The sequence below is a fragment of the Salvelinus namaycush genome, chromosome 28, assembly GCF_016432855.1.
Source record: "Salvelinus namaycush isolate Seneca chromosome 28, SaNama_1.0, whole genome shotgun sequence".
NCBI lineage: Eukaryota > Metazoa > Chordata > Actinopteri > Salmoniformes > Salmonidae > Salvelinus > Salvelinus namaycush.
Genome location: NC_052334.1, coordinates 19,600,312 through 19,744,490, shown reverse-complemented (window position 1 = coordinate 19,744,490; position 144,179 = coordinate 19,600,312). Strand labels below are relative to the sequence as shown.

The 144,179-nt window shown below is 43.7% G+C and overlaps 4 protein-coding genes across 13 annotated transcripts in view; 3 read left to right on the top strand and 1 right to left on the bottom strand.

Annotated features, from left to right (window-relative positions):
• Nucleotides 1–34,347, top strand: part of LOC120023791 (kinesin light chain 1) — a 48,938-nt gene extending 14,591 nt beyond the window's left edge. Inside the window, exons 2-16 of one of the 8 annotated variants that reach the window (XM_038967898.1) lie at nucleotides 9,548–9,815; nucleotides 10,062–10,292; nucleotides 10,434–10,512; nucleotides 12,081–12,309; nucleotides 12,457–12,544; nucleotides 13,036–13,137; nucleotides 19,509–19,682; nucleotides 19,817–19,916; nucleotides 20,594–20,646; nucleotides 21,602–21,669; nucleotides 21,756–21,864; nucleotides 22,178–22,315; nucleotides 25,823–25,953; nucleotides 27,446–27,512; nucleotides 31,373–34,347. In XM_038967898.1, coding sequence (XP_038823826.1) covers nucleotides 9,549–9,815; nucleotides 10,062–10,292; nucleotides 10,434–10,512; nucleotides 12,081–12,309; nucleotides 12,457–12,544; nucleotides 13,036–13,137; nucleotides 19,509–19,682; nucleotides 19,817–19,916; nucleotides 20,594–20,646; nucleotides 21,602–21,669; nucleotides 21,756–21,864; nucleotides 22,178–22,315; nucleotides 25,823–25,953; nucleotides 27,446–27,512; nucleotides 31,373–31,438 — 1,902 coding nt within the window. In that variant the 5' untranslated portion in view covers nucleotide 9,548 and the 3' untranslated portion in view covers nucleotides 31,439–34,347. Of the gene's footprint in view, nucleotides 1–9,547; nucleotides 9,816–10,061; nucleotides 10,293–10,433; nucleotides 10,513–12,080; nucleotides 12,310–12,456; nucleotides 12,545–12,636; nucleotides 12,699–13,035; nucleotides 13,138–18,505; nucleotides 18,700–19,508; nucleotides 19,683–19,816; nucleotides 19,917–20,593; nucleotides 20,647–21,601; nucleotides 21,670–21,755; nucleotides 21,865–22,177; nucleotides 22,343–25,822; nucleotides 25,954–27,344; nucleotides 27,513–31,372 lie in introns of those variants that run through there. The other 7 variants (XM_038967897.1, XM_038967899.1, XM_038967900.1 and 4 more) reach the window with 7 other exon arrangements.
• A 3,757-nt stretch (nucleotides 34,348–38,104) lies between these two features.
• Nucleotides 38,105–46,714, top strand: LOC120023533 (zinc finger FYVE domain-containing protein 21-like). Of its 2 annotated transcripts, XM_038967560.1 has the most exons (7): nucleotides 38,105–38,341; nucleotides 41,823–41,873; nucleotides 43,216–43,384; nucleotides 43,938–44,013; nucleotides 44,202–44,293; nucleotides 45,925–46,055; nucleotides 46,226–46,714. In XM_038967560.1, exons 1-7 carry the CDS (start codon nucleotides 38,216–38,218, stop codon nucleotides 46,259–46,261), a joined length of 681 nt encoding a protein of 226 aa, XP_038823488.1. In that variant the 5' UTR covers nucleotides 38,105–38,215; the 3' UTR covers nucleotides 46,262–46,714. The 2 variants fall into 2 exon arrangements, with proteins under 2 accessions (XP_038823488.1, XP_038823489.1); XM_038967561.1 differs by lacking the exon at nucleotides 41,823–41,873 and having other exon boundaries at nucleotides 38,106–38,341.
• Nucleotides 46,715–55,335: 8,621 nt separating this feature from the next.
• brf1a (BRF1 RNA polymerase III transcription initiation factor subunit a) lies at nucleotides 55,336–109,850 on the top strand. Of its 2 annotated transcripts, XM_038967449.1 has the most exons (19): nucleotides 55,336–55,573; nucleotides 56,207–56,407; nucleotides 60,586–60,666; nucleotides 65,008–65,181; nucleotides 69,080–69,111; nucleotides 70,038–70,110; nucleotides 75,191–75,340; nucleotides 76,149–76,242; nucleotides 76,360–76,486; nucleotides 76,622–76,661; nucleotides 76,780–76,872; nucleotides 77,590–77,853; nucleotides 89,416–89,477; nucleotides 89,616–89,697; nucleotides 94,195–94,250; nucleotides 95,192–95,460; nucleotides 107,433–107,484; nucleotides 109,184–109,334; nucleotides 109,499–109,850. In XM_038967449.1, exons 2-19 carry the CDS (start codon nucleotides 56,224–56,226, stop codon nucleotides 109,528–109,530), a joined length of 2,016 nt encoding a protein of 671 aa, XP_038823377.1. In that variant the 5' UTR covers nucleotides 55,336–55,573; nucleotides 56,207–56,223; the 3' UTR covers nucleotides 109,531–109,850. The 2 variants fall into 2 exon arrangements, with proteins under 2 accessions (XP_038823377.1, XP_038823378.1); XM_038967450.1 differs by lacking the exon at nucleotides 109,499–109,850 and having other exon boundaries at nucleotides 107,419–107,484; nucleotides 109,184–109,295.
• Nucleotides 68,966–73,505, bottom strand: LOC120023434 (BTB/POZ domain-containing protein 6-B-like). Its single transcript, XM_038967451.1, has 4 exons — nucleotides 72,728–73,505; nucleotides 72,439–72,529; nucleotides 72,223–72,341; nucleotides 68,966–71,802 (listed from the first exon to the last, which is right to left on the bottom strand). Exons 1-4 carry the CDS (start codon nucleotides 73,189–73,191, stop codon nucleotides 70,770–70,772), a joined length of 1,707 nt encoding a protein of 568 aa, XP_038823379.1. The 5' UTR covers nucleotides 73,192–73,505; the 3' UTR covers nucleotides 68,966–70,769.
• Nucleotides 109,851–144,179: the final 34,329 nt, after the last annotated feature.

Sequence of the window (144,179 nt, the reverse complement as noted above, 5' to 3'; positions counted from 1 at the left end):
AGGGGTTCCTTCGTTATTTTACCGTTCATGTCTTCCATAGAGAATGTCTTGATCTACTTCAAATAAGGTCTGTGTTTCGTGTTAAATAAATCAGCCGATTAATCGGTATCGGCTTTTTTTTGTCCTCCAATAATCGGTGTCGGCGTTGAAAAATCATAATCGGTCGACCTCTACCTGTAACCCCCCTTGCTTACCTACTTTGAAATGCTTGGATTGTTCTTCCTGTGAAATGCATTAAAAAAATGCCCACGTTAATTTCTACTCCCGTCTCATGTCCTGTCCTTATATTAGTTGTATACGTAATACAGTGTGCTATACTACAACTGGCGACAAGGAAGAAACGTTCTCGTGTTTGTGCTCATTATCTTCGGCAGAAAGTCGGTTAAATTAGTTTTTTCTCCGCTGTAGAAAGACGCAAACAAAACGTGAAGCTAGCCAGTCGAGTGATGCTAGCTATCTTTTGATGTCACAGAAACGAGAGCCTCGAGGGATAGGAAGAGTTTTGCTGCGGGAGAAAGTGAAGTCATCATGAGTTAAAAGAAGAAAAAAGGGTCTGGGAGTAAGGGACCGTCTGAAAAGTGTGAGAAAGTAAAATAAACCGAAAATGTCTGCATTGGTTGGAAATATAGGAACATTTGAATCTGTGGAACAATGGAGTTCTTACACAGAACGTTTTGAGTACTTTGTGTTGGCAAATGGAATTAAAGCAGAAGTTGTTGTGCCAACATTTTTGACTTATGGGAAGAAAAACATGAAATCTACTGCACAGCCTAGTAACGCCTGAAAAACCTGGTGATAAATCATATGATCAAATTGTGGCGACCTTAAAAGGACATTATTCTCCCAAACTACTGATAATTGCAGAGAGATTCAGGTTTCATAAGAGGAATCAAGAGGGGGAATCAATCTCACAGTTTGTGGCTGTATTGAAACAGTTATCTGAACACTGAATTTGGGCGATCAATGAGTGACACCACGTGATAGGTTAGTGTGTGGCATGCGCAGCGACGCAATTCAGAAACGCCTTTTGACTGAGAGTAACTTAACATTGCAGAGAGCAATAGAAGTGAGTACGTCAATGGAAATGGCAAATAAAGACACACAAACAGCTAAGTGCATCGACCCAAGTGTATAAGGTGTCTACGGAGTTAAAAAACAAGGCACGAGGTGGCAAGCCATGCTATCACTGTGGGAAACCAGGTCACCAAGCAGAGGAGTGTTGGTGGAAAGAATTAGACTGCAGAAGTTTTGGAAAAAAAGGGTCACATCGAACGTGCATGTAAAAACAAAAAGAGACAATCAAACAAAAGTACTGAACAAAGGAAAAGTGACTTCAGGGAGTACAAAAAGAAAGTGCATAAAATGGAGCACACAGGATGAACAAAGTGATACTCTGTCTGAAGGGGAGGAATCTTTGCATGTTTTGTCCATTTCAGACAATGGACACAGATACTGGGTGACACCACTACTGGATGGAAACGCAATACGGATGCAAGTGGACACTGGAGCAGCCATATCTTTGCTGTCTGAGGCTGTATACAAGGAGAAACTACATCACCTCACACTGCAGCCCACAAAGATGATGCTGAAAACATACACCGGTGAGATTGTTCCAGTGAGAGGAAGTGTGATTGTTACAGTGGAGCTCAACAAACAGAAGGTAAAGCTACCACTCTACATTGTGAAAGGCAACCATCCAGCATTGCTAGGACGCACATGGCTGCAAAAGATTAAACTAAACTGGCAGAAATTCACATGGTTGCAAAAGAGGACACAAACCTACAAGGGATATTGAGGAAACACGCGGATGTGTTCAAATGAGAACTTGGCTGTATGAAAGACATAACAGTTAAACTGACCGTGAAACCAAACAGCAAGCCAAAATGCTTCAAAGCTAGACCTGTCCCATACGCCATAAAACCAAAAGTTGAAATTGAGCTAAACAGACTAGTCGAGAGTGGAGTATTGGATCCAGTGAATGTTAGTGAATGGGCTACACCCGTTGTTCCAGTCATAAAAAAGATGGATCACTCTGACTCTGGTGATTTCAAAGTCCCCATTAACCCAGTCTTGACTGCTGAAAAATATCCACTACCCCTCATTGACGACCTCTTTTCTGGTTTAGCTGGAGGACAAAAATTCAGTAAGATAGGCCTGACATAAGTCTATCTACAGATGCATGTGGACCAAGAGTCACAAGAACTGTTGACCATAGTGACTCACAAAGGACTGTACAGGTACCGGAGGCTTCCTTTTGGAATCACCTCAGCTCCGGCCTTGCTTCAGAGAGCTATGGATCAGATACTGAGCGGGCTCACGTGCGGGCTCACGTCCAATGTTACCTCGATCAACTCATCACCGGCAAAAACGAGAAGGAGCACCTGAGAAACCTGAATGCTACACTACAGAGATTGGATGAGTACGGTCTGAGGGTCCGGAAGGACAAATGCAAGTTTTTCCGACCCTCTGAGTACCTGGGCCACGTCATCGACAGTTCGGGGCTCCACAAGGCGCCATTGAAGGTGAAGCCCGTTGCGGAAGCTCCATCCCCACAGAACGTGAGTCAGCTGAGATCATTCTTAGGACTACTGACATACTAAACAAAGTTTGTGCCAAACCTAGCTAACATGTTAAAGCCACTGCATGAACTTTTGAACAAAACCAAACAGTGGAAGTGGACAGACAGATGTGAGGACGCCTTCAAGAAAGTGAAAACAGCCTTAGCTCAGTCAGAGGCCCTAACCCACTTCAACCCTAACTTGCCATTACAGTTGGCATGTGGTGCGGTTGTCTCACACATCATGCCATCAGGTGAAGAAAGGCCAATTGCTTTTGCATCACGGACCTTAAGTAAAGCCGAGAGCAATTATGCACAGACAGAGCCTGAAGCACTCGCCATTGTGTTTGGAGTTAAGAAATGTCATCAGTTTCTGTTTGGCCGACGATTCACACTGCTGACCGACCATAGACCCCTCGCCTCAATCTTTGGTCCCCACACCGGCATTCCGTCACTTGCTGCATGCAACGATGGGCATTATTGTTATCTGCTCACCAGTACGATATTAAGTACAGAAGGTATGAGCAGCACTGCAATGCAGATGGCCTCTCAAGGTTTCCCTTACCTAGTGAGGAGAAATGAGCTCACAGTTCAGTTTGGATGCTTGCTATGGGTTTTTTTAGTCATCATACCGCCGCCACTGAGAAGGCAGGTGCTTGAAGAACTCCATTCAGGGCACTGTGGCATGGTGCGAATGAAGGAGATTGCACTCATCTACTTTTGGTGGCCAGGTTTGGACGCAGCTATCGAAGACAAGGTCAAGTCATGTTCTGCATGTCAAAAGATGAGGAACATGCCTCAGGTAGCGCCACTAAACCCATGGGACTTCCCAGAGGAGCCTGGTCAGCGAGTTCACATAGACTATGCAGGCCCACTGGAGGATCGTATGTTCTTAGTCGTAGTTGACGCACACAGCAAATGGCCTGAGGTCACAGTGATGAAGAGCACCTCAGCGGAGAGAACCATCGAAGAGCTCCGGTCAATCTTCAGTCACTTCGGCTTGCCAACGCAACTCATTAGCGATAATTGCCCCCAACTGGTGTCTGAAGAGTGCCGGTCATTCATGGAAGCAAATGGAATTTAGCACATCAAGTCAGCGCCCTATCACCTTGCAACAAACGGCCTCGCTGAAAGGTTTGTCCAAACGATGAAGCAAGCTTTAAAATCATCACAAGGGGACGGCTCCCTCAATAGGCGCCTAAACACCTTCCTGTTAACCTACAGAAACACTCCCCACACTACAACCAAAGTGGCACCTGCGTCAGCCATGATGAAAAGACAGCTTCGCACTCGACTTGACCTCCAAAGACTAAACAGGTTGTACAGACACAACAGAGAGCACAGGTGGAGAGACTGAGCAAAGCAAAAGACAGAAGCGTCATAGCTGGAGAGAGTTCTTGCTCGGAACTACTGCAAAGGTCCAAAGTGGATACCAGCTACAGTGGTTGCACAAACAGGGCCTGTGTCCTACACAGTTCATACACCGGAAAACATAATCTGGAGGAGACACGTGGATCAACTGTTGCCAGGAACCAACCTCAGAGATGACTCCTGTCAAGTGACAAACCAAGATCAGCTACTGGAGACCTACCATGACTATGAGCCTGAACATCCACTGCAGCAACATACAAATGTGGAAAGTGCTCCAGACTCACCTGAACCAGCCAGAGTGCCTACTCAGGGTACTGTTGCACCCCAGTCTGGGCATACACCATCACCACTCAGGCTCAGAGACAATGTGACTGTAGACTCACCTGTACGTCGTCATTACGTCGTCATTACCCTGCAAGAGAAAGATGACCCCCTGACAGGTTGACTATTTAGTTCAGACTAACCTCTGACATTGGGGCAGAATACACCCCAGGCTTAAGTCTGAGAACTGAGGCAGTCTACCCTCTTTCCCTAGTTCAGAAAAGGTTATTCTGAAATGTTAATTTATTTACATTAAGAGAACTTATATTAAAAAGAAAACAATAGGCAAAACAGTGAATATTTACTTTTCCCTTATGAGTCATCAAAAGTAAAGGGGGAGGAATATGTTGTGTATTGATAATCTAGTTTTGTCCCTTTAGGGCACCTGTAACCCCCCCTTGCTTGCTTACTTTGAAATGCTTGGAATGTTCTTCCTGTGAAACGCATTAAACAATGCCCACGTTAATTTCTACTCATGTCCTGGCCTTATATTAGTTGTATAAGTAATATAGTGTGCTATACAACAATGTTATATTGGGCCCAAAATTCCATGATGTACGGTAAGGCATTGTTGTCAGAATAGATGGATGCAGCTCATTGCATGATTCATATAATTCACCAATTCATTTCTTGGTAGTCCAAAACATATTGCTATCAGGTTGTAAGTCACAGCTGGTCTGGTACATTGTTTGCTGCTCAACACATTCGGGATGCACTGTTTCAGTTTCCAAATTTTGGACAAAAACTGACATTTAATTAAGGCTGGGAATGTCAATACAATCAAAATAACAAGGGCTAGTTTGAGTGACTGACATTTTCCCCTCATAGTTTTTTCGGTGGCTACAGCTATAGAGGCAGGTCATTTGGTTAGCTAGCAAGAAATGAGAATCGCTTAGCTAGCTAGCAATGCTGAACTTAAACAACTTATCTAGTTAGCATATTTCTTGCGTTCGTAAATTAACTCTGGCTATCTACTCTGATTTCAGTGTGCCAGAGCACAGAATAACTGATGTTTTTACGAACGTGTAACACGCTGAATACGACCGGTGTAAGTAAACGTCAGCAAAAAGAAAAGTTATTAAAATGTATTTATAAAGCCCTTTTTACATCAGCAGATGTCACAAAGTGCTATACAGAAACCCAGTCTAAAACCCCAAACAACAGCAGCACGACCAGGTGGACTGGGGCCAGCCACGAGTTATGAGAGAGAGAAGGAAGACTGACCCTAGCCCCTCGGCACATATACTATTGCAGCATAGATACTAGGGGGGCCGGGAGACACTGTGGATGATACCCTCGGACAAGGCCAACCAGGCAGGATATAACCCCACCCACTTTGCCAAAGCACAGCCCCCATACCACTAGAGTGATCTCAACAGACCACCAACTTGCTACCCTGAGACGAAGAGTTCCTCCACCGCACGAGCCCGAGGGGGCGCCAAACCCTTACAGGAAGATCACGTCAGTGACTCAACCCACTCAAGTGACGCACCCCTCCTATGGATGGGATGGAAGAGCGCCAGTGACTCAGCCCCCGTAATGGGGTTACAGGCAGAGAATCCCAGTGGAGAGAGGGGAACCAGCCAGGCAGAGACAGCAAGGGCAGTTCGTCGCTCCAGTGCCTTTCCGTTCACCTCACCCCTGGGCCAGATCACACTCAATCATAGGACCTACTGAAGAGATGAGTCGTCAATAAAGACTTAAAGGTCGAGACAGAGTCTGCGTCTCTCACATGGATAGGCAGACCATTCCATAAAAATGGAGCTCTATAGGAGAAAGCCCTTCCTTTAGCTGTAGAAATGCCAAGGACAATGAGGCCTGCGTCTTTTGACCGTAGCGTACGTGTAGGTATGTACTGCAGGACCAAATCGGAGAGGTGGGTAGGAGCAAGCCCGTGTAATGCTTTGTAGGTTAGCAATAAAACCTTGAAATCATCACTAGCCTTAACAGGACGCCAGTGTAGAGACGCTAGCACTGGAGTAATATGATCAAGTTTTGGGGTTCTAGTCAAGATTCTAGCAGCCGTGTTTAGCACTAACTGAAGTTTATTTAGTGCTTTATCCGGGTAGCCAGAGAGTAGAGCATTGCAGTAGTCTAATCTAGAAGTGACAAAAGCATGGATTAGCTTTTATGCATCATTTTTGGACATAAGGTTTCTTATTTTTGCAATGTTACCAAGATGGAAAAAAGCTGTCCTTGAAATTTTCTTGATATGTTCTTTAAAAGAGAGATCAGAGTCCAGAATAACGCTGAGGTCCTTCAGTTTTATTTGGGATGACTGTACAACCATCACGATTAATTGTTAAATCCAACATCAGATCTCTTTGTTTCTTGGGACCTATAACTAGCATCTCTCATAGCAGTGAAAGTTGACATTGTTTCCAAATGACATCACCAAGAGGTAGAATATATTGTGAAAACAATAGTGGTCCTAAAACGGAACCTTGAGGAACACTGAAACGTACAACTTACAAACAAATCATCTACAGAGAGGGAGTCTGGAAGGGCATCTACGAATCTTTGGGTTGTCCGAGAATTTAAAGGCCCATTTTTGATAATCCTTGGTTGGGGTTTAAGCTGTCGTAAATGTTAGCAACACCTCTGCCTTTGCAGGATGCACGGGGCATATGGTTACTAGTGTAAACAGGAGGAGAGGCCTCATTTAACACAGTAAGCTCATCAGGCTTGAGCCATGTTTCAGTCAGGCCAATCACTTGTAAGAGGACTGTGGTATTTACACTACCGTTCAAAAGTTTGGGGTCACTTCGAAATGTCCTTGTTTTTGAAAAGAAATATTTAAAATAACATCAAATCAATTGATCAGAAATACAGTGTAGACATTGTTAATGTTGTAAATGACTACTCTAGCTAGAAACGGCTGATTTTTAATGGAATATCTACATAGGCGTACAGAGTAGAGGTTGACCAAGTTTATGATTTTTTTTAACACCGATAACGATTTACTGGAGGACCAAAAAAAGCCGATTTCGATTAATCGGCTGATTTATTATTATTCTTTCATTTTTTATATGTATTTGTAATAACAATTACAACAATACTGAATCAACCCTTTTATTTTAACTTAATATAATACATAAATAAAATCTATTTAGTGTCAAATAAATAATGAAACATGTTCAATGTGGTTTAAATAATGCAAAAACACAGTGTTGTAGAAGAAAGTAAAATTGCAATATGTGCCATGTAAAATAGCTAACATTTAAGTTCCTTGCTCAGAACATGAGAACATATGAAAGCTGGTGGTTCAATATTCCAACTTCTTCAACATTCCCAGTTAAGAAGTTTTATGTTGTAGTTATTATGACGCGTCGACTTTCTCTCTATACCATTTGTATTTCATATACCTTTGACTATTGGATGTTCTTATAGTCACTTTAGTATTGCCAGCCTAATCTCGGGACTTGATAGGCTTGAAGTCATTAACAGCGCTGTGCTTCAAGCGTTGCTAAGAGCTGCTCGAAAACGCAGTAAAGTGCTGTTTGAATGAATGCTTACGAGCCTGCTGCTGCCTACCACCGCTGTCAGATTGTTCTATCAAATATCAAACCATAGACTTAATTATAATAAACACACAGAAATACAAGCCTTTGGTCATTAATATGGTCATAACTGGAAACTATCATTTCGAAAACAAAAAATTTATTCTTTCAGTGAAATACGGAACCGTTCCGAACGCGTGGCAACCCGAAGTCTAAATATTGCTGTTACATTGCACAAACTTCAATGTTATGTCATAATGTAAAATTCTGGCAAATTAATTACGATCTTTGTTAGGAAGAAACACAGTTCGCAACGAGCCAGGCGGCCCAAACTGCTGCATATACCCTGACTCTGCTTGCACTGAGCACAAGAGAAGCGACACAATTTCCCTAATTAATATTGCCTGCTAACATGCATTTATTTTAACTTAATATGCAGGTTAAAAAAGAATAGTTATTTGTATTGATTTTAAGAAAGGCATTGATGTTTATGGTTAGGTACATTTGTGCAAAGATTGTGCTTTTTTCGGGAATGCGCTTTTGTTAAGTCTTCACCCGTTTGGCGAAGTTGAATTAGGCTGTGATTCGATGATAAATTAACAGGCACCGCATTGATTATATGCAACGCAGGACAAGCTAGTTAACCTAGTAATATCATCAACCATGTGTAGTTAACTAGTGATTATGTGAAGATTTTTTTTTTTTTTTTACAAGATACGTTTAATGCTAGCTAGCAACTTACCTTGGCTCATTGCAGCCACAAGGTCCTTTTGACGCTACACTCGTGTAACAGGTGGTCAGCCTGCCACACAGTTTCTTCATGGATTGCTATGTAATCGGCATCCAAAAAGGCAGATTACCGATTGTTGTGAGATCTTGAAATTGCCCCTAATTAATCGGCCAACCTCTAGTACAGAGGCCCATTATCAGCAACCATCACTCCTGTGTTCCAATGGCACGTTGTCTTAGCTAATCCAAGTTTATAATTTTAAAAGGCTAATTGATCATGAGAGAACCCTTTTGCAATTATGTTAGCACAGCTGAAAACGGTTGTGCTTATTAAAGAAGCAATAAAACTGGCCTTATTTAGACTAGTTGTGTATCTGGAGCATCAGCATTTGTGGGTTTGAGTAGAGGCTCAAAATGGCCAGAAACAAAGACCTTTCTTCAGAAACTCGTCAGTCTATTCTTGTTCTGAGAAATGAAGGCTATTCCATGCAAGAAACTGAAGATCTTGTACAATGCTGTGTACTACTCCCTTCACAGAACAGCACAAACTGGCTCTAACCAGAATAGGAGTCTGAGGAACCGGTGCTCAACTGTGCAAGAGGACAAGTACATTAGAGTGTCTAGATTTAGAAACAGACACCTCACAAGTCCTCAACTGGCAGCTTCATTACATAGTACCTGCAAAACACCAGTCTCAACGTCAACAGTGAAGAGACCACTCCGGGATGCTGGCCTTCTAGGCAGAGTTCCTCTGTCCAGTGTCTGTGTTCTTTTGCCCATCTTAATCTTTTCTTTTTATTGGCCAGTCTGAGAGATGGCTTTTTTTTGTTGCAACTCTGCGTCGAAGGCCAGTATCCCGGAGTCGTCTCTTCACTGTTGACGTACTATTAAATGTTCCCAAAATTTAAACGATGATGGATCCTCCAATTCTGGTTTATCGATCCTACCGCTCACCATCTACATAGTTCCCGGCTGCGCCTCACAAAAGGATAGTTTGAAATCCGCCACTTAAGATTAGAATTTTGATTACAACATGCACATCCATTCCTCTTCTTTGTGTCTGGTACAGGATGCGTGAGAACATGTCCACCATGGTGTGTTTGAAGGAGGAGGAAGATCCTGGGGAGAAGCTGTCCCAGGATGAGATCATCTCCAGGACCAAGCAGGTGATCCAGGGCCTGGAGGCTCTGAAGCAGGAGCACAACTCTATCTTGGAGGGCTTGCTGGGCACGCTGCGCTGCCTGAAGCAGGAAGACCAGGGTGTCCTGGTGGAGGAGAAGTCCCTCATGATCCGCAAGTCCCTGGAGATGCTGGAGCTGGGCCTGAGCGAGGCACAGGTCAGTACACTGTTTGTCTGCTACACACCTCTGGACCTGGGGGAGCTGGAGCTAGAGCCGTCTGGGATCTGATCGAATTAACCTGCAAATTAGACAGCTAGATGGAGAACCCACAGCCACCTACTACTTTAATGGTCTGAGTGTCGGTCAACTAGACTGAAACAGGATTATCCATTCATTTACCACCAGTGTTCTCAGTGTTCTTGCCTCACCGCTACCCCTGTTCCCCTGCTGTGCTTGTCCCAGGTGATGATGGCGCTGTCGGGCCACCTGAGCTCTGTGGAGTCGGAGAAGCAGAAGCTGCGGGCACAGGTTCGTCGGCTGTGCCAGGAGAACCAGTGGCTGAGGGACGAACTGGCGGGCACCCAGCAGAAGCTGCAGAAGAGTGAGCAGAGCGTGGCTCAGCTGGAGGAGGAGAAGAAACACCTGGAGTTCATGAACCAGCTCAAGAAGTACGACGAGGACCTGTCGCCATCGGTGAGTTAACCCACACCATACACAACATGCCTACGCGCAGGCAGGCTGATGCAAACACACACACACCCCACTGCTTTTCATCTGCCTGGTTTACTCTAAATGACAATAACAATCATCTGCCCTCTCTGTTTCCTCTGTTAGGAGGAGAAGGACTCTGACTCCAGTAAAGAGAATCTGGATGATCTGTTCCCAGATGACCAGGATGACCAACCTCCTGGCAGTGAGTGTCTTCTTCCTATCCCCATGTCTCTCTGTTCCTCCCCTCCCATTCTCTCTCCTCGTTCCCACTTTCCCTCCCCAATCCCTCAATACATTGACTGGTCCCTCTTTAACTACTTTTCCCTCCTGTTGGTCTGAAAGGCCTGATCACTGTGAGCTTTAAAGTGCTATTAGGCAGAGCTGGTTGAGTGTGGAAGCACCAGGTTGGGTTCACTCAAGCAACCAGCATTTATAGGAGAGGATCTGAGGCACAGAGACAGACAACCACTCCCCATTTAAGTGGATAATTATGGGCAAAATTAAACAAAAGGGATCCTACGTACATTACAATATCGTATAATGATCCCACACAGAACCACATCCAACAAATGAACTAAGACATATCATTAGTACACTTTAAATCCCTGCAATATGGTACATCTCCAGTAATTGCTCCACAGCATAGAGAGCTAATGAGATGCAGATAGGGCTGTGGAGGAGGGAGGGAGAGGGGAGCAGGATCTCTAGTCCTTTGTTGTGTTTGTATTGGGATATTATTATTTAATTTTAATCTGTGTTTCTGTGGGGGGAGAGAGAGGATCAAAGGGAAGAGTGGGTAGTGCCGGGAAGCTCTCCAGAGTGCGGGGGAGGAACACATCATCAAATGATCCAGAGTACGCTCACATTAATCCTGCTGCCACATGAAGCAGAGCTGACTGAGACAGCCTTCTGTGTCTGTGTGACATGATCCTGGGCTGGTACTGTTATAGTGAAGTGGGTTAGACTCCTCTACTGTCCAGACTGTTACCTCCTTGATAGGCTCTTAGGTCCCTATCAGTGCGGTGCTGGAGTTGGTACAATGGGCCCTGGCTAAAGGTGGATTGTATGTTTTTAGGTAGTTGCAGTGTGCTGTATTTGCACTGCCACTTTCAAGGGGATATCTTTGGTTTGGCCATGCATGTCGATAGGATTCGTCACTCTAGTGCGAGTCGACTGAACGCCTGGGATCAGTTTTTTCCGGCGAGACATTTTTGATACTTCCTGTGTAGGGCCAGGATGATACCAGTATCTAAATATTTTTCCCATGGCAAAAATGAAAACACGAAGCAGACCAAACTTTTTTGTCCTTTAAAAACCTGCTGTATGTAAAATATTGTGTACTTTAGCTTGGAAAGTAAATGTGACTCTGGATGACAACATAATGTTTGTTTCCAACATCACGGCTGTTTTCCTAAAGAAGTTAAATCCACTTTGTGTTTTGTTTCCTTGTGGTGATACTAACGAGTATCGCCATACTGGTATCGTACCGGCCCTTTTCCTGTGTGGTGGAGAGTGTTCTTACTGCAGAGGACAACTCCTTCTTCAGCCCACTGTCCCTCCTTCAGAGGTGATACAGAGCTGTGAGCGTCTAATGAGAAACAATACTATAAAAAAATGTTTTGCTTACTATTTACTACGCTAGTGTGGGTATTCGGACACGTCCAGTGTCTTTCTCCAATCCAACATTAATAGTGTGTGTTTGAGTGAATAGTCCATGTGAGTAATTGATGTTATGTTAACCCCTCGCCCCCCTGCTCTGTGTGTCTCCAGTCCAGCAGCCCCACGGTAGTGCAGCAGCAGCAGCAGCCCAGCAGGGAGGCTATGAGATCCCGGCCCGCCTCAGGACCCTTCACAACCTGGTGATCCAGTACGCCTCTCAGGGCCGCTACGAGGTGGCCGTGCCCCTCTGCAAACAGGCCCTGGAGGACCTGGAGAAGACCTCCGGACACAACCACCCAGACGTGGCCACCATGCTCAACATCCTGGCCCTGGTCTACAGGTCAGCCTGGAGGAAGGGCTCTGGGGTGGGGGTGGTTGGTATACGGTGTGAATCAATTGTAGTCAATATAATACACTGGTAATTGACCTCATTGTCAGAGAAACCACGGTAACATGCTCCTCTCTCTTTCTCGCTCTCCTCTTTCAGGGACCAGAATAAATACAAAGAGGCAGCCAACCTGCTGAACGACGCTCTGGCCATCAGGGAGAAGACTCTGGGCAGGGACCATCCAGCGGTGAGTGATGTTTCTCATCAATCTCTGTGTCTCAGCAGTATGTCTGTAACCAGCCAGGCAGGCAGGTCCACTAACTGTGTCGACCCCAACAGGCTTATGTTTCTGACTCTCCCTGGACATCCAGTTCCCTCAGTGCAGACTCAGAGCAGCAGAGGTTAGGCTCTCTATCCCCTTTCCGCCTCCATGTGGGCACCAGACCACTCCAGTCAAAGGTCACTGTGGGGCCCCTCTGTGGTCTGGTGGGCTGAGTGATGTGCACGTGGTGGAGATTCATCCTGCTGATTGGGATATAATTACAGAGCAGTAATCACTTCCTGTTTCCCCTGTTTGTCTTCCTCTCGTCGGTCGGTCACACCTAACTCACCAAATCAATTGCACTCTGCTGCCATGGTTGAGTCTTGCGGTCACTCACTACTACACACGGGCACAGATGATTGAGGCTGTCTCGTGTGATATTTGTATATTACTGTGTGTGTGTCTGTCTGTCTCAGGTGGCTGCTACACTCAACAACCTGGCTGTGCTCTACGGGAAACGGGGGAAGTACAAGGAAGCGGAGCCCCTTTGCAAGCGGGCTCTGGAGATCCGGGAGAAGGTAGGTCAGAGGGCATATGTCACCACAAGGCATTGTGGGTATGTAGTGCTAATACTGCAGAATGATCTGGATTCCTGCTCCTCTCCAAGTAAATCTTGCTCAAGTTTCAAAGGACTTTTCAGTTCTTTGGAAAGTTTTCTTCTTTGTCAAACATTAAAAAAAAATGTTTTACTTATCTTCTGTGTATATGTTCCCCCCTGTAATCACCCCCTCCTCTCCCAAGCCTCCCTATAGATTTGTGTTGTTCAGAGGAACTGTGACTTTGGAGAGAGTTAAGTCCTGGAAGGGGTTCATGATATTTGGCTGTGCAAAATTGGATGTTTATAAAGGAGAAGCTCAGCAGTCCTGGAGATGCAAAGTGCTGTCTCTCTATTTATCCATCTCCCTTTCTGTTTCACGTTGTCTCTCTCTCGCCCTGTGGCTTTTCCCCTCATGCTCCCTCTGTGCTAAGATTGACATGTCGACTCCTGTGCTGGAGAGCACAGAGCTTAAAGACAGCTGAGACATTTTATTTATATTATCCACTTCAACTCTGATAAAGCTCTCTCTCAAGGTTAAAGATTTGCCACCCAGCTTTCGCAACAGAGGAAGGAAGACAGCTTTGCTGATGCAGGAGGAATTTTCCTGGCAGTTCTTTCTTTTTATAGCTTTTGCTTTTCCCACTGTGTGAGCTGTCTGAGTCCTTGGTTCATCCTTATGGGTGAAGACTAGAAGGAGGAGGCGGACGGAGGGTCTCTCTCTACAGAGTACCCCAGTAACAGGCACTAACCCTGGCTCAAGTTCAAAGGCATCACTCTCTTCAATAAAACTCAGTCAATATATCACCCAGACCTTGCTGTCTTGTATTCCCTGTTGAAATCCTATACTTTTAATGATGTTTACAGTAAACTCTTCAAATATACCTAAACTTCACAGGAGAGAGGGGGAGTGAGATTTGTACACATCCAGCAGCACAGGTTGCTTTGAAAACCTCTTACTATTGATCATTCAGATAGAAACCATCAATCAGAGAGACTCTAGTTTACCTCATCAGTAAGCCTCTCAGTCACTGCATGGAAGGGAGGGAAGGGCACTCTTTCCCTGCTAATGAGCAGTGAGTCTCACTCCTAACTCCCAGTCTCTGTGTCTCTCTTTCTGAGTCACAGAGAGACAGCGTTAGCCCTCTGCTCCATTCTCTGTCCTCACCCAACCCATTAGTGATGCCTCTCCTCCAGCTCTGCTCTGACTTCACCCTCTTATTCTCTTTATGATATTTAGCCTAGCCAGCAAACATAAAGGACAGAAGTGAGATTATTCTTCTATCCGAAGTAATGGGGATGGCGTCCAGTGTTTTCCATAAGCACCGGCTGTCGGCTATTCAGCCGGTTACATTTTCCACTTCATTTGAACTAGGCTACATTTCATTTAAAAGTTTAAATTCACTAGTCCGTCGAGCCCTCTCCCGCTAAAATGAACTATATGCATCTTCTAGCGATCTATTGATGGAACAGGTGCCTGTCGGTCACAAAGCGAGCAGTGACAGGGAAACGCAGCAGAGAGGAAGAGGCGAAGCGAGAGGTTTCAATCGCGGCAAAATATATCCGGAATAAGCCCAGTACGTTTCTATGGGCTTATGGTGGACCTAAGCTTGTCGCCTGCCTTCCCGTCTTTGGGACAACGACTCCCATTGTTAGGGTGGAGACATGAGTATCTTGTCATTATATCCAGATCTCTGGTTGCAGTCAAATTCCTTTACATGGAGGAGGGAGAGAAAGCATGAAGCTCGTGAATATGCACGTCCCATGTAATGTACAGTGCATTCAAAGTATTCAGACCCCTTGACTTTTCACATTTTGTTACGTTACAGCCTACAATGGATTAAATAGTGGATTAAATAGTTTCCCCCCATCAATCTAAACACAATACCCCATAATGACAAAGCAAAAACAGGTTTGTAGAATATTTTATTTTAATACATTTGCAAACATGTACAGTTACGTAAGTATTCAGACCCTTTATTCAGTACTTTGTTGAAGCACATTTGGCAGTTATTACAGCCTTGAGTCTTCTTGGGTATGACGCTACAAGCTTGGCACACCTGTATTTGGGGAGTTTCTTCCATTCTTCTCTGCAGATCTTCAAGCTCTGTCAAGTTGGATGGGGAGCGTTGCTGCTCAGCTATTTTCAGGTCACTCCAGAGATGTTCGATCGGGTTCAAGTCCGGGCTCTGGCTGGGCCACTCAGGGACATTCAGAGACTTGTCCCAAAGCCACTCCTGTGTTGTCTCGGCTGTGTGCTTAGGGTTGTTGTCCTGTTGGAAGGTGAACCTTTGTTCCAGTCTGAGCGCTCTGAAGCAGGTTTTCATCAAGGATCGCTCTGTACTTTGAGCCTTTCCTTTTTTCCTCGATCCTGACCAGTGTCCCAGTCCCTGCCGCTGAAAAACATCCCCACAGCATGATCTTGCCACCACCATGCTTCACCGAAGGGATGGTGCCAGGTTTACTCCAGACGTGACGCTTGGCATTCAGGCCAAATAGTTAAATCTTGGTTTCATCAGACCAGAGAATCTTGTTTCTCATGGTCAGAGTCCTTTAGGTTCCTTTGGGCAAACTCCAAGTGGGCTGACATTTGCCTTTTACTGAAGAGTGGCCTCTGTCTGGCCAATACCGTAAAGGCCTGATTGGTGGAGTGCTGCAGAGGTGGTTGTCCATCTCCTCAGAGGAACCCTGGCGCTCTAGGAAGAGTCTTGGTGGTTCCAAACTTCTTCCATTTAAGAATGATGGAGGCCACTGTGTTCTTAGGGACCTTCAATGCTGCAGAAATATTTTGATACCCTTCCCCATATCTGTGCCTTCGACATATTCCTGTCTCGAAGCTCTACGGACAATTCCTTCTACCTCATGGCTTGGTTTTTGCTCTGACGTGCACCGTCAACTGTGGGACCTTGTATAGACAGGTGTGTGTGCTTTTCCAAATCATGTCCAATCAATTGAATTTACAATAGATGGACTCCAATCAAGTTGTAGAAACATCTCAAGGATGATCAATGGAAACAGGATGCACCTGAGCTTAATTTCGAGTTTCATAGCAAAGGGTCTGAATACTTGTGTATGAGGCATTTCTGTTTTTAATTTAATACATTTGCAAAAATGTCTAAACCTGTTTTTGCATTGTGTGTGTAGGTTGAGGAACTTTTATTTAAAATAAAATAAAAAATCAATTTTAGAATAAGGCTGTAACGTAACAAAATGTGGAAAAATGGAAACCTGGAAAACTAAATCCTTTAATTTGTTTTCAAAATATTGTGAGCTGTTTACTTCATTTTTCTGTTTTAATAAAATTCAGTACCAGTCAAAAGTTTGGGCTCCTACTCATTCAAGAGTTTATTTTTTATTTTTTACTATACATTGAAGAATACATTGTCTACATTGAAGAATAATAGTGAAGACATCAAAACTATGAAATAACACATGGAATCATGTAGTAACCAAAGAAGTGTTAAACAAATCAAAATACATTTTAGATTTTATATTCTTCAAAGTAGCTTTGCACACTCTTGGCATTCTCTCAACCAGCTTCATGAGCAATGCTTTTCCAACAGTCTTGACGGAGTTGCACATATGCTGAGCACTTGTTGGCTGCTTTGCCTTCACTCTGCGGTCCAACTCATCCCAAACCATCTCAATTGGATTGAGGTCGGGTGATTGTGGAGGCCAGGTCATCTGATGCAGCACTCCATCACTCTCCTCCTTGGTCAAATAGCCCTTACACAGCCTGGAGGTGTGTTTTGGGTCCTTTGTCCTGTTGAAAACAAATGAATGTCCCACTAAGCGCAAACCAGATGGGATGGTGTATCGCTGTGGTAGCCATGATGGTTAAGTGTTTCTTGAATTCTAAATAAATCACAGATAGTGTCACCAGCAAAGCACCATCACACCACCACCTCCATGCTTCACGGTGGGAACCACGCATGCGGAGATCATACGTTCACCTACTCTGCGTCTCACAAAGACACGGCGGTTGAAACCAAACATCTCATTTGGACTCATCAGACCAAAGGACAGATTTCTAATGTCCATTGCTCGTGTTTCTTGGCCCAAGCAAGTCTCTTCTTCTTATTGGTGTCCTTAGCAGTGGTTTCTTTGTAGCATTTCGACCATGAAGGCCTGATGTCACGCAGTCTCCTCTGAACAGTTGATGTCGTCTTAACATTTATTTTGGCTGCATTCTGAGGCTTGTAACTCTAATGAACTTATCCTCTGCAGCAGAGGTAACTCTGGGTCTTCCTTTCCTGTGGCGGTCTTCCTGAGAGCCAGTTTCATCATAGCGCCTGATTGTTTTTGCAACTGCACTTGAAGAAACTTCTTGAATTTTTACGGATTGACTGACCTTCATGTCTTAAAGTAATGATGGACTTGTTTTCTCTCTCCTTATTTGAGCTGTTCTTGCCATAATATGGACTTGGTCTTTTACCAAATATGGCTATCTTCTGTATACCACCCATACCATGTCACAACACAACTGATTGGCTCAAATGCATTAAGAAGGAAAGAAATGTCACAAATTAACTTAAAACATTTTTTGGTACATTTAACCTTCAACTAGGCAAGTCAGTTAAAAACAAATTCTGATTTACAATGACGGCCTACCGGGGAGAGGCTACCTGCAGCCCCAAAGGTACACCTGTTAATTGAAATGCATTCCAGGTGACTACCTCATGAGGCTGGTTGAGAGAATTCTAAGAGTGTGCAATGCTGTCATCAATGCAAAGGGTGACTATTTTTTATTTGTTTAACATTTTTTGGGTTACTACATGATTCCATATGTGTTATTTCATAGTTTTTATGTCTTCACTATTATTCTACAATGTAGAAAATTGTAAAAATGAATGAATGAATGAGTAGGTGTGTCCAAACCTGGTACTGTACATAATATGAAGAACAAACATTGTGGCAATTCATATCTTGCATTAAAACTGTAAATAAGCCTTTCATCTCAAGAAAAGATGTTAAAGGCTTAATGTTTTCTTACTTAAAAATAGTCCTGGTCATATAGACTTAGATAACATTTTAACTACTGGAATATTATATTAAAGTCATGTATTTCTACACAATGCCATAACACATTTTTCCAATATGGGAGGTAAACAATTTTGCTTTGTATTTCAGATGGAAAATGGAATCTGAAATACACTATCCTTTTCTTTCCAAAACACTTGAGCGTTCCGTCTCTGATCAACTTTCTCCTTATCTCGCTCAGAACGATCTTCTTGACCCTAACCAGTCAAGTTTCAAGACTGGTCCCTCATCCAAGGCTGCTCTTCTCTGTGTCACGGAAGCTCTCCGCACTGCCAAAGCTGACTCTCTCTCTTCTGTTCTCATCCTCCTAGATCTATCCGCTGCCTTCGACACTGAACCATTAGATCCTCCTCTCCACCCTCTCAGGGCTGGGCGTCTCAGGCGCTGCACACTCTTGGATTGCATCCTACCTGGCGGGCCCTCCTACAAGGGGATGTGGAGAGGATCTGTGTCTGTGCCACATACTCTCACTACTGGTGTCCCACAGGGCTCGGTTCTAGCAGTGACTCGCTCCTGCAGGTTCATGCTCTACAACATCCGTAGAGTACAACCCTACCTCACACAGGAAGAGGCGCAGGTCCTAATCCAGGCACTTGTCCTCTCCTGTCTGGACTACTGCAACTCGCTGTTGGCTGGGCTCCCCGCTTGTGCCATCAAACCCCTGCAACTTATCCAGAATGCTGCAGCCGGCCTGGTTTTCAACCTTCCCAAGTTCTGTCACCCCGCTCCTACGCACACGCCACTGTCTTCCAATTGAAGCTCGCATCCACTACAAGACCATGGTGCTAACCTATGGAACATAAGAGGAACTGCCCCTCCCTACCTTCCTACACCCCAACACGAGCACTTTGTTCTGCCACCTCAAAACAAAAAAATAATAATAATACTTTCTATGCCTGTGATATGTGGTTGTCCCCTATCTAGTTATCTTAAGATGAATGCACTAACTTTAAGACGCTCTGGATAAGAGCGTCTGCTAAACGACTAAAATGGAGAAGAAAAAAATGGAATCAAGGCATTAGAATGTTTTGATGGAATTAAAGCATTTGAATGTACCAGAGGCCACCAAAATAGAGCTCCTTCTGCAAAAAAGGAATTTACCCAGGAGGGGAAGAAAAAAACGGCCCGGGGATGTCTGGCTGGCTACTTTTTCTATTTGGCTACTCTATGTACTTGTGGAAAACACCGGCCGTCTCTTTTTGTTGTGATAAACTCCTTTCTTGCCCACTTACTTTGAGAAGCTGACCCATTATTGCTTTATTGCACACTGTTTTGTTATATTTACATGGCCTCTCCATCTCACCTCCTGTCCAGGTTCTGGGTAAGGACCACCCAGACGTTGCCAAGCAGCTGAACAACCTCGCCCTGCTGTGTCAGAACCAGGGCAAGTACGAGGAGGTGGAGTACTACTACCAGCGGGCCCTGGAGATCTACCAGACCAAACTGGGCCCTGACGACCCCAACGTGGCCAAGACCAAGAACAACCTGGTGAAAGGATCACATAGGGTTTAAGAGATCACTGGCTTCGAAAAATGACTGCACATTTTCTAATGAGTTATGAGAAGAGGATTTTCTTACTTTTTGAAGATCATATTCTTACATTCTCTCTCTTCCTCTCCAAGGCGTCCTGTTACCTGAAGCAGGGGAAGTTCAAGCAGGCTGAAACTCTGTACAAAGAGATCCTTACCCGCGCACATGAGAGGGAGTTTGGCTCTGTAGACGGTAAGACACTCTCTCACAAAGCATATGTTTTGCTATCCTTGTGGGGCCATTAAATTGATTTCCGTTCTAAATCCTATTTCCCTAAAACCTAACTCCTAAACCTAAAATAGCCTTTGTCCTTGTGGGGACCTGGGAAATGTCCCCACGAGCGAGAATTTTCCTTGTTTTACTATATTTGTGGTGATTTCTGGTACCCACGGAGACACACACACACACACACACACACACACACACACAATCTATCGTTTGATGGGCTTCCAAGTGGTTCAGTGGTCTAAGGAACTGCATCTCAGTGCAAGAGGCAACACAGTACCTGGTTCGAATCCAGGCTGCATCACAGCTGGCCGTGATTTGGAGTCCCGTAGGGCGGTGCACAATTGGCCCAGCGTCGTCCTGGTTTGGCCGGGGTAGGCCGTTATTGTAAATAAGAATTTGTTCTTAACTGACTCGCCTAGTTAAATAATAAATACATGTAAAAGTTAATGCTTTCAGGCTGCTGTCATCAGTTTAGTGGAAATGCGCTTCTGAAAACAACGGTGACCTTTCAGTTGAATGTTCTAATACTTTGAGCCAGACCAGGTCAAGCACTTAGAGCGCCTGGGTGACTGCCTGAATGTCTCAATATCTTTTTGAACCTGCATGTGTCTGATTGTTGTTTTTGGTCTCTGGCTCTGCAGATGAGAACAAACCCATTTGGATGCATGCTGAGGAGAGAGAGGAACAGAGCAAGGTGAGAGAGTGTGTTTATGTGAGAGGGATGATAGAGGGTCCACTTTCACTAAGGGCCATGGCATGTGTCACTACTGACTGTTGTGGCTGAACTTTCACAACTGACAGGGAAAAGAGTGTTTCAGTCACGGTATGAAAGGGTCATCAATTTAGACTGCTGAAGAAATTGTGATGAACTGTAATCTCTCAATTTCCCACCTCTCTCTTTAAGCACTTATGTATATTAGGTTACGTTAACATGTCTCAGATCGGTTAATTTACTCTAGATCTCATTTCACGGTTCCATATAATTTGTCCAGAATTAGCTGGAATATTTAGGCAATTTCTTTGTGACCAACAGTTTTGCTATTAATGTGTTGCACCTCGGTCACGTCGTTGCCATTGTTATCAATGTCATAAAGATGCTGCAGCCATATTGATGCTCAAAAGTATAAAGAGGGCTAATGAATTTGAACCGGGGCGAATGACTGTCGTCTAAATTACACTCTAGGGGCTTGGGAATACGATGACATTGATAAAGTATGCACATATTTAGTAGGTAACAACTTTATCATCATGTTGGCAAATGTACTTTTAGACAGATGCCAATGTTGTCATTAGCTAGCAAAGTTGGTCAAAAAATAGTTAGCAATGCTAACGTTAGGTAGCGAAAATCTGGAGGGCTCCTCTATCTTAGCTAACTAGCTAATGTTATACTGCATCTAAAGTCAATCTGGCGACATCAAAATGATGACAAAGGGTTTTCCTACTAATTATTTATCTTCTTTAGAAATGTCATTGTGTTTTCAATCCACAGGAATGCACTTTAGACCATATAATTATCGCCCAATGAGGATGCATTGAGTAGAATGCTCACAAACGTGCAACCCATGAATAGGGGGTGGGTGTTTGTCATTAGCGTTTGAAGTCCTTAAATCCTGACAACTGATGGATGTGGTGGTTCTTCTCTTCTCTAGGGAAAGCAGCAGGACAGCTCCCTGTTTGGAGAGTATGGAGGCTGGTACAAGGCCTGTAAAGTAGACAGGTCTGTGTTGAGTCTGGAAACTCATGGACTGTTCTGTATGTGATTACATCATTAGTTCATAATGTGTTTATGATGTCTGCCCCCAGCCCCACAGTAACCACCACCCTGAAGAATCTGGGCGCCCTCTACAGGCGGCAGGGTAAATTTGAGGCGGCAGAGACACTGGAGGAAGCAGCTAAGCGCTCCAGAAAACAGGTGTGACCACTGTCCTCTTCTGACACTCACATGCTTGAATAAGATTTGCCAGGCCAGAGTCATATGAAACTCAAGGTGAATGCACTGTTGGAGTATCATTGGTCCAGCAGCTTAACTGAAATATTAGCAGGTCCTGCCTTTCAACTATTGTAAACAAATCTATAACAAAATCCAACACATGATGTTGATCACTGTAGATGTCTCATGAAAATGCTCCAGATTTTTTTATTTAGCTGTCTTTATCATCTTTGTACGCGTTTATGTGGTTCATAATGTGTTTGTTAATGTGTGTGTCTCCTGTCCATGTGGCCAGGGTCTGGACACAGTGCACAAGCAGCGTGTGGCGGATGTTCTGAGCGAGCCGGAGGAGCGGGAGAAGCAGCGGAGCCGTGAGAGTCTGACCTCTGACACCACGGTCAAGTACGAGAGCGGCCCGGACGGGGGCGAGGAAGTGAGTATGAGTGTGGAGTGGAATGGGGTAAGTACAGTACACAGCCCAGGCCACACACGGTGTAGGGAGGGGGTACAGACACATACCCCTTAGAGAAAAAGTTATTTCTTACCTATTCTTAAAGTGCATATCCTCTACAACTTGTAAATTATTTGATGAGGGCTGAGTTGCCAGTGGTAACATTGATGGTAACTCTCCTAGATTCTCTGACTCCCTATTGTTGGTGTGAAAGCTAGTTATAAGTTATAATGCTGATTGAATGTGGTAATAATCACCTCAGCTCTACATTAATGCTTCTAGTCTACACCGATGCTTATAGTTCTCTACTAACGGAATGAACACTTCAGCTGCTTACGGAAAATGTGTTTCTTCCCAGACCTCTGTGCCAGCAAGTTAATGTGCCTTTTATAGAAGCAATATGTTTTTTATGCTTCTATTATGCTTGCAGCAAGCAGTATTTTGCTCACAACTAACACGTCCTCTCCATCCAGTAGCTATTCCCTCTGTCTTTATCTGATTACTGCAGTAAAGTCCACTTGATCACAGTGTATGTTTGCGAACTACACAACACTCACTGCTGTAGTCTGCTATTCAGAACTTTCCTGCTCCTGTAGCAACAGTAACCGTAGTGACCAAGACAACCAATCAGCATCTCCTCCTGGGAGTCCCTTGCCTGCCTGGTCTGCACCTCAAGGCTCTGGGGTGACTGGGCTTAGGCACATTCCTAACCTGTGTTCTCTACTGTACTGCATACCTATTGGACTGGGTCTGTCAGACACTCACACTATCCAGTCAGTATGTTAACCTGTGTGTTAAACCACACCTCTAATGTTGCCATGGTGACTTATTCATGTTCTCATCACTACTGATGCATGTGGGCTCTGTACTGTACATCTTCAGAGTCCCTCTGACACGTTCATCATGTGTGTGTTTGAGTGTGGGATGTCATTATTGTACTGTCTGTACTTACCTGCCAATTGGTGTCTGCTTAGGTGTGTGTGTGTGCATGCTCAAGCACCTACAGTATGTGTTTGTGTGACCTGTACAGCTGTATCCTCTGTCAGAGGTGTAATACATACTAGATGGACAGACTTATTCATGCATGTTGATTGTGATACAGTACTCCTGCTGTCTTTTCCTCTGCATCCAGTGGCAGCTTGTTATCAGGTAGAGGTGGGGCAGCATCCCGCCCTGGGCCTGTCCCATTACTCGGAGTGATTCTGAGTGTCTACTGTCTGCATCCCCTTGTCTGTGCATTCTGTGGTGGGCTAACTTGTCTCCTGTCTGAGTAAAACCTGTGCTATTGTGTGTGCAACTATGATATAACTGTGTGAAGACAGACTGTTCTCCAGACACAGTATCTCTCCTCTTTTCGGTGATTTGATTTGCCTATGGTTGAGCCTAAGGCCTTCTGAACTTGGCTGTGGAAAATGGCCGATGGCTTTGTACAGGGAATTGTCTAGAGTTTTTTTTATAGAAACCAAACAGGGTTAGAATACACAAGCTGGTTGGAGTTTAAGAATCTAAATGGTTTTTATTTTGGGTTTATAGTCATGTTGGCCATTTTGTGGATATATATTTTTTTATATACTGAATTGAGTAAAAGTCTGTATTCATTAAATAAAGTTCTATTCATTTGCTTTCAAAATGACATAACTACCAAATTGAGCAGCATACTGGCCAGCTCATACGGGTTAGCTCATACTGGTTAACTCATACTGGCCAGCTCATACTGGTCAGCTCATACTGGTCAGCTCTGTGTTTTATGTATTATGAGAGATGCTTTAACTGGCCGTTAAGGCTCTGAGGTCAAAGACGGAGAACAACAGTTAAAACCCCAGATCCATGCTACCTTTGCTTCAGTTGGATGCACTAAGCCTATATTTGAGGGGGTTGGATGTTTATGATCAGTTGATGTATTAAGGCTTCTTTAATTCATTCATCCATGATTTTTCACTCTTACTTTTACCTGTCTATTTTTAATTTTAATTTTGTTGCTTTTAAGCTTCCTTTCTCCTGTTATGCTCCTTAGTTGTTGCAACTGTTGAGCGTTGATGCCTTCTGCAGTAGTAAAGCACATCCACAACTCTACGTGGAGAAATACTGTCTCTGAGGGGGAAACCACTTTGGCTTACTGCTTCTGTCTGTCTGACTTCCTCTCGTTTCCTCTTACCAACTCCACATTTTTCTCTCCCCATCTCACTTTATTCTACCTCCTCTTCATCTCTATTTTTCAAAACCCTCTGTCTCTTTCATTCTGTCTACCTCTCTCTCCATCCCTGTCTGACTGGCAGGCATAACTCCAGATGCCTTGTTGTGGTTCTAAAAACTTGTCTTCTGCATGATGGACGCCTGCTCGCCTGCCACCCCTCCAGCTTTGCAGTTGTCCTCTCTTCAGACTCTGGTCCCCTGCTCTCCTCTGGGCTGTCTGTCTGGTTACTCTACAGGGACACATTGGGCCAAGCTGACCCCAGCTCTATCCAATGTCAATGGGACAGGGGTTCTGGGCTCTGTCCCAGAACCATTCCAAGCCACTCCTGCCATTACCTTATCTTACTCTTTACTGTACTTAAATACTCTGTCTCCTCGCTCTCTCGCTTGAGGAGTTTCTACCTATCTCTGTGTGGTGGTGTTGAGTGTTTAGCATTTACTAGTACTGACCGATGCATACCGGACTGCTCTTGCTTGTAGTGATTTAACTAACATACTGGAAATACTATGAGCTGGTGGCATGATAATCATACTGTATGCTCCCTCAGTGCACCATGGTGGCACCAGGCTACTGTCGGATTTCTTTAGTGTTAGATCCCGTGCTCCATATGGTCCTATTGATGTCTAACTTAAGTGTTGTGATGTCATGATCACGAGGGGGCATCAGAAGACATGGCAGCTCCTGTATATTACTGTATATACGTAGACAAATGGGGAATGGGTGGGAGGGTAAAGGACAGAGGGGTGGGACAAGCCTTGCTCTGCAGTGCGGAATCTGCTCTACTAATCTACTCTGTCGTGTCTGTCTGTGCATCAGATCTTACTGTCTTTCTTAACTTCTAATAAAACGTAACTCTTTGCTCACCCAGATCTTTGCCTGTAGCCTCTTTGTTTGTTCCCTATCGAAGATAAGGCAGGCAAAGCAACATGTCTGCCTTGGGATAAAAGTAAATTATTGAAGGAATTTAATTGCTGTGCTCTGTTGACTCAAGAGAACTATTGTGACAGCATGACCTCACAAGATGTTTTTGGAGGGCTTCTCTGATATCTTTATAGCATAATTTCTGAATAGCACACTGAGGTCGACATTTTGTCTGAACAGAGAGTCTAATCAGATGCACATAACAAGTACACTCATATCACACAGTCCATCACATATGCAGACAGATGTCTATGGAAATTATTTGCTGAACCAGATCTCTGTATGTGTGTGTGTGTGTGTGCGCGTGTGTGTGTGTGTGCGCGCATAACTGCACTGTGTGCGTGAGAGTGTAACCCTCTGGCCTCTCTCATCAGGACGGTTCTGGTTCTCTGAAGCGGAGCGGCTCCTTCAGTAAACTCCGTGCCTCTATTCGCCGCAGCAGCGAGAAACTGGTCCGCAAGCTGAAGGGCGGTGGCTCACGGGAGAGCGAGCCCAAAAACCCTGGGTAACTATCCCCCTCACCTTTGAACCCTTGACCTCTAATGCACAGAGGGCCCCATGGGTGAGGCCCTTCCTCTCCACCTCGCTCCACTGGATTGGTGTGCTGCCACTAGATCTGCCTAGAAAAGACTAAGCCACCCTGCTTCTGGAGGGATCTCTACTCTGCTGTGGGTTAACTCTGTGTATCTCTGAGTCCTGTTTGGCACAAGTCATGAATCACTGGGGGTTGCACTAACACATTCAAGCGGCTGATACTTGTGCACTTTCACTGGCATACACTATGAATGCCACGTATTGTGACTGGTACTGACTCACTGGCACAATATCACTCTCTAGAAGCAGGGTAGTATTCCAGACTCTATTGCCTGTATGTCCAGTGTAGGAAGTGCTTCGAGCTGACAGGCAGAGAGAGTCGGGCAGAGTACTAGGACACAAAGTGCCTCAGTCAGCAGCTTCTCTATTTAATGTCCTTATAATTTGTATAAAAAGTCACATCTGTTGCTCTGCCTAGTTTATTCTGTTGTACACAGAGTACTCTCAATCAGCTATGATGGACAATCTGGAGACTAAAGAGAATGGCTGAGCGCTTTAGATAACCACACTACTGCTCATTGTCTGCTTTGAAATGCCTGCATATCTGCCTATGAAATGCGTATTTTATTTATTTTCTTGCCATATTGTCTTCCCTTTTTTCACAATTTTTAAACTACATTTTAAGAAGGTGCAAATATTTGTGTTTATTTTCAATAGTTTCTTGGTGAATTTTTGTCATAACTTGTTTTTTTCTGCATGGGCATCTTTTATTTTAATGTTCTAATACATCTGTCTGTGCTGTGTTGTGCTTTTATTGACAAATAAACTTTTCCAAGCGAATGGCTACAGCATGCCTCATCTGTTTGCTGGAATTCTGTATTCTTTGACTCATTTTCCTCTTTTTGCTTCTAACTCTTCGATGTTGAATTAACCCCATTATGATGACTTCTCTCTAATCCAGGTGACAGTAGAGAACTGTATTGATCAATACAAAACAATATTCTTCCCCTTGCAACAGGCACAAATGAATTTGGCTCAATACTCCCTTTAATCAATTGTTTTGTCACACTCGTGAACTTTTGTTAAGTATGTCCTTCAACCCACATGTTATAGGGTAAAGAAAAGCCAAAAAATGGCATTTGACTGAACTACTGATTTGGATATTTTGTAAGAGGGGCACACTTAAAAAAGTCTGCTGTGCTTTCCAGCACATTCAGCTTCAAAGATTCTACTTCTACTAAATGTACAGGTGTGGTGCCCCCAATTTAACCAGGGTTAAAGAGTATGATTTAGCTCATGCTTTATGTATTTGTGTGGGGGCATTGTCTGGGGAAACTAACATGTGAGTGGGTCTCATTATAGTTATTAACCCACATACCATCTCCATTGGCCACATGTCCTCCTCATCCCTGACCCTCGACCCCTCACCGACATCTCCTTGCATGTCACTGTTCTGGATGCAGCATGAAGCGAGCCAGTTCACTAGGTGTTCTAAACGTGGTGGACAATGCTGCCGGAGACCTCTACCAAGTAAGGAGCCCAACTGTCTCTCTCTCCCCCTCTCCATCTTTCACATCACCCAATCTTGCCCCATTGTTTTCTGGGTCTCTCCTCGCTCATCCTCCCCTTTTTTTATCTACCTCATTTTCTTACACTACTCTGAGACTTCACTTTATGAAACTCAAATTCCCAATGGTCCTCTTGGTTGTGATCTGTGATCAAACTGGCCCTTGCCCCTCTTCACCTCGGCAGTCATCTCAGAAATTGGTCACTAATGAAATGGCGTACATGTGTGTGGTAACATCAGTGGTTCACAGACTGACATGTTTTTCATGGTGTTCTCTAATTTATAACCCCTTAGTCTCAACTCGCAATAATGAATGATCTGCAAGGTAGATGTGGGAAATAACACCTTTTGACAGTTGATTTCTGTGGCTGTATGATGAGCGAGGAAATGAGATCAAAGATGAACCAGAGATAATAGTTTGCAACCAGATGATCAACAGCAACCTTTTTTAAAGTTTTACTCCTGTTATTAACTGACTTGTATCAATTGTTCAGAAAGATTAACCTGAATGGATTGATTTGAGAATATGCATCACTGGACAATGGGACCTTTCTACATGGTGATATACTGGTTCTGCCAACCCACCATACGATAAGGGTGTGACTCCAGAATACAGTGCCGGTCTGTGCACCACTCATCACTGTCACCGAGCTCCAGATTTTGACATTGGCGTCATCTCATTTATATTATATACCACATTCCCCAAATACTCAATAGCAATACTCAACAGTGCCTTCAGAAAGTGTTCACGCCCCTTGACTTTTTCCACGTTATGTATTACAGCCTGAATTTAAAATTGATTAAATTAAGATTTTTGGTCACTGGCCTAAATATAATACCCCCCAATGTCAAAGTGGAATTATGTTTATTTTTTATTTTTACTAATTCATTAAAAATGAAAAGCTGAAATGTCTTGAGTCAGTAAGTATTCAACCCCTTTGTTATGGCAAACCGAAATATGTTCAGGAGTAAAAATGTGCTTAACAAGTTGCATGAACTCACTCTGTGTGCAATAATAGTGTTAACATGATTTTTAATGACTACCTCATCTCTGTACCCCACACATACAATGATCTGTAAGGCCCCTCAGTCGAGCAGTGAATTTCAAAAACCGATTCAACCACAAAGACCAGGGAGATTTTCCAATGTCTCGCAAAGAAGGCCACCTATTGGTAGATTTGTAAAAATACAATAAAAACAGATGCTGAATATCACTTTGAGCATGGTGAAGTTATTAATTACACTTTTGGTTGCGTGCCAATACACCAGTTACTACAAAGATACAGGCGTCCTTCCTAACACGGTTGCCGGAGAGGAAGGAAACCGCTCAGGGATTTCACCATGTGGCCAATGGTGACTTTAAAACAGTTGGAGTTTAATGGCTATAATAGGAAAAAACTGAAGATGGATCAACATTGTAGTTACTCCTCAATACTAACCTAAATGACAGAGTGAAAAGGAAGCCTGTACATCAAAGTATTCCAAAACATGCATCCTGTTTGCAACAAGGCACTAAAATAATACTGCAGAAACTTTAGCAAAGCAATTAACTTTTTGTCCTGAATACAAAGTGTTATGTTTGGGGCAAATCCAATACATCACATTACTGAGTACCACTCTCCATATTTTCAATCATTTTGGTGGCTGCATCATGTTATGGATAGGCTTGTAATCGTTAAGGACTGGGGAGTTTTTCAGGATATAAAATAAACGGAATGGCGCTAAGCACAGGAAAAATCCTAGAGGAAACCTGGTTGTCTGCTTTCCACCAGACACTGGGAGATGAATTCACCTTTCAGCAGGACAATAATCTAAAACACAAGGCCAAATCTACGCTGAGGTTTCTTACGAAGAAGACTGCAAATGTTCCTGAGTGGCCGAGTTACAGTTTTACTTAAATCTGCTTAAATCTATGGCAAGACTTAAATGGTTGTCTAGCAATGATCCACAACCAATTTGACAGAGGTTGACGAATTTAAAAGAATAATATGCAAATATTGTATAATCTAGGTGTGCAAAGCTCTTAGACTTACCCAGAAAGACTGTAATCGCTACCAAAGGTGATTCTAACATGTATTGACTCAGGGGTGTGAATACTTGTGTATATGAGAGATTTCTGTATTAAATTTTCAATAAATTTGCAGAAATTCTAAAAACATGTTTTTACTTTGCCATCATGGGGTATTGTATGTAAATGGTTGAGGGATAAAAAAAAATGTAATCGGTTTTGAATTCAGGCTGTAACACCTCAATGTCAAGGGGGTATAAATACTTTTTAAAGGCACTGAATCTATATACACTGCTCAAAAAAATAAAGGGAACACTTAAACAATACAATGTAACTCCAAGTCAATCACACTTCTGTGAAATCAAACTGTCCACTTAGGAAGCAACACTGATTGACAATAAATTTCACATGCTGTTGTGCAAATGGAATAGACAACAGGTGGAAATTATAGGCAATTAGCAAGACACCCCCAATAAAGGAGTGGTTCTGCAGGTGGTGACCACAGACCACTTCTCAGTTCCTATGCTTCCTGGCTGTTTTGGTCACTTTTGAATGCTGGCGGTGCTTTCACTCTAGTGGTAGCATGAGACGGAGTCTACAACCCACACAAGTGGCTCAGGTAGTGCAGCTCATCCAGGATGGCACATCAATGCGAGCTGTGGCAAGAAGGTTTGCTGTCTGTCAGCGTAGTGTCCAGAGCATGGAGGCGCTACCAGGAGACAGGCCAGTACATCAGGATACGTGGAGGAGGCCGTAGGAGGGCAACAACCCAGCAGCAGGACCGCTACCTCCGCCTTTGTGCAAGAAGGAGCAGGAGGAGCACTGCCAGAGCCCTGCAAAATGACCTCCAGCAGGCCACAAATGTGCATGTGTCTGCTCAAACGGTCAGAAACAGACTCCATGAGGGTGGTATGAGGGCCCGACGTCCACAGGTGGGGGTTGTGCTTACAGACCAACACCGTGCAGGACGTTTGGCATTTGCCAGAGAACACCAAGATTGGCAAATTCGCCACTGGCGCCCTGTGCTCTTCACAGATGAAAGCAGGTTCACACTGAGCACATGTGACAGACGTGACAGAGTCTGGAGACGCCGTGGAGAACGTTCTGCTGCCTGCAACATCCTCCAGCATGACCGGTTTGGCGGTGGGTCAGTCATGGTGTGGGGTGGCATTTCTTTGGGGGGCCGCACAGCCCTCCATGGGCTCGCCAGAGGTAGCCTGACTGCCATTAGGTACCCGAGATGAGATCCTCAGACCCCTTGTGAGACCATATGCTGGTGCGGTTGGCCCTGGGTTCCTCCTAATGCAAGACAATGCTAGACCTCATGTGGCTGGAGTGTGTCAGCAGTTCCTGCAAGAGGAAGGCATTGATGCTATGGACTGTTGGATCAGCCTGCAGTGTGGTTTTCCACTTTAATTTTGAGTGTGACTCCAAATCCAGACCTCCATGGGTTGATAAATTTGATTTCCATTGATCATTTTTGTGTGATTTTGTTGTCAGCACATTCAACTATGTAAAGAAAAAAGTATTTAATAAGAATAGTTCATTCATTCAGATCTAGGATGTGTTATTTTAGTGTTCCCTTTATATTTTTGAGCAGTGTATATTGAATCTGTTCCTAGGCCGTCATTGAAAATAAGAATTTGTTCTTAACTGACTTTTATTTAACTTGCCTAGTTAAATAAAAGGTAAATATTCAATTTTCAAGAAAAACAGACATTTTTATCTGTGATGTTGGACCCTCTACATGAATATATATTTTTTGGTATTTCTTCAACCTATTCTGAACCCTATTCCCTCTGTTTCCTTCTCTAGGAGCAAAATAATAACCTGACAAGGAGTCGTGACCTGAGTGCTAGCCACAATGACCTGGCACATTGAAGGTTAGAACTGAGTGGAGAGGTGAAAGAGGTCATGGGATCAGTCTCCTGAACCCCCCCACCCCCAACCTTCAGATCCTGCCTCTGCCTGTGAGCTGTCCCTCTCCAATATAATCATGTACATAGCTGACTAACCGTTACACCCCCCCAGGTTAAACCAAACAAACCCTTCCTAAACCATACACAAACGTCCATCTGCTCACTACAGCTGGCTACAGCACGTAGGTTTAACAATCTCATTGCACTTTGATATAGTCGCTGGTTTTCTTAGAGGGTGTTTTTATAAAAATGTTTTCCCTTAATATCAAAATATATTTTTGCAACATGAGATTAGTTATAATGAAGGACAAGTGTATAATGCTATGTCAAATGTAAGTGTGCACCTATATTTTAGTGATTGATTGAGTGCTCATGAGAGAACGTTCATTTTTATTTTCTGTGTGGTTGCTTTTTTCTACCTTTCCTCAACAGATCTAAAGAATAACTTAGATAATTTGGTTATCACTTTAATGGAATAGGTGAGCAGTTCAGGAGGTCGCAATAGAGTATCTCATTCCCCCTTTACGTCCAAATTGATGTCCTGTGTGTTTTTATTGAAGTGATAGCTGTGCTTATATGAAGTTTAATGTTTACATTTGGGTTGTGTAAATTGTTTTATTGTATTTCCTACGCTGCTCTGGGGGAATCTTTTGTTTCTTGGCATCAGAGTTCTAGAAACTGATAGTTCTGCCTCTTTTTATAGTGATATTACTTACTGCAATTGAAGAAACTGCTCCATGTATATGAAGTTATGAGGCAGGAGCGTTGTGTTGGCACATGAAGTATATCTTGTCGATTTCTCAGGATTGTCACAGAACAGAAGATCGCTAGCCAGGCTAGTTTTGATATTATACACAAGATATTTAACACCAACCTGTTAACGGTCAAATGCAATTTCCAGTAATAGGTGAATAACATTGTTACAATCTAGAGTAGAAACATTGTTTAACAATTTGTACCAGTCTGTTTCTGGATGTTGAATGATGAATTAAGAGTAAGACTGTGTATAAAGAGTGAAATCAATCTTAAAGAACTTGTACTTTATGAATATCCAACCAAAAAGTGATTGCAGGTCTGTCACCACCCCATTTGTATCGTTTTACTTTGTTCTCAAAACTTTCTGGAGCATGCTTTGTTTTGGTTCACAGACATCACCCTACTGACCCGACATGGGTTTGGATTGCTTGTTTGGTGGACTGTGTTGATGGGGATGTGTGATATCGTTCTCTTATGTAAGGAAGGTGACTTACATTTGACTTTAGAAAGCATAGGACCAGGGTCGGCCCCAGACCTTCACCAGGAACAGCACTAGTTAGGGTTAAAGGGAAAACACCGGTTAGACTTTCCAAGGAACAGGACTTATTTTAATGATGAACAAGCTAGCTGTCATGAGCAGAGTGAACCATGGAGTAGTGAGTAATTTGCTTAGTAAATACCAGAAATTGTTTGAGCATTTCAAGCAGAGGTCTGTGGTATAGTTAACTGTATACTGCAGTTTGTAAAAAAATAGAAAAAATATTTAGTGGCTCATGCAGTAACAGGCATCGGCTTTTCTATGCAGAATGCAGTTGGTAATTTGAAAAACGTAACTTTTACTTGTGTAACACACAACAAAGCATGTGATTAACTTGTGCAAGCTTTTAGCCTTACCTTATGTATATATTAGATCATACTCTTATAACATTGTGCTCGTCAGGATAGAATATACAAATGCAAGGAACTTTGACATAAGCACAAACCTGTAAGCTAAGTATGTGTTGGATGCTCCCATTTGACTGTTGATCAGTTTGTATGTCAATCATCAACCTGCTTTATTTGTGTTTTCTCCATTGTGTTCGCTCAGAGTTGCTGGTAAGGTACTACAGTGTCCAACTGATTAGAAAGGCACATCAATTCATAGGGCTAGACATTGAATTATTGAGGACAAAATGTATGCTTTTATATCAGAAGCATTAATTCAAGTATACTGTGTTGAGAGAAAATAGGACCCTATTTCTGAAATGTAATCAATCACCCCCTGCCCCTGTGTTTATGACCATATTTTTACAAACTTAAATGATCATGAAATCCCTCAAATGCCTGGCAAGATATTCTTTGTTCTTCAAAGTATTGATCCTGAAGTATTTTGCTTTACTGGCAAAACAGTAATGATAATGATAAAGTGAATGTATGAATCCTATTCTTAAACTCAAAGACCGTTGTGGTTAATTATTTGAAATTAGTAATCCTATGAGCAGTGGTACTCTGAGTCACTGTTGAGGTGATGCACATATTCCTATGGAGAAGGGCAACAAGCCCTGAACTAATGGTCAAATTAGTTTTGCATGGCCAGGTGCCCCCGGTTGATCCTTTTAGACCATTCCATTGGTTCTTAAGGGAAATCTCAACCCACCTGGTGCAACAGGCCATGCAAAGCGAACTCCACCAGTGAAACACTGTTGGGAAATCTTCATGATGACATCACCATATTGTTAGTGGGTCTTAACAGTCAATGCACCAGCCTCTCTACTGTCCATCTGTTCCTTTGTTTTTGAAAGTGCAATTTTTGTTTGGGGTTGGCCTGGAGTGTGTATGTGTGGGGATGTCCTGGGCTGCACTGACGATAGGATCAAACAATTGGTAACTGCCCAAACTCCCAGCCTCTCTCCTTTAGGCTGCCTGCTGTGCTGGCTGGATCAGCCCATAAACAGTGGTGAAGTGTTTGCCCTTCAAAAATATATTGTATGAATAAAATAATACAAATGTTTTTCTTAGTCCCTCTATAATTTTTGCGTCTGATAAAGGAGCATTGGATCATGGAGCAGAGCATGACAGGGGAGATAGACATACAGGATAATCATCATTCTCTCACCGCCCCCTACTGGATTTTATTAAGTAGACTATACATACTGTATCTGTAATCCATAATTTATTAAACTTTCAAAAACTGATCTTGTTTAGTGAATCTAAAATATTTAATGAGTCTTGAACATTTTTTTTTAAAGATACAATATTATAAATCATATAGGTGGAGCAATTATTGTTTGTTGCTATGTCATATCAAAATAATCTGTAGTGTTATCCATTGCAAATAAATGTTATTAGACCTACTTTTTCCTAAATGTAAGCAGGTTTCCATCCAACCTTTTTATGCGAGTACGTGTCGGATAAAAAAATGTAATGACAGGCCGAATGGAAACAAATGTTTCGATGAACTTTAAAAATGTCTACAAAACAAAATACGCTAGATAGACAATGTGGATCTTAGTTTTGTGTCGTTATAATGAATTATGCGGGAAATATCGATGGAAACGCTTTTATGCGCAAATATTGATATAATAACCATATCGAAGTAAACGTGGAGTCACGCGATGACATGTTGTGTGGTCCTCCCACTACGACTCGTCGGGAAAGCGTGCAGTTATTAGGCTACAGATGAAATAAACAGGAGATCGCGCTCTTGGCTAGAGCGCACGTGCTAATACCAGAGTGGGCACACTTGCTATATGGTGAGAAAACCAGCTGAGTTGAAAATGCGATGGAAACCCATTTAACTTGGTTTTTTTTTTATTCGGTGCATGAGAATTTAACATCAAAATGTATGTTTATATGCACTGTCATCACTCACAGCGTTTTAATTGCAACAATTCAATTTGATGCAAACATCTCTGGTGGGGAAATGCGCATATCGTTTTTATTCGGATTTTTTTAATATTCGCAATTTCGCATGGAAATCTGTTGCTAATTAGATGGAAACCTAAACTGTGTTCGAATACTCATACTAACCGCACTATTTGTGACGTAAATTGAGTATATAGTTTTCTTATTGGTCATTGTATGGATATAGTCATTATGCCAAAGATTCTAACATCTTTGTTGTTGGAGTATTTAATTGTATTAAAATATAGTTCAATTTATTTTTGTAAGGTAAGAAAATGTGGTGTTTTGTTTGTAAATGCACATTTTTGAATATGAAATTTGGCCAAAATAATTACATTTCATAGAAATACGTTGAAACGATGTTATCGTAGGTAAAGAATCCAAGCAGTACATCTCTCCATAATAGTGTAAAATCTTTATAAATGTGTTCAATTATAAATCTACTTATGTCTTGCTACAGATCCCTTACATGAATACAATGACAAAAAAGATGCAACACTGTTTCTGGGTGGTCATTACAAAAAGGTACAATTTGAATTTGTTTTTCTTCAACTTCTTCATATAGTGGTTGGCAGGATAATATTTATGAATAATTTTAAAAGACACTTCCTTAATTTTGTTAATAAGTAGGTATGTGTGTGGCAACATCCCAACTTTTTCCCCAACAGATATCAGTAAAACCGTTCCAGTAAGGCATGACATAAGGTATAGATAGATACAACATCCTGCTGAAACAAGGCTTGTAATAGCTCTATTGTTGTTGAATGGACCAAAGGAAAAACAAATCTTTCCTACTGATGAGTCAACAGGATTAATCATAGGTATGTTCTAAGGGTCAGGTCTTGACACGTTCCTGAATAATAAAGCAACACATGAGGGAATGGTATCTAAAACAATTGCAAAATCGTTAGGTGATAAGAATTCCTTATAATAAATAAAAGAAGTTGGCTCACCAATAGGATATTATTTCAGAACCAATATTCTAAAAACAAAGTGTATAGATTATTCCATATATAATGTGTGGAGAAAAAAATATGCTTATAATTGAAGATCCATGACAAGAAAACCTGCCGATTAAAAGCCAAAATACGAAAGTGGAGACTATTTCCGTGCTTTTAGGGCCGATAATGCAATTATTTCTGGAAATGGGCGTGGCTTCACAGCTTTGAAGAAAATGCAGCCGAAGTCAAACGAAAGCGGATACAAATTCATTGGTTGAACTATTTATGACAAATGTTAAGCAATGTAATAAAGTCATGACTTTTCAAATAAGTTACCTTACACTGACAATTTGTTAGCGACGCTATCCTTACGAACCACATACCTATCATTACAGAAGTATGTGGGGCGGCAGGGTAACCTAGTGGTTAAAGCGTTGGACTAGTAACCGCAAATTCAAATCCCCGAGCTGGCAAAGTACAAATCTGTCGTTCTGCCCCTGAACAGTTCCTAGGCCGTCATTGAAAATAAGAATTTGTTCTTAACTGACTTGCCTAGTTAAATAAAGGTAAAAATAAAATATGTACCGGTATGTTAGCTAGCTAACGTTACTTAGCTACTAATACATCAAATTTGCCAGTATATTAACTATATGCTTACTAACTATCCAACGTGTATTGATTTTATTATTACCGTCATTCTTAGTTAAGTGGTAAAGTGCCTTCTGCGTTGTCAATGGACATTCGGGTGCTTTCGTAAATTCTCTCTGGCTATCTACTCCGATTTCAGAGCACTCGTCTGAATGTACCAGAGCGCAGAATAACTGATGCATTTGCAAACGTTCAACACTGGTTGAATAAGGCCGGTGTCAGTAAACCTCGGCAAAATGCGTAATTAAGTTGTTGCCAGTAGTAGTTAGTCACCAACGCTCCGGATAACATGAAAACTGCCTAACCAGCTCTGCTAGGGCGAGTAAAATGGTCAGAGTGAGGTGTTCTCATTTGTGTCTTCTGGAAGTAGCTAGCTAGTTAGCCAGTTAGCTTGGGTGCGTGACTGTGGTTAAGGTCAGAACGCTGGAATCAACCCTACTCCTCGGCATGAGCGTCCAGCGTGCGCTCAATCTGACAACATTTTGAATTTACGAACGCCCAGAGTGCACTCTGGCACTCCAGATTGAATTTAAGAACACACCCGAAGTCATAAAATGTCTAGCTAGTAATTTGTTATGCTAACAATCTAGCAAGAGGTTGCATATAAACAGCATCGACTTCCGGTAGACAGGCAAAGCGCTCAACTGAAAGGATACCGTTCGTTTCCAGTATACTAAAATAAACTAATAGTCTTCTTCTTCTATGAGTTAACGGCGGTTGGCATCCAATTTGTTGCATTACCGCCACCTACTAGACTGGAGACTTTGCTTGATAAATAAAAATGTACTAAATTAATAACCTACCATCTAACACTACACTCACTAATTTCAAAATTATATAAAATAAAATTAACACCATCCTACTCCACTAATTAAATGTATTTATTTCTACCTCGTGTCATCATCCTGAAGGATGGGACATCACCACTTAACACACCCTTTAACTCTTCTGATGTCAAGTCTCGCACACCCAAATACCTCTCTGCAGCTGCCACCGCAACCTCAATTTTCTGCGACTTCCGTTTCATCCCCTGCAGTACAGTTGATAACCACTGCTACAAATGCTAAAAATCCAATTTTACTGAAATTTATATCACTTTTTGGCCTATCCTTCTGTACGGGAATATCTCTGCTACTCTCACCACTCCTCCCCCTTAACCCTTCCTCCTCTACCTTCTTCACTGCATCAGCATATGACAACTTCTGCACTACTCTAACCCTGGAAACCTCAACCTGCCTCTCTCGCACGGCTGAACTAATAGTATATACTATACAGTATGTTAGTATGGGTATTCGAACACAGCTCTAGTTTGTGTAGATGTTTTTCTTAAAATGTCATGAAAAAATGTGGGTGGGATCAGAAAACCAAAACAACATTGCTTTTCGTTTGCTCCGGTTCATCACATGACATCAGTGATTATACTCCACGCATTTATATTGGACAACGGCTCTGTCCATCAAATACGATATGAGTGTTTTTCAGTATGAGCTAAAAAAATAGGTTCTGGAAAAATGTCTACAGTGCCTGATGGCAAGAAATTGGTCCGAAGCCCAAGTGGACTTCGAATGGTCCCGGAGAATGGAGCGTTTAACAGCCCTTTTTCGTTAAATGAACCCCAGTGGGTCCCGGACAAAGAGGTAAGAGACTATTGGAGAGGTAATTACAAGAGGGCAACGCCGCTCGGACTTGACAGTGTCTGTACGGGACAGTAGCCAGCTAACGTTACTTATCCCACGATTGAATGCCAAAAGGCGTATGATTATTAGTATTAAAAAAAATACGTGTGCTTTTTAAAAAAAACATTGTTTTATAACTGCCTAGATACTTAATTTGGCATGTGTTGGTTTTAACAATGTTCCGCAGTTTGCTAGCTGTAAATGTGATTCCCTAAAAACACGCCTCTTCCTTCGATACAACTACGTCGCGAAGTGACTTTTCCTAGGTAAGTTAGCTAGGTTAGGAGAGCATTTTCACTAACCCTTTTCCTAACGTACTAGGTTAATTCTCCTAACCTGTTACGAAAAAAATTAAATCGGGTCGTAGTTGTATCGAAGTGGCGTGTTCAGCTATAAATGCCAAAGAGTTGCCTGTAGTGTTCTAGTAAGTTAGTTAGACAACATGGAGCCGTCACTACAGTAACTAGTTAGTTAGCTACGTTATCAAGTAGCTAACGTTAACTGCTTTGCATCAGGTGCCACCAAAATACAGAACCAAAGTTGCCTCAGCAAGTCATTGCTGTTCATATGACTGCAAGTTAATTAGAAGTTTTTTTTTCTTCTCGCCGTCTCTACGAGATGTCCACATGCATCATGATCTAGCCTGGGCAGCCACCATTTGGCTCGATGTGCACAACCGGATGAAACACTTGTGCCCACTGGCATCCGGTTCATACGTAAAACATTTTTCATTCAGGCTCCAAAGGCTTCGATTTCCTCCTTAACTAGTTTTAATGAAGAGAAGGCAAAAAACCCTTGGAAAATATGCACACTTTATTGACGTTCACCCATGACTGTGTGGCTATGCACATCTTCTACTCAATCATCAAGTTTGCAGATGACACAACAGTGGTAGGCCTAGTTACTGACGAGACCGCCAACAGGGAGGAGGTGAGGGCCCTGGCAGAGTGGTGTCAGGAAAATAACCTCTCCCTCAAAGTAAACAAAACGAAGGAGCTGATCGTGGACTTCAGGAGACAGCAGAGGGAGCACCCCCCATCCACATCGAAGGGGCCGTAGTGGAGAAGGGGAAAAGTTCCTTGGCGCGCACATCACTGACAACGTGAAATGGTCCATCCACACCTCCAACAGCGCCTCTTCAACTTCAGGAGGCTGAAGAAATTTGGCTTGGCCCCTAAGACCCTCACAAACTTCTACGGATGCACTATTGAGAGCATTCTGTCGGGCTGTATCACCACCTGGTACGGCAACTGCACCGTCCCCAACCACAGGGGTCTGTAGAGGGTGGTGCAGTCAGCCCATCACATCACCGGAGGCTGACTGCCTGTCCTCCAAGACATCTATAGCACCCGGTGTCACAGGAAGGCCAAGAATATCATCAAGGACCTCCACCACCTGAGCCATACTGTTTTATCCACTACATATGTATATATTGTATTCTTGTCAAGGCTCATCCTATAGAACTACTGCTTTTCTATATAGTATACAAATGTTTCTATTCATATATCAATAATTTTTATACACACGATATACACTGAACAAAAAATGTAAACGCAATATGTAAAGTGTTGGTTTCATGAGCTGAAATAAAATATCCCAGAAATGTTCCAAATGCACAAAAAGCTTATTTCTCTGAAATGTTGTGCACAAATTTGTTTACAACTCTGTTAGTGAGCATTTCTCAATTTCCAAGATAATCCATCCACCTGACGTGTGGCATATCATGAAGCGGATATTACACAGGTGCAGCTTGTGCTGGGGACAATAAAAGGCCACTAAAATGTGCAGTTTTTTCACACAACACAATACCACAGATGTATCAAGTTTTGAAAGAGCATGCAATTGGCATGCTGACTTCAGGAATTTCCAACATAGCTGTTTCCAGATAATTAAATGTTAATTTCTCTACCATAAGCTGCCTCCAATGTAACTTTAGAGAATTTGTCAGTACTTCCAACTGGCCTCACCACTGCAGACCATGTATAACCATGCCAGCCCAGGACCTCCACAGGCCACAATCAACAGCCTGATCAACTCTATGCGAAGGAGATGTTGTGCTGCATTAGGCAAATAGCAGTCACACTAGATACTGACTGGTTTTCTGATCTACACCCCTACCTTTCTTTTTTAAGGTATCTGTGACCAACAGATGCATATCTATATTCTGAGTCATGAAATCCATAGATTTTCCTTATATGAACTGTATTTAACTCAGTAAAATCTTTGAAATTGTTGCATTTTATATATATCTATATTATATATATATTTCCTTTTCATATTTGGGATTTGCATGTATTGTTAGGGATTACTGCACTTTTGGAGCTAGGAACATAAGCATTTCGTAACATTTGCGAAATACGTGTATGTGACCATTACATTTTTGGGGGGGGATTTGATTATCCACCACCATGCTAGTGTCTAATGCGTATGAATGCTACTTCTTGATGTTGCGCCCCGCATTCAGCCAGGGGTAAACAACAGACTGATGTCACCTTAATTGGGGAGGAAGGGCTCATGGTAAGGGCTGGAGCGGAATTAATGAAATGCTCCACTCCAGCCATTTATTATGAGCTGTCCTCCCCCAAGCAGCCTCCACTGGTCTGATGCAACCTGACTTGCCTAGTTAATGCAACATCAGAAAGTATCATTCCTAAAATTCTAGTTATTAATTAGCCACTCTGGTATGGTGGTGGACAAATGTGTTTCATAAAGAAAGTACACTTTTTCCCCCTCCTTTTAAAAATATTTTTTACCCACATTCTCCCCATTTTTTAAAATCAAGTTGAGGTAATCGAAGCCTTTGCTGCCTTAATGGAGAATGTTTTATGTACAAACTGGTCGCAGTGGGACAGGATATTACCTGCTGTGCACATTAAGGCCAGACGATAGTGGAGATCCATAAAGACCACGAGCGGCTACCCTGGCTAATCATGGTTATGACATGGGTCCACTTTGGAAAACACTTGAGTGGGGGATGGCCATGAGTCATAGCTGTGTGTGAACCTTACAGTAAACCTGTCCAGCAGCTTGTCACACCTCACTGCCTCTTCAAACATGTATTTGAATGGTACACTGATCTTTAAGATGTGGTGGCATTAAAACAGTCGGTGTTAGGCTAACTTTTACTTAGGTCTCTCTTTTATGTAGCATCTCTCTTGTTGTGCTGTGTGTTGTCCTATATTTTTATTTTTAATCCCAGCCCCTGTCCCCGCAAGTGGTCTTTTGCCTTCTGGTAGGCCGTAATTGTAAATAAGAATTTGTTCTTAACTGACTTGCCTAGTTAAATATATAAAGTCTGTGGGTATGTTACTGTAAGCCTTAGGTTTGTGATCATCTTTCGTAAAGGAGAGGTCTTTTGGTAATCCATTTAAACTGTGAATCAAATTGTTGTGTCCATGTTTGAACTTGAGTGAACCAAAAGTATGTCCTTTTCCTTTTTCAGTGCCCAAGCTGTATGCAGTGTGACAAAAAATATGACTTCCTTACAAGAAAGGTTTGATTTACTATGATCCCATAATATACATAAGTATGTGGACACTCCTTCAAATTAGTGTATTTGGCTAGTTCAGGCACACCTGTTGCTGACAGGTGTATAAAATCAAGCACACAGCAATGCAATCTCCATAGACAAACATTGGCAGTAGAATGGCCTTATTGAAGAGCTCAGTGACTTTCAAAGTGGCACGGTGGTTCATAGGATTGCCACCTTTCCAACAAGTCAGTTTGTGAAATGTCTGGCCTGCTAGAGCTGCCCCGTTCAGCTGTAAGTGCTGTTATTGTGAATTGGAACATCTAGGAGCAACAACTGCTCAGCTGTGAACTGGTAGGCCACACAAGCTCACAGAACGGGACCATCGAGTGCTGAAGCGCGTATCGCATAAAAATAGTCTGTCCTAGGTTGCAACACTCACTACGGAGTTCCAAACTGCCTCTTGAAGCAACGTTAGCACAATAACTGTTCATCGGGAGCTTCATGAAATGGGTTTGCCAAGCAGCCGCACACAAGCCTAAGGTCACAATGCCAAGCGTCGGCTGGAGTGGTGTAAAGCTCGCCAGCACTGGACTCTGGAGCAGTGGAAAGCATTCTCGGGAGTGATGAATCAAGTCCGAAGAATAAATATGGGTTTGGTGGATGCCAGGAGAACGCTACCTGCCCGACTGCATAGTGCCAACTGTAAAGTGTGGTGGTGGAGGAGGAATAGTGCTCTAGGGCTGTTTTTCGTAGTTCGGTCGAGGCCCCTTAGTTCCAGGGAAGGGAAATCTTAACGCACAATGACATTCTAGACAACTCTGTGCTTCCAACTTTGTGGCAACAGTTTGGGAAAGGCCCTTTCCTGTTTCAGCATGACAATTCCCTTGTGCACAAAGCGAGGTCCATACAGAAATTGTTTTCTAAGATCAGTGTGGAAGAACTTGACTGGCCTGCACAAAGCCCTGACCTCAACTCCATCGAACACCTTTGGGATTAATTTGAACACTGACTGCGAGCCAGGCCTAATTGCCCAACATCAGTGACCCACCTCATTAATGCCATTGTGGCTGAATGCTGCGGGGACTTGCTTCCAACCTTCCACCATTTAGTTGAAAGTCTTCACAGAAGAGTGGAGGCTGTTATAGAAGCAAAGGGGGGACCAACTCCATATTAATGCTCATAATTTTGGATTGAGATGTTTGACGAGCAGGTGTCCACATACTTTTGGTCATGTAGTGTATCAGATAACTGTATTTACATTTTTAACCTGACTTTGAGCCAAAATGTTACTTTTGCCAATAGGATACATAGTTTTGCCTGGTATTACCTTTGCTTCCCTTCCTCTTGTTCTGTTGATGTTCAGCACCACTGTCGGCGGTGTGGCCGGTGTTTCTGTGATAAGTGCTGCAGTAAGAAGGTGGCTCTGCCCAGGATGTGCTTCGTCGACCCAGTCCGGCAGTGTGGCGAGTGCAGCCTGGTCTCCCAGAAGGAAATGGACTTCTATGACAAACAGCTCAAAGTGCTTATGGGAGGTGAGTTCAAAGGAATGAATCAATTGTGTAAGGAGGACACCCAAACTCACAGACGTGTGTGTGTGTATATAGGGCGGTTAGTGAGCAGGGCTAGGTCTGCGGTGATGCTGTCCTGCCCCGCTCTACCCCCTCCTGGCTAGTGAAGAGTGTTGGTGCAGACCAGTGTGGTTATAAATAGGCCCCTTCCACTCTGCTTCACTCAGCCAGGCCCGTAATTAAAAATCAATTTGCAGCATGGTGAGCTCCAGGGCAAAGGCCTGCTGCAGTGGCAGGGACCTGGAGAGAGAGCCTTGTAGAATTTTGGACTAATGGGGTCATGTTAGCCAGATAGCATGGTCAAACAATGCTGTATCCTTTGTCTGTCCACGAGAGATTATACTATGTAAACAACCAAATTAAGATAGATTTTAGTTCTGGGTTAACCAAGATTATCCTTTAGTACAACACCAGTGGACTGGGAGGTATCTACAGTTGGATGGATTTATAGAGGGATTTTTGATTGGTATGTTTTTTTAATTTGACTCACTGGTAATGACCTCGCTGTCATACTCAGGTGGTTCTTTTATTGTCACTTTGGGCACCTCAAAGACGTCTGAGACCATGATGTGTCGTCTCTCCAACAACCACAGGTATCGTGAGTGTTTTACATTTTACACAAAGGGAAAGTATCTAGAATGGAGTTATTTAGGTTAATGCTGGAAGGACATATACTGTATCTGTGCTTTGATAGAACCACTTTAGAAAATGTACACTTTCCAGTTTTAAGACTTTCAGTACATCACTGTCTCACCTCTCTGTTCTCTCCCTCTCCACTCAGGTATCTTTTCTTTGATGGGGAGAGCCATTTTGAGGTGGAACTGTCTCGGATCTCCAGTATGCAGGTGTTGACGGAGGAGTCCACTCCTGAAGGTAAAGCTCTGGATCCGATGTTCTTTGGTTGTTTGCTCATTCTGGCTTGATTGCTCTCAGTACAGAGGGCAGTATGACCGTACAGCAGCGATACTGTGCAGCTCGTTGAACGCTTATTGATTTAAGAGACATGGATTCCTGTGTGTGGAGGAACTAGCTCCATCTCCTCTTTATGAACGGAAGTATAATCATAAATCCACAGTAAAATTCTGTTGACTGTGTCTTTTCATTGTATTGATTTGAAACCCCTTAACTGATCTAACAGCATGGTAAGTATACTGAGGTGGTGGTTGTGCCTGACTGTTTCCTCTCTGCTTTAATATTAAAACACTCTCTCCCTCTCTCCCTCTGCCTCTGGGCGGCCTGGCCTTTTCTCCTTATGACCTTAGAGAATGACATTCACACTTACACAAGTCTGCGGGACAGTCAGTATATCTCTGAAGGTTAGCACAGTTATACTCCCTCGTCCCCCACTCCCTTATTCCTCCCCATCTTAAGTTCACCTGCCTCCAGAGTTTTTGGCCCTGCTTTTGATAAGGATGCCTTTGTTATCATTGTACATGCATTTTATATCAGTGGTAGAACAAAGGCAACGTCCTTAAAATCCGTGTCCCATGCATGCTTCCATGGGGGGGATTGTGTGTAACTAAACACCCAGAGTGAGCCTCATTGCCCCTCTAACTGTGACCAGGCTGGTGTTCATTAGGCAACACCATATCAAAACACTTGATTTGACAGTTTCCATGTGGCACCTTCCTGTTTCTCTCGGTTTGGGCTGTTTTCTTCCGCTTTGTGCCTACTGAACACAACCCAGTTCACAGCTCAAGACATCCAAACATATTCCCTCATTCCTATCAACTTCTTCTGTGAACGTCTGATATGTTGTTGTTTATTTTTTCAAGTCTATAGATTTCTTAGTGATTTATGGCACATGCCAGTCTTTAGTCTTTAACAAAGAAGCACTTGCATGTTTTGTTTAATCAATGTTTGCTATTGTGTCCTTTTGAGATATGTTGTAAGGTTACTTTTTTTTTTTTCACCAAGGTCATTAGTTTGAACACCAGCCAGGTAGCAGTTTTGGTTTACAAAGTCTGAGCTGAAGCTTTTAGAGTACATCCCAAGATAGTGAGTGTTGTTACTGTACCTTACTTAACAACCTGGTCTTATAGCATTTTGTATTATTCTGTATGAAAATCCGAGATGCTCCATTTAGTATTATATGTTACGTTTCGTATGGTAAATATTTGTGGATGTCCATCACCCATTTTGTATGATATGTTACGAATTATAATTTGTATTATATTTGCAAAACGTGCAATATGTTACGAAGTTGCAAAATGTACAATATGTTACGAATTCTAACTAGGTGGCGAATGTTAGCTTGGGGTTAAGTTTAGGAGATAGGTTAAAGGGTTAGCCAACATGCCAAGTAACTAAAAAGTAGTTAAAGTTGCTAAAATGCTAAAGTTGTACGTGATGAGATTTGGGTTGGTAGATGTTTGTATTATATGCTCACCCACCCCGACCAACCACCCTAAGTAACCATCTGTCTTATGTAACCATACATAACATATTTACTATGTTACGTCTGGTCTGAGACCAGGCTGTGCTTAACTGTGTGTTGTGTCCAGGGGGAAACTCCAGGGCCAGTGGCATGTTGCTCCATTACAAACCCACTGGCTCTCAGGACCCCCAGCAGTTACGCATGGAGGCAGCAGATGACAAGAAGACTGCCTCCTCATGGCTGGCTGCTATGCACAAGGTACACCATATTAACAGGCTGGCTTGTGTTTTAAAAGGAAGATTATATTTGATACTACTGGAATTTATGTTGTGATATCCAAGCTTCAGACCTGCCATTACGTACTGTGTATGTGGTTGAATAGTTATTTTGAATAGTTCTGCCTGTACTATGTCTCTGTTCTCTGACAGGCTGCCAAACTGCTGTATGAAGCTCGGGACCGGTGACTCATTGCTAAGATGCCCAGAGCCTGAGAGTGATGGCACAGACCAAGTGTTTTCTTTCCTACCCTTCCGTCTCACATTCTCTAAATGCTGACAGTTCAATGGATTGTGACTGAAATGCACTGGCCAACCACCCATCTAATGCTGCTATTCTTAATTCTATCAAATACATAAGCCATTTGGCATAACCATTTCCCTTCACGTAACGCTTTTAAGGTAATTTGTTATGTGATCTGTGACATAGTTCAAGTTAAGTTTCTTTGTACATGCTGTCTATACTCTACTTTCAGTGCTGGCAGATTTGGATCCTTATCCCTTCCTTAGGGATCCACAGATTATTCACTGATTCTAGTGGTATATACACACACACACGTATGTGGACACCCCTTCAAATAAGTGGATTCGGCTATTACATCCAAATCCATTGCTGACAGGTGTATAAAATCGAGCGCACAGCCATACAATCTCCATAGACAAACATTGGCAGTAGAATGGCCTTACTAAAGAGCCCAGTGACTTTCAACGTGGCACCGTCATAGGATTGCCACCTTTCCAACAAGTCAGTTCGTCAAATTTCTGCCCTGCTAGAGCGGCCCCAGTCAACTGTAAGTGCTGTTGTGAAACGTCTAGGAGCAACAACGGCTCAGCCGCAAAGTGGTAGGCCACACAAGCTCACAGAACTGGACCGCTGAGTGCTGAAGCGCATAAAAATCATCTGTCCTCGGTTGCAACATTCACTATCGAGTTCCAAACTGCCTCTGGAAGCAACGTCAGCACAATAACTGTTTGCCGGGAGCTTCATGAAATGGGTTTCCGTACAGATCATGCGCAATGCCAAGCGTTGGCTGGAGTGGTGTAAAGCTTGCTACCATTGAACTCTGGAGCAGTGGAAAGCGTTCTCTGGAATGATGAATCACGCTTCACCATCTGGCAGTCCGTTGGACGAATCTGGGTTTGGCAAATGCCAGGAGAACTCTACCGTCCCCAATGCATAGTGCCAACTGTGAAGTTTGGTTGAGGAGGAATAATGGTCTGGGGCTGTTTTTCATGGTTCGGGCTAGGCCCCTTAGTTCCAGTGAAGGGAAATCTTAACACTACAGCATACAATGACATTCTAAACTATTCTGTGCTTCTGACTTTGTGGCAACAGTTTGGGGAATGTCCTTTCCTGTTTCAGCATGACAATGCCCTCATGCACAAAGCGAGGTCCATACAGAAATGGTTTGTTGAGATCGGTGTGGAAGAACTTGACTGACCTGCAGAGAGCCCTGACCTCAACCCCATCGAACACCTTTGGGATGAATTGGAACGCCAACTGCGAGCCAGGCCTAATCGCCGAACATCAGTGCCTGACATCACTACTGCTTGTGGCTAAATGGAAGCGAGTTCCCGCAGCAATGTTCCAACATCTAGTTGAAAGCCTTCCCAGAAGAGTAGAGGCTGTTATAGAAGCAAAGGGGGGACCAACTCCATATTAATGCCTGATTTTGGAATGAGATGTTCGACGAGCAGGTTTCCACGTGTGTGTGTGTGTGTACACACACAGTTTATTAAATTCTTTAAATGTAGTCCCATACATAGAATTTTTGTATAAACTATTTTGTTAAATATTCCTATTTTAACACAATGCGGTGTATGTACTTTTTACAGCTAAAATATTTAGTATAGTTTTTGTAGCACTTGTATAAAAAAAGTTTATTCCTACACTACAAGATGACTTAAACATTTTGTTTTCATGTTGGGTTGGTTTACTTTTATTAAATTAATTGCACAGCCACAACACCAACAGTCTAACCCTTAATCTAAGGGTACAATATGCTGTTTAATGTAACACTTTTACTCTTCTGTTTTGTTGGCTTATATCCAACGTATTATGCTTCACATACCAAATAAAATACTGTAATGACCTGACTAGATCATAAAGGAACAATTGTCCAGACAGAGGTTTGAGTTTACGAATTGACGGTTTATTAACCCTACTAATATTTTTGACCAAATATTATTTGTATTATCAAACCAGAGAATTGTGGACATTTAGCCGGAATCTAGAAGGTTGCTGATATTCCTTTTTAATTTTTTTTATCAGGACTGTTCCCAAGTAGGCTGCACTTTGTTCACAAGAATGTTGTCTAATGCCCGATGTCCACCAAATAAATGCATATGAGTTTTGTTTTTCCGGAAGTCTAGCCCGTATTTACCGTACTTGACACACATGTACTTTGCTTTTTACAGACTCCAACTAGCTAGCTTTTATCTAGTTGTACTTCCGTTTGTACCACCGCACTGTAAAGCCACGAACGAGTTGAACATATTATACGCATGCGGTACACAGAACTCACCGCAGCCTAGTGGTACCCCCCAACGTAGCAATGCGGACTGCTCCGTTGACAATGAATTACTTCTGCCGGAACTCAGTGGACATGAGGCGTAAGATGCATTACTATCTGCATTCACAAATGTTTCTGTATATCCTTGCCTACGGTTCAGGCTTATTTTAATGCCCCGATGCTGGACATATAAACTGTTTCTGCATGATGCAGCAGTTTTTGAGATGGCCAGACTCAATTATTTCTGATATCTACATTCAGTGTTCACTCAAGTTGAAATTGGTAGTTTTGCACTAGATGGCATTGTCAAATTGACACATTTAGCAGTTATGGTAAGTACCACTGCTCTTTATGGTCTCCCTTTTTACAGTCACTGTCATAATAGTAATCCTATTACAATCTCTAATAGTATGTCAAGAAATGTCCATTATTTTAACTCAATAAATTTAATTGTAACTCTTTTCTCATAAATTGTATTTACAAATCATGACAATGATTGTTGCATTATTAAATGAAAGGTCAATTAATAATTTTAACCCTAGGATGCATAGTAAACATGGTGCCCCAAGAATGCATAGGCTGGGTCAAAATGACCTGCTACTGTAATATCTGTTTTATTTATATGGGTCTAAAATATTATTTTGTGAGACATTATTTTGAGTGATTTGGACCTTTTCAATAATTATTTTATTGTTTGAAATGTTTTTAGTCGCTCAACGGTTTGATACACATTTCGATCACATTTATTGGTCACATACATTTACATTTTAAGTCATTTAGCAGACGCTCTTATCCAGAGCGACTTACACTTTTATTTTACCTTTATTTAACTAGGCAAGTCAGTTAAGAACAAATTCTTATTTTCAATGACGGCCTAGGAACAGTGGGTTAACTGCCTTGTTCAGGGGCAGAACGACAGATTTTTACCTTGTCAGCTTGGGGATTTGAACTTGCAACCTTTCGGTTACTAGTCCCAACGCTCTAACCACTAGGCTACCCTGCCGCCCCATGGTTAGCAGATGTTAATGCGAGTGTAGTGAAATACTACACTCGCACGAATGATAACATAAGTTCATAACGGCTTTTGAAAATAATAGCATTTTTCTTACAATCAATATTACAGTTTCACATTAAACCTTTGTGTGAAGAACAAAATGAATCCACCTTAAGCATGTTTTATAATATTTAAAAACATTTTTGAAAATCCAAAGTTCATCATCAATATAAATGACAACGCTAACAATTGTGAATTTAGAAAACATGAACACTAAAAGGAACAGTGTGTGTGATGCTTACTTATGCTTTCTTAGTACATGCATTTGTTACAAACCACAAGCATGTGACTGTGCTCTTTGCAGAGAACACCAGCAGCTGACTTCCCTATCCTTCCTCATCTGGCTCTGGCTGCTCTGAATGGTGGTGGCATGGCTCTCTTTTATCACCTCACATGTTTCCATTGCCTCAGTTCTTCTGTGGAGATGGTTGTCCTTCTGGAAGGTTGTCCCATCTCTGCAGCACGCCAACAATCAGGCCTTTATGGTAGATTGGCCAGATGGAAGCCACTCCTCAGTAAAAGGCACATGACAGCCCGCTTGGAGTTTGCCAAAACGCACCTAAAGGACTCTCAGACCATGAGAAACAAGATTCTCTGGTCTGATGAAACCAAGATTGAACTCCTTGGTCTGAATGCCAAGTGTCACGTCTGTAGGAAAGCTGCTCATCCACTGACACAGTCGCTGGGGATGAACCTTTCTCTACAGTTTGCGAGGAAAAGGTCCCACAAATACCGGAAGGCTGCCAGGTGGTCTGTTGCCTTTCTGAACACTGGTCCTCTTGTCATCAAGCCTCAGGTAGCGATGGATATCATATCTTCCGACCGACATGGTGTCCTTATACATTGGATGGACTGTAAGATGGCACCAGCGAGGATGGCTGCCATTTCATGGGCTCTTAAACAACCGTGCGATTTAGTTGTTTTTTAAAACTTATTTTGTACATAATGTTGCTGCTACCGTCTCTTATGACCGAAAAGAGCTTCTGGAAATCATAACAGCGATTACTCACCTTGAACTGGATGAAGAATTTATCCTTAATGAGTCGAAAGAGAGGGATTTACTCCAGACACCTGAACAGGCCCTCATCCCCGTCATTTGCAGGAGAAAAAGCCGCAAGGGGTATTGCGGAAAGAGATCGGGGTGGCTTTGTGAGGATCCGCCGATGAGTGGCTAATCTGCCCTTGCCATCCGTACTACTGGCCAATGTACAATCGCTGGATAATAAATTGGACGAACTAAAAGCACGTATATCCTACCAACGGGACATACATTTTTAAAATATCTTATGTTGCACCGAGTCGTGGCTGAACGACGGCATGAATAACATACAGCTGGCGGGTTATACACTGTATCACCAGGATAGAACAGCAGCCTCTGGTAAGACAAGGGGTGGCGGTCTATGTATGTTTGTAAACAACAGCTGGTGAACGATATCTTAGGAAGTCTCAAGGTTTTGCTCGTCTGAGAGTGTGGTCTACAGCTTATCATGAGATACTCTATCTAGAGAGTTTTCATCTGTATTTTTCATAGCTGTCTACATACCACCACAGACCGATGCTGGCCCTAAGACTGCATTCAATGGCGGGTGGCGCAGTGGTCTAGTGGTCTAGGGCACTGCATCGCAGTGCTAGCTGCGCCACCAGAGTCTCTGGGTTCGCGCCCAGGCTGGGCTGGGTTCGCGCCCAGGCTCTGTCGCAGCCGGCCGCAACCGGGAGGTCCGTGGGGCGACGCACAATTGGCATAGCGTCGTCCGGGTTAGGGAGAGTTTGGCCGGTAGGGATATCCTTGTCTCAGTATGTAAAAATGTAATATGTAAAAATGTTTGTAATAAAATGTATGCACTCTACTGTAAGTCGCTCTGGATAAGAGCGTCTGCTAAATGACTAAAATGTAAATGTAAAAATGAGCTGTATACCACCATAAGCAAACGGGGAAACGCTCATTCAGAGACGGCTCTCCTAGTGGCCGGGACTTTAATGCAGTGAAACTTCAATCTGTTTTACCTAATTTCTATCCGTATGTTAAATGTGCAACCAGATGGGAAAAAAACTCTTAGACCACCTTTACTCCACACACATTTGCATACAAAGCTCTCCCTTCCCCCTCATTTGGCAAATATGACCCTAATTCTATCCTTCTGATTCCTGCTTACAAGCTAAAATTAAAGCAGGAAGCACCAGTGACTCGGTCAATAAAAAAGTGGTAAGATGAAGCAGATGCTAAGCTACAGGACTGTTTTGCTAGCACAGACAGGAATATGTTCCGTGATTCTTCCGATGGCATTGAGGAGTACACCACATCAGTCACTGGCTTCATCAATAAGTGCTTTGATTTTATTTGAACATCCGCACTGATCTAAAGGGTAGAGCTGCCGCTTTCAAGGAGTGGGACTCTAACCCTGAAGCTTATAAGAAATCCCGCTATGCCCTCCAACGAACCATCAAACAGGCAAAGCGCCAATATAGAACTAAGATCAAATCGTACTACACCGGCGCCGACGCTCGTCGGATGTGGAAGGGCTGGCAAACTATTATAGACTGCAAAGGGAAGCACAGCCGAGAGCTGCCCACTGACATGAGCCTACCAGACGAGCTAAATTACTTCTATGCTCGCTTCGAGGCAAATAACACTGAAACATGCATGAGAGCACCAGCTGTTCCGGGCGACTGTGTATTCACGCTCTCCGCAGCTGATGTGAGTAAGAACTTTTAAACAGGCCAACATTCACAAGGCCGCAGGGCCAGACGGATTACAAAGGACGTGTACTCTGAGCTTGTGCTGACCAACTGGCAAGTGTCTTCACTGACATTTTCAACCTCTCCCTGTCCGAGTCTGTAATACCACCATGTTTCAAGCAGACCACCATTGTCCCTGTGCCCAAGAACAATAAGGTAACCTGCCTAAATGACTACCGACCCGTAGCATTCACGTCTGTAGCCATGAAGTGCTTTGAAAGGCTGGTAATGGCTCACATCAACACCATTATCCCAGAAACCCTAGACCCACTTCAATTTGCATACCGCCCCCAACAGATCCACAGATGATGCCATCTCTACACACTGCCCTTTCCCACCTGGACAAAGGCAAAACCTATGTGAGAATGCTATTCATTGACTACAGCTCAGCATTCAACACCATAGTGCCCTCAAAGCTCATCGATAAGCTAAGGACCCTGGGGCTAAACACCTCCCTCTGCAACTGGATCCTGGACTTCCTGACGGGCCGCCCCCAGGTGGTAAGGGTAGGTAACAACACATCCGCCACTCTGATCCTCAACACGGGGGCCCCTCAGGGATGCGTGCTCAGTCCCTTCCTGTACTCCCTGTTCACTCATGACTGCACGGCAAGGCACGACTCCAACACCATCACTAAGTTTGCCGATGACACAAGTGGTAGGCCTGATCACCAACAACGACGAGACCGCATATAGGGAGGAGGTCAGAGACCTTGGCCGTGTGATGTTAGGACAACAACCTCTCCCTCAACATGATCAAGACAAAGAAGATGATTGTGGACTACAGGAAAAGGAGGACCGAGCACACCCCCGTTCTCTTCGACGGGGCTGTAGTGGAGCAGATTGAGAGCTTCAAGTTCCTTGATGTCCACATCACCAACAAACTAACATGGTCCAAGCACATCAAACAGTCGTGAAGAGTGCACGGCAAAACCTCAGGAGACTGAAAAAATTTGACATGGGTCCTCAGATCCTCAAAAGGTTTTACAGCTGCACCATCGAGAGCATCCTGACTGGTTACATCACTGCCTGGTATGGCAACTGCTTGGCTTCCGACCGCAAGGCACTACAGAAGGTAGTGCGTACGGCCTAGTACATCACTGGGGCCAAGCTTCCTGCCATCCAGGACCTCTATACCAGGTGGTGTCAGAGGAAGGCCCTAAAAATTGTCAAAGGCTCCAGTCACCCTAGTCATAGATTGTTCTCTCTGCTTCCGCACGGCAAGCGGTACCGGAGCGCCAAGTCTAGGTCCAAGAGGCTTCTAAAAACAGCTTCTACCCCCAAGCCATAAGACTACTGAACATCTAATCACATGGTTACCCAGACTACTTGCAAAAAGAAAGGTCAGTTTGAAGATTGCAATGCAGTGAATTCCATAGGAAATACATACGGGTCATATTTGGCCCACATATGAAAACTTGGGGTAATGATGCAAAAACTCTCTTTACTTCAAAAATAATTTAAAAAAATTAAAAACTAGGATGTTAGAACATTAAATACATGTTATTTAAGGAATTCATGGAATATTAGATGCTGACATTTTTTGGGGGGAGGTGACCAATACAGCATATGCATCCTAGGGTTAAAACACCAATTTAAACAGCCCACAGGTAATTTGGACCCTTTGGACAAATAAATACATATTAGATTTTTTGGGATCCCATTAGCCGATATCGACAGCAAGTCGTACTGGGGTCGACACATAACGAAAAAGACTACAGACAAAAGACTACAATTAACATACATTTAAAAACATGAACATGTAGTGTGTGTGCATCTATCAGTTACACATACATGTCAGTACATACACACAACAAGTAGGTCACATGGGGGAGAGGCGTTGTGTCGTGAGGTGTTGCTTTATTTGTTTTTTTGAAACTAGGTTTGTTGTTCACTTGTGTTATAAGATGGGAGTTCCATGCACTCATGGCTCTATAATACTGTACGTTTCCTTGAATTTGTTCTGGACCTGGGGACTGTGAAAAGACCCCTGGTGGCATGTCTGGTTGGGTAAGTGTGTGTGTGTCAGTACTGTGTGCAAGTTGACTATGCAAACAATTTGGAATTTTCAACACATGAATGTTTCTTATTAAAACAAGAAGGGACGCAGTCAGTCTTTCCTCAGCTCTTAGCAAAGAGAGACTTGCATGCATAGTATTAAAATTAGCCCTCTGATTACAATGAAGAGCAAGAATTGTGGCTCTGTTATGGGCCAGCTGCAGTTCTGGGCTCCTGAGTGGCGCAGCGGTCTAAGGCACTGCATCTCAGTGCTAGAGGCGTCACTACAGACAACCTGTTTCGAATCCAGGCTGTATCACAACCGGCTGTTATTGGGAGTCGCATAGGACGGCACACAATTGGCCCAGCGTCGTCCGGGTTTGACCAGGGTGGGCGGAATTCTAAATAAGAATTTGTTCTTAACTGACTTGCCTAATTAAAGAAAGGTTACATTTTTATAAATGTAAATACTAGATCTTTCTTTGCAGCACTTGTCCCTATGACTGGATAATCAATAAAAAATATATTGAACTGGAGCCTGCAAGACTTGATTTGTGGAGTGTGGTGTCAAAAAAGTGTATCTTATGTTTAGAATGAGGTTATGATGACACTGAAAAGAAAGATGTCAAGTCACAAGACAAGGATTTAGGTTCGTGTCTCTTTAAAAACGTCAGTCCATTACGTTCAGTGATATAATTGTGTACATGGGTCGCTCTCATGTGGAGCTTAAAGGGTGTGTTTGTAGCAGTTTGATATATTTTTTAGATGTAAGTATTTTTTTCTTCATATACTGGATCAACAAATATCATTACCAATCACGTACAAGGCAGGAACATTCTCTGCTGACACATTTCTGTAAGAAAGGGATAGAGAATTATCACTACTGGGCATATCACCCTCGAAAATCAGTTTGGACCAATCCATTTCCCAAGCATGAAAACGCACATGTGGGTTTGGCAATGAGGTTACAAGAAGGATTGCATGCATGGTAGTCTTTAGCTTGTTACCCCATTACAGTATATAATGTGTGGTTTAGAATCCAAATAACAGTACAAGTAGGCCATATACATTGTCTAGTCACTACAAAACATTTAAATAGATTTAGCTGACGCACTGGCTTGGAAATCTACTCGGGAGACTTGCTATCAGCTAAAGTTTGCTAGCTACATCGCTGTCAGCAGCATCGCCTTTGAATTGGCTGGTGCGTATTCATTATCCAGTATTTTCTCAACAATTCATCACCACCTTTTGGAAACCATGTTACGCATTAGGCTACACATAATTATTTTTAATACCAAAACTAAACCTAGTGGATTGTAGAAAGTTTGCGGTCAGTGGTTCCAACCCTCACGGCTAGTGAATATTTAAGATGGGGTCGTTATTTCATTCAGCATCTAGTTACGAGATTAAACATGCGGAACAATCATTGACGGAAATGTCAAGCTCATTGGACCACTACAAGCGCATTTGACAGAAATTACACTTAAATGTACCGCAAACTAGTTCGATAAATGATCATCAGGCTTTGCCACGTAACGTTATCTAGGGGTGTAGTGGCGCATTTATACCTCAAGCGTCCAGGGTCAGGTTACAGAGGATTTGTGAAAGTTAGGCTAGCTTCACCGATATCATATTATTGTGATAGTAATTATTTCCAAACGTGATATGCAGTTTCAGTTTATTTAATTGTTGTGGCAGTATGTTATGCTTGCTAGGCCACCACCTTTTGGCTGGAAGAATACATGACGTGTAGATTTTTATGTAGCCAATATATGCAACTGTTACAAAATGGGACTTTCACAAAAATGTGGCCCATTTCTTCTCTGTTCCCCAGTGTGAGCAGACTTCACCATGAGTTCAAGAGTGTGTAAGAACTGTGGGGGCACAGACATCGATGTGGACCAGGCCAGAGGCGATGCCGTGTGCGTGGGCTGTGGCTCGGTTCTGGAGGACAACATTATCGTGTCAGAGGTCCAGTTCATGGAGACAGGAGGGGGCGGCGCCTCTGCTGTGGGACAGTTTGTAGCTGGAGATGGTATGTGCAGATGGATTGTAGTTCGGTTACAATGACAAGAGCTACATTATTCTGAGGGGTAGCCCATTCATAGATGACAACTACCTTTTAGTGCCTATATGATTAAGGATATCTTATTTTTTAAGAGCCCTGATGCTTGCTCTAAACGTTAACAGGCATCGCTCGTAGTACGTTTTGGAAACATAAGGAACATGTCTTTCAAATCATCACAAAAAAATTACAACACACCTTTTATAAGGTTAGCGTTCCCACATGGCCAGATCTCCATGTTACAGCACTTGTTTACAGAAAACAGCCAGTGACCACCTGTGCTAATGCTCTGAACACCTGTGTGTTAGCTTAACTCTGGAGGAAGTGTAGTTTGTCAACTGGAGGCACACACAGCGTATGGATCTGTGCAAATCAGATACAGTAAGCATGTCTTTTTTATTTCAAATATTTCTTGCTGATATGAAAGAAGGGTTATGTTTCAAAGTGTTTAGCAAGCAATGATTATTGAAGTTTCTAAACGTTAAAACACGGCGTTGGAATTGTAATATACACAGAGCCAGCCGTGGAATCTTATGGAGAGCTAAGAGACATTGCTTATAAGAAGTATAAAAAACTTTTAGATCCCTTTATTCCTGCAGTTTTTCATGACATTAAGTTAGTCACTTGGATTGCAGAATGGTATTTTTGCAGAGTGCATGGCCCTGGCTTGTCTTTCCAGTAGCTGTGCGTGAGTGATATCTCTGAGGAAGCTAAGCCAGTAAGAAAGCCATATTACAACCGTTGTTGTGATATTTGCTTTGTTTGCTCTAACCCATTCGTTCATACGCCACCATGATATACAATAAGGCTGTGACGACAAAAAGACAGACACATGGTGGAATAAATTCAACTACATGTTTGTTTCATCACAAAACCGAATAGCGACATCTGTCATGTGAAGTCCACAAAGCAAATATTGCATGTAACAAACAGTTATGATCTGCAGCATGTTCAAGTTAATGTTTTCGACAGTTTACTAAACGACTACTGATTTAGAACCACTGAGTTGGCTACTGCAAGTCGGCACAAAGACAACAGGAGCACTGCATCCGCTATTCCACCACAATTTAAACATCATGAAAACAAGGCTATATATACTTAGTTTAATACACTGAAAACAAACTTAAAGATGCCAATTACTAAAAACAATTTATTCCAATCAATTTATCTAAATATCATGTGGTTGTCCATGGTACTTATTTCTGTGTGCATGCGCAGTAAAACATGTTTTTGGACTCACCCTACGCCAATGCCATCCTCTTTCATGTTGGCAAAACGGTCTATGGATCTCATACGGTACACTTGAATTTTTTGTCATAGGCTACCTAGCTAAAATGCTTGCTAGCCTAACTTCCTCGCATGGGCAACAATGGACCAGCTGAGTTAGCTAGCTATACTGAACAAAAATATAAATGAAACATGTAATGTTGGTCTCATGAGCTGAAATAAAAGATCCCAGAAATGTTCCATACGCATAGATTATTTCTCTCAAATTTAGTGTACAAATTTGTCTACATCCCTGTTAGTGAGCAATTCTTCTTTGCCAAGATAATCCATCCACCTGACAGGTGTAGCATATCAAGAAGCTGATATTACAGGTGCATCTTGTGCTGGGACAATATAAAGCCACTCTAAATTGTGCAGTTTTGTCACACAAAACTGTCTGTAATAAAGCCATTTTGTGCGGGAAAACTCATTCTGATTGGCTGGGCCTGCCTCCCCAGTGGGTGGGCCTGCCCTCCCAGACCTACCCATGGCAGTGCCCCTGCTCAGTCATGTGAAATCCATAAATTAGTGCCTAATTTATTTCAATTGACTGATTTCCTTCCATGAACTGTAACTCAGAAAAATCTTTGAAATTGTTGGGTTTATGTTTTTGTTCAGTATAGTTAACGTGAGCCTACTAGACTAATTCGAGCCTAGATATTGAACTTCAATCTTCTCAGGCCAGTGCCGCAATATATGAATTTATGGTTAGATCAGAATTGTTGTCATAATCATTGGCCTGTACAGAGAATTAAGTAAAAACCAGAAGTCCAATCTCCATCCATGACTTGACTTTTTCCACATTTTGTTGTTACAGCCTGAATTTAAAATGGATTAAATAGATCATTTTTATTTTTTAGATAGATTGGTGGTACGGCTAGACTAGCGTCCTCTCCAGGTGGTGTACTTGTACATCAAGCTGCCTCGCACTACAGAAACAGGCATCCTGCCCTATGAGCTGTTCTGGCTCTCGCAAGCCAAGGCTCTTGCAAGTCTACTTACTACACACAATACCCCATAATGTCAAAGTGGAATTATGGTTAGCATTTTTTTTTTTTATGAATTAAAGCTTTTCATTTTTAATGTCTTTAGTCAATAAGTATTCAACCCATTTGTTATGGCAAACCTAAATCAGTTCAGGAGTAAATATGTGCTTGAGTCACAAATTCCATGGACTCGCTCTGTGTGCAATAATAGTGTTTAACGTGACTTTTTTTTTTAATGACCACCTCATCTCTGTATCTCACACATACAATTATCTGTAAGGTCCCTCAGTCGAGCAGAGAATTTCAAGCACAAAGACCAGGGAGGTTTTCAAATGTTTCACGAAGAAGGCACCTATTGGGGGGATAATAAAAATAAAAAGCAGTCATTGAATATCCCTTTGAGTATTTTAGGCCGTCATTGTAAATAAGAATTTGTTCTTAACTGACTTGCCTAGTTAAATAAATATAAATAATGAAGTTATTAATTACACTTTGGATAGTGTATCAGTACAGCCAGTCACTACATAGATGCAGGCGTACTTCCTTACTCAGTTGCCGGAGAGGAAGGAAACTGCTCAGGAATTTCACCATGACGCCAATGGTGACTTTAAAACAGCATTTTAATGGCTGCGATAGAGAACTGAGTATGGGTCAACAGCATTATAGTTACTCCACAATACTAACCCAATTAACAGAAGGAAGCCTGTACAGAAGGAAGCCTGTATATAACAAAAATATTCAAAAACCTGCATCTTGTTTGCAACAAGGCACAAAAGGAATACTGCAAAAAATGTGGCAAAGCAATTCACTTTTTGTCCCGAATACAATGTGTTATATTTGGGGCAAATACAACACATTACTGAGTACCATTATCCATATTTTCAAGCATTGTGGTGGCTGCATCATGTTATGGGTGTGCTTGTAATTGTTAACTATTGGGGAGTTTTTCAGGGTAAGAAAGAAACCGAATGGAGCTAAGCACTGGCAAAATCCTAGAGGAATGACTGTCTGCTTTCCACCAGTCATTGGGAGAGGAAATTCAGCTTTCAGCAGGACAATAACCTAAAATACAAGGACAAATCTACACTGGAGTAGCTTACCAAGAAGACAGTTTATGTTCCTGAGTGGCCGAGTGACAATTTTGACTTAAATCTGGTTGAAAATCTATGGCAAGACCTGAAAGTGGTTGTTTAGCAAGGATCAACAACCAATTTGACAGAGCTTGAAAAATGTTAAATGGAATAATGGGCAAATGTTGCACAATCCAGGAGTGAAGAGCTCTTTGAGATTTACCCAGAAAGACTCACAGCTGTAATCGCTGCCAAAGGTGATTCTAACATGTATTGACTCAGAGGGTTGAATAGTTATCTAGTCAAGATATTAGTGTAAAATTTTTCATACGTTTTTAACAAATGTTTGAATTTATTTTCTATAAATCCTTGACAAAAAATGACAATTAAATCCATTTTAGTCCCACTTTGTAACACAACAAAATGTGTGGAAAAGGTAAAGGGTTGTGAATACTTTCTGAAGGCACTGTAAGCATTTTGCTGGACCCGCTATAACATCTGCTAAATTGTGTGATACCAGTATCGTGATACTCGCTAGTACCGTAGAAAAGAAACAAAACATGAAGCAGATTTAACATATTTAGGAAAACAGCCCTAATATCTTTGTGATGTCATCCAGTCTCATATGTATTTATTTTCCTAGCTATAGCACACAATATCTTACAGCAGGTTTTTAAAGGACCAAAGAGTATAGTCTGCTTTGAGTTTTCATTTTTGCTAAGGAGAAAAGGTTGGAAGTATCGTCACAGCCCTACTGTTTTGTAAATGTTAAAGATTGCACTCCTGGTGTCGATGTAATGCTTCTCTCTTTCTCCTGTATTTATAGCCTCTGGAAGGAACCCCACTTTTGGGGAAGGGCTCTATACGGGCGTTGGAAGGGAGTCCCGGGCCCAGACCCTGCAGAACGGTGAGTTAACATTAGGGGTCACCACTTGCATTCCTAAAGCATTGGCGTGCATGCATCATAAGAGCTCATTACACTTACAGCAGGCCTAATCCTCAAATGTGGGTGCGCTAGGATATTAACCTTTGTTTTTAATGCTGTCTTTCATGATGTCTTGAAATGAAAGCTTTTTGTCTTATACTAGACAGACTAAACTGATGCCATCTGCTTTACATGGTCCTCTTCCCCTCGTAAAGTGGCATCTGTTTTGGCACCTTATTTCAGAAGCACAACAAACTTGGTAGGGACAACCCATTTCCTTTAATGTCCAATGAGAGATTAACAGGGTGTGTCTACATCAGAGCTTGGTTGGCACAAGCAAACATCCATCGCATGCTTGAATGCCTCAGGAAAGGGCTGATGTCATACGTTTCCTTTGTCTGGTCGGACACATTCAGTCTGTGTTGCCTAGTTTTGATGATTTCCTGTTTGTTTAGTCACGTTTATTTGGAAGTTACTTTTACTCGGCCATAAAATGTCAGTTATCTCCCAGTAACCTAATGTGAGTAGTTGTCTGCGGCTCCTGCTGCTCCCATGGTACTGATGATCAATATCGTGCTGGCTAACTGCTAAGCAGGAGAGAGTGTGTGTGTGTGGGGCTTGCAAACATAGCACTGTCAGAGTGTGTCTGTAGGGACGAGACAGACGTTAGTCAGACTTTGTGGACGATGACTAATATATGTGTGTGAGAGGAACAGAGACATAAATAGATACAGCCGGGTGTGAGTTTGTATGGGGTAATAGGTCTGTCATGCTGTGGGGAGATGTATAGTGTCTATGGAGCTCTGAGAGAACAAGAGTGGTGCTGTGAGGGAATGCTCTCCTCCATAAACATCCCAAGTGTCTGGCCAGGCCACCCTCTGCTCTCCCACCCACCCACACTCTGATTAATGCAATCATCCTTCCCCACCGGCACGGCTCCCGCCTCCCCCGTCCCTACCCCCGCCCTAACTCATCACGTCTCCTCACAATGACCAACAGGTTCCTTTTCGCATTACTGGAGAACATCTCATATGTCCTGCGTTGGACCCAAACTGCCTCAATATATCGCTAGTGTGTAGCTTTCCAATTTTATCCAGCTGTCACAATAAATGTACCGGATGATGATGATGCTGGTTGGGGTTTGGAAGATGTATAGACAAAGCTGCATAGAAATCAGGATCTTTAGAGTTTGTCACAACTTGATGAGGAGAGGGGAATGAGGATTTTGCTTAAATTCATCAAAGTTAACTTATAACAGTGAACCTTTGTGGGATACACGAGGCAATTCTAGGTCTTGTGGCATATTTTGGTTAAACTATCCCTAATTCAATGGAATTGCAACCCTCTGCATGCACAGTGCATTCTTCCATCACATGTACAGCTGATTCTCAAGATCTTGCACACCAATGAGATGCTATTAAGCCCACACTACTACACTGTCTGAGCCAAGGACTACATGCCTTCTGGTAAGTTTTGATTACAATACTGGGTGGGGTGAATATATTTTATGACATACATGTTTTTTTGTTAACTAGTAAATAGTAGCCTACAGCAAAGTGTGTTTAAATCATTACTAACTTGTTAACAATTTCTGCTAGTTAGTTTTGGTTTTAGCTTGCTTGAGCCTGCTAACTGAGTGTTTATTCACCTGTTTCCATACATGTTTCATTTTAAAACATTTATCTTACAAAGGAGTTGTTTAATCTAACTGCTTAACTAGTTATCTGTACATGGGGAAATTTTTAAAAACTTTTTCCCCCTAATCTTTACAGGAAAATGCCACAGGCACTATCTGATGTGTGGATACATTTCACTGCAGCTAATGTAGAAGGAAAAGCTGTGTACATTTGCAAATACTGTGCCAAATCATATGTGAAGAATGCAACAAAGATGCAGAATCATCTGGCCAAGTGCATAAAGTTCCCTCAGCGCTCACAACAAGCAACCTCTGACAGTCCCCCTACTTCTATTCAAGGTGAAAAAGATGAATCAGACACTTTATCCATAGCAACAGCTCATGATCCTCCTGGAATCAGATGTTTTTTTGACTCAATGGAGGAACGTAGTCAGAGAAATGCTGATGAATACACAGCTCGAGCAAGACATTCAACTGGTTCACCTCTGATGCTCACAGGCAATGTGTATTGGAAGAGATTTCTGAATGTTCTTCACCCAGCATACACCCCTCCAACCAGACATGTTTGATCTACTCATTTGCTGAATGCAGAGTTCAACACAGTTCAAGTGAAGGTCAAGCAAATCATAGAGAAAGCAGACTGGATTGCAGTCATCTCTGATGGGTGGTTGAATGTTCGTGGGCAAGGAATAATTAACTACATCTCCACCCTTCAACCAGTATTCTACAAGAGCACAGACGCAAGGGACAACAGACACACTGGTCTCTACATTGCAGATGAGCTGAAGGCAGTCATCAATGACGTTGGACCACAGAAGGTATTTGCACTGGTGACAGACAATGTTGTGAACATGAAGGCTGCTTGGTCTAAAGTGGAGTTCTACCCTAACATCACACCATTGGCTGTGCTGCTCATGCATTGAATCTGTTCTTCAAGGACATGGCATTGAAATCAATGGACACATTCTACAAGAGAGCCTTGGAAATGGTTAGGTATGTGAAGGGTCATCAAGTTATAGCAGCGATCTACCTCACCAAGCAAAGTGAGAAGAATAAGAGCACCACATTGAAGCTGCCCAGCAACACCTGTTGGGGTGGTGTTGTCATCTTGTTTGACAGTCTCCTGGAGGGGAAGGAGTCTCTCCAAGAGATGGCCATATCACAGTCTGCCGATTTTATGGAAAGCCCCATCAAGAGGATCCTCCTAGATTATGCATTTTGGGAGAGAGTGGTAGTAAGCAGCCTGAAACTCCTGAAACCTATAGCAGTAGCCATTGCACGGATTGAGGGAGACAATGCCATCCTGTCTGATGTTCAGACTCTGCTTGCAGATGTAAGAGAAGACATCCGTACTGTCCTGCCCACTTCACTGTTGCTCCAAGCAGAGGAAACTGCAGTTCTGAAATGCATCAAAAAGCGTGAACACTTCTCCCTGAAGCCCATACACGCCGCAGCGTACATGTTGGACCCCAAGTATGCATCCTGTCTGGTGCAGAGATCAACAAGGCCTATGGTGTCATCACTACTGTGTCTCGCCACGGTTCTTGGCAGTCTGGCGATGTACACTTCCAAGCAAGGGCTTTGGGATGGAGATGCAAGATGGCAGTCGTGACAACATATCTCATCAGTCACCTGGTGGAAGGGACTTTGTGCATCTGAGGCTCTTTCCCTTGTTTCCTCCATCATCCTCAAAATCCCACCCCCTCAGAGCGCAACTGGTCCTTGTTTGGGAACACACACGCCAAAGCACGCAACAGGCTGATCAATACAAGGGTTGAAAAATTGGTGGCCATCCGGACAAATTTTTGGCTTTTTGAGCACGACAACGAGCCATCCTCAAGGTTGGAAAGTGACAGTGAAGATGAGGCCTCAGAGTCTATGTTCAAGAGGTGGACATTGAGGACTTCCAGGGAGAAGACATGGAAGCCTGAGAGGAAGACAACCAAAGCTTTAGTTTCTAGAATATAATTTTACAGATAGATGTATGTTGAAAACGTTTTTGGGAGATGCGATGGGTCATTGGGGATCATTCAATATTCCCTTTTGTTGTTCAGTGAAATCCTCCCATGTGAAGTCAATTCTTTTAAGTTCAATTTGTAACTAAACTGTTTTTTTATTTGTATTGGCAGGATTGAATCATTTGCAATTTTGTCTACTTATTAGGTAAAAGGTTTATGTTTCTGTCTCCATATGATATGGTAAATATATCCAATGCAAAAAACATTACAATTTAAATGGTAGTAATATTAATTTGCATATATTCCTACAGAAAGTTTCCACCTCTAAATATTCCCCAAAATGTGCAACCCTAGGTATGAGTAATGCTGGTGATGTGCGGATGCCCTATAATCTGAAGCAATCTGTTTAGCAAAGCAGGGGGAATATTTAATCACTAAGATGTTGCATTACCTCAGCAGCAGTAGTTTGCCACGCACATCTCACGAGTACCTGTGTGTATTCACTGAGACATCTGATTGTGTATAATGCAAAGTCATGCAAAGTTAATCAGGAGAGCAAAGGACACACTGATTTTGAAACACCTGAACTGAAATTCAGGGTAATTACAATCCCTGTCGTGTGTGGATCTTTGTCTACGCTGTTTATTATGTCTTAAGTGCATATGATGGTGCGTCTGAGTGTGTACGACTTCGAACTGTGTGTAATAACATGTCTGTGTTTGTCTCCAGGGAGACGTCAGATCAACACGCTGGGCCACCAGCTGCAGCTGAACCAGCACTGCCTGGACACGGCCTTCAACTTCTACAAGATGGCCGTGTGTAAACGCCTGACACGGGGCCGAAGGGTGGCCCACGTGGTGGCCGCATGCCTCTACCTGGTCTGCAGGACGGAAGGGACACCTCGTATCCTTACACACTGCAGAGAGGGGTGGGGGAGTAACAGAGGAAGGAGGGAACGGCAGGACAGGGAATTTAGCATTTGCCTTTGAAAAAAGGGGAATGCAAAATGTTTATGCTACAACCAAATAGTTGTTACCATTATACACTATAAGACCAAAAGTATGTGGACACCTGCTTGTCGAACATCGCATTCCAAACTCATGGGCATTAATATGGAGTTGGTCCCCCTTTTGCTGGTATAACAGCCTCCACTCTGGGAGGGCTTTCCACTAGATGTTGGAACATTGCTGTGGAGACTTGCTTCCATTCAGCCACAAGACAATTAGTGAGGTCGGGCACTGATGTTTGTTGATTAGGCCTGGCTCGCAGTTGGCGTTCCAATTCATCCCAAAGGCGTTCGATGGGGTTGAGGTCAGGGCTCTGTGCAGGCCAGTCAAGTTCTTCCACACTAATCTCGACAAACCATTTCTGTATGCACCTTGCTTTGTGCATGGGGCGGGGCATCGTCATGCTGATACAGGAAAGGGCTGTTCCCAAACTGTTGCCACAAAGTTGGAAGCACAGAGTTGTCTAGAATGTCATTGTATGCTGTAGCATTAAGATTTCCCTTCACTGGAACTAAGGGGCCTAGCCCGAACCATGAAAAACAGCCCCAGACTACTATTCCTCCTCCACCAAACTTGACAGTTGTCACTATGCATTCGAGCAGGTAGCGTTCTCCTGCCATCCTCCAAACCCAGAATCATCTGTCGGACTGCCAGATGGTTAAGCGTGATTCATCACTCCAGAGAACGCATTTCCACTGCTCCAATGTCGTCGAGCTTTACACTACTCCAGCCAACGCTTGGCATTGCGCATGGTGATCTTAGGCTTGTGTGCGGCTGCCCAGTTATTTTGCTGACGTTGCTTCCAGAGGCAGTTTGGAACTCGGTAGTGAGTGTTGCAACCGAGGACAGACCATTTTTATGCGCTACGTGTTTCAGCACTCAGCGGTCCAGTTTTGTGAGCTTGTGTGGCCTACCACTTAGCGGCTGTGCCGTTGTTGCTCCTAGATGTTTCCACTTCACAATAACAGCACTTACAGTTGACCGGGGAAGAAATTTGACGACCTGACTTGTTGGAAAGGTGGCATCCTATGACCGTGCCACTTTGAAAGTCACTGAGCTCTTCAGTAAGGCCATTCTACTGCCTATGTTTGTCTTTGGAGATGGCATGGCTGTTTGCTCAATTTTATACACCTGTCAGCAAATGGTGTGGCTGAAATAGCCGAATCCACTTATTTGAAGGGGTGTCCACATACTTTAGTGTATATACAGTGCATTTGAAAAGTATTCAGACCCCTTCCCTTTATCCACATTTTTGTTACGTTACAGCCTTATTCTAAAAGATTTTTTTTATTTTTTATTACTGTTTTTGATTTATCATTATGGGGTGTTGTGTGTAGATTGAGGGGGGGAAAACAATTTAATCCATTTTAGAATCGGGCTGTAACAAAATGTGGAAAAAGGGAAGGGGTCTGAATACTTTCCGAATGCACTAGGGCTGACCCCAGTGCATTCAAAAGTATTTAGTCGAGCAGGAGCAAAAATAAATATATATTCTCTCATGGTGTACAAGATATGTCTGATTCGCGCTGGGGACTGATCCATTGTGGAGGTCGTGGCAATGGAACAGTCCAGTCTAAGACGGGCTACTGAAATTGTATATGGTTATATTACATAAGAACAATGGTGCAACACTAATAAAAAATAAGATTATTTGAAAACATGCGCTTTCCTTTCGTTGGATAGAGGTCGATGTCCACGGTTCTGAAACACATCAGTGCGCTGTTGAATTGGCGCTTAGACCATGTTGCTTTGTGCGTAATAGCAAAGTTAACCAGCATATTGGTGTTGAGAACAATGCCAGAGGCAGCTGCAGAATGAGGAGATGGTTTGGTAGGATTTAGAAACTTGGGAACCAAGCTTGAGTTATCAGTGTGGCCCCATCACCTTGACATGTTGAAATACTGTATCTTCACGCCTAGAATAAAAACCTCCAGGCTTGCGTCATAACTGTCAATTCATTGGGAAGAAAAGAAAGAATTACAGGGGGCAGTTTGAAAAAAAACGAATGCCACCCGAATCATCCTCTAGAATAACTGACATTTTTGAGTAATAATTACATAACCAACGTAGTAGTAATACTAGTCCTGTGTGAAAAGGTCTTTGGACATGTGCATGCAATGCATACGTGTCAAAGAAAGAGAGCATGGGTTGAGAGAATAGAGTTTTTCCTAAACAAATGAGGAATTTCGGTAACAGAAATGGCTGTAATTATATTGCATTTTCAGCTAGAAGGACAGCGCGATAAACACTTTAGTCTTTAATGGTCGCTGCAGCAGGGAGGAGAGCGAGACAACGGGTGCTAGTCAGTCATTCTTAAAGATGTTTTTTTTTTTAACAACGCAGCAAGTCTGAGCCCGGCCCAGCACAATCAAATCAATTAATCAAACCGTGTGCTTAAAGCATCAGACAAGCTCAGTGAATATAGTTGATTTGATTAAAACTCATGGGATGTGTCAATATATGGAAAAATACACATTTAAAATTTCGACCAATCAATTGGTTGATAGAACAGACGACTCTTGGTCGACCAAGATTTATTTTTTAGTCGGGGACAGCCCTAGAATGCAATGTATAGTGTATATATGTAGCTGTAGCATCAATCTCCAGGAGTTGTAATAGTGTTAGACATGACTTGTGGTAATGTGTTTCACTCAATACCCATTTCTGTACTGTCCTAATGTTAAGCAGATCAGCTTTTTATATCCCATTGTACGGCTGTTGGTTTATCGTTTCCTGTCATTGACTGAGTATGATGTGGTTATGTAACAGCCAGTGGTTTCACAGGAAGGGCAGGGGACAGTTTTATCTGCTAGAACAAGAGGATGGAGGGAGCAGAGCAAAGCCTTTCCCATTACATTGTTTACGTGGGTCGTGGGTGAGGGTTGGATAAAGTAACAATGTTTCCACTCCACTTCCTTTTCCACAGTTATGGAAAACGATCTGTAGAACTTTCAGAGGACTGGAATGATGAGTAGAGAACAAGGAATCAAGAGGCCAACATTGTTCAGTGTCTAGCAGCTGAAATGGCATGGTGCTCAGTGAAGGGACATCTGGATATTTGCAATGATTGCTCAGGGGGCCCTCAATTAAATGCTAGTTAATACATTTAATGGGATCATTCCCACAGGTGCTGTTGTTGGGAAGGGCCAGGTTATGGTCACATTCATGACCTTGATGAATGACAGCCAAGTATTCACGTCAAAATGAAACCTCCACACGTTTTACATGCAGGGCTTGGAAGTAAGCTCCCTCCCTCCTTCCCCATACTAATGAAATGGTAAAACAGGATGCTTGTAGCAACTGTTATCTCTGAGAAAATCAGCTGCAGAGGGACTTGTTTTCATTATTATGATGACTTGTCTGTAATCTCATATCGAGACTGTATGATTATCTTTTCCATTTCAGTGGTGACCATAATCCCATTGTGAGGCTTTTTAAAAAGGATTGTCGCTAATCCACTTTGCCCGCCCCTGGACACGTGCACCTGCCACCACAGAGACTGATGCAGGGGCTGTGTTGGTCACCAGGAGACAAGTGTCCAGAGGCTGATTTTGGGGGGGGGGGGTGAAACTTTCAATTAATGTACACTGTTGGCTGCACCAGAAATGATCCTGAAAATGTATTTCATATTCTAACGTTTGTAATATTGTATTAATGAATGCTGGTTAGGAAGTGTGAAATACTTTTTATTGAAAATAACAAACACTTGGCTGTACCATTTGCAGAGAATGGAAACCCAGATGTAATTGTGTACTATCCTGTGGTTTTTATTGATTTAACCCACCCCTTTACAGACATGCTGCTTGACCTCAGTGACCTCCTGCAGGTGAGTTTCCAATGAGTAGGCCTACACTAATTTTTCTACATCTTTTTTCAACTCTGATCGAGTGTTTGCACTTTGACATTGACATTTAGCCCTTTAAAAAAATATATAATATATATATTCTGAAATATAATTGAACAGTCAGATACATCAAGGATTTTTATTTTAAGTATACATGATCCCATTCCCACACTGACCACGATATAACATCCAACAAGATGGAAGTTGGCTTATGCAGTATGTTGAGCTTTGTAACTAAAGCCAAGGACTGTATAAATATAGGCCCACATTTTTTTCTGCGTATAAAGTCAGTGTTAGGGTGGAGGGACATTTCTCAGACACAGCTAGTCAGTTGTATTTTTATGCTCTCAGCTGTCCTTGGAAGAGCTGACCCTACCCCCTGGTATTTGAAGGGTAGGAGTGTGCTATCCAGTCAAGGATCAGTGTGCTATGGGTAGATATTCCACAAATCCCCAGTTTGTGGTGCCCCACCCAGGCCAGTAATCACTGCCCTCCTCTCCCATGGGAAGGCGTGACCCACCTCCCATCAACTCATCAAGCTTTGAATCAGCTGTGTAGTGCTAGGGTTAAAAACCAAAACATGCATCCAGGGTGGGCCCCAGGACTTGTTTGGGAAACGCTGCCCTAAGGTCTGGAGCGTTAGCTGGAAAGAATGAGATGGTCGGAGATCAGGGGGCTAGAAACTAGAGCTTTAGTCTGCCCCTGTTCTGGAGAATCGATGGGCTTTCTAGATAGTACGCCAGTTTAGCATTGAGTTACACTTACTAGACCAGATTTGATCACAAGCTACTCAATTGTTAAGTAACTCTGGATCATGTCATGAGGCCATTGTGGACTTGACAGGGTGGGTTTCAGTGAAAGTTGCACTACCCTCCTGTATTTCTGCTCTTAATTCTCTTTTCCCTCAGGTAAATGTTTACGTCCTGGGTAGAACCTTCCTGGTCCTGGCCAGAGAGCTCTGCATCAATGCCCCCGCCATAGGTACCTACCGTCTCCCTGCAATACTCCCTGTGTTATTGTAAACAAAGAACCATACTGTTGAATGTCTTTTTTGGAGAAATGCTGTTTAAGTTTTGTCTTGCTACTGAGAACCAAACCTATTTACCACTTATTAAAGGTGGTCAAATTAGTGACTTAGCTCCAACAAAGGCATCATGAAGGTTTGACCACATCACTTTTACCAACCTGCCTGTAGCACTCATCTGTGTACCTAGAGGGTGCTCTAACAACAAAATAATCCCTCAAAACAAATTTCACACATGCAAGCGAGTTATATAATGAGCAGCAACATCTGTGGCTTATCTCGCACAACTTTTATGATTTTCTGCAGGTTCATAAGCTCTCGCACAGAACATCAGGATTGATCAGCATCAAGCCGCAAACCATAACTGTACTTTATGTACAAATAAAACATTGCAGAGGCTGTCCTCAAGTGCAATACGACTTTTTACAAGGGACTGCTTTTTGCAGTTAATAATTAAAATAAGTTTAAAATAAATAAGAACAGCATTCCTTCACTTAAAAATAGTATTTTGTTTAGTGACATACCGTAGTGTCTTAATGCTACATTATTTAGAAGGCTTAAAGATATGGATGTACAGTCCATATGTCCTCTACTTGTCCGTTATGACCAGTTCAGTTTATGCATAGAATACCAGCTCTGGGATCTGTCCCCCCTGCACCCCAGTCCCGTTGGTACTGTCCGAGGAGCACTGGAACTGAAATGTCACTTTTCCACACTGTACCTCTGTCATGCCCTCCTGGCCAAAATAGCTCAGCTCATTCCCGTCTAGCACGGCACTCACCGTATAGAAGACATCCTGCTCCACCTGAACCGGGTTTTCAAACCATACAGAAAATGTACTGCTTGATCCATCCGATACAAACTTGGTCAGGTTCTGTGCTAGGGTCACCCGTTGACGCTTCAATTCAATCTTGACGCTGTACTCTGCCTTCCCACCACTTGACCCGTACAGGCCCAGTCCAGCAATAAAGATCCGCTTGTCCACTGCAAACTGGATGCTGTCACAGCGGCCCCTGTAGCGCCACTGGTTGCTCCGGTAGGCTGACGACTGGAAGCGGTGGCACTTCTGGGGTGCCAGGCCCTGCCTCCGTGCCAGTGGGAAGTCCAGTTTGGGCTTGGTGGCCGCTGTGTACCACAGGAAGACGTCATGCGTCTCCTCCAGTGTCAAGATGTCTGACTGGGCTGCCCCATCAGCGAACTCTTCCAGGGTCATAGTGGGGATGCGCACCAGGTAGAGTGCCTTGCCCAGGACAGATCTCTTGTTGCGGGTGGTTTCTCCCAGTCCTTGCCTATTACACTCTGCTGTGGCCCAACTCATGACCGCATCAAAGACCACCATCTCCTTGGTGTTGAGGGTCTCTCTCTGCAGGATGATCTCCAGGGTCTGCAGGTCAATCTCACAGAAGCCCTCTGCGCCCAGGGCCAGCTCGGCCTGCGCGTCAATCACCTCCCAGCAACGCCGCGTCAGCTCAGGCTCCTCAAACAGACGGCTCTGGGACAGCAGCACACAGGCGTTCTTGGCCTCCAGGCTAGTCTCCAGGAAGGTGACGCAGGCCTTGGCCAGGGCGGGTACAATGTACTTCTTGGCAGCGTACAGGGTGGCCAGCACGGTGTCGGCCTCCAGGTCTATCGCATCACTGTACATGTACCTGAAGGGGACAAAATGGAGGAATAGAATGAGATTCTAGTTTAGTAAAGGCAAATCAGCACGTGGAGAATTCATGACGGCTATTCCTTCTAGGAAAATAGGATATGGACTTGGCACAGCTTCCATTATTCTCCCATGTGGATAAAAAGCAACGTTTCATTGCATTGGTGTTGGATGACGAATTATTATAGTATCAACAAAAAGTCATTATCCTCTAGACTGCTTATTCCCTCTGGGTAAATCATTGGCTCTGAATGAGAAATGTTTCAAGATGAACAAAGACACAAGCAATTACAGTTCTCTACAGTGCTCCCCGTGCCCTTTGATCTAGCATTTTGGCACTTGTCTTGCTTTGGATGTGTAATTTATTTTGAAGTGACATTGTGCTAGTCATGTTTAATATGAGGAGTGAGTGGCTTACTTCAGCAGAATTAGAAAAGCAGCAGGTTCTACATCTGGGATATGGATTTCGGACGACTCCTCTGCAAGATCCCCGTAAAACATGGCACAGAAGACCGAGCTACCCACTGCCAGCACATACTGGAGGGAAAGAAAACGGACACATGATTAGTCACTCATCATAGGCGTGATGGTTCAGAAAAGTCAACTTATTTCTCCAAATATAGGGGGAGCTTACCTTGTGCGCTGGAACTTTCTTAGATTCACCGAAGGGACCAACAATGAAATGGATATCGGCCATGAGTTCATTGTTGAACATCAAGGCGTTCCTAGAAGGGAGGAAATTTGTCAATTAGATATGACAACTTGAGCTATTCCATAAAAGGCGCTTGCAAGACAATATTATAGCCTGCCCTACACAATTGAGCATTATAAATTGTGATTCCAATTATAGACATTGACTTGGTTTACAATAGCCATCTTTGAACTAAATCGAAATAATGTAATATAAGTAAGCAGCTCAGTACCTCTCCCGTAGCGTGGGGTGAGAGGACTGCCAGCTCGGAGGTTCGACGTTGTTGTTGTTTATGTTTTGCTGGGTGGTCGGTGTTGTTGCAGTGGTTGTTGACTGGGTGACCTGCACATTGCTTTTCTTGTCAGTGCCGGTCACCGTAGTACCGTTGTTGGTCGCAGGGTACAGTTCTGCAGCCATCTTCTTCTTCAAGGACAGGGTTAGAATATCATAGCATACTGGTAACCCGCTTGTGTGTTTCCCAGTCGTTTTAGACTTTTTCAGTGTTTCTGGAAGTAAGAGTAAAAAAGTCAGACACTTCATGATCCGACCATGATGGAGCAACCTGCAATCTGCCGTTGGCATCGGCACACAAAGCGTTGGCCCTTTCCCTAAAAATAATCCACGAACTCCAGGATCTACTATTAATCTGCGTTGACAATTGATACACAAATCGTAACCTTTAGATATAAAAGGCATAAATTCACCGATTAAGAAGTCTACGAACCCCGAATCAATTGTAAGAGAAACATACAAAATATCCGTCCAGTGATTTGAGGTTGTATAACAAGTTCAAGCAGAATACTCCTCTTTCTCATTTCATCCTCTATTGCCACTGAGCTCTCCCCGAAACGTATTGTTTCCCTTTTTTGTGCGGATGGTAAATACAGATAATCGTTGCTCGCTTGGAGTCCGCTGTTTTCCTGCGCAAATCCTGGCAGATATTTTTCTCCAAAAGATACTTATCAACGAGGAAAAGGCGCGGGTTCCTCCTTAGCTGATGTGAATTGTAATTTGTCGGGTCTGGCGTTTAAATTGCAGTGAATTTTTTATTTTATTTGATATAATCCTCTGACGCCCAGCTCGCTGCCAACAACAAATCAGATTTACGCATACCGTCAACGTCAGAAGCGCCGCCTCCAAGCCTCTGACCAGCTCTCGCTAATGCTGCGTTTGTAACTAAGTGGGAGGTGGTAATTTACCAGTTGTGAAGTCGTAAATACCAGTTGGATGCATTGACGTGCTTTGAAGTAATTTAGAAACGCAAATTGGCTAATGGCCAACAAGCAATATAAACCATGAACTAAAAGTACACCTTTCATGTTTGTATACAAATCAGAGTTAAAATACCATATTAATAGATTAGTTGTTATAATTGTTTTGTTGTATTTAACTGCCGAAAATGCTGTTATCAAGCTAATTTCCTTAGCTACATGTTAGCATGTAGGAGAAGTGGGAGTTCAGGATGGTAGACGAGTTCCCAACTAGTAATTACCAGTTGGAGGATCTTTCTAGTGAAATTTTCCCTGTCCTATATGGTCAATTCCCACTTGGTTACGAATGCCGCATTAATTCAATGCGACGTCCAAATATGGACATTAAGCATCGGACTGAGATCGCACAAACTCTTAGTGAAAATATTGTTTCCATTTCCAACTCAAATATATATCCACGTCCTTGTTTCTGATGTAAATGATACATGTATTTAAATGACCGATTTATAGCCTATGCATAATCACTGCTTAGTTTGGATTTAAACCATTCATAATTTAATGTCTGATTGGTTTATTTGTGTAATATCTCTACTCGTCAGAAATTAGAAAGTTTGATCCTGTTTTGCATTGTTTAAGTAACATCAGCCGCACCACTTTATTTCCACTGGATGCAAGCCACGAGCAAAAGGGTTGACAGCAGTAGACCGCACTTCTGTTTACCTTGGTTGAATGTTGACGCGTTAGATTACAGAGGTGACCGTTCCTGAAGTTTGCTTTGTAGAGACTTGACTAGAGCCAGCCCAGGAGACATGTTAGATTTGGAGATGGGGGTTGGGCTCCTACCATATCCTATTACCAGCAGCCTGCTCTACCCGGGGTGCATTCAGCAGGATGCAACGTTTTGGAACGTTCAGATATAGCCTATTTCTTTGTAGAAAAAAATATCCCTCTCTGACATGTAGAATAAGGAATCATGTCAGCTCTATTCATGGCATTTTTATATGCAACGTTTGGCAACAATCTATTCCAGCTTTCCAACAGAAGGCTCTGCCACTGCCAAATGGGTCGTTTGATTCTACAGTCATAACTTAATAATCGTAACCTGTATAGTGCTTTTCATTACAGAAAATAATCACAAAGCGCATAAAAAGGAGAAACAACACATTTAAATTGACATGATGGAGATTGAATGTCACTAGTTTGCTTCGGATGATGGAAAGGCAGGAGTTAAGGTAGTTTGGATTGCAAATGCAGTGTAGAAGTATTCGTCCTTATTGGTCACAATGTGTTCCACTGGGAATAATATGAATATATCCAATATTATTGACTTTTTCATTAAAGAAGACATAACACTTTCTGATCAATGTCTACAGAGTTGTAAACAGTACCCTGCTGTACACCATTTAGACATCTGCAATTCATATATTAGCATAATAATGTTGCTTGTCTGGGTTGGATCTCAGTTTCTCAATCTCCCATTCCAGACCCCTGCCTGTACATCCCTCGCTTTGCCCACATGCTGGAGTTTGGAGAGAAGAACCATGAGGTGTCCATGACAGCACTGCGACTGCTGCAGAGGATGAAAAGGGACTGGATGCACACGGGACGGAGACCCTCAGGATTGTGTGGCGCAGGTAACAATGAGCTCAGGTAAACCACACCACAGGTTACCACCACAATCACAGGTAGGCTAGTCCTTATCATGAATAACAGAAACTACAGGGTAACCATGTCCACTGGTATCGCTCACCACAGGGATCTGTTATCATAGCTCAGATCATGCGACCTTCGATCATAGGTGACCCCTAATCACAGTTAACGCTCATAAGTAACCACAGAGGCTCCAATTAGTGACAATGTACTGCAATCTGTTCCCTACTTACTTGACCTGAACAGAACACTCCCTGCTTAGATGTATTACTGGCAAGACATCCTGAAACTGAAGAACCAACTTCCCCAGGCATGTGGACATTTATGCTCCTGGTTCCACTTTTCTGCCTTTCTCGCTTTTCCTCAGCTGCAATATCAGATTAATTGCTTATCATTAATCATGTAGAGGATTCACTTACATCGAGGAAAGAAGTGTAGAAGAGCTTGTTACTCAATGTGAATGTGTGAGATAGACCATGGGATTTCTAAAAGCAGGCTACTAGAACAACAAAGACGATTCAAACTACTTGCGTAAGAACAGAACCTTACATCCATCTTTAAACAGACCTTGTTTTACGTAACTGCATTCATTTTCACACTTCCCCTGTGGGAATTGAAACGACAAACCTGGCATTGCAAGCGCTACATGTTCTACCAACATTAATAGATTATTATAACGTGAATATTACAACAATTGGTGGGTAAATTGGAGAATATATGTGGATATTAAACTTGTCGGCAAGGTTTGTTTCTGTGATGGAGTATTTCACCTGTGTGTGTTTTTGTTCTCAGCTCTGTTGGTCGCTGCTCGCATGCACGAGTTCCGCCGTACCATCAAAGAAATCATTAGTGTAGTGAAGGTGTGCGAGGCCACACTAAGAAAGAGGTGAGCGCTGCTTGAAAAGCACATTACAGCATCTTCCAAATGAAATAGGATTAGCCTTGCATATTCTCAGTCATTTCTATGAAGAGTATGCTGACGCCTTTCCTTCTCATGGTTCAGATTGAATGAGTTTGAAGACACGCCCACCAGCCAGCTGACCATTGAGGAATTCATGAAAGTGGATCTTGACCAGGAGTGTGACCCGCCCTCTTTCATCGCCGGCCAGAGGAAGAAAAGAATGAAGCTGGTGAGGAACTGCAGGAAGGATATGACCGTACCACCCTTATTTATCTTGTCCTACGTTTTAACTGGTGTTTTGTCTCAATATGGCACTGCTGTTTTTTACATTCACACCCTGATCTTTTGTGTTTTTTCCTTCTAGCTTGAGGAAGAATTGGAGAAGAAGATTGACGATGTTCAAGGTACGGTTATGAAAAATGTCTAGTCAAGTGCAAACCAAAAAACTCTTAATAAATAAATATACAAAGATTGCTGACTCCACTCTGACTTTACAGAGTTGTCTGGATTTTATCTCAACAGGTGAAATCCATGAGTACCAAGATGAGATTGAGATGGAGCTGGAGCAGAGCCGGCCCAAGTTGAGAGGGATGTACGCTTCCTGTGCAAAAGTCGGTACGACACTGAGGGGTCGCACTCAGCAGCCATGCAAGTTCTCTAGTTACACTCCCACCCCCCCTCCCAGGGGGTCCTATCTCACTATGTTGCCAGTCTGTCGCTAGAGCCTGAAACTTCCATTTATCTAAATACTCAGAAAAAAACAAAACAATTGTTCACTCAGTGCAAATGAGAATGTTATGATGACGCACATTTGCCATCTAACTGTGATGAGCTAAACCCCCCCCCCAACCATCTGTGCCCCCCTAGCTGGTTGCATTTCATTCTTAATCTCTGCACGGCCTCTGTAGAGGTGCTGTCATGCCTGTTGCTCTTCTGCCTGGGCTGGGAAGCACAATTATAACACACACTGGGCTTTTATCAACACTAAGAGGGCTGTCATCATGATGATACTTTGACAGCTTGATGGTACTGTAGAATTAAGCCAGGTGCTTCTTTTATAAGGTGCATTGTCTCATTAGCCGGGTTGATAGATTCACACATAACTACATGAAGGACTCTTGACTTGATTGAAAACACAGATGTCATACAGTTTGAATTATTCTCATAATCAGCCACAACAACGACTAAATCAATCTGCCTTGAAATGCAACGTCAGTCTCTTTACTTGTTCTCTGCATCATTTAGTTTTTATCAGTTTAATTAAGAAATGTCATTGCATGTAGGATTTATAGGATTTTATTTGGATGTCTTGCTCTTTCTCTCCTCTCCTAGGCCCCCAGGAGGAAGAGGATGATGAAATATCTCTTCCTGATGGGGAGGAGAGGGAGGACGAGGAGCTAAAGGCTGTGGCCCAGCACCTCAATAAGGAGCTTTGTGACCAGGTGATCTCTGGAGAGGAGGATGGAGAGGGGCAGGAGGAGAGACCTCCACGCAGAGGCCCATCACTGGCCTCCCTCCTGGGGCCCATGCCCACCGCAGCCAGCCTTGGCCTCCCAGAGTCTATCAGCAAGTGCATCGGAGAGGAGAAGGAGAACGGTTAGCAAACCTGTTGCTTGCACTAGATGCTTTTTTCCCTGCTGTTAGTTGCATTGGAAATATTCCTTACTGCTCCTTCCTAATTTTGATATTCCACTGTCTCTCACATCTCCCTCTACTCCATATCTAGAAATGTCAAGGTGTGAGGGATTTCAAAGGTGTAAGAGATTGGGAAGATGTTGACTGTCTGTCCTGATGTGGTGAAGCAGATTGGTTTTCATGGTAGTGGGCATCTGGGGAGTGTAGAGAGAAGGTGAAGAAAATCTAGTCATAGAAGGGAATGGGTTTCAAAACAAACCGAGTCAATCTCTATGGAAGGATCAGTGTAGCCACTAAGGACAAAACATAATCTATTGTCAGAAGAATAGATTATTAGATGGGGTTGATTTTAAGACCCACTATTCCGTGATTAAAATGAGTCATCGGCTTGAATCATAAACTCAGCAAAAAAAGAAACGTCCTCTCACTGGCAACTGCATTTATTTTCAGCAAACTTCACATGTGTAAATATTTGTATGAACATAAGATTCAACAACTGAGATATAAACTGAACAAGTTCCACAGACATGTGACTAACAGAAATGGAATAATGTGTCCCTGAATAAAGGGGGGGTGTCAAAATCAAAAGTAACAGTCAGTATCTGGTGTGGCCACCAGCTGCATTAAGTACTGCAGTGCATTTCCTCCTCATGGACTGCACCAGATTTGCCAGTTACCCCACTCTTCCACCAAGTCACCTGCAAGTTCCCAGACATTTCTGGGGGTAATGGCCCTAGCCCTCACCCTCTGATCCAACAGGTCCCAGACGTGCTCAATGGGACTGAGATCTGGGCCCTTCGCTGGCCATGGCAGAACACTGACATTCCTGTCTTGCAGGAAATCACGCACAGAACGAGCAGTATGGCTGGTGGCATTGTCATGCTGGAGGGTCATGTCAGGATGAAGGAAGGGTACCACATGAGGGAGGAGGTTGTCTTCCCTGTAACGCACAGCGTTGAGATTGCCTGCAATGACGACAAGCTCAGTCCGATGATGCTGTGACACACCGCCCCAGACCATGACGGACCCTCCATCTCCAAATGGATCGCGCTCCAGAGTATAGGCCTCGGTGTAACGCTCATTCCTTCGACGATAAACGCAAATCCGACCATCATCCCTGGTGAGACAAAACCGCGACTCGTCAGTGAGGAGAACTTTCTGCCAGTCCTGTCTGGTCCAGTGACGGTGGGTTTGTGCCCACAGGAGACGTTGTTGCCGGTGATGTCTGGTGAGGACCTGCCTTACAACAGGCCTACAAGCCCTCAGTCCTGCCTACAAGCCCTCAGTCCTGCCTCTCAGCCTATTGTGGACAGTCTGAGCACTGATGGAGGGATTGTGCGTTCCTGGTGTGACTTGGGCAGTTGTTGTTGCCATCCTGTACCTGTCCCGCAGGTGTGATGTACAAAATATCCTCCAACACTCCAATTCTTCCTTTGGCCGCCTCCTTCCAGTTCTCTCCTGCCAATGACTGGAACGAACTGCAAAAATCTCTGAAGCTGGAGACTCTTACCTCCCTCACTAGCTTTAAGCACCAGCTGTCAGAGCAACTCACAGATCACTGCACCTGTACATAGCTCATCTGTAAATAGCCCATCCAATCTACCTCATCCCCATTCTGTATTTATTTATTTACTTTGCTCCTTTGCACCCCAGTATCTCTACTTGCACATTCATCTTCAGCACATCCTACCATTCCAGTGTTTTAATTGCTATATTGTAATTACTTCGCCACCATGGCCTATTTATTGCCTTACCTCTCTTATCCTACCTCATTTGCACATGCTGTATATAGATTTTTCTACTGTATTATTGATTTTATGTTTGTTTATTCCATGTGTAACTCTGTTGTATGTGTCGAACTGCTTTGCTTTATCTTGGCCAGGTCGCAGTTGCAAATGAGAACTTGTTCTCAATTAGCCTACCTGGTTAAATAAAGGTGAAATAATTTTTTTTAAATTGGATGTACTGATCCTGTGCAGGTGTTATTACACGTGGTCTGCCACTGCGAGGACGATCAGCTGTCCGTTCTGTAGCGCTGTCTCACAGTACGGACATTGCAATTTATTGCCCTGGCCACATCTGCAGCCCTCATGCCTCCTTTCAGCATGCCTAAGGCACGTTCACGCAGATGAGCAGGGACCCTGGGCATCTTTCTTTTGGTGTTTTTCAGAGTCAGTAGAAAGGCCTCTTTAGTGTCTTAAGTTTTCATAACTGTGACCTTAATTCTCTACCGTCTTTAAGCTGTTAGTGTCTTAACAATTGTTCCACAGGTGCATGTTCATTAATTGTTTATGGTTCATTGAACATGCATGGGAAACAGTGTTTAAACCCTTTACAATGAAGATCTGTGAAGTTATTTGGATTTTTACGAATTATCTTTCAAAGATGGGTCCTGAAAAATGGACGTTTCTTTTTTTGCTGAGTTTATAAGGCTTCTCAATGTATTGACTGACGTGAGTTTGAATTTGTAAATTTATGTGGATCTCATCCTCCATGTTTGTGAAAGGGAAAAATATACAGTACCAGTCAAGTGAGGACACGCCTACTCATTCAATTTTTTTTTTTTCTTTTGTGCTTTTTTCTACATTGTGGAATGTTAGTGAAGACATAAACTATGAAATAACACATAGAATCATCTAGTAACCAAAAAAGTGTTGAATGAATATATATTTTAGATTCTTCAAAGTAGCCACCCTTTGCCTTTGACAATTTTGCACACTCTTGGCATTCTCTCAACCAGCGTCATGAGGTAGTCAACTGGAATGCATTTCAATTAACAGGTGTGCCTTGTTAAAAGTTCATTTGTGGAAATTCTTTCCTTTATGCGTTTGAGACAATCAGTTGTGTTGTGACAAAGTAGGGGTGGTATATAGAAGATAGCCCTATTTGGTAAAAGACCAAGTCCATATTATGGCAAGAACAGCTGAAATAAGCAAATAAACCACCAATAAGAGAAGAGACTTGCTTGGGCCAAGAAACACGAGCAATGGACATTAGACCGGTGGAAATCTGTCCTTTGGTCTGATGAGTCTGAATTTGAGATTTTTTGTTCCAACCGCCTTGTATATGTGAGACGCAGAGTTGGTGAACGGATGATCTCTGAATATGTGGTTCTCACCGTGACGCTTGGAGGAGGAGGTGTGATGGTGCTTTGCTGGTGACACTAGGTGATTTATTTAGAATTCAAGGCACACTTAACCAGCATGGCTACCACAGCATTCTGCAGCGATACACCATCCTATCTGGGTTGCCCTTAAGTACCACTGGCATTTATTTTTCAACATGACATTGCTGTGTAATGGCTATTTGACCAAGGAGAGTGATGGAGTGCTGCGTCATATGACCTGTCCTCCACAATCACCCAACCTCAACCCAACTGAGATGGTTTGGGATGAGTTGGACTGCGGAGTAAAGGAAAAGCAGCCAACAAGTGCTCAGCATATGTGGGAACTCCTTCAAGACTGTTGGAAAAGCATTCCAGATTGAGAGAATGCCTATAGTGTGCAAAGTTGTCATAAAGGCAAAGGGTGGCTACTTTGAAAAATCTCAAATATCAAATATATTTTGATTTTTATAACACTTTATTTGGTTACTACATGATTACATGTTAGTTTTTGTGTCTTCAATATTATTCTACAATGTAGAAATAATAGTGAACTCTTGAATTGAGTAGGTACAGTGGGGAGAACAAGTATTTGATACACTGCCGGTTTTGCAGGTTTTCCTACTTACAAAGCATGTAGAGGTCTGTAATTTTTTATCATAGGTACACTTCAACTGTGAGACGGAATCTAAAACAAAAATCCAGAAAATCACATTGTATGATTTTAAAGTAATTAATTTGCATTTTATTGCATAAGTATTTGATCACCTACCAACCAGTAAGAATTCTGGCTCTCATAGACCTTAGTTTTTCTTTTAAGAAGCCCTCCTGTTCTCCACTCATTACCTCATTACTCCACTCAATGGCCAAGACCAGAGAGCTGTGGAAGGACATCAGGGATAAAATTGTAGACCTGCACAAGGCTGGGATGGGCTACAGGACAATAGGCAAGCAGCTTGGTGAGAAGGCAACAACTGTTGGCGCAATTATTAGAAAATGGAAGAAGTTCAAGATGACGGTCAATCACCCTCGGTCTGGGGCTCCATGCAAGATCTCACCTCGTGGGGCATCAATGATCATGAGGAAGGTGAGGGATCAGCCCAGAACTACACGGCAGGACCTGGTCAATGACCTGAAGAGAGCTGGGACCACAGTCTCAATGAAAACCATTAGTAACACACTACGCCGTCATGGATTAAAATCCTGCAGCGCACGCAAGGTCCCCCTGCTGAAGCCAGCGCATGTCCGGGCCCGTTTGCCAATGACCATCTGGATGATCCAGAGGAGGAATGGGAGAAGGTCATGTGGTCTGAGGAGACAAAAATAGAGCTTTTTGGTCTAAACTCCACTCGCCGTGTTTGGAGGAAGAAGGATGAGTACAACCCCAAGAACACCATCCCAACCCTGAAGCATGGAGGTGGAAACATCATTCTTTGGGGATGCTTTTCTGCAAAGGGGACAGGACGACTGCACTGTATTGAGGGGAGGATGGATGGGGCCATGTATCGCGAGATCTTGGCCAACAACCTCATTCCCTCAGTAAGAGCATTGAAGATGGGTCGTGGCTGGGTCTTCCAGCATGACAACTGTAAGAAGCATCTCAAGGTCCTGGAGTGGCCTAGCCAGTCTCCAGACCTGAACCCAATAGAAAATCTTCGGAGGGAGCTGAAAGTCCGTATTGCCCAGCGACAGCCCCGAAACCTGAAGGATCTGGAGAAGGTCTGTATGGAGGAGTGGGCCAAAATCCCTGCTGCAGTGTGTGCAAACCTGGTCAAGAACTACAGGAAACGTATGATCTCTGTAATTGAAAACAAAGGTTTCTGTACCAAATATTAAGTTCTGCTTTTCTGATGTATCAAATACTTATGTCATGCAATAAAATGCAAATGAATTACTTCAAAATCATACAATGTGATTTTTGTTTTAGATTTCGTCTCTCACAGTTGAAGTGTACCTATGATAAAAAGACCTCTACATGCTTTGTAAGTAGGAAACACTGCCGATTTTGCAGGTTATCAAATACTTGTTCTCCCCACTGTGTCAACTTTTGACTGGTACTGTACATTGGCTGACCTTTTGACTCATTCTAATAGAAGAATTTTTAATATGTGGCTGATCTAGTGAGAGAGGATGATTTAATGCAAGTAGGTGTTGGTGTGTGTACCTCTTGGGGCTGCTTTCATGGAGCTGTGTGTCTGCAATGGTTGTGTCATGGATGCAGTCTGCCAGTGGTGTCTCTGGCCTGGCTAATTGCAGTGTTGGGGTAGTGAACTACCTGTAGTTAAACTAATAATTGAATTACATATTGCAATATCTTGGTGGTAGTTGAAATGAATTCAAATCTTGGTAGTTTTTTTCAGAAGTTAATCATTTATTTAATGCCACAGTGGTGTAGCTAACTGCTGGAATTAGGTCTGCCGAGTGGCGTAGAGGTCTAAGGCACTGCATCTCAGTGCAAGAGCGTGCGTCACTGCAGTCCCTGGTTTGAATCCAGGCTGCATCACATCCGGCCGTGATTGGGAGTACGGCGGCGCACAATTGGCCCAGCGTCGTCCGGGTTTGGCGTGGGTAGGCCGTCATTGTAAACAAGAATTTGTTCTTATTAACTGACTTGCCTAGTTAAATAAAGGTTATATGAAATAAAACTACAATCACCTTCTTTTTTTTTGTTGCTAAAAATAAATGTGTGACAGGCAAGAATTTCCTTTTTTGGTATCAGACCTGCCTACTTCACACTTGAAACCTAATTCTCGCTTTGTGTTTTAATTGGCTAAATCACACATTCTGTTAACATCTGACTACAGAGCGATGGTTCTTTGAAGTCTATGACATTTCAGATTTGGATATGTTTTTCACAATGTAGTTTGGAAGTAGTGAACTATTTTTCTAATTAACTTTACTTAAGTAAACTATATTTTTCGTAAAGGTAGCTTTAGTGTAGCTTAACTTCTTCCAGTGTGAAGTAATTGGTAAACTATATTTTCAGAGTAGCTTCCCCAAAACTGGCTAATTATGGTGGGTTTGGGAGCGGCGGAGGTTCAAGGGTCCCCAGCTCAATGTTTGAAGCATTAAGTGGACAGAGTAGGACCTTGTCATTAGTACGATGTCTTTCATCTGCGTGTGTGTGATCAGTTATGTTTTTGTGCACTGTTGGTTTGGGCATGGCTTAAGAGGAAAGGGAGGAGGGGTCCTTTTGAGAGTCTGTACATGTGTTTAAGACACTAAAGATGGAATTGAGTAGACTAAACCAATCTGTCATCCATCCCTAAGGCCTGTATTGAAGGTAGAGGTCTTCATGAGTCCAAAATGTTGGACCCGTTTCGAAATGGACCTGGGGCTTTCCCACCCGGACCTGATATGCATAAATTCATTCTTAAAACATAGAGACCTGTTCCGAACGGACCTGAGGACAACTAGAGTGTGGGGAAAGTAATTTATGCTACTTAATTAATTGGAGCTGATAAAGGGAGAAAGGGGTGCTGCTCTAGCATGCAGGGAGGGGCCATACTGTGAGCAGATGACAGAGAGGAGAGACGAGACCGCAACCAAACAAGCAGACTCGCGCTATATAGTAGACTAATAGTTGCCATAGTTAGGTTATTTATCATTCAAAATGATTATGTAGTACCTGTCTTGACTGCATCAAACCGGGAGTTAACCTGCTAGGCTAATTGAGGCTGCAGTGAATATGCCTTCTCATCCTACAGTTACCTCCATTCAGAATATTAAGTAGCAGCCTACCTGTTGTGGTTCTTGGTCATTGTAGCCCATCCTTCTCCTTTAACTTTTTAATTCTGTCATTTTTATTCCATCTTCCATTGATTAAATATCTCCTAACTTTTGCCACACGCACAGGTTTTATACCTGTCGCCTTGTGCCACTTTGATTCATGATTGGCCAACAAACTACATGCGCCATGCTCCACTCATGAAAAGCAAGAGCAGCAGCATAAATTATAAAATGTCTCTTTCGCTATACTGCAGCAGTTGCGTTTGGATCTGTATGGGCCCTTCCGGACAAGTCAGTTAAAATTGCACATACCTGAGACCCGTGACAATCATATCGGATCCGACCCAGACCCGTGGTGTTATTTAGAATTCTCGATTGGGACCCGCTCTGGTCCCAGATCCGGTCTCTGGTACAGATGACTTCTAATTGAAGGGTGGAAACCAGAGGCATGACTAGAGATTGTTACAATAGGCGTGCTGTAGTTTAGATGCTTTAGTCTCTGAGTAATGGCATATTCATTTACACTTGAGTCAGGGAGAGAGCAGCCAGTCTTGGCAAAGCTTTGCGACTCAGCAACCACATGATAACTCTGTCGCAAACGTCTATATAGTTTTGTCTTCAGGGAGCACTGTCCTTTACCATTAGAGCAGGCATTGATTTAAGGCCTGTGTTTTCATCCAGGCACTTAGTCCAATCAATGACTTTGGGCCTGACCTTAACAGCATCACTGAGCACAGTCAGCCTCTGGCACTTTTTAAACGGCTCTGCTTTTATGGGCTGAGAATGTCAGCACTCAGCAAGGGCCATTTAAAGGTGTTGGGCCTCTGGATTTAGGTGAATCTTGCCACTTCCTTGAACCATTTCAGATGTTTGCGCAGAAAACAAACTTGTGCCTCATTTTCCCCCACATACCAGGTTTTGATTTGAAAGTCAATCAATCATTGGACAACCAAGTGCTCAAGGACTGGAGTTGTCCACTGCCAGTGCTTAAAGCCATTGGTAAACAAGTAGACTCCTGCTTACCTAAGCAGGGCTCCTGACTCTCCAATTCTAAGACTACAGTTACTACTCTGTAAACTTACAGCTAAACATAACAATATAATTCAGAGAGCATAACGACCTCTGGTGTGTGAATGTCTTAAGGCAGATCCAAGTGAACAGTGAGAACATCTCTAGTTGCTAATTTTGGGCTGTTAAAAGGTCTATTTAGAAGCTATTCAAGGTGGAATAGAATCAAATGTTCACTGCGTCAGCAGCAGCACCACTCTACCCATCCGACCTACCTACCTGGACTAGCCTTTAAAAATGTAAGCTATTAGAAAAACGGTGGTGTTTGTCTTCCTTCCCATTTAACAAAAAGGCAATCACAGAGAGGTCAGATGAAGCTACACACACACAAAGGTCTTCCGCTCTGTCATTTACATTCTCTGCCTGACATCTGGAGATGCCTCAATTCCACAGTGAGGAGGCGGAGATGTGGAGTGTTTTACAATGCCTAGGGGCAGTACAGTCTGTAGGGCCAGCATGACAGATAGCCGGATGGCCAGCCCCTCGGAGGAAGGTGGGGTAAGGTGACTACTGATGACATCATAGAGATATGCATATGCCGAAAGCGGGAAGATTAGGATAAAAACATTCTAGTATGAATTTTAAGCCCATCTCTGCAGGCCTATTACACTTTGTCAGGAAGTCTCACAAAGCCCCTTTGTGATTTTGAATGTAAAACCAGGCTGATTATGTGTTTCTCAAGAGCTGCAGTTGTCTCCCAGGCTTGGTGAGATGCTGCATCATAGTCTGTGACACATGTCATATGAGCGAGTCGTGACTGGACATGATCCGTCTCCGTGGACTGGGGAGGAAAAGGAGATGCTCTGTCTGTAGCTCCCAGCCTGAGTGGAGATGACAGCTGCCGTTTACCACAGAGGAGCAGGAAGTCCTGTGCCTCAGGCTGTTACTTCTCTCTCTCTCTCTCTCTCTCTCACACACAGGGTTTTAACTCACTGTGCGTGCATCAGGGCTAAAACCTGTTTATTGATTTAGCATGGTGGAAACCAGGGAGCACAAACACAGGATTATGTCATAAGAACTGTCAAGGCACCATGATAACATATCTGAATGTTGTTTGATGTATGTGGTAGGGTTGGAACAGATAGTGAAGTGGGCCTGGTGGGTCCCTGTCCCAAGGTTAGTGCTAGAGATGTGCTCAACATGGTGAACCAGCACACAGCTCTGCCCCCAGCAGTACTATGAAATCTTTCACCATCAATCTCTCGCTCGCTCACTCTCGTTCTATCCATCTCTCTCTCTCTCTCTCTCGCTCTCCTTCACTCTCCCTCTGGCTCAGGGCAGGGGCCCAGGCAGGTGGCTGAGTAGGGTCTGTCTGGGCTCAGTCAAGATTGGGGAGGTCATATTTGAATGGGCTCTTCTTGCCTCAGTCTGGCCTGCCCATGTCAGTCGGAGAATATTACTTTATTAATTTCTTCTGCTCTGTTTGGTTGTCTTCAGCACAGAGCTGCCATGTAGTCTGCTTGACATTACCACTGGGCTGGTTTTGCATGATGATGAGACTTGTCATGTTCTCAGGTTAAGGGAAAGCCTTGTGTTTGGAGCAGCGGTGTTGTTGGGTACCTGAAGGGAGTCTTGAAGTTTAGGTAATAGTGATCCACCGTGAGCAGCACCATGCCACTAGCTGATTCATCCTGACGATCACAAACTCTGGAGAGTGTTTTCTGGGAAGAGAGCGGAGAAGGACGCAGGTTCGACGCACCGATGCTCCCTTCTAATTTGCTGGACCATACTTTTTTTTCTTTCTCCCCTGTCTTTTTCTCTCTCTGAAATATATGGGCTCAAGGAGATCAGCGGCTCTCTCACTCACTCTCACTCTCACAAGTGAAGCTCTGCGGTGTAGCATCTAATCTCTGACAACATCACATCAGAATTTGGTGTTTTTAGCTTGTGGACAGCCCCCACAGTTGATGATCTGACAGTGGTCTACCCTTCATTCCTCCCCTCCGTGGTGGATTTGGAGTGCGTTCTAGAATGCTCGAGGGGGATCTACTGGTAAAGAAATGTTCATTGGGAAAGGAAAGGCCTAAGGAATCCTGGGGCTCATGGCATTGATACGGAGGGTGTGCTGTGCAAGAGTGTGTGAACAAAAACTGTAGAAGCCCATCTCCCACCATGATGTCATTTTAAGAGGGTTTTATCAAAGGAGAATAGAATGTGAATTGCACTGCCTTTTATCCTGCTGCAATCAACACTTTAATTAATTTGCAGCTAGTCTCGATTTACTGCCTTTTAAAAAAATATATACTCTCTGGTACATTATTATTTTCTTAGTTTTTTCCACATCACATACAGTATCATTATTTATTTTAATAATTTGTTTTGATAAAAGCAATGTAATTCTCATATTTTAAGGAAATTAATTGAACTTGTCACCACCCCTGTTCCACCCCTCCTTGCTCCTCTGGATGAATAGTGTGTTCTCTGTCCGTCTCCTGTCTGTGGCGCAGCGGTCTAAGGCACTGCATCTCAGTGCTTGATGCGTCACTACAGACACCATGGTTCGAATCCAGGCTGTATCACAACTGGCCTTGATTGGAAGTCCCATAGGGTGGCTCATAATTGGCCAAGCGTCTTCCGGGTTTGGCCGGTGTAGGCAGTCATTGTAAATAAGAATTTGTTCTTAACTGACTCGCCGAGTTAAATAAAAAAAATCCCCTCACACTTCACCGAAGGGAAGTTTTGAGAGGGCTGGGCCAGACCGATTGGGACCTACTGAACACGACTGACTGGATTGCACCTTCTGTAATATTGCAGGTGTGTGTGTGGCGTGTCCTGTGCACCCGCCTCTCCTTAATTAACTGTGAAGCCTGTCTGGATGTGTGTGGCACGGCTTTGAAGTGTGCTTCTGTGGTGTGTGTTAACCTAGGGAAGCATGGCTCTCTGAACACGTCAGACAGAGAGGTGACAGAAGTTAAACGACTCCCATAAACCTGTTGCCTCTTAAGACACGACTCTCCTCTTCCCTTTGACTGAGACTGTCTGTGTGTAGGCAGGCGAAGGAGTCTCACTTTATTAGAAAATGGCTAATCAAGGAGATTCATCTGTGTGTGAAAGCTGTTCTATTTTTTTCTTGCCTAAGTCAAAACCTCAGTCCTTTTGTCTCTGTTATCAAAGGTAATCAGACTTTTCCTTTGTGTGGAACGTTTTTTTTCCCAGTCCATCATTGAAGTGTTGAGTTCCCTGGGATTTGAGAACACTCCTGTCTTGTCTCGGGCATAAAGGTGGCTGTTTCTTCTCAGACAACCTGAGCAATCACCAGAGGAAGGAGGGTAAAAATGGAAATGAGGCTTAGGAATCCATTGTCTCGCATCAAAATGCAAATTGACGTTTCAGCAACTCCATGAAAATAAAGCGTACCACAATCTTGAAAGCGTATTGTAATTGAAAAGACAATCTGTACAGGCAGATCTGCTTAAACCTATTATTTATTGTTTTTAGAATTTGTGGTGCTTATTATTTACTGATAAACTCCAGGCACAATTGTTTTTGCATAAACACACTGGATGAATTGTGTAAAGTGTTATCTGCTGTGGAATTTATTTATTTCTCCCAGAGTGAGTTGGCGTACCTGAGAACCTACAATACTTAACATTTATAATAATAATGTTGAATTTATTTTTCAGATGAGGATGCTGAAAATGGAGAGCTGGACTTGAGTGGTATTGATGATGATGAGATTGAGCTGGTATGTACTGTATTTTAATTTACGTTGCACCTAATATTGAACCATCTATTCATTCTGACTTAACAGGATTGCCAGCAAATAAAGCCTGGAAATGCATAACTAAGGTAATTTATGTAAGTTATGTACCCTTCTCTGCAGTATCTCCTGAATGACAAAGAGGTGAAAATCAAGACTGAGCTTTGGCTGAAACAGAATGAAGACTACTTGAAAGAGCAGAAAGGTACAGCCACACCCAGGGGGTCTCTGTATTGCAAAATTCATGTGCCTAGTAATAGACATCATTTGAACTGTACATTACCTTTTAATGTGGCAGAAATACAACCAGTCATGATATTTTCATCTGTCAAACAAATCACGTCAAAAAGTAGGGCTACCAGTGCTTGTTCGCCCGCTCAAATAATTCCAGCAGCCAAACTGCATGTACAGCCTACTCACTCTATTTGATTAATGGAAATAAACATCTGTTACAAAACACCAAAATGTGTGCCTAATGACGTTCAGCGATAGCCATTGATTAGGCCTAAATTAATTGATGTGTCTTGCTGACAAATTTACCTTTATTGTAGCCTGAAATTTCAGGGGGCCTGAAACTGTCCCGGGAAAAACGTGACCGTCACCCTAACACACATGGTCAACTTACTAGACTAGGCTACAATGTGTATTACCATAAACTTCAAATAGGCCTTACCGGTAGCCAGTGTGTAGTAGTAATAAAAATCATAAAAAAGGTCGTAAACGGTGAAAAAAGTTATGCTCCCAGTACTTCCAATGCATTTTTCGGAAAAAAGGTGGGTAAACGGCATTTACTTGAGTTTACCCTCCACTAGGCCTACACTACTGCCGGTAGCCTACCCTCTTAGTCAAGGCAATTTTAAACTCATGAACACAACCAGAATAGGTAGCATTCAATATAATATTACATTCAATATAATACATGACTTGAATGAAAACATGTTTTACACCCTAGTTTGTGAGTTGTCCATAACTCATGAGTTAATGCTTGGAGTCTAAACAGATCGTGTGACAAAACACTACCTTTTCTGACATCAATGACATGACAGTTATTTGTCATTATTAAGCATTTAACAATTGAATTAGAACAATGAACTTAAACCCTGTACAGATCTTGGAAAATGCGCTGTAAGTGTAACTGTCAACGTAACTTTTCATTATGTGAAATTGATGGCCACCATTGTTCCTGTACCCAAGAATGCAAAGGTAACTGAACTAAATTACTATTTCCCCATAGCATTCGCTTCTGTCATCATGAAGTGCTTTGAGAGACTAGTCAAGGGTCATATTACCTCCAACTTACCTGTCAACCTAGACCCACTTCAATTTGCTTACCACCCCAATAGGTCCACATACGATGCAATCGCCTTCACACTGCCCTATCCCATCTGGACAAGAGGAATACCTATGCAAGAATGCTGTTCATTAACTATAGCTTAGCATTCAACACCATAGTATACCCTCCAAGCTCATCATTAAGCTCTGGGCCCTGGTTCTGAACCCCGCTCTGTGCAACTGAGTCGTGGACTTCCTGAAGGGCCGCCCCCAGGTGGTGAAGGTAGGAAACAACATCTCCACTTCGCTGATCCTCATCACTGGGGCCCCACAAAGTTGCGTGCTCAGCCCCCTCCTGTACTCCATGTTCACCCATGACTGCATGGCCATTCACGCCTCCAACTCACTCATAAAGTTTGCAGACGACACAGTAGTAGGCTTGATTACCAACAACAACGAGACAGCTTACATGAGGAGGTGAGGGCTCTGGGAGTGTGGTGTCAGGAAAATAACCTCACTCAACATCAACAAAACAAAGGACATGATCGTGGACTTAACACCAGCGGCGCACCCCCTATCCACAGCAACAGGACAGCAGTGGAGAAGGTGGCCAGTTTTAAGTTTCTCTGCATACATATCACTGACAAACTGAAATGGTCCAGCCACACAGTGTGGTGAAGAAGGCACAACAGCGCCTCTTCAACCTCAGGAGGCTGAAGAAATTTGGCTTGTCGCCTAAAACCCTCAAACTTTTACAGATGCACAATTGAGAGTATCCTGTCGGGCTGTATCACCGCCTGGTACGGCAACTGCACCGCCTACAACCGCAGGGCTCTCCAGAGGGTGGTGTGGTCTACACAACGCGTCACCGGGGGCAAACTACTTGCCCTCCAGGACACCTACAGCACCCAATGTCACAGGAAGGCCAAAAAGATCATCAAGGACAACAACCACCCGAGCCACTGCCTGTTCACCCTGCTATCATCCAGAAGGAGAGGTCAGTACAGGTGCATCAAAGCTGGGACCGAGAGACTGAAAAACAGCTTCTATCTCAGGGCCATCAGACTGATAAATGGCCATCACTAGCACAGAGAGGCTGCTGCCTACACAGACTTGAAATCATTGGCCACTTTAATAAATGGAACACTAGTCACTTTAATAATGTTTACATATCTTGAATTACTCATCTCACATGTACAGTTGAAGTTGGAAGTTTACATAGACTTAGATTGGAGTCATTAACTTGTTTTTCAACCACTCCACAAATTTCTTGTTAACAAACTGTAGTTTTGGCAAGTCGGTTAGGACATCTTCCAAACGCCTGAAGGTACCACGTTCATCTGTACAAGCAATAGTGTGCAAGTATAAACACCATGGGACCACGCAGCCGTCATACATCTCAGGAAGGAGACGTGTTCTGTCTCCTAGAGATGAACGTACTTTGGTGTGAAAAGTGCAAATCAATCCCAGAACAACAGCAAAGGACCTTGTGAAAATGCTGGAGGAAATGGGTACAAAAGTATCTATATCCACAGTAAAATGAGTCCTATATCGACATAACCTGAAAGGCCACTCAGCAAGGAAGAAGCCACTGCTCCAAAACCGCAATAAAAAAAGCCAGACTACGGTTTGCCACTGCACATGGGGACAGAGATCGTACTTTTTGGAGAAATATTCTCTGGTCTGATGGAAAAAAAAAAAAAATAGAACTGTTTGGCCGTAATGACCATTATGTTTGGAGGGAAAAGGGGGAGGCTTGCAAGCCGAAGAACACCATCCCAACTGTGAAGCACGGGGGTGGCAGCATCATATTGTGGGGGTCCTTTGCTGCAGGAGGAACTGGTGCACTTTGGTGAAAATTACGTGGATATATTGAAGCAACATCTCAAGACATCAGTCAGGAAGTTAAAGCTTGGTCGCAAATGGGTCTTCCAAATCGACAATGACCCCAAGCATACTTCCAAAGTTGTGGCAAAATGGCTTAAGGACAACACAGTCAAGGTATTGGAGTGGCCATCACAAAGCCCTGACCTCCAATCCTATTGAAAATTGGTGGGCAGAACTAAAAAAGCGTGTGCGAGCAAGGAGGCATACAAACCTGACTCAGTTACACCAGCTCTGTCAGGAGGAATGGGCCAAAATTGACCCAACTTATTGTGGGAAGCTTGTGGAAGGCTACACGACGTGTTTGACTCAAGTTAAACAATTTAAAGGCAACGCTACCAAATACTAATTGAGTGTATGTAAACTTCTGACTCACTGGGAATGTGATTAAATAAATCATTCTCTCTATTATTATTATTCTGACAGGTTCACCACTTTATTTTAAGAATGTGAAATAACTGTCCTAAGACTGGGAATTTTTACTAGGGTTAAATGTCAGGAATTGTGAACAACTGAGTTTAAATGTATTTGGCTAAGGTGTATGTAAACTTCCGACTTCAACTGTATATACTGTATTCTATACTATCTACTGTATCTTAGTCTATGCCGCTCTGACATTGCTCATCCATATATTTATATTTTCTTGATTTCATTAATTTACTTAGATGTGTATTAGGTATTTGTTGTGAAATTGTTTATATATTACTTGTTAGATATTGCTGCACTGTCGGAACTAGAAGCACACCCCCAATAACATCTGCTAAACACGTGTATGTGACCATTAAGATTGGATTTGTTTCGCCGTGAAAACAGTTGTCATGGGCACACAAAAATCCCAGACAATGTAATCTTATGTCATTGCAAAATCGAATGCTTCTAACCGAAACTATAGGCATAGTGTCATTAACGTATACTTATTGGATGCACATTGGTGTCTAGCTCTAGGCTAGTGATATTGTCGACCGTCAGCTGATCCAGGAAAGAAAACAAATATTGATAGACAATAATAATGCGAAATAAATGGCCTACTTCTGGCCCCGGATGGTACGGAGAACATCGGTATCTGCACGCACCTGAAAAACAAAGCAATGTGCGCTCTGAACAGCTGACTGACAAAAGCAAACAATGATAACTGAAATGCATTGGAATAAAGGCTATTTTGATCAGAAACGCATGGTGAAAATGAGGAAGTGCAAAGAAAAATCTATGCATGAAGGAGCTCAGCTGAGGTCAAAATTCAGCGTCACCACATAGAAATAAACCATGACAGAGGTGGGGATGTTCATTTCATTGGAAGCTTTTATTTTCATATTTACCACTGCATTTTAAACAAATAGAAGAATGGTTAAATTAGCATTTATTTAGAGACTTACCCCCCCCCCCCCCCCCCCCAAGTTTGACTTTTGTTGCATTTAGGGGGAGCTAACTGTAATTCGCATCATGGCCACAACACACCAGGCACATATTGTAATAAACTGTTTTGTATGGACTCTTTACAAATAACTATATTTCCAATTGAATTCCCCCAATCCATTTATACTTTCAGAAAAGGAAGAGCGGATAGTGAAAGAGAAGGAGCTGGGGATTTACAAGGACAAGAAGGTAAATCCTGACAATCTAAAGCAGCGAATCTCAACTGGTGGGTTGCAACCCAAATTTGGGTCTTGGGAGGTTTTGAATGTGTTGCGAGTGTCTGAATAATACAAATAAATGCTTTATTTTTTGTCAAAATACACCAGTCTGAACTTAAACTACTAAAATCAGGTAGAAAGTGTGTAAATGATAATTAACCTTTTTTGGAATGTAATTATTATTTTTTCAATCAGTTCTCAATTTAGAATTATTAGCAGTGCCTTTAGTGGATTTGGTACATTTATTTTTTGGTCTCACACCAGTGAGTTTAACATTCTTCATCAAGAATATGGGCAAAGTGGAATTATTGACAATGGAAAAAGGTGGGACTGTTGTTCCTTTTGTCACATAATTGGTGCATTTACTGTCAATATAGCATTAAACATTTTCCAGATTGCATTTTGACAACAACAAAAAATCGTGACATGATTATTGGATCACGACAGACAACCTGGTTCAATTTGGGTCCCGAGACTAAACCAGTTGAGAACCACTGGTATAAAGAAGCAGTGAGCTTGGGGTGGCCTGGATATATGCTAAGCTGTGGTGTGTCAATGTGTGTGCATGTCTTCCACTTTAGTGGGTTTATCATTTCACATCAGTATTTGGCAAGGCCCAGGCTCCTTGTTAGGTCCAACATCTGCTCTCTGGTTTTAACTAGCTGGATTAACTGCAGCGCAATAGATACCTAATGAGTGTGGAGTCTTTGACAGCACTGATCCAACCACCTTATGCCATGTTGTCCAACTTCACAATCAGCCCCCTTCCATAATACTGCCGCATAGCTAGAGCATCCCTTTGTTGTGCAAAGTATAGTTACAAATGTACATTAAGCTAAAGCACCAATTTGCATAAGTAATTGCATTTGACTGGATACTGAGTGATTTGAAACCCCACTATGTGCCCTGCAGCCCAAGAGCTCCAAGAAGCGGGCTCCGATCCATGCCAGCACAGCCGACGAGGCCATAGAGAAGATGCTGGAGCAGAAGAAGATCTCCACTAAGATCAACTACGATATCCTGAAGGAGCTGAATGTCAAGCCATGCGCCAGTCCAGCCCGCCAGACAGCAGAGTCTCCGAAAGGAGCCACCCCTGGAGCCCAGAGGCTGACTGGACGATACCGCAAACCCACCAATGTCCCTCTGAGCCTGGGCACACCACTCAGCAGCCTGGGCAAGAGGTGGGTGAAGCAGGAACCACAGGGTGACTCAGTCTATCTAATAATACCACTGCTGTTCAGTGTCATATATTGTTCAATATATTCAATGTTGGCTGATTAAGCTTCAAGACTGACTGACGGCAGCAGTGTTGAATAAATGGGAGATGAATGGAAATGTGAGTGATGCAACAGTATTTTTGTCCTTCTCCGAGCCTCCTGTCTGTCACTAGGGGCAACATGCACACTTCCCAGCCTGTTGAAGCGATGTTGCTGCTCTTCTCAATAATGATGAGGCTGCACTTTTCCTCTAGCCTGGAATAATCACCAGCGACAACCAGACAGATGCTCGCGTTCCTTTTTTTGTTTTTCTGAAAGGCTGTGGACTCACTCAGCCCGCCACTCACTCCCATGTGCTTCCCTGAGATTTACATTCTCTCTCTGCCAGGATTTGCTTGATCTCATTCTCTCCCGCTTTCTCAACACACACACATTCAGTATGTTATGATCCACTGTGAGGCTTTCTTCTGAAGTTAATCAGTTTCTTCAGTTTTGAGTTGTTTGACTTTTCTGTTTGCTTGGTATTACTGAAATTGGTTTCCTAACTTTCCCTAAAAAAAAACCTCCCCCAAAAAACGCAAATCAAATTTGGGTGGAACTTCTTGCAGGTGTACAAGTCTTAGACTCAGCCTAGACCCAGCTCAGCCTAGAGCCAGCCTTTTAGTGACATCCAGGGGAGCCCCCCCCCCCCCTCTTCCTAGTGCAGTAAGTGTTACTGGAGTCATCTGGTTGCAGCTCCTCCCTCCATCCGACCAGCACAACCCTCTCAACCCATTTTTCATGAGCTGAAATAAAAGATTGCAGAAATATTCCATACACACGAAAAGCTTATTTCTCAAAAAAGTTGTGCACAAATTTGTTTACATCTTTGTTAGTGAGCATTTCTCCTTTGTCAAGAGCTGTTTCCAGAGAATTTAATCTTTATTTCTCTACCATAAGCCACCTCATCGTCATTTTTGAGAATTTGTCAGTACGTCCAACCGGCCTCACAACCGCAGATCACATGTAACCAGCCCAGGACATCCACATCCTGCTTCTTCACCTGCGGGATCATCTGAGACCAGCAACCCGGACAGCTGATTTGTATTTCTGTCTGTAATAAAGCCCTTTTGTGGGGGAAAACCCATTCTGATTGGCTGGGCCTGGCTCCTCAGTGGTTGGGCCTTTATGAACTGTAACTCAGTAGAATCGTTGAAATATAGCATGTTGCGTTTTATATTTTTGTTCAGTGTAGTTGCACCAGTCAGAGTAGCCTAGCACTTCTTTAGAAAGCTGACGTTTACTGTAGGCCTACACACTAAAGACATCTCCAGTTACGTGTTTTTTTTTCTGCTGTTGAAGAGGGCTTCATGGATGAACCTTTTCCCCCTTTTAAGAATTACAATTTTCCCTCCAATTGTCCACCCGTAAATAAAAAATAAAAAAATGCATTCATGTCAATAAATGATTCATGTACATTATGGTTATTGAATCATTCATTGTACACTTTCAACACTTGTTTTTCCTGAATGGAACAGTGCTTTTGCTAGCAGGTAGCTTTTAAGACTCACATCCACTTGCTGAGAAAAATCTGAACTTTGCACTTTAGTTCTGCTTGCTCAACAAAAATTGTTTTAACCACAGGATGGGGTCACACCATGGTTTATCCACAGTTACTTTTTCTATATCACTATGTTGATAATTTGGCATCTTTGCTGACATTGTACCTCAGAAATAGTGACATTCAAATGAAAACATGACTTGCCCATTGACTGCAGAAAGAGTCCCTTCACTGGTTTTTTGACGAGTACACCATTACTGGAGCTCTGAAAAGGTTGCTGTGTGGTTATTTAAAAGGTGAGTCAGGGAGAACTAGAAAAGTGGAGGAGAGCGGTGGCTTGACAGTAAGTCCATTGTGCTGCCTGCTTCCAGACCTTACTGACTGCTACACTGAAGCATTGTGCTCCTTCTCACCTTCCTCCACCCACTGCTCTGCTCCGCTCCCCCACAGTCCACTTAAAGGTTCTCCCCTGTAGGAACCGGCCCCTGGCTCTGCACAGTCTCAAGCCTGCTTTATACAGGGTCTCCCATCCTCGGTCATGGCCAGCCTGGCCTCCAGGGAAGGCCTCTGAGCGCCCCCTTTCCGCAGCCCTTCACCCGGTCACAGGCCTGTACTTTACAGGACTCCCACCCGCCAGTCCTTCAATCCCTCCATCCCTCTCCCTCCATATTGCTCCATGCCTCTCCAGCCAGCTGCCAAACAGGGCCTCCCTGTTCCTTTCATTCCGACTGGAGGATGGAAAAGCACTTCCAGAAATAGCCCAGATAATTGCCCTCCAGTGCTTTTTTCTTCCCTCTTCTCCCTCCTTAATCTGTTCCCATTCAAAGCTGTTTTTCTTTCTTCTCTCTTTTTAATGCCCTTTTCCCCATTCAACTTTTTTGGGAGGACTACTTGACTGCATATTTCACCAAGGGGAGGGGGGTTGTATGGTTTTGGTCTGTGTTGGGTTTCAGAAGTGTAAATCTAACCCTAAAGTTCTAGTGGAAGCTCTGATCCACAGTCTGGTCTGATGGAGAGGGTTGTGGCAAGAGTTTTTGACCATCGATTTTCTCTCTGCTGCCTGTGAAGAATTAACAACTTTCTCTGCATTTCTATTCAGCCTCTCAGAGCAGGTGTCATCAGCAGAGTAGTGACATCAGATCATCCCCACATGGACCAATATGCTTCACTTTATTTTCAGTCCACTCTAAAGAAGTGTTTTTCTACTAATAGTAGCAGCTCTATTGGGAGAGTATAATCTCCCTCTGGATTCCAGCCCTTCCCTGGCCTCTCTCTGATCTCCCCCACTGCCCTGCAACCCCTGACTGACTGACCACTAAGTATTTCCATGGGACGCCTCTTGATTTGCTTCTCACAGGAACCAACTCTTTGGGTGCCACTGCCAGGCAGGCTCCATCCGTTACAATGCTACAGACCAGAGGGCATCCCATCCTACGTGTGGCATACGTTGGGCTGGACAGGAGGACTATAGACTGCTGGGAAACTGCATATGTTTCTCTGTTGGACATCCAGCTCCGCTAGCAGTAGCTTTCTCTTCTCGATTTTCAAACAGTTGTCTACAGCCAAACCTTTGTTCTACCAACGCTTTACCACAACTAATGGGCCAATGAAGGTTGGAATTTTTCAGGCTAGAGCTCCAAAGTGGGCCGTTTGGACTCCATTCCACAGTATATCCATCCACAGCCCAAGAAGCACCACAGGAACCATTGAGATGGGCAGAGTTGATATTAGTCATAGTTCATTGTTCCACAGCCTGAACCAGTCAAGTAGTCTCTCTTGAGTAGTAACACATGGACTGACGGATGCACTTAGTGCCTTTCTCACTATACATTGTTTTATACTCACCACTCATGTATTAGCACCTGCTTTTGTGACAAAGGGAGCCATCTTGTATCAAAGTACTCAGACAATTATTATTTCAGTTCTGTGAGCCGAGGCATACTACACAGTAAAAGTGTCTGAACCAGAGTGGTCTGTCTGGAGATCCCAGAGGAGAAGGACTGACTGTTGGCACCAGCCAAATCCTTTTCTCACTACTGCTGGTTTCTCACCCTCTGCCGGTGTGAAGTGCTCATCACATAGTGACAGAATCAAATGTTATTTGTCACATGCGCCGAATACAACCGGTGTAGACCTTACCGTGAAATGCTTACTTACAAACCCTTAACCAACAATGCAGTGTTAAGAAGAAAAAAAAGGGCAACAATAAAATAACAATAACAAGGCTATATACAGGTGGTACCGGTCCTGAGTCAATGTGCGGGGGTACAAGTTAGTCAAGGTAATTGAGGAAATATGTACATGTAGGTAGAAGTAAAGTGACTATGCATAGATAAACGGCGAGTAGCAGCAGTATTTTTAAAAAACGGTGGGGGGGTAGAAGCTGTTCAGAAGTCTTTTGGACCTAGACATGGTACTCCGGTACCGCTTGCTGTGCGGTAGCTGAGAGAACAGTCATTGACGGGTGGCTGGTGTCTTTGTTGTTTGGGAATGCAGCCCTAAAGCGCGTGGTACACTCCATCTAAGGCTAAATACCGGCACAAGACCGATAGTCGACAAGTACCGTAAGGAAAAGTTGAAAATAACTTTGACACCGCCTGGTATAGAGGTCATGGATGGCAGGAAGCTTGGCCCCAGTGATGTACTGGGCCGTACACAAAAATCTCAGATTATACTTTCATATGTAGGGTAAATGCTTTCATATGTAGGGTAAATGCTTTCATATGTAGGGTAAATGCTTTCTCTTTGTTTCTCATTTACTGTAATCATCTCCCCATTTAATTTGTTATATTACTGATTTAATGTAACCTTAACATTATCCTGAAGGGTTCCATCTCTTTTAGTCTCGCTCCTTTCACTCTTGGCTTTAACGATTTTCTTCTAATTATATAGTTGCCATCCCCCAGCTCTAACCAGTTGCCAGCCACTGGCTAAACGCTCTCCGTCAATTCCCTTTTTCAGCTCCAGCTTAGTCTCATTGGCAGTAAGCTGATTTAGAAATGTGTTAAGCCCAGCAGAGACTAATAGTTTAACAGAGAGAGAGTCGGAGATGGACAGCAGTGGTGGGGGAAAGACTGAGGGGGAGTGAAAGTGGGAGAGTGTTGGAGTCTCCCCAAGTGTCTCCTGTCTGACCTTTTTAGAGAGGTGGAGGGGGGGGTGTCACGCCAATAGAGGAGTGCTTCATATGTCCCATTGTCTTTGGAGAGGTGATTTATACATGTCACATCTCCTCTGTCCAAGGAGCCACTCCCCACTGCTGATATCTATGTTCAGAGGGAAAGGGCTCCCTAGGAGGCGGTCGTCATTGGCAGCCGGCTCAATTTTGAACACCAGTTTGACCTCTGAACTTTAAGGCAAGATCTGTCCCCTTGCAGGACGAGGAGCTAGGATCTAGGATAGTGCTTGCATATTTTGAGTTAGTGAGGCTTAAAAGTGATCACTGCTTAATCAGAATGAAGCTGTTTTATTTGGGATGTAGAATAACTACAGACTGTTACTATGGAAATATTGACACACTGGGGACCAACAAGTCGATAAGTAGTTTGTCTTTTGATGTAAGCTTTTATGGAACATCTGTAGCCTTAGATTTTAGCCAGACAGATGTATTTTTCTGGGAGGTTTAGAAGCCACGACTAATGTTGATGTCCTCTGGGCTTTCTCAAAGGCTATGTATAGTTTGTCACTGACATCTGACAGTATGGAGGTGTGTGGTGGTGGTGGTGTGTTACAGCTCCCTAATGAAAGAGCAGTGTTACTGTGTGTCTCCCCAAAATGAGCTGAGCTGTGTCCATGCTTACTCCAGTCCAAGGTGTGAGCTCATGGGGGATGAGGTGTGAGAGGGGACATGCCATGGGAGGAAGGATGGAGCGGGTCTGGTCTGGGCAGGCATCTCTGTCACACCTACACCACCCCTGCCCTCATTAGAGAGGAGACGTCAGACATGTTTTCTTCTGCGAGGGAGAAGTAGATTTTTAGAACACGTTCACTGTTCTAGCTGAGGTGGTGTCACAATAATGAGTAGTGTTGTCACGATACCAGAATTTTGACTTTGATACCAGGTTGTGTATCATGATACTCAATAACAAAACAATCCCACGGCAAAAAAAACACATTAGCCAAAGTCACAGAATGGCTCTTGATCCAGACAGAGAGACTCAGCTACTGCTCTGTTCAATCGTTGGGCATTGTGCTCCTTGCACAAAGGCGGAGGTAGCGGTCCTGCTGCTGGGTTGTTGCCCTCCTACAGCCTCCTCCACGTCTCCTGATGTACTGGCCTGTCTCCTGGTAGCGCCTCCATGCTCTGGACACTACGCTGACAGACACAGCAAACCTTCTTGCCACAGCTCGCATTGATGTGCCATCCTGGATGAGCTGCACTACCTGAGCCACTTGTGTGGGTTGTAGACTCCGTCTCATGTTACCACTAGAGTGAAAGCACCGCCAGCATTCAAAAGTGACCAAAACAGCCAGGAAGCATAGGAACTGAGAAGTGGTCTGTGGTCACCACCTGCAGAACCACTCCTTTATTGGGGGTGTCTTGCTAATTGCCTATAATTTCCACCTGTTGTCTATTCCATTTCCACAACAGCATGTGAAATTTATTGTCAATCAGTGTTGCTTCCTAAGTGGACAGTTTGATTTCACAGAAGTGTGATTGACTTGGAATTACATAGTGTGTAAGTGTTCCCTTTATTTTTTTGAGCAGTGTATTTAGATTTGTTTAACCCTTTTTTGGTTACTACATAATTCCATATGTTATTTCATAGTTTTGATGTTTCCACTATTCTACAATGTAGAAAATGATAAAAATAAAGAACAATCTTGGAATAAGTTGGTGGGTCTGAACTTTTGACTGGTACTGTAAGTATTCAGACCCTTTACTCAGTACTTTGTTGAAGCACCTTTGGCAGTGATTACAGCCTTGATTCTTCTTGGGTATGATGCTACAAGCTTGGCACACCTGTATTTGGGGTGTTTCTCCTGTTCTTCTCTGCAGATCCTCTCAAGCTCTGTCAGGTTGGATGGGGAGCGTTGCTGCACAGCTATTTTCAGGTCTCTCCAGAAATGTTAGGTCGGGTTCAAGTCCGGGCTCTGGCTGGGCTAGTCGAGGACATTCAGCCACTCCTGCGTTGTCCTGGCTGTGTGCTTAGGGTCATTGGGCAGGTAGCCTGTTGGTTAGAACATTGGACTAGTAACCAAAAAGGTTGCTAGATCGAATCCCTGAGCTAACAAGTTAAGAATCTGTCGTTCTGCCCCTGAACAAGGCAGTTAGCCCATTGTTCCTAGGCCGTCATTGTAAATAAGAATTTGTTCTTAACTGACTAGTTAAATAAAAGGTTAAATTGTCCTGTTGGAAGGTGAACCTTTTCCCCAGTCTGAGGTCCTGTGTGCTCTGCAGCAGATTTTCATCAAGGATCTCTCTGTACTTTGCTCCGTTCATCATTCCCTCGATCCTGACTAGTCTCCCAGTCCCTGCCGCTGAAAAACACCCCACAGCATGCTGCCACCACCATGCTTCACCGTAGGGATGGTGCCAGGTTTCCTCCAGACCTGACGCTTGGCATTCATGCCAAAGAGTCCAATCCTGGTATCATCAGACCAGAGAATCTTGTTTCTCATGGTCTGAGATTCCTTTAGGTTCCTTTTGTCTAACTCCTAGTGGGCTGTTGTGCAATTTACTGAGGAGTGGCTTCCGTCTGGCCTCTCTGCCATAAATGCCTGATTGGTGGAGTGCTGCAGAGATGGTTGTTCTTCTGGAAGTTTCTCCTATCTCCACAGGAACTCTGGAGCTCTGTTAGAGTGACCATCGGGCTCTTGGTCACCTCCCTGACCAAGGCCCTTCTCCTCCGATTGCTCAGTTTGGCCAGGAGGCCAGCTCTAGGAAGAATCATGGAGGCCACTGTGTTCTTGGACCTTCAATGCTGCAGAAATTGTGTGGTAGCCTTCCCCAGATCTGTGCCTCGACACAATTCTGTCTCGGAGCTCTACGGACAATTCCTTTGACCTCATGGCTTGTTTTTCGCTCTGACATCCACTGCCAACTGTGAGACCTAATATATAATGTCCAATCAACTGAATTGTAGTGTAGTGCCGAGGCATGTAGTTAACACTGTCTGCAGATAGATCCTACTTGTTTGAGACAATAAATCATCTTTGGGAGAAATGTGAGAGGCCAATAAAGTGAATTAATAAAGTTTTGGTGGAAATTATCTTTAAAATCAGCATATTATGTTATGGTTGGCATATCACAAACAAAGTACTAGGGAGGTGAACTGATGTCAGCTTTAGCTGTAATCTAGCAAGGACAGTTTGCCTATAAAGCTGGAAGCTACCGGTATCTTCTTGCGTTGTCCATACAGGCTAGAACACTTTACATTGTTTTGCAACAGTAATGGTTTCAACATTTCTACATGCCGTGTCGCATTATTCAAGTGTGATAGCATGAGTGGGGAGCTAACATGATGCAGCCCAGACTCCCAGTGCCAGCTAAGTGGAGTAGGCGGTGTGGGCCGGCATTATTAGGGGGACATCACCTTCACTGTCACTGATACAGACTTTTGATCCGTGGGACACATTTTGTCCCACGGATGTACCGAAAGCAACAAAAATTCTAGTATCAAATCGTTTTTTATGTTGTATTTAAAAAGTACAGACGTTTCGGTATACCCTTCGTCATGGACTGTTTGGTATTTCTGACATTGCCTGCCTTTTGGTGTGAGACAGACAGTCTGCTCATCTTTTTTGACCGCATTGTCTGTGTTTTGTGTGATCCTCCTTCTCAGGGTGATAGTAGCGTCCCTATAGTGTGTTGTTAGTATGATAATAATGCGGTAGTAGTGTGTGTGTGTGATCCTCCCAGGCTGTCTGTGATTATACTGAGCCTGTCATACTCCAAGCCAGGATGGTAGTAGTGAACCTGTAGTACAGTAGTAGCAGTTTGATCCTGTCTGTGTGATCAGCCTGTGATCCTCCCCCTGGTGGGCATGGTCAGACAGATGCCGTCACTCTACCGGCTAATGCCACCATCCTGAGCCCCGACCACATCCCTCTGATGTGTGTGTATCTAGCCCAGACCCAGAGGCACATGGGAACGCAGGGCCAATGTCAGGCCACACATGACTTCAAAAAAATGGCCACATATGACCCAATATGTCTCCAACATCCTCTTTAGAGGTCAGAATTCCCCAGGGCCACGCATCATTATCTCCCTTTCATAAAGCCCATGATCTCCCTTTCATAAAGCCCATGATCTCCCTTTCATAAATGCCATGTCTGTTTTGTAACAAACAAGGCTGGTCCTCTAGCCTAAACAATCATAAACATTGGACCCTCATACACTACGAGTTTGTGTTCTTACTCAAGCAGGTATTTTGGTGTGTGGGAGATGTTTCTGTTTGAGTGTGTTGTAGTGAGATGCTAGAGTAGAGTATGAATGGTGTCAGTGCCATGTGGAGCTTCTTTTGGCCCTATCAGTGTCTCACGTTGCCAAGCTCTGCTCTGTCTGTCCCAGAATCCACTTTATGGAGAATGGACTGCGCTCAGCCAGCCCTGCCAGCCCTGCCAAAGTAGTATCTGGGAGAATAAGTCTGTGTATACTGGAAACGAGCGAGTGGGCACCACAGTTTTTTATGGCTAGTTTATCTTTATGCATAGTTTGATTGTGAGGAGGGAGGAACTTTGCCTCAGACTTCAGGCCCAGCCTGGAAAATGTAGTTTGAAGCCCTGATTTATTGTCCATATATTTATACCATAGCTTCCTCATACTACTAATTTAACTAATGCATTTTCCATCTCACAACAGTGAATAGATTACCTTGTGTATAACTGCATGTGCTTGTGCTTCTAAGATCCTGTGTTTGTGATTGGAAACTAAAGTGAAAGGGACCCATTGGGGAACCCTGCTCACCAAGTCCTGTCTAGTACAAGGTCTGTGGCCTAGCCCCACTAAGCCCAGAATAGGCTGGTGCTGCTGGATGCTTTTCTAATAAGCTCTGACAAAGGGAGTGAAGATGCCATGCTTGCTGAACAGTGAACACACACACCCTCTCCTCCACCCTCCTCCTTGTAAAGCAGATTAATTAAAAGTGCTCTCTCTCCACTCTTATCAGTGTGAGTAAGGCACTTACAGTAAGCCCCCATGGGAGTGTGTCTCACCAGGGTGGGCGGGCAGGGGGGGCAGAGAGCCTCCAGGAGAGATTCTAATTTCATCCACTGGAGATATTCTTCCCCAGGAATTACTGCTGCTGTTGGCACCCTTCTATCTGTTAGCATCTTGCGCTCTTAGAATTCTAGTCAATTCATAGGGCTTTATTGGAATGGGAAATGTGTACGAAGTGCAGCTCAGTTTCCACAATTTTGTGGGCGGTGTGCACATAGCCTGTCTTGAGAGCCAGGTCTGCCTACGGCGGCCTCTCTCAATAGCAAGGCTGTGGTCACGGAGTCTGTACATAGTCAAAGCTTAATTTTGGGTTTGTCACGGTGGTCAGGTATTCTGCCTCTGTGTACTCTCGGTTTAGGGCCAAATAGTTTATTTCCTAATTCTTTCCAATGTGTTAAGTAATTATATTTTTTCTGTCTGTGTGTCTGCCTGTCTGTTAGAATATACAGTTGAAGTTGGAAGTTTACATACACCTTAGCCAAATACATTTAAACTCAGTTTTTCACAATTCCTGACATTTAATCCTAGTAAAAATTCCCTGTTTTAGGTCAGTTAGGATTACCACTTTATTTTAAGAATGTGAAATGTCAGAATAATAACAGAGAATGATTGCTTTATTTCTGCTTTTATTTCTTTCATCACATTCCCAGGGGGTCAGAAGTTTACATACACTCAATTAGTATTTGGTAGCATTGCCTTTAAATTGTTTAACTTGGGTCAAACGTTTCGGGTAGCCATCCACAAGCTTCCCACAATAAGTTGGGTGAATTTTGGCCCATTCCTCCTGACAGAGCTAGTGTAACTGAGTCAGGTTTGTAGGCCTCCTTGCTCGCACATGCTTTTTCAGTTCTGCCCACAGATTTTCTATAGGATTGGAGGTCAGGGCTTTGTGATGGCCACTCCAATACCTTGACTGTGTTGTCCTTAAGCCATTTTTCCACAACTTTGGAAGTATGCTTGGGGTCATTGTCCATTTGGAAGACCCATTTGCGATCAAGCTTTAACTTCCTGACTGATGTCTTGATGTTGCTTCAATATATCCACATAATTTTCCTTTGTCATGATGCCATCTATTTTGTGAAGTGCACCAGTCCCCCCTGCAGCAAAGCACCCCCACAACATGATGCTGCCACCCCCGTGCTTACGGTTGGATGGTGTTCTTCGGCTTGCAAGCCTCTCCCTTTTTCCTCCAAACATAATGATGGTCATTATGGCCAAACAGTTACTGTGGATATAGATACTATTTTATCTTTATTTAACTAGGCAAGTCAGTTAAGAACAAAGTCTTATTTTCACTGACGGCCTCGGAACAGTGGGTTAACTGCCTTGTTCAGGGGCAGAACGACAGATTTTTTACCTTGTGAGCTCGGGGACTTGATCTTGCAACCTTTCGGTTAGAAGTCCAACGCTCTAACCACTAGGCTACCTGCCGCCCCCACTTTTTTACCTGTTTCCTCCAGCATCTTCACAAGGTCCTTTGCTGTTGTTCATTGATGGATTTGCACTTTTCACACCAAAGTACGTTAATCTCTAGGAAACAGGACTTCCTTCCTGAGCGGCATGATGGCTGTGTGGTCCCATGGTGTTTATACTTGCGTACTATTGTTTGTACAGATGAACGTGGTACCTTCAGGCGTTTGGAAATTGCTCCCAAGGATGAACCAGACTTGTGGAGGTCTACAATTTCTTTTCTGAGGTCTTGGGTGATTTCTTTTGATTTTGTCATGATGTCAAGCAAAGAGGCACTGAGTTTGAAGGTAGGCCTTGAAATACATCCACAGGTACACCTCCAATTGACTCAAATTATGTCAATCAGAAGCTTCTAAAGCCATGACATCAATTTCTGGACTTTTCCAAGCTGTTTAAAGGCACAGTCAATTTAGTGTATGTATACTTCTGACCCACTGGAATTTTGATACAGTGAAATAATCTCTCCGTAAACAATTGTTGGAAAAATTACTTGTCATGCACAAAGTAGATGTCCTAACCGACTTGCCAAAACTATAGTTTAACAAGAAATTTGTGGAGTGGTTGAAAAACAAGTTTTAATGACTCCAACCTAAGTGTATGTAAACTTCCAACTTCAACTGCATCTCTCTCTGTGTTTTGTCTGTTAGAATATCTCTCTCTCTCCCTCTGTCTGTCTGTCTCGCTCCAGCCTTTGTCCTTTTTCTCAACGATTATCTCTGCCATTCATTGCAGCCATGTGGTCTATTCTTCAAAGTTTTTGTTTCTCAGGTTACGGCCCTTCATATCAGCACACCCCCCTAAGAAGCTGGCTCTAGACCAGGTAAGATGTTACACATGCTTTTGTCTCTTACACACACACTTTTACTATCGCTAAGGGTATCCAGATTTCCATACCTTCATACCGTGTCTGTGCCATCCCGGGATATACGGTATTACGGTAGTGCACACATGGGGCGCTATTGAAAAATATATAAATGTCAAAAAGTCACTTACCAGAATGCTAAGAAGTACTAAGAAATTGTCATAGCAGATGCTAGGTAAATGGTAACGAGCGCTTGCAAACATTTACTACTAGGACAGACAACCCAGCTCATAAAGTTATGCAAGTATCTCAAAATGCAGTTTGCAACATGCACAAAACAAATATTAGGCGATCTTTAGTCTCCTATGGACCAGATGGGGGGCAGCAGGCTCACTAATGGGAGAGGACTGCGGCCATGTCCCGCTGAGTTGTTCACATGCACTCAAGCGGTGTGGGCTGGAACGTACAGGAGGGAGCCTCACTTTCTCCTGCACCCACTCTTCATACCTCTGCTGCTGTGTCTCGCTCCATTCCCTTCTTTTGCTCTCTCTCTCTCACTCATGTGGTGTTGGCAGCCATGAATGAAATCTCCCAGTGCAGGCTACAGCAACCAGGAAGAAAACATTTGCCACGAGGGGCCGGGTCAACAAAGCTTGTTACTAAGCAACCCCTCACCACCCCCTGGGAACTGGCATCAAATGGCTTCTCTGATTGGTTGGGGCCGGGTTTGCTTGGAATTCATATTATATAAGGAGAGGAAAAGGAGCACAGGAGAGAGAAAGGAGATGTGTGCTTTGCTGTTGCCTGGCAGTTTTTCTGGTTCTCTTTGTATTTCCAAAACAAATGTCCTAGGAGTAAATGGCACTGAGTTGCCCAGTGCAGTGCTTCTGCCTGACAGTCTTGGCAATAAATGTCTGTTTACACGTCAAGCTCAGAGAAACTGGCAGGCTCCTGTGATAAACCTCTGCAATAGAATAGAGACTAGCCTAATTTCACTGTTCCAGGCTTTAAAGCTAAGAGACTATTCAAGTTCGTCAAGCCCTTCCCCCAGTGTAAGCTATGGCAGAGAACCACTGACTCATCACACTGTTATGACTGACCTGATTCCACCAAGGTCACCCAGTTCTCTCACCTTTAAAACTGTCCGGGGTCAAGATTGTTGAATCAGTATGTCTTCTCATTCCCTTTGAAAGGGTCTTTCAACACTCCCTGCCTCTCCCATAGCTCCTTCCCAGGACTCAGACCCTTCCTCACCACACAGTGGCCACCCACCCACTAATTAGTCTGGAGAATAATTTATATAATTTTTTCTCCCTCCTTTTGATGATAATGAGACTTCCAGCTCCTATTATGAGGAGACATTTTCCACACTGGGAGGCTGGGCCCACCCAGCAGGGTGTCCATGGAGAGAGGGAGGGAAGATGGAGCCCAGCAGGAGCTTAAACATGCTGCTGGAGAGGGAGCTGAAATATGCTGCAGGAGAGGGAGCTGAAATGTGCTGCTGGAGAGGGAGCTGAAATGGGCCTCCGTCACATTGTGGATCCCCCACCTGCCCCGCCCATACCCACATGCAGTAGGACTCGGATGGGGGTGGGGGGGGGGATCAGGCTAGCTATAACCTCTGTATTGAACATCTATTCAGGCTTTCAGGCTGTGTGCAGAATCATATTACCAGTTGGGGACAAATTTTGTGGATTTTTCCTTATTGTTTCCTTAGATAGCCAGCCCCCTACCAATGGCCTCTGAGGTGTCGCCCCACTCTGTGCTGGTCGAGAGTGGGCCTGTGGTCTATGACGATGTGGCAGATGAGGAAGAGGAGGATGAGGAGGAGCCCTGCGTCAGTGCCATGGAGCTGCTGGGAGGCAACGGTCAGTAAGATAGATACTTCAAACTAGCCTGGTAGCCAGATCTCTTGATCGGCATTATCCAACTCCTCTTGCATTGGTTGTCTGGCTACCAGGGTGTCTACATATGTTTGAAAACATGTATTTTGAGAGCAGTTGAGTAATCATTCGGTCTTCTTTTACTCCAGAGTATGGATGTGATGATGATGATGGTTTCTAGCACTACTGGGTTTGGCCTGTTTGTCTGGACCGTTGTGCTACTCCAACCCCCTGTCCCATTTGGAGAGATTGACTCATTGATTGAGATGGCGGCGACAGCTTTCATGCTCACAGAATGGTGAAGAGGATGGAAATGATGACAGGAGCCATTTCTTCTCAGGATATCTCCTTTATCTAGATAAGAGGTTATGGGTAGTATTGAGCTGGATCGAACAAAGAGACTAAACGTAATGTCTCATTCTACATTTCACGTCACTCAAGTATACACTACCATTCAAAAGTTTGGGGTCACTTTGAAATGTCCTTGTTTTTGAAAGAAAAGCACCTTTTCTTGCTTCTTTAATCAGAACAACAGTTTTTAGCTGTGCTAACATAATTGCAAAACTGTTTTCTAATGATCAATTAGCCTTTTAAAATGATAAACTTGGATTAGCTAACACAATGTGCAATTGGAACACAGGAGTGATGGTTGCTGATAATGGGCCTCTGTACGCCTATGTAGATATTCCATGACAAAAATCTGCCGTTTCCAGCTACAATAGTCATTTATAACATTAACAATGTCTACACTGTATTTCTGATTAATTTGATGTTATTTTAATGGACAAAAAATGTGCTTTCCTTTTCAAAAACAAGGACATTTCTTAGTGGCCCCAAACTTTTGAACGGTAGTGTATGTTGTCTTTGCCTTAGCTTGTTAACCCCCCCCCCCCCCCCTCTATCATGGATAAGTATGTCTGTAATTACATGAAAGTGAAGTACACTACCTAATGTGTTGGGAACAGTTACAACAGACAGGTATTAGTCCAATCAGTATTTCAAAAATCATGGCTACACATGAACAAAGTATGAAAGCAGCTGTATGCGAGCTTGCGTCTGAAGCCAAAGTATTGCTATAATCATGCCTTGAATATGTAAAATCATATGGAGTATGTTTCAGTTGAAATGCTCATGTTAATCGAGGTGATGAAGTTGCATTCAGCCAATGACATTTAGTCTTGAAACCTGTATTATAGGATTAGGTCAATTTGAACTGGTAGCATTTTGATTTGGTTTTGGGTTTCTTTTTCAACAGCTGCTATTTATTTAATGTGGTATGATTTCTCATTATTTGTTTTATGGAGAATTCTGCAAACTATTTTGGACTGGATAATCACTAAAGTGTTAAAGCTGGAATCCATAGCGGTGATACTGCCACGTCTGTTTGAGGTATTACAACAACAAAGACATTACTTCAAACAACACTTTTTTTCTATTCGTAAATCATTGCACGTGCGATAGAACAGCATAGTATGTACTACGATTTATTTATTTTTTTACCATGATGCAGGATTGCTTGTTGCGCCTACCGCACATCTCAGCTTTAATTAATTATACATAAAGCTGCCAAATATATTAATTGTTGATGATGAACTATGCAATGTTATCCATTCCAAATGAATGGCATTGCGTTATGGATTTATTTTCTAAATGCGCTTTAATGATTTTATTTGTAAAATGTTGACTAGGAGGATTACTGTTGGTTTGTTCACTGTGTTGACACGTGTATTTAAGATGTTAGGATGTGGCTAATGTTCACAGCCTCTCCTTCCATTTTGCTGCTACTCTATATAGACGGGTTGGTTGATTAGCAACAAAACCCTCGCGTGCAAAACTATGGGGGAAAACAAGGTTGGCTTAGATTGTTGACAAACTATATTTTGTCTACAGTGTTATTGAAAACATAAATACATTTGCACAATGGGCACTACATCATTACAGTTGTTGGTTAGCTAGCTAGCACATTTTTGGCCATATTAGCATAGACGTGACATCAGTGAAAACACCTAAAAACAAGACATGGTATCGAGAACGAAATAAAACTAGCTGAACAAGCCACCGACATTTCCCCAAATGGTAGTTTCTTGTCATTGTTGCTAGTTATCTGGCCATCCAGAATCACAACACACAGACTTCTGCCGCATTTTGAAGTGTGCGCATTGTTTTCGTGACGTCAACTAACCCGTCTGTGTTGAAGGTTACTTGTTTTGCATTGGCTGTCTCAGTAAAGCTCCTACCAACAAGAAACGTTTGTTCTTATTCTCTTTTCTAATTTGTCTACTATCATCTTTTCGTTGTGTCTTGATATAAGTGTTAGAACTGCTTTTGACATGAATACATGAAACAACCGGGTTTAGTGACCATTCTCCTCTAATTGTGACATCAAAGTTAAATGTTACAGTAACTTAGCTGCTGGCTAAAAGGCATCCTCAACCTAGCATCTCCAATTGGATAAAGCAAGGTTAAGAGAAGGTAAGGTGTCTTATTCCATTTCTGTGCTTTTTATAGTGGTGTTGGTTTTCAAGGCTATCAGATATCACCCTTGGTAGAGGTGTAGAGTTAACTTTATGGAGAGGTCTGGATCTCCTCGCCACCGCACATCAAACGCTGTCACAGAGGGTCTGTCTGGGCTGGGCTGACATGTTAGAACATTACCACACCTCACCTCAGAGGCACGTCATCCTCTTCTCTCTTCATTGACAGCTGAACCCAACCTCCCACTCAGATGGGGGCTTTACGGCACCATTGTGTGTAGATATCACATTTTACTCCTCCAGAGCCATCAAAGCCTGGAGCGTAGGCTATTTGTCAGCTTTTTTCAGTATAATTTTATGACCTCATCTGATATACTGTTTTATGATATGTAAAATGGCTGCCCTGTCAAGTAATTTTTGTGAAACAGGTTTAGGATTAATATCACCCACTCCCCTTAGTGGCCCTAAGGGGCAAACCAGCTTTCAAAATAATAGGCTGCGAAGTTTGGTAAAAGGCTTCGAAATATGTCAGGGTCTGAAGTTTGGTCTGAATTAGCCGAAGTTCAGGTAATTGTTTTTTAAATTCATATGGTTGTTTTTTTCCCCTATTTGATCAAGTTTCACGCAAACACTTTGCTGGAAACAGGCAGGGAGCAGGTCTCGAACCCTCGGCCTTCTAGCCCGAAGTCCAGAGCGCTATCGACTGTGCCCCAACAGCATGCTCAAGCAGCAGAGTGGATATCTGCACTTACAACTCCGGTAACTATCGATTTGTAACTCCAGTTCTATGAGTGGAGTGGAGCCCCATAGGGGAGCTCTGCTCCTAGTGGATTACCCTGCTGCCTAGGCAGCGAACAGCCTGAGAAATTATGCACACACCTGCAGCCAATAGGAGTACAGGTGTCCCTATATAAGGGGATGCTTCCCCACAAACAGCCTCCCGAAAAATGATCTTCAGCGAGAATGGGAGTTGGCAGGGCCTTAAGTCCTATGGGGCTCCGCTCCCAGAGACACCGCCAATGACTAGTGGGCAGATAAAACAGAATATGAGCTATACTAATCTGTACAAGCAGATCGATGAACTCAAACTCTGTCAGTATTAAAGATTGGTCTAATAGTACTGTAACAGCAGTTACAGAAACTATATCCCTAATCCTTCCGCCCAAACACAGTCATAGACTTGTGGGTAAGATACAACACATGAACCCCCAGCCAGGAGTCATGTCATGTAGTCATTCTAATAAGAGAAAGCAGACCTGATGGAAACCCTGTCCATTGATCCTACGTTTCCCGCCTTAGTTCTCTACTACTGTTCCTCTGAAAAGGGCCGTAGACTCCGCTACTCCATGAGTGGAGTTGGCTCTGACGCCCTGAGGCAGTGGCCGCCCTGTCGCCTCATAAGCCGTCTCAATGCCTTCGCAAAGCCAATGAGACAACTGCTGTTTTGAAAGTGGTCTACCAAGTATACTAGCACCGTGACACAAACAGCTGAGGCGATGACCCAATTATCGCCGTGCGCTGCACTTAGCACGCGAAGGCGCGCACCGGGCACAGGCGATGAAGCCTCTCCTCTCTCTGCTCCGCATAGGGGGGGGAGGGAGGAGAAGGCCCATAACTCAACGGTCTGTGACCTATATGGGCTCTTAATAACCTTCAGCATAAATGCCGGGTTAGGATGTGACACCGCTCTGCTCAAGTCGCCATTGATGGCAAGGCAGTCAGGTCTCGTCCAAAGAGCACACAAATCAGTGACACCCTTGGCTGTAGTCTAAGCAAGCAACAGTGCCGTCTTGAGAGACAACATCATGAGGGGGATTTGATTCAATGGCTCGAACGGCATCTCGCAGAGCGCCTCGAGTACCAAAGTTAAATCCCACTGGAGCAGCGTGGCTCTTGCCGCTGGCCTAAGCCGCCGCGTTCCCAATAGAAACCGTTTCACTAGAGGGTGGCTGAAGACTCTCTCTGCCAAACCCCTCATGACAAGCTGAAATCCCTACCATGAACACCTTAATGGTGGTGGGTGAGCGCTGCTTGTCAAACATGAACTGTAGGAAAGAGAGCACGCTCTCGACCTGACAGCACACGGGATCTACATTCTCTGTGGCACACCATTGTGAAAACACGTTCCATCTGCTGGCATACATCCTGGATGTGGAACTGGCACCTGAGCCCTGTATGGTTCTGATTACTGAATCAGATAACCCACGGCGCTCTAACCTGTCCCTCTCAGGGGCCAGAACCTCAGTGGTTGGCCGATTTTATCATGCCCTCTGCCTGAGACAGCGCGTCCTCTCTGTGGAATTGGCCATGACGGCGCAATCAACATTTGAGTCATCTCCGCGTACCACGGAGCTCCTGGGCGATCGAGAGCTATCAATATGATTGACAGCCCTGCTGTTCTCATGCGGGCTAGCAGTGGGAGAATGCAGGACAGCGGTGGAAATGCGTACAGGATTACATTTGGCCACGGTTGGTGCGCAAAAAAATACTTAGTGGGGGTTCGTCCTGGGCTCGTAGGGAAAACCATAGGGGACACTGCGCGTTCACACGTGACGCGAACAGGTTCACCTCGGCTCTCCCGAGCCGTTCCCATATTTGGAGAACAATGTCGGGGTGCAGCTGCCACTCGCCGTCTCGGGGACCCCCTCAAGACATAAGGTCTGCTCCGACGTTCTGAATGTGTGCTGCTGTCAACGAGCGAAGGTACTCGTGAGCCCACAGCCACAATTCCTCCGCCAGCCGGTTTAGTGCAGGAGACCTGACTCCTCCTCAGCGATTTATGTAGGCTACTGTGGTTCGGTTGTACGACCAGACCAGCACGTCGTGACCCCATAGGGTAGACACGAAGTGGGTCAGAACCAGTAAAACTGTCTCCAACTCCAGGAGGTTGATGTGGCATCCCGAGGGAGGTCGTATTTGGGCAAACCATCGCTGTGCATGTGCAGAAGTCCCAGCAGAACCACGGAGTGGGCAGACGACATGAGGCCCAAGAGTGTCATGACGGAATGCGCCGTCACCATGTGATTCGGATAAAACCTTCGTAGGGCTTGCAACAAGACATCCCATAGAGGATCTGAAATGTGAGCCTTCATAGTCACTCTAGCTGTAATCCCAGGTAGACAATCTGATGACTGGGCCAAGGCGTGCTCTTTTTCCAATTCACAGCGAACCCCAGACGTGTGAGATCACTGTCTGTGTCGTGTGTACGTTCGCCAGCTCTGCTGACGGGGCGAGAACCAGTAGGTCGTCTAGGTAGGCTAGTAGCCTTATCCCTTTACGACACAACGGTTCCAATGCCGCCTCCATGCATTTGGAAAAGGTGCGAGGTGCCGGGGCGTACCTCTAATGGTATCCTCACATACTCGTACGGCACCCCTTGGAAGGCGAAACGCAGACACTTCCTGTGACGCGAATGCACCGGCACATAAAAGTATGCGTCCTTTAGGTCTATGCTTACACAGAAGTCTTTGTTGTGGATACGTCCAGCAGACGTTTTGTCGTAAGCATTAGAAAGGGCCGTTTGGCCTCGTTCTCCCCCAGTGTTTTTTGGCACTAGGAAGTAGGGTGAATATAGCCCGCTGTTCCTTTGCTCTTGGGGAACTACTGTGACTGCCTCCTTCGCCAAAAGATCCGTAATCTCTTTTACAAGAGCGGCTACTTTCTCTGGCGTCTTCATCACCGCCTCCACCACACCCCAAAACGGGAGAAGTTCGGTGGAATTGTATGGCATAACTCTTCTGCAGGGTCCAGCTTAGCCGCCACTCCGAGTAATGCTCTGAGAGCGGGAGAGCATGAAGCTGTGGTACAGACAGTAGGAAGGATCTGTATTCCTCTATGGCCCAAGCCACCGCTGTCCCTCGACATTGAAGTGGTGGGACAGCCCAGGGTGGGCCCCCCTCGAAAGGGGTAGGAAATATTGGAGCATTCTGTGAGAAACGGGGGCGCCGACACTTTGGTTATATGTGTAACCTTGTGGTTCCAGCCCTCCGTGAACGCAGCACGGGTCTGAGCTGCACTAACTGAGGCGCCTGCCTGAGTTAGTGCGCCGTCCCCCAACTGCGATTGCGTCATCGGTTCAACATGGGGCTGTGTGCGCACGCTGCTCTTTAAAGCCTTAACTACATCCTCCCCGCGCATACAGCCAGAGGATGGCACCGGAAATCCTCGACGCTTCCTCTATCTCCTCTCCCGACAGCTCAGTCTTACCCATGGTGAGACGGGAGAGGGAGGCCGCCAGGAACGCAATATTATTAGCTGCTGATACAGCTTGTACACCGAGAGCGAAGGACTTCCCTACCAGCTGGGCTGTGAGTCTGTCCTTAGTCGTAGGTAATGTGGGTTTCCGGAACGACGGCCAGGAGCTCAAACCTGGGACGAGGTACTAGGGACGCTAGGGCGTCCTCGAGCCTAGGGATCTCCTGAGGCTGTTTTCTGTCCACTCTGGTGAATGGGATGCACGCCTTCGATGGCACCCTGGCCGTTGAAGGCGACTCCCATGCACCCTCCACGTATTTCGTCAGTGAGGGCATGGCAGGTGCCAAAGGCACAGCCTCCCGTCTCGGTCTAGAGCAAGGGCCGCCCACCATCATATCCACCTCCGGGTTGGGGGAAATAGGGGGCAGTGTAATCTCTAGGTGGCCAGCTCAATGAGCCCTGTAAAGTCAGAGCGCAGAGAAGCCGTTGCGTAGGAGGGGGCTGCTGAGAACTCAGAGCCCGTCTCTTCCTCGTCCAAGGATGTGAAGTTCCCCTTAGGGAGGGGGGTCATTTCAGCTTCGGTCAGTTGACTTGGTTTTTCTCCGGAAAAAAAGCCCAGACACTTCCCAACATCCTCGTCATCTCCGGAGGCGCCGTCGTCATATGACGCCTCAGAACCTGAGGCTAGCACAGACATGGCATCTTCCAGAGGGAGATCTACCCTGAAAAACCACCACCTCTGTTTCCTCTCCTTTAAAGAAAGGAGGGTGCAGCTAGGGCATTCCGGGTGATCTGTGAGCATGCTGTGAACCCAAACACATGAAACATAAGTTGTGTGTGTCGGTAGCCACCATTGTGGAGCAGCAACACTGAGCTCTTGGGGGTGGAAAAGGAGTGCTCATGAAGGACAACGTGGTCTCGACAGCGGGTTCATCCTGAGTCTTCTCTCTTCTCTTCTAGGCTTCTTCAGTCCAGTCCTGTTGCTGAAGATAATGGGAGGCTGATTGTGGGGAAGGATCCCCTTATATAGGGACACCTGTACTCCTATTGGCTGCAGGTGTGTGCATAATTTACTCTCAGGCTGTTCGCTGCATAGGGAGCTCCTCGTTATAGAACCAGGGTCTTTACACAACTTCCTCCTTTCAAAGAGCGCATCCTCGCGCTAGCTTACGACTCAACATCGTATAGGAACGCACTCACCGGCCAAGCACACGCACGTTTGTGGATGCAAGGTCCAATCACTTCTGACACCAATGTAATGAAACGAGCAGGTCTCGAACCCTCGGCCTTCTAGCCCGAAATCCAGCGCGCTATCGACTGTGCTCCACAAGCATGCTCAAGCGGCAGAGTCGATATCCACGCTTATAAACCCAGGGTCGTTACACTATCATTACTCAACAAACTGGACTCAATTTATCGTGATAATAAAAAATCCTGGATATCTCCCTGAAATGCTGTACATTTTAAAGTAAACTTTGATCGTCTTATGGTTACAGCATTTATTACAAATACATTTTACGGACCAGTGTGCTTTTTATTCAAGCGCTACCGGCATAGCTTCAACATGGGCTCTGGTGGGGTTTACTTCTGCATAAAATTCCAAAACCGGGCCAACGTGTGGTCAAGTTTGCAATTATGCCTGCTTCATAATGTATATGACATTAACAAAATTGCCCCCCAATTCTGTTAGCAGTTAGTAATGCTGTAGCATCGCTAATGATGTAGCTAACTAGCTACCGTTGATAACATCGTAGCTAACATGTTATCGCTGCTAATGACTTAGCTAGCTTGGGCTGCTAACGACGAAGCATTTTACCAAACTTCGAAGGCAAAAATATTTATCCACTTTTTAACTAACTTTGCAACCTGAAATATTTTGCAGGTCTTTTAAATATTTTGCTGATTTTTACCAAATTACCAAGCTAATTTGCACCCCTAGGGCCACCGTACCTTTTCCCATGTCATCTAAATCTTCATCTTCTACACAAAAGTTTGACATTGGTATTTTCCTGTATGTTACTGTAGAGAAGTTCATTCTTTCAGTCTGGTAACTCCAGTCACCTTTAATGTTTGTTGAAGGAAACAGACATTAAATGTGTTGGTTGTGTAGTTTTGTGGTATTATGTGACCTTAATGCGCTTTCACAGTGCTAACGGACAAGAAGGCCGTGTGGATTCGTTCTTCAGCATGTTTTTATGCTAGTTGACTAAACTGCAATTTTCCTAATGCCGATGAGACTTTTGGAGAGGACCTCTGGCATTGATGTGAGGTAGATTCAGAGAGGTGAAGAGAGAAAGCCCACTCCTCCTTTCCTCCCCCTTTCCCCCTTGTTTCCTGCTCTCCACACTCATAGCCCAGGCAGATGAACATACAGTACATGAAGGCAGCCACAGCATGACCCCCTCTCCTCCTTCCTGGTTGGTTCCCTCTCTCTGACAGCTACAGTTTAGCGGCGGCGCTAACTTTACCCAATGGCAGCCAGCTCAAAGGCACCTTGCTGGGCTCGGCCCTCCCCATCCCTCCCCTGCCTGCCTGTTCAGACTCTGCTGCTGCTCTGCCAGAATAATTTCCCTAATAATCCCACCTGCCTTGAACTCCCTCCACTTCACTCTGCCTTTCTCTGCATCAGCACTTTGATTCTCCCTCCTGGCTCCCTCACCCCAATTATTTCCTAGGACCTTAGCTTAAAGGGATTCCTTTACCCTCTCTTTGTAATCTCATTGTACACCAACCTCCCTGCGGTAGGCTATGCTGTCCACTGTGGAATATAGATGTGGGTGTATTCTGTTGCTCTGAATACCTATTATAGGCATTATCATCTGAGAAGTTAAAGATTGTCATAGACAGATGCTGTCATCTTTTGTCAGATTTTTGCTGACATCTTCATACAGGTATGACTGACATATTGGATGGGAGTGACCTTTGAAGGACAGGAAAGTGTTAAGAGTAGCCTTACATTATGTAATGAGTTTAACACCAAGTTATGTTTTATATTTACATAACACAGTTACATGTCTTGTTTCACTTCTGTAATACCAGTGGCATAGTTAAGGGAGTAGAGAACTGCTGCTTGGCTCTCGAGGCATTCAGCCTAACTTAGTTTTGGGCGGTATAGCAGAGTCCAAGCAACAGCTACAGCAAGCGCTTCTAATTCACAAACATAAATCCTTTGGCCTCATCTCTGTAAACAACATGTGGAGCTGGAGGAGGAGGGCTAAATTGTTTCTCTGTGGCAACAGATGAGTTTGCCTTCAGCTCTGGGCTCAGTTTTGATTTATGGTCCCATCTCTGTAATTGAATTCATTAAGGGATTACTGAACCCCATCTGTGAAGACCACTCCCATGGCAGCCCCTCGCTATCACACACACACACACACCAAACTCCCTCTGTCAGAAACCCCCCATCAGAGAGAAATTAGATCTTACTCTCTCCCCAGACCTCCAGCTGTGTGTGTACGTGCATATACTGTATGAGTGTGTGTACCTGTCTGTTCCAACATACAGCTCCCTCTGATCTGTGAGCCCACTAATGCCTCCTCTGCCCTCTCCACCTCCCCCTGAGTGCACCCACACAACAGGGTCTCACTGGGTGCCCTGGTGCCCTTGGCCTTGACTCCCCTGTGCTCCTCTGTTCTGTTGTGTTATAGCTAGCCTAGCAGCCTTACAATGATCTCAAGTCAGATATGATTCGATGGTGCAGGTGGATGATACTGTTTAATTACAGGGTTAGAGCCATGCACAAACCCACCTGTGAGAGGGAGGGATGGGAGGAGGAGAGAAAAAAAGAGAGAGATTGAAAGAGACAGAGGGGTAGACAGAGAGAGGGCGAGGGAACTGACTGTAGCGCATGTTGAACACCTGGCTCTTGATTAGAGGGTTGGAACAGAGGGAGGGAGAGCGAGAGGGATGAATCTGATTAAACAGACCATGTGGGCTCTGTCCTCAGGAGTTTCATCAATCTCTCGCCCGCTCGTGGGCGCGGAGGGGTCTATATAACCCAGATATTTCCAGAGGTAGTGTCGCCTCGTCTACAGAGCATCCTCGTTTATTTGTGTGCGGTGTCCCGGACACTGGTACATGGGCAGGTGTTGACTGTGGATCATTCAGCAGGGCTTGGCTCATGAGACTGCAGTGTGAGGGCTAGAGATAGACCGACCTCTGTACAGCTGCCAGACTCCAGCCTGCCCTCTCCTCCCTTCTCTCCTCCCTCCATCCAGGCCAGACCAGGCTTCATCAGGGTGCCCTTGGGAACCAAGCCAGGAAACATCCAACCTCACACAGCTGCGTGTCCACACACTCTAATACAAACGCACACACACATTGTCTGGTGGATCTGGGCTGAGAGCCACCCAGACAGACAGGCCCTGAGACCTCGGAAGAGGATAGGAGCTGAGAGCCCTGGTCCCTGCCAGACCACAGGTTCTCCTCATCACAGCTGCATCAGACACGTGCCCGCCCAACCCCGACATCCACAGCAGATTCATAATTTATCCCAGACCAGGCAGTGAACAACAACAATCAATAATTTGTATGACTGTTCACACACAGCATTATATTACATACATATTCACTGACTATGTATGAATGTATCCATATTACCTTATTTTTCCTGTCTTTTGTGGAGCATATCGTTTTTTCAGTCTGAATGGCTACATGGATAACATCACATCACTGCATGTCTATTGCTATGATGATACCTGATGTTCTGTTACTTTGACATCCAGCGAGGATCTCAGTTCCCTGGATAATTTCTTGTCATCTGGGCCACCTGTTATGTGAAGTACTGGGATTTGTCCTCTGGCATGATGCATACAGGCGCACAGTGAGAAAGTGGACATTAGCCAACCAGCTGTGGTCTTGTCTCTCAGCCAGCTCTGCTCTGCCTTGGCTGGTCTCTCTGGCCAGTGTGTACCTCCTGCCCAGTGTCCTGTGTCTGTGTCTAACCAGCCTCATCTCCATCCACCATCTAACCACCTCTCCCACCAGTCTCCAGTCCTCTCCTAGGATCACCCACCACTGTGCTCCATCCTGGAGTGGCATGGTGCATGGTGATGGCTCCACAGCCTGGCTATTCCAAGATGGGAGCTGAAGTAGAGATGATGAACAGGCTGGCTGCTCTATGAGCTCTGACAGCCACTGCCTGACTGGGAGAGCAACAGAGCTTTGCCAAGCACGCTGTTACCCTGCTCCAGTGACCCAAGCTGTGGAACCACTGTGAAAACCCTGGGGTGTCCATGGCTCCATGCTGGAGCGTCATCTCTCTCAGCAGGCTCGCTGGGGGGTGTGGGGGTGTGTAAGAGTAGATGCCCTAACTCCATAACTTGACACACCATTTCATCTTCTTTGTTCTAAATCTCGCTCACTGGATTGGTCCTCACATTCCTCATTGCTACTACTGTGGACTTACTATATGTAATGTATCTATGGGTTTATAGTGGTGTGTTTAGTGTAGCTCTCTGTTGTTGTTTTGCTACACTGCAGTGGAGATCAGGTGCCTATTCAGCCCTCTGATTCTCTGCTCCATAAGCCCCTGCCTTGTCACGTCATGTCCCTAAGAGGAAGAGGAGATGAGATGGTTGTAGGAGGACGTTTGTGCCTGTGGAATTTACTCTAATTGCCTATTTGGGTGTGTGTTTATTAAGTGTTATCCTACAGACGGGCAGGCACTGGGATGGACTTATGCTGTAATAGCCAGTACAGAAGAAGAGAGGAGTCAGAGGAGAGAGTAACGATTAGCCTTCCACAAAACTTCACCCCCCAAAACACACCTCTAAGTGGCAATCAGGGAAGATGAGTCATTTGTGAAACAATGAGAAAAGGACTCTCACTGGAGACACTAAGGGCCCAGAATGAACCAGAAGAACGCCCATGATAATGATATCCATCCAGGGAGCGTACTGATTAGCCATGGAGAACGATATAGCATTGGTGTTTTTATATCTCCCACCTACAGACATGCTGTAAGCACTTTGTTGATTATGGCACCTTTCAGTGAAAAAAACACCACAGCAAGACACTCTAAATGAATTCCCATTCCCTGCACAGATATTACCTACTCACACACTCATCTATACACTCACAACAAGACCAGCCAAGATAACAATAGAAACCTCCTTCAGAGGAATGTAGCATGTAAGACAATCTTCTAAATCCTCCATGTTCTGCTTTGAAATTTAAAGAACGCAAGGTAATCAGAACACCATGAAGTGTTTCTCAGGCAGACTGAATATCAGCCAAATCAACACGCTGTGCTGATTCTGAAGGACTAATATAATGATATACTATTCTCTATTACTATTCCCAATCATCCTGTTCACTCTGGTTGCAAAACTGCCTAAATACATTTTTTCTAGTCAGTGATCCAGATTCTGAATATTTCAATATTGACAGCCTGGAAATACTGCACCTGAGTGGCGCAGCGGTCTAAGGCACTGCATATCAGTGCTAGAGGTGTCACTACAGACCCTGGTTCGATCCTGGGCTGTATCACAACTAGCCGTGATTGGAAGTCCCGTAGGGCGGCGCACAATTGGCCCAGCGTCGTCCGGGTTAGGGGAGGGTTTCGCCAGGATAGGTCATCATTGTAAAATAAGAATTTTTTTCTTAACTGACTTGCCTAGTTAAATAAAGGTTCAATTAAAATCAGATAAACCAATCATTCCTCTGCTATTGGTGTCTACTGGAATACAGTTAGTTTGATAGGCTACAGTAATAATTTTCATCTTCTTGTAGGATGGCTTTTCCTTAAGGACGTGCTCATAAACCCACACTCAGCTCAACATCACATTAATCCATATCAGCCATAATAAATAATGATCTCTATTTATAGCATCTAATTAGCAGGTATCCCAAGTTGGTCCCACACACTGCTAGAATGATGGTAATATTTAAATAAGACTTATTGGGGATAATCCCACACACCCTATTTGATTTGAATGTTTGCATACTGTATACGCAGTCACTGTGTCGCTTATTGCATTTCATACCATTAATCAAGCTTTTCAGTAGGGGCCAATCAAATGGGTTCAAATCATCAAAGCGTGGATATGTTTACAGTGCCTTCAGAAAGTATTCACACCACTTGGACTTTTTCCACATTTTATTGTGTTACAGCCTGCATTTAAATGGATTCAATTTAGATTTTGTGTCACTGATCTACACACAGTACCCCATAATGTCAAAGTGTAATTATGTTTTTAGAAATGTTTCAAAAATAATAAAAATGAAAAGCTGAAATGTCTTGAGTCAATAAGTATTCAACCCTTTTTTTGTGGCAAACCTAAATAAGTTCAGGAGAAAAAATGCCACATGAGTTGCATGGACTCTCTGTGTGCAATAATAGTAATTAACATGATTTTTTAATGACTACCTCATCTCTGTACCCCACACATAAACTCAGCAAAAAAAGAAACGTCATCTCACTGTCAACTGCGTTTATTTTCAGCAAATTTAACGTGTATATATTTGTATGAACATAAGATTCAACAACTGAGACAAACTGAACAAGTTCCACAGACAAGGTGACTAACAGAAATGGAATAATGTGTCCCTAAACAAAGGGGGCGGTCAAAATCAAAAGTAACAGTCAGTATCTGGTGTGGCCAGCAGCTGCATTAAGTACTGCAGTGCATCTGCACCAGATTTGCCAGTTACCCCACTCTTCCACCAAGGCACCTGCACGTTCCCGGACATTTCTGGGGGGAATGGTCCTAACCCCACCCTCCGATCCAAAAGGTCCCAGACGTGCTCAATGGGATTGAGGTCCAGGCTCTTTGCAGGCCATGGCAGAACACTGACATTCCTGTCTTGCAGGAAATCACGCACAGAACGAGCAGTATGGCTGGTGGCATTGTCATGCTGGAGGGTCATGTCAGGATGAGCCTGCAGGAAGGGTACCACATGAGGGAGGAGGATGTCTCCCTGTAGCGCACAGCCTTGAGTTTGCCTGCAATGACAAGTTCAGTCCGATGATGCTGTGACACACCACCCCAGACCATGACGGACCCTCCACCTCCAAATCGATCCCGCTCCAGAGTACAGGCCTCGGTGTAACGCTCATTCCTTCAACGATACACGCGAATCCGACCATCACCCCTGGTGAGACAAAACCGCGACTCGTCAGAGAATAGAAATTTTGCCAGTCCTGTCTGGTCCAGCGACGGTGGGTTTGTGCCCAGAGGTGACATTGTTGCAGGTGATGTCTGGTGAGGACCTGCCTTACAACAGGCCTACAAGCCCTCTGTCCAGCCTCTCTCAGCCTATTGCAGACAGTCTGAGCACTGATGGAGGGACTGTGCATTCCTGGTGTAACTCGGGCAGTTGTTGTTGCCATCCTGTACCTGTCCCGCAGGTGTGATGTTCGGATGTACCGATCCTGTGCAGGTGTTGTTACACGTGGTCTGCCACTGCGAGGACGATCAGCTGTCTGTCGTGTCTCACTGTAGCGCTGTCTTAAGCGTCTCACATTACGGACATTGCAATTTATTGCCCTGGCCACATCTGCAGTCCTCATGCCTCCTTGCAGCATGCCTAAGGCACGTTTACGCAGATGAGCAGGGACCCTGGGCATCTTTCTTTTGGTGTTTTTCAGAGTCAGTAGAAAGGCCTCTTTAGTGTCCTAAGTTTTCATAACTGTGACCTTAATTCTCTACCGTCTTTAAGCTGTTAGTGTCTTAACAATCGTTCCACAGTAGCATGTTCATTAATTGTTTATGGTTCATTGAACAAGCATGGAAAACATTATTTAAACCCTTTACAATGAAGATCTGTGAAGTTATTTGGATTTTTACGAATTATCTTTGAAAGACAGGGTCCTGAAAATGGGACCTTTTTTTTGTTGCTGAGTTTACAATTATCTGTAAGGTCCCTCAGTCGAGCAGTGAATTTCAAGCACAGATTCAACAACAAAGACCAGAGAGGTTTTCAAATGCCTCGCAAAGAAGGGCACCTATTTGTAGATGGGTATTAAAACATGAAACCAACAGTGATTTTTAGAGTTTCATTTTTAGAGTTTAACAGTTAGAGTTTAATGGCTGTGATAGGAGATGACTGAGGATGGATCAACAACATTGTAGTTACTCCACAATACTAACATAAATGACACAGTGAAAAGAAGGAAGCCTGTACAGAATAAAAATATTCCATATTCCTGTTTGCAATAAGGCACTAAAGTAATAATACAAAATGTGACAAAGAAATTTACTTTTTGTCCTAAATACAAACGTTATGTTTGGGGCAAATCAAGCACACCACATCACTAAGTACCACTCTTAGAGGCGACAGGTGCCTCGCAAAGTAGGGTAGGAACATTGGGCCAGTAACCGAAAGGTTGCTGGATCGAATCCCTGAGCTGACAAGGTAAAAATCTGCAGTTAACCCACTGTTCCCCGGGCGCTGAAGACGTGGATGTCGATGGCTGCATCATGTTATGGGTATGCGCGGTAAGGACTAGGGAGTTTTTGGGGGGGATAAAAAGAAACGGAATAAAGCTAAGCACAGGCAAAATTCTAGAGGAAAACTTGGTTCAGTCTGCTTTCCAACAGACACTGGGAGATAAATTCACCTTTCAGCAGGACAATTATCTAAAACACAAGGCCAAATGTACACCGGAGTTGCACACCAAGACAACATTGAATGTTCTGGAGTGGCCTAGTTATAGTTTTGACTTAAATCGGTTTGAAAATATATGGCAAGACTTGAAAATGTCAGTCCAGCAATGATCAACAACCAACTTCACAGAGCTTGAATATTTTTTTTAAGAATAACACTGTACAATCCAGGTGTGCATAGCTTTTAGAGACTTTTAGGGAGGCTTTTAGAAAGACAGCTTTAATTAATAAAACTATGACATTGCAGAGTATTTTGTGTAGATCAAATAAAAATGAAAGATAAATCCATTTTAATCCCACTTGGTAACACAACAAAATGTGGAAAAAGTCAAGGGGTGTGAGTACTTTCTGAAGGCACTGTAGGCCTGTGGGAAGGGTGTGTGTATGGTGTGTGGGTATGCTTGTGGGAATGCCTGTTCAATCTCTGCAGTGAGGGACTAGGTAAGGGTCAATACTGTCTTAACTTCACTGCCATCCACTTTCTGCTGTTCTCCCATCAGCTCAGCTCTGTTTCATTATTAACACCATTATTGTGGAGACAGACATGCAGGCATCTGTTAATTTTGTTGGGAACCGTGTGGAAGTAAACACATTTGCTTTTGACCATCTGTCCAAGCTCAGATCTGCATGGGAGCTGGCATACATAACATTGCAGAGAGAAAGTAAGAGAGAAAGAGGAAGACAGAAAGCAGAGGGATAGATAAACAAAAAGAGGAAAGACCGAGACGGGAGACAATAATGGGAACTGGGCGAGACACACAGAGCCTGTCCAACACAATGTCTGCCAGGGCTGTATATTGCCTAGTAGTTGTCTGTTTATATAATATGTCTCTCTCTGTCTGTCTGCGTACTTGCTTATGTGATTGTTTATCAGTTCGGTCTAGCCATGCGCTGGTATGTGAGGATGTGAGTCTGAGCTGAATCATGGTCTCTCTGTGGTTGGATCAAACTCAGTAGTCCCAGCCCCAGCTGTAGTTCTCCTCAGTGAATCCACAGTAGCCTGCAGCACCATGTTTTACCACGGGAGGGGCATGCACAAACATCTGCTCTAAGAGTCTCCTCTTGTAAATACTCAGGTACTCTTTTTTTCTCTTCATTGGAAGAGGCAGTAATTCATTAGAACACGCTGGATTTGGCTGGGTAAATGTTATTCTCTGTGTGCACAGCTGCTGGAACCGGGAGGGTGGGTGTCTGCACACGCTACTCCTCTGAGATGGAATGTCTGATTTCTGAATCTGTCTGCTTGGTCGGGTCTCTGTCAGGCTCACATCTTCAGTACCAGTCAACCCAACACCTCACAACTACTGTTATGTATGTCACAGCAGAATTAAAACCTTACACAAGCCTCACCAAATGTGATACAGTATCTCTGCTCTGCTGTTTTGGAAAGAGATCGTTGTCTTGTTCTATTTCCAAGTGAAATCCTCCCTTCCAACTACTCCTTATAGTCAGTTTCTATGACTGTTCAGGGAATCTCATCCTTCATACTCACAACCAGCATCCTGGGATCTGGAGACGGCTGGAAATATGTTTGTTTCCTTAATGTGGATTAAATTCAGCTGGAAGCTACTTTCATCAACATTCCCTCTACTAAGTGTTTTCCCAGCTAACTAACGGTACAGCTCCATTAGGGTCAACAATCAGTTATGCCCTGGGCACAGTATCTTACTGTACCTTACTGGTCATTATCTCGTTGTATTGCACAGTTATTAGGCAGGTAGGATGTATTCTCTTCAGTTATGTTTATGTGACAAGGTAGGAAACAATGTTTTGATCAGTGTTTCCCAGGGAACCCTAAATAGTGTCGGACATGTAGAAAGTATAAACAGAGAGAAAGAGGCAAAGCGAGAGGCTCCACTCCTGTCAAAATCTGTCCAAGCAGACCAAGTGGGTATTTTTTGTACGAAGGTCTGAGAGTGTTGAATTTGGTCAACACGTTTTTTTTTATTGCTAATTTGCTAATATAGGCTTATTTGATCTAAAATAAGTTCCGTAATGTTTAGGTTTTTATGAATATATTGATATAAGTGGACGCTCGTTGCATCTTAGTTTTTCTCGAGGTTGCCATTTCATATCGGAGTTGTCTGTCGTTCACGTGCGTATCTGCCCTCTCATTGGCTAGAATGTTCCCACCTGATCTCGTTTCCTCCCGCCTGCCTTTACGACAATGACTCCCATTGTTAGTGCGGAGACAATACCAGTCATTACATAGAGTATTTCTGGTATTAAGCACCTCTCAATTCTCTTCAGGTGAGAGCTTTGTACATGTAGAAATTTTGTGGCGTTGTTTCTGTGCACTCGTGTTTGTTTGAAGACAACCATTATAGGGAACAAGCTGTCTTAAGCAATTGTTTGGGGTGTGGTCAAATCTGTTCAGAATTTATGTTTGTTTCACTGTATCAAGGTTTGTTTATTCAAATTTGACAATATTTATTGCTGGTTGGAACATTGGTTCCAACCAGTGGAGGCTGGTGATTTTAAAAAAATTGTGGAGGATGGGAGATGTGTGTCAAAAATCGTCAAAAGAGTCATTATTTTAACCTAAAACATTTAATAAAGACATTGATAGTACAATATTATGGGGAATGAGAGGATTACTTACACAGTGTTTGGAAGGGATCACAGCAGTGATTGAATGAGGGCATGAGTTGAGGTGTTCGGAGGCTTGACTTCAGTGCAGGACAGGATTTGTCTGGGAAGACAAAAAACCGTAACACAACACACTACACAGTTAGACCAAAGAGCTAAGAATGAGTTAGTCCAAGCAAGGAGTAAAATCATTGATGTGTAATAATGTAATTGTGTTTGTGTATGTGATTGACTCTACATAGAGTAATGAGATAAAATTGATAGGGGTACTCATTGTGCTTGGAGAGGAAACATTCAATGTGCCAGTGGATGAGCGGACACATGAGACGTGGCTTCAGTTCATGGCAGGACAGAGTTGACAATGGTAGTAGAGTGGACTGGTCATCACCTCTTAAAAACTTCTTCAGGATCGGTGAAAAAAAACTCCTGACCCTGGGGGATGAAAACCCTGTCAAACGGCAGCTACCTTATACTTGTTCATATTAATTATATTTAGACTAGATTATATGCTGCCTGCTGAACGATCGATGTTCTTCAAGTCACTCTACCCACCTTTCGACCAAGGCTCAAACTTTCCAAAAAGCAGGCAAGGCCAGCAATACAGGTGGCTTGATGAAAGGCTCCTGTTAACCAGCTATACTTTTGATACCAGTTGATATTGAACGCCCTCACCTTTTCATCCTTCTTCATGAGACTGATCTCAGGCAGAGGTCGACCCTCGCTTTTAATTCGCACCGTGTACTCCAGAGAATGAAAGGGGTTCTTCAACAAAAAATCCACAACATTTTCGGCAGCGTCGGCCATTTTACCATTCTGGTGGAGAAAACTGCACACTCGCGCTGGTAGCTAGCTACTGAAGTTAGCAAGGCAAATTTAAATAAATTGCACTGGACACAAAAATAAAGTTCTACAACCAAGAAAACTATAATATACAGTGGGGCAAAAAAAAATGTAGTCAGCCACCAATTGTGCAAGTTCTCCCACTTAAAAAGATGAGGCCTGTAATTTTCATCATATGTACACTTCAACTATGACAGACAAAATGAGAAAAAAAAATCCAGAAAATCACATTGTAGGATTTTTAATGAATTTATTTGCAAATTATGGTGGAAAACAAGTATTTGGTCACCTACAAACAAGCAAGATTTCTGGCTCTCACAGACCTGTAACTTCTTTAAGAGGCTCCTCTGTCCTCCACTCGTTACCTGTATTAATGGCACCTGTTTGAACTTGTTATCAGTATAAAAGACACCTGTCCACAACCTCAAACAGTCACACTCCAAACTCCACTATGGCCAAGACCAAAGAGCTCTCAAAGGACACCAGAAACAAAATTGTAGACCTGCACCAGGCTGGGAAGACTGAATCTGCAATAGGTAAGCAGCTTGGTTTGAAGAAATCAACTGTGGGAGCAATTATTAGGAAATGGAAGACATACAAGACCACTGATAATCTCCCTCGATCTGGGGCTCCACGCAAGATCTCACCAAGTGGGGTCAAAATGATCACAAGAACGGTGAGCAAAAATCCCAGAACCACACGGGGGGACCTAGTGAATGACCTGCAGAGAGCTGGGACCAAAGTAACAAAGCCTACCATCAGTAACACACTACGCCGCCAGGGACTCAAATCCTGCGGTCGGTGCCAGACGTGTCCCCCTGCTTAAGCCAGTACATGTCCAGGCCCGTCTGAAGTTTGCAAGAGAGCATTTGGATGATCCAGAAGAAGATTGGGAGAATGTCATATGGTCAGATGAAACCAAAATATAACTTTTTGGTAAAAACTCAACTCGTCGTGTTTGGAGGACAAAGAATGCTGAGTTGCATCCAAAGAACACCATACCTAATGTGAAGCATGGGGGTGGAAACATCATGCTTTGGGGCTGTTTTTCTGCAAAGGGACCAGGACGACTGATCCGTGTAAAGGAAAGAGTGAATGGGGCCATGTATCGTGAGATTTTGAGTGAAAACCTCCTTCCATCAGCAAGGGCATTGAAGATGAAACGTGGCTGGGTCTTTCAGCATGACAATGATCCCAAACACACCGCCCCGGCAACGAAGGAGTGGCTTCGTAAGAAGCATTTCAAGGTCCTGGAGTGGCCTAGCCAGTCTCCAGATCTCAACCCCATAGAACATTTTTGGAGGGAGTTGAAAGTCCGTGTTGCCCAGCAACAGCCCCAAAACATCACTGCTCTAGAGAACACATAGAACCCTCACAATGTTCTGTGGCACAATCACAATACACATCACTAGGTTCATTCTCTGATCCTAATTCTACGATTGGATGGACATGTCAGTTCATACTGCAAAAGTTTTGATTGGTTGGAGGACGTCCTCCGGAAGTGGTCATAATTACCATGTATGTCTATGGAAGGGGGGTGAGGCCTACGAGCATCCTAGGTTTTGTATTGAAGTCAATGTGTCCAGAGGAGGACGGAAGCTAGCTGTTCTCTGGCTACACCATGGTGCTACCCCAGACAGTGCTTTTGATGTTACTGTAGACCTTCATTGCAAAACAGTGTATTTTAATCAATTATTTGGTGACATATGAATATATTTAATACAGTTTTATCTAAAAAATATAACTTTTTTCATGTTTCACTATTTTAATTTTTATGAAATTTCACTGAGGATGGTCCTCCCCTTCCTCCTCTGAGGAGCCTCCACTGGTTCCTACCGTGTCACATTTAACTGTATAATGTAGGATAGGTGGTATTCTCTTCAGTTATGTTTGGTTGGATGAATGGTTTGTACTCGCAGGCAGGGAGAATGATGGAAGTTGCCTCTGTAACAGTAATGGGATGGCCAGTCTGTCTGGTACAGTTTGGAGAGAGGGATGTAAGGGAGTGGTGTAAGGGGGGGTGATCCAGCCTCAGGGGGACATCTGGGAGTGGGGCTGCGCTCCATACCGATCAGCCCGGCTTCCCAGAGCTCCCAGGGATCGTGAGAAAGGTGGCGTGGCTTGAGCTCACCCATCCAGAGTGTGGGCTAATTGATTTTAGCTGTTTCTGCGGGGGATTTACCTTTGTACTAATTAGCCATGATTCCTACAGTGTCCTAGCTCTGTAGTCTAAGCTGCTATCAGAGCAGACAGGAGCAGGTTGACTGTGAATACACACAGCCAGGCTTCGGTGAGAGGGAAGCTTTTTTGGTGCTACTCAGCTACCTACAATAGAATGCCATTGTTATCCATGTTAATAGCATGTGGAGGTATTCTCTGGTGGCCAAATTGCCAGTTACAGCGCTGCTAAATGAAGCTTGTTACTTTCTCAACAGGTGGATCAATGTGTCAGCCTGTGTGGATGTGTGGGAAAGTAATCACTTGGTATTAACTGGCGCAGGCTGTCAGTGTTGTCAGCTGTTAAATGGCGCTCTCAAAAGCATCTGTGTCACAGTCACCCCTTCCTCCTCTCACCCTTCAGGACCACGATCAGTGTTGGCATGCCATACCAGCCTGGGGCTGCATGCATAGGCTCACAAGCTTTCCCATGAACACAGGACGATATGTTAAATCCACCCACCTCTAATGCCCATGACCTCTGATCTCTTATAGAACAGAGAGTGAAATATAATAAGTGGCAAAAAGTGAATTCAGTCCACAGATGCAGTGACACGATAGTCCGGTGTCCCATTGGGACTAAGCTATGCTGCTCTGTGACCACCATCTGAGGGGGAAGCACAGCCTGAATGTGTACTACGCCAAAATTCCCAACCAATGCGTCTCCTGGTACACGATCTCTTTTCATTTGACTGTGTTGACAGTTGGAGAAATTGCTTGAGTATAAAAGCCAATGGTCCGATATTCTAGAATGCTGCTGTGCGTACGCATACACGTTTTAAGACTGTAGGCGATTTATGTGAGGATTTTACTTAATGTCGACATTTAGGACAGCTCTATCAACTAGATGACAATCTACCATGTAGTGATCACAATATAATATCCATATCTAGGAAAACCAAAGTTCTAAAGGCTGGGCCTAATATAGTGTATAAGAGGTCATACAAGACGTTTAGTAGTGATTAATTTTTTGATGATGTAAAGATTTTTTTTTAATTTCACCTTTATTTAACCAGGTAGGCTAGCTGAGAACAGGTTCTCATTTACAACTGCGACCTGTTCAAGATAAAGCAAAGCAGTTCGACACATACAACAACACAGAATTACACATGGAATAAACAAACATACAGTCAATAATACAGTAGAAAAAGTATATATACAGTGTGTGCAAATGAGGTAGGATAAGGGAGGTAAGGCAATAAATAGGCCATTATGGCGAAGTAATTACAATATAGCAATTAAACACTGGAATGGTAGATGTGCAGAAGATGAATGTGCAAGTAGAGATACTGGGGTGCAAAGGAGCAAGATAAATAAATAAATACAGTATGGGGATGAGGTAGTTGGATGGGCTATTTACAGATGGGCTATGTACAGGTGCAGTGATCAGTGAGCTGCTCTGACAGCTGGTGCTTAAAGCTAGTGAGGGAGATATGAGTCTCCAGTTTCAGTGATTTTTGCAGTTCGTTCCAGTCATTGGCAGCAGAGAACTGGAAGGAAAGGCGGCCAAAGGAAGAATTGGCTTTGGGGGTGACCAGTGAGATATACCTGCTGGAGCGCGTGCTACGGGTGGGTGCTGCTATGGTGACCAGTGACTTGAGATAAAGCGGGGCTTTACCTAGCAGAGACTTGTAGATGACCTGGAGCCAGTGGGTTTGGCGGTGAGTATGAAGCGAGGGCCAGGCAACGAGAGCGTACAGGTCGCAGTGGTGAGTAGTATATGGGGCTTTGGTGACAAAACAGATGGCACTGTGATAGACTGCATCCAATTTGTTGAGTAGAGTGTTGGAGGCTATTTTGTAAATGACATCGCCAAAGTCGAGGATCGGTAGGATGGTCAGTTTTACGAGGGTATGTTTGGCAGCATGAGTGAAGGATGCTTTGTTGCGGAATAGGAAGTCGATTCTAGATTTAATTTTGGATTGGAGATGCTTAATGTGAGTCTGGAAGGAGAGTTTACAGTCTAACCAGACACCTCGGTATTTGTAGTTGTCCACATATTCTAAGTCAGAACCGTCCAGAGTAGAGGTCGACCGATTAATCGGAATGGCCTATTAATTAGGGCCCGATTTCAAGTTTTCATAACAATCGGTAATCGGTATTTTTGGACACCGATTTGCCGATTTAATTCTTTTTTGTACACCTTTATTGAACTAGGCAAGTCAGTTAAGAACACATTCTTATTTTCAATGACGGCCTAGGAACGGTGGGTTAACTGCCTTGTTCAGGGGCAGAACGACAGATTTTTACCTTGTCAGCTCGGGGATTCGTTTTTGCAACCTTCCGGTTACTAGTCCAACGCTCTAACCATTGCACTCCACAAGGAGCCTGCATGGCAGGCTGACTACCTGTTACGCGAGGGCAGCAAGAAGCCAAGGTAAGTTGCTAGCTAGCATTAAACTTATCTTATAAAAATCAATCAATCTTAACATAATCACTAGTTAACTACACATGGTTGATGATATTACTAGTTTATCTAGCGTGTCCTGTGTTGCATATAACCGATGCGCCTACTTTGACAAACGGTGATGATTTTTTATTTTTATTTTTATTTTATTTTTTATTTTTTATCCCCTTTTCTCCCCAATTTTCGTGGTATCCAATCGCTAGTAATTACTATCTTGTCTCATCGCTACAACTCCCGTACGGGCTCGGGAGAGACGAAGGTCGAAAGCCATGCGTCCTCCGAAGCACAACCCAACCAAGCCGCACTGCTTCTTTAACACAGCGCGCCTCCAACCCGGAAGCCAGCCGCACCAATGTGTCGGAGGAAACACCGTGCACCTGGCCCCCTTGGTTAGCGCGCACTGCGCCCGGCCCGCCACAGGAGTCGCTGGAGCGCGATGAGACAAGGATATCCCTACCGGCCAAACCCACCCTAACCCGGACGACGCTAGCCCAATTGTGCGTCGCCCCACGGACCTCCCGGTCGCGGCCGGCTGCGACAGAGCCTGGGCGCGAACCCAGAGACTCTGGTGGCGCAGTTAGCACTGCGATGCAGTGCCCTAGACCACTGCGCCACCCGGGAGGCCCTAAACGGTGATGATTTAACAAGCGCATTTGCGAAAAATGCACTGGCGTTGCACCAATGTACCTAACCATAAACATCAATGCCTTTCTTTAAAATCAATACACAAGTATATATTTTCAAACCTGCATATTTAGTTAATATTGCCTGCTAACATGAATTTCTTATAATTAGGGAAATTGTGTCACTTCTCTTGCGTTCCGTGCAAGCAGTCAGGTTATATGCAGCAGTTTGGGCCGCCTGCCTCATTGCGAACTGTGTGAAGTCCATTTATTCCTAACAAATGCCGTAATTAATTTGCCAGAATTGTACATAATTATGACATAACATTGAAGGTTGTACAATGTAACAGCAATATTTAGACTTAGGGTTGCCACCCGTTCGATAAAATACGGAACGGTTCCGTATTTCACTGAAAGAATAAACGTTTTGTTTTCGAAATGATAGTTTCCGGATTCGACCATTTTAATGACCAAAGGCTCGTATTTCTGTGTGTTATAATTAAGTCTATGATTTGATAGAGCAGTCTGACTGAGCGATGGTAGGCAGCAGCAGGCTCGCAAGCATTCATTCAAACAGCACTTTTGTGCGTTTGCCAACAGCTATTGCGCTTTTTATGACTTCAAGCCTATCATCTCCCGAGATTAGATTGGTGTATCCGATGTGAAATGGCTAGCTAGTTAGCGGGGTGCGCGCTAATAGCGTTTCAAACGTCACTCGCTCAGACTTGGAGTAGTTGTTCCCCTTGCTCTGCATGGGTAACGCTGCTTCGAGGGTGGCTGTTGTCGATGTGTTCCTGGTTCGAGCCCAGGTAGGGGCAAGGAGAGGGACGGAAGCTATACTGTTACACTGGCAGTACTAAAGTGCCTATAAGAACATCCAATATTCAAAGGTATATGAAATACAAATCGTATAGAGAGAAATAGTCCTATAATTCCTATAATAACTACAACCTAAAACTTCTTACCTGGGAATATTGAAGACTCATGTTAAAAGGAACCACCAGCTTTCATATGTTCTCATGTTCTGAGCAAGGAACTTAAACGTTAGCTTTTTTACATGGCACATATTGCACTTTTACTTTCTTCTCCAACACTTTGTTTTTGCATTATTTAAACCAAATTGAACCTGTTTATTTATTTGAGGCTAAATAGATTTTATTGATGTATTATATTAGGTTAAAATAAGTGTTCATTCAGTATTGTTGTAATTGTCATTATTACAAATAAAGATTTTAAAAATTGCCGATAAATCGGTATTGGCTTTTTTTTGGTCCTACAATAATCGGTATCGGCGTTGAAAAATCATAATCGGTCGACCTCTACTCCAGAGTAGGGATGCTGGACGGGCGGGCAGATGCAGGCAGTGATCGGTTGAATAGCATGCATTTAGTTTTACTTGCATTTAAGAGCAGTTGGAGGCCACGGAAGGAGAGTTGTATGGCATTGAAGCTCGTCTGGAGGTTAGTTAACACAGTGTCCAAAGAAGGGCCAGAAGTATACAGAATGGTGTCGTATGTGTAGAGGTGGATCAGAGAATCACCAGCAGCAAGAGCGACATCATTGATGTTTACAGAGAAGAGAGTCGGCCCGAGAATTGAACCCTGTGGCACCCCCATATAGACTGTCAGAGGTCCGGACAGTAAGCCCTCAGATTTGACACACTGAACTCTATCAGAGAAGTAGTTGGTGAACCAGGCAAGGCAATCATTTGAGATACCAAGGCTGTTGAGTCTGCCGATAAGAATGTGGTGATTGACAGAGTCGAAAGCCTTGGCCAGGTCGATGAATACGGCTGCACAGTAATGTCTCTTATCGATGGCAGTTCGTTTAGGACCTTGAGCGTGGCTGAGGTGCACCCATGACCAGCTCTGAAACCAGATTGCATAGCGGAGAAGGTACGGTGGGATTCGAAATGGTCAGTAATCTGTTTGCTAACTTGGCTTTCGAAGACCTTAGAAAGGCAGGGTAGTATAGATATAGGTCTGTAGCAGTTTGGGTCTAGAGTGTCTCCTCCTTTGAAGAGGGGGATGACCGCGGCACCTTTCCAATCTTTGGGAATCTCAGACGATACAAAAGAGAGGTTGAACAGGCAAGTAATAGGGGTTGCAACAATTTCGGCAGATAAATTTAGAAAGAGAGGGTTGAGATTGTCTAGCCAGGCAGATTTGTAGGGGTCCAGATTTTGCAGCTCTTTCAGAACATCAGCTATCTGGATTTTTGTGAAGGAGAAATGGGGGAGGATTGGGCAAGTTGCTGTGGGGGGTACAGGACTGTTGACTGGGGTAGGGGCAGCCAGGTGGACAGCATGGCCAGCCGTAGAAAAATGCTTATTGAAATTCTCAATTATAGTGGATTTATCGGTGGTGACAGTGTTTCATATTGTCAGTGCAGTTGGCAGCTGGGAGGAGGTGCTCTTATTCTCCACGGACTTTACAGTTTCCCAGAACTTTTTTGAGTTTGTGCTACAGGATGCAAATTTCTGCTTGATAAAGCTAGCCTTAGCTTTCCTAACTGCCTGTGTATATTGGTTCCTAACTTCCCTGAAAGGTTGCATATCACGGGGGCTATTCGATGCTAATGCAGAACGCCACAGGATGTTTTTGTGCTGGTCAAGGGCAGTCAGGTCTGGAGAGAACCAATGGCTTTATCTGTTCCTGGTTCTACATTTTTTGAATGGGGCATGCTTATTTAAGATGGTGAGGAAGGCACTTTTAAAGAATAACCATCCTTTACTGACGGGATGAGGTCAATATCCTTCCAGGATACCCGGGCCAGGTCGATTAGAAAGGCCTGCTCGCTGAAGTGTTTTAGGGAGCGTTTGACAGTGATGAGGGGTGGTTGTTTGACCGCAGACCCATTACGGATGCAGGCAATGATGCAGTGGTCGCTGAGATCTTGGTTGAAAACAGCAGAGGTGTATTTGGAAGGCAAGTTGGTTAGGATGATATCTTTGAGGGTGCCCGTGTTTATGGCTTTGGGGTTGTACCTGGTGGGTTCATTGATAATTTGTGTGAGATTGAGGGCATCAAGTTTAGATTGTAGGATGGCCGGGGTGTTAAGCATGTCCCAGTTTAGGTCACCTAGCAGCACGAGATCTGAAGATAGATGGGGGGCAATCAATTCACATATGGTGTCCAGGGCACAGCTGGGGGCAGAGGGTGGTCTATAGCAAGCGGCAACGGTGAGAGACTTGTTTCTGGAAAGGTGGATTTTTAAAAGTAGAAGCTCGAATTGTTTGGGTACAGACCTGGATAGTAAGACAGAACTCTGCAGGCTATCTCTGCAGTAGATTGCAACACCGTCCCCCTTTGGCAGTTCTATCTTGTTGGAAGATGTTGTAGATAGGGATGGAAATAAAGCAGTGAATAAAACAAACTTAGGGAGGAGACTTGTAATGTTAACATGCATGAAACCAAGGCTTTTACGGTTACAGAAGTCAACAAATGAGAGCACCTGGGGAGTAGGAGTGGTGCTAGGCACTACAGGGCCTGGATTAACCTCTACATCACCAGAGGAACAGAGGAGGAGTAGGATAAGGGTACGGCTAAAGGCTGTCAGAACTGGTCGTCTAGTACGCTCGGAACAGAAAGTAAAAGGAGCAGGTTTCTGGGCGCGATAGAATAGGTTCAAGGCAAAATGTACAGACAAGGGTATGGTAGGATGTGAGTACATTGGAGGTAAACCTAGGCATTGAGTAATGATGAGAGAGATATTGTCTCTAGAGACGTTTAAACCAGGTGATGTCACCGCATATGTGGGAGGTGGAACTAAATGGTTGGTTAAGGCATATTGATCAGGGCTAGAGGCTCTACAGTGAAATAAGACAATAATCACTAACCAGGACAGTAATGGACAAGGCATATTGATATTAGGGAGAGGCATGCGTAGCCGAGTGATCATAGGGGTCCAGTGAGTGGTTGGGCTGGCTGGAGACACGGCGATTCAGACAGCTAGCAGGCCGGGGCTAGCAAGCTAGCAGAAGGGCCTTAGAGGGACGTCACAACGGAGGAAAGTCTGTTTTAACCTCCGTGTGCGGTGACATCGATAGACCAGTCGTGATGGATTAGTAGGGTTCCGAGTAGCAGAGGGATCCAAGTCGAACTTGGCAAAATAGGTATAGTGGCCCAAGAAATTGGCCGATGGATCTATTCAGCTAACAGTCCAATATGCTCTAGACAGCTAGCGGGCCGCGGCTAGCAGCTAGCGGGCCGCGGCGTAGAGGCCATTTGGGTACCCCCTCGAGCAGGTTACGTCGGTAGTCCAGTCGTGAAGGATCGGCGGGGTTCCGTTCCCCGTACCGGCAGTAGAAGGGGTCCGGGTATTGTAGCCCAGGATTGGCTGATGGGCCTCTTCAGCTAGCCGGGACAATGGACCTAGCATGGGCTAGCTCCTGGCTAATTGGTGCTTGCTTCGGGACAGACGTTTGCCAGGAGTAGTCACTCGAGTAGCAGCTAGCTAGCTGCGATGATCCGGGGAAAAGGTTCGGAGCTTGCGGTAGGAATCCGGGGATATGGAGAGAAAATAGGTCCGGTATGCTCTGTTTTCAGTCGCGTTGTACAAACTGGCGAGAGCTTTCCGAGCTAAAGGTTAGCTGAAGACCGCTAGCAATGGTTACCTGACTACTAGCTAGTAGCTAGTGTGCTGGCTAGCTTCTGTTGGGGGATTCCGGTTCCGAGGTAAATAAAAATACTTTAGAAAATACAGATCCACACCACATTGGGTGAGGCGGGTTGCAGGAGAGTATTTTGAAGTTGAGGTTTAGAAAAATATAAAAAAGATATGCAAATTAAAAGATATATACATGGGACACGACAAGACGAAGGACAAAGACGTTTGACTGCTACGCCATCTCGGAACAATGACCATTTGCTGGTCTGTTTTGTGTAATGAGGAGCAACCAGACGCTGCACTTGATGTATTTATGAAACTACTTATTCCACTGTAAGAACTGTTAAATCCCCTTGGATTGATGAGGAATTGAAAAATTGTATGGTTGAGGGGGGATGAGGCAAAAGGTATGGCAATTAAGTCTGGCAGCCCAACTGATTGGCAAACGTACTGCAAATTAAGAAATCATGTGACTAAACTAAATAAAAAATAAACTACTGTATGAAACAAATATACATTACATAAAGAATGACAGTAAAAAGCTTTGGGGCACCTTAAATTACATTTTGGGAAAAAAAGCCAACTCGGCTCCTTCATTCATTGAATCAGATGGCTCAGTCATCACAAAGCCCACTGATATTGCAGACTACTTTAATTACTTTTTCATTGGTAAGATAAGCAAACTTAGGGAAGACATGCCAGCAACAAACGCTGACACTACACATCCAAGTATATCGGACCAAATTATGAAAGACAAGAATTTTACTTTTGAATTACGTAAAGTCATTGTGGAAGAGGTGAAAAATGTATTGTCTATCAACAATGACAAGCCACTGGGGTCTGACAATCTGGATGGAAAATTACTGAGGATAATAGCAGATGATATTGCCACTTCTATTTGTCACATTTTCAATTTAAGCCTACTAGCGTGTGCCCTCAGGCTTGGAGGGAAGCTAAAGTCATTCCGCTACCCAAGAATAGTAAAGCCCCCTTTACTGGCTCAAATAGCCGACCAATGAGCCTGTTACCAACCCTTAGTAAACTTCTGGAAAAAATTGTGTTTGACCAGATACAATGCTATTTCACAGTAAACAAATTGACAACAGAATTTCAGCATCCTTATAGGGAAGGACACTCAACAAGCACAGCACTTACAAAAATGACTGATGATTGGCTGAGAGAAATTGATGAAACAATGATTGTGGGGCTGTCTTGTTAGACTTCATTGCAGCTTTTGACATTATCGATCATAGTTTGCTGCTGGAAACACGTATGTGTTATGGCTTTACACCCCCTGCTATAATGTGGATAAAGAGTTACTTGTCTAACAGAGGGTGTTCTTTAATGGAAGCCTCTCAAATATAATCCAGTTAGGATCAGGAATTCCCCAGGGTAGCTGTTTAGGCCCCTTGCTTTTTTAAATTCCTACCAACGACATGCCACTGACTTTGAGTAAAGCCAGAGTGTCTATGTATGCGGATGACTCAACACTATACATGTCAGCTACTACAGCGATTGAAATGACGGCAACACTCAACAAAGAGCTGAAGTTAGTTTCAGAGTGGGTGGCAAGGAATAAGTTAGCCCTAAATATTTCTAAAACTAAAAGCATTGTATTTGGAAAAAAACACTCACTAAACCCTAAACCTGAACTACATCTTGTAATAAATAATGGTGAAATTGAACAAGTTGAGATGACTAAACTGCTTGGAGTAACACTAGATTGTAAACTGTCATGGTCAAAACATATTGATGCAGTAGTAGCTAAGATGGGGAGAAGTCTGTCTATAATAAAGCGATGCTCTGCCTTCTTAACAACACTATCAACAAGGCAGGTCCTACAGGCCCTAGTTTTGTCGCACCTTGACTACTGTTCAATCGTGTGGTCAGGTGCCACAAAAAAGGACTTAACTTGGCTCAGAACAGGGCAATCTGGATGGAAAATTACTGAGGATAATAGCAGACGATATTGCCACTCCTATTTGCCACATCTTCAATTTAAGATGCATGGCTGGCCCTTGGATGTACACAGAGAGCTAATATTAATAATATGAATGTCAATCTCTCCTGGCTGAAAGTGGAGGAGAGATTGACTTCATCACTACTTTTATTTGTGAGAGGTATTGAAATGTTGAATGCATCGAGCTGTCTGTCTAAACTACTGGCACACAGCTCGGACACCCATGCATACCCCACAAGACATGCCACAAAAGGCCTCTTCACAGTCCCCACAGTCCCCAGAACAGACTATGGGAGGCACACAGTACTACATAGAGCCATGACTACATGGAACTCTATTCCATATCAAGTAACTGACGCAAGCAGTAAAATTAGATTTAAAAAACAGATTAAAAAAACAGCTTATGGAACATCGGGGACTGTGAAGCAACACAAACATTAGCACAGACACATGCACACACACACACAAGATAACATACGCACTAAACATACACATGGATTTAGTACTGTAGATATGTGGTAGTGGTGGAGTAGGGGCCTGAGGACACACAGTGTGTTGCGAAATCTGTGAATGTATTGTAATGTTTTTTGAAAAATTGTTTAAACTGCCTTAATTTTGCTGGAGCCCAGGAAGTGTAGGTGCTGTTTTGGCAGCAGCTAATGGGGATCCATAATAAATACAAAATACCACAGTAGCCTGGTCTCATAGACTAGACGTAACATAGTTAACATAAATCTGCCCACTCAAATTTGTATATGTTTGCTATGGTTACATAAGACAGAGGTTACATAACCTCTAAAATTCTAAGCTGTTGGGGCGAGCAAAATTTTCTATAGAGTGGTCATATTAGTTTGTAGGCCAAACCGTTCGGACGCTACAGAAGTTTTTGTGAGAAGAGCGATTTTCAGGATATCTCATGGTCTGACAAACACCACTGTAGCTCGGCCACCTTCCACCGGAGATCTGGAAGGCAGAACAAGATGGTTGTGGACGGAATTGCAGAATCTCCACATGAGACTGAGGACAAAGTGAGGGAAATATTCTCAGAGAAACTGAAGATGGACCACAGGATGATTGAGGTTGAGTGTACCCACAGAACTGGAAAACGCACCACCGGCCCAGGTGACGGGCCCAGTTCAATAGTGGTCAAGTTCCTGAGGTTCAAGGACAAGGTAGTTGTTCTGGAACGAGCGCAGAACTTGAGAGGAACGTATATCTTCTTTAATGAAGACTATCCTGAAGATATGCGCCAGAAGAGGAAATAACTTATCCCAGTGCAGCCGTTGATATTATTGACCATGACCTGTTGTTAAGAACTTACTGTATGTGTTAGGGCTTTTCAACTATGCCATAACGTGGATTCAGAGCTATCTATCTAATAGAACTCAGAGGGTTTTCTTTAATAGAAGCTTCTCTAATGTCAAACGCAAAGTGTGGTGTACTGCAGGGCAGCTCTCTAGGCCCTCTACTCTTTCTATTTTAATCAATGACCTACCACTGGCATTAAACAAAGCATGTGTGTCCATGTATGCTGATGATTCAACAATACACGTATCAACAACTACAGCTAATGAAGTCACTGAAACCCTTAACAAAGAGTTGCGGTCTGTTTTGGAATGGTTGGCCAGTAATACACTGGTCCTGAACATCTCTAAAACTAAGAGCATTGTTTTTGGTACAAATCATTCCCTAAGTTCTAGATCTCAGCTGAATCTGGTAATGAATGGTGTGGCAGTTGAACAAGTTGAGGAGATAAAATGACTTGGTGTTACCTTAGATTGTTAACCACCTCCCGGGTGGCGCAGTGGTCTAGCAGTGCTAGCTGCGCCACCAGAGTCTCTGGGTTCGGGCCCAGGCTGGGCTGGGTTCGCGCCCAGGCTCTGTCGCAGCCGGCCGCAACCGGGAGGTCCGTGGGGCGACGCACAATTGGCATAGCGTCGTCCCGGTTAGGGAGGGTTTGGCCGGTAGGGAAATCCTTGTCTCAGTATGTAAAATGTAATAAAAATGTATGCACTCTACTGTAAGTTGCTCTGGATAAGAGCGTCTGCTAAATGACTAAAATGTAATGTTAACTGTTATGGTCAAAACATATAGATTCAATGGTTGTAAAGATGGGGAGAGGTCTGTCTGTAATAAAGAGATGCTCTACTTTTTTGACACCACGCTCCAAAATGCAAGTCCTGGAGGCTCTAGTTTTGTCTTATCTTAATTATTGTCCAGTTGTGTGGTCAAGTGTTGTAAATAAAGACCTAGTTAAGCTGCAGCTGGCCTAGAACAGAGCGGCACGTCTTGCTCTTCATTGTAACTAGAGGGCTGATATAAATACTACTTGAGGAGAAACAGACTGTATCACTTGTTCTTTTTATAAGAAACATTGTGTTGAAAATTCCAAATTGTTTACATAGTCAACATACACACAGCTCTGACACACACACTTATCCCACCAGACATTCCACCAGGGGTATTTTCACAGTCCCCAAATCCAGAACAAATTCAAGAAAGCCTACAGTATTATATAGAGCCATTATTGCATGGAACTCCTTTCCATCTGATATGCTGAAATGAACAGCAAAGCTGGTTTAAAAAATCAGATAAAGCAACACCTTATGCTTCTCCCGTATTTGACCTAGATAGTTTGTGTGTATGTATTGATATGTAGGCTACGTGTGCCTTTTTTAAATGTATGTTCTGTCCTTGAGCTGTTCTTGTCCATTAATGTTCTGTATTATGTCATGTTTTTTGTGGACCCCAGGAAGAGTAGCTGTGTCACACCCTGATCTGTTTCACCTGTCCTCGTTATTGTCGCCACCCCCTCCAGGTGTCGCTTGTTTTCCCCAGTGTATTCATCTCTGTGTTTCCTGTCTCTCTGTGCCAGTTTGTCTTGTATGTCCAAGCCTACCAGTGGTTTTTCCCATTTTTCCTGCTTTGCCTTTTCTCCTTTTTCTAGTCCTCCCAGTTTTGACCCTTGCCTGTTCTGGACTCTGTACCCGCCTGCCTGACCTTTCTGCCTGCCCTGACCTCGAGCCTGCCTGCCACTCTGTACCTCCTGGACTCTGATCTGGTTATGACCTTTTGCCTATTCCCTTTGGATTTATTAAACATCTTAAACTCCAACCATCTGCATCCTGTGTCTGCATTTGGGTCTCGCTTAGTGTCATGATAAGCTGCTGCTTTCGCAACAGCTAATTGGGATCTTAATAAAATTCCAAAATCTATCCCACAGCAGGAGAGTGAGAACATTGTCTGTTTGGAAAGATCGCTGGCAAAAAGCTAATTTAACCACCCAAACCAGACTGCTGAACTCTAAAGT

Coding starts and splice junctions, on each gene's coding strand:
- LOC120023533 (XM_038967560.1), top strand. CDS start 38,216: ATGTCTACAGTGCCTGATGGCAAGAAATTGGTCCGAAGCCCAAGTGGA. Junction 44,294..45,924: donor GGAGGAGTCCACTCCTGAAG/GTAAAGCTCTGG, acceptor TGTTGTGTCCAG/GGGGAAACTCCAGGGCCAGT. Junction 46,056..46,225: donor GGCTGGCTGCTATGCACAAG/GTACACCATATT, acceptor GTTCTCTGACAG/GCTGCCAAACTGCTGTATGA.
- brf1a (XM_038967449.1), top strand. CDS start 56,224: ATGAGTTCAAGAGTGTGTAAGAACTGTGGGGGCACAGACATCGATGTG. Junction 70,111..75,190: donor CATCAATGCCCCCGCCATAG/GTACCTACCGTC, acceptor CTCCCATTCCAG/ACCCCTGCCTGTACATCCCT. Junction 76,662..76,779: donor GAAGATTGACGATGTTCAAG/GTACGGTTATGA, acceptor TTATCTCAACAG/GTGAAATCCATGAGTACCAA.
- LOC120023434 (XM_038967451.1), bottom strand. CDS start 73,191: ATGCCTTTTATATCTAAAGGTTACGATTTGTGTATCAATTGTCAACGC. Junction 72,530..72,727: donor CACCCCACGCTACGGGAGAG/GTACTGAGCTGC, acceptor CCTCCCTTCTAG/GAACGCCTTGATGTTCAACA. Junction 71,803..72,222: donor GCTTTTCTAATTCTGCTGAA/GTAAGCCACTCA, acceptor TGTCCCCTTCAG/GTACATGTACAGTGATGCGA.